This window comes from Oryza brachyantha, chromosome 4, assembly GCF_000231095.2.
Source record: "Oryza brachyantha chromosome 4, ObraRS2, whole genome shotgun sequence".
In the NCBI taxonomy this organism is placed as follows: Eukaryota; Viridiplantae; Streptophyta; class Magnoliopsida; order Poales; family Poaceae; genus Oryza; species Oryza brachyantha.
In genome coordinates this window covers 5,899,762-6,043,940 of record NC_023166.2, presented here as the reverse complement: position 1 = coordinate 6,043,940, position 144,179 = coordinate 5,899,762, and the positions used below count along the sequence as shown (strand labels likewise).

Genomic DNA, 144,179 nt, shown 5'->3' with positions numbered 1-144,179 from the left:
GCCCAGGGGAAATATGGCTTTTAACGAATAACAAATCAGTTCACTATAGTTTTTTCTCAATAGAACATTTTTTCTCTCCTGAGTCCTGTCCTGAGTCCTGACTGGGTTGGTACGTTACCAAAAATCCGGTTAACACTACGATTTATGGCCTTACCTCTCGGGACTAGTGGGGTGATTGTTCGGTATATTAAAAAAATAAATGATATATTTGCAAATAAAAATAATTTCTGAATAAAAATGTTATGTGTTTTTATGGATTTAAAAGTTAGTGCTAAATAATAAAAGAAGATGAAAAATTTAGCTTATATATAAACATAAGTACAGGGTTTTTTTACCATCCTTGAAAAGTATATTTTAAGGTACCAAAAATTTTGGTACAAATTTTTGGTACCTCAAAGTACTATCTCAAGGTGTAGCACACTTTTTACACTAAAAAGGGTGGTACTTTGAGATACTTTTTAAAGAGCATCCCCAATAGCTCATTTAAATTTGGTTATTCATATATTCATTTGGATGATCATCTAAAACACTTTTATCCCTCATATTCTTTTGTACTCTAACAGATCATCTATATATGACATCCTCTATATCTATTTGAAGGATTGGAGAAAGAACATCTAAATATAGAGTTTCTCTCTCCTAATATGGATGACATCCAAAAATAGATGATGAGATAGATGTTTTGCTGGAGCTCAACTTTTACTCTTCATTCTTTATTTTTAGGATGAAGGATAAGACAGATAAGTTGTTGGGGATGCTCTAAGAATGATTAAAAAAACTCTAAGTACAAATAAAAGGAGGAAGCAGTAGAGCCCAGACTCCAATGTAGATGTATCAGAACAGACAAGGCGGAATAGGACGCGTGAGGACGAGCTGTTACGAAAGGAGCCACCTGCTTGGGCGAGAACGAATCTGATAGCTGAAAATGTATTCTTTTTTTCTTTTCCACGAAGCAATTTCAATGTGCAATGAAAGCATGGAGCAAATAAATAAGAACAGGAAAGAGGTAGTGCAGTGCGACGGCTAGCTCGACCTCGACCTCGACCTCGACAGTAGAAAGCTGCAGGCCGTACTGCACGCGCGGCTCGATCTGGCATGGTGGCTCTCTCGGTCCCTTCGCCCCCCCAAGACGCATGAGACGTACGTGACACGAACACTAAAACGGGCCAGGCACATGCAGCCCCCAGACCCTGGGAAGCCGGCTAACTGGCACGCCTGCGGCCCACTGTCCCACTAGGGCTAGTTTGAAGAAACTAAAAGTCCACATTTAGTCCCTCCTGTATAGGCTTGGGTACTCCGTGGGTAATCCGTGGCATGCTCAATTAACTAAGTTTTGTCAAAGGGTAAAATAAAACTTTGTTTGTTTAGTGGAACTAAAGCCGGCCATGGATTACTTCAATGCATAAGTTTTGCCATAAGATATTACAAAAAAAAAAAAGAAAAGAAAACCTTCGCTTGGACTCCCTAACGGCCAATGAGGCCTTCTGCTCCTTTTTGCCGCTGGTGCTGGCGGCAGATTTTTGTCTCCCCCTCACCCCTCACCCATTTCGATTTTGTTCTAGTTTTGCTTATCAAAAGGTAACCAGGTGTGGAAGGAAACGATGACATGCAAATCCATGTAGACCACACCATGGTTGCATGTAGTACAAGATCATGCCAACATGAAAAAATCAATGAAGAGGCGGGATGCCCCGCCGGCAGATGGTGAAGGAAATTCCTAGATGGCAGAAGATAATGAGGGTTTGCAGTGTCAATGACCTGGGGGTGGTGTAGCCCACTTCCTTTGGCTCAGCGTGGTGTTGGGTTAGGCTTCTTTTAGTTTCCAAAATGATCACATCAAATTTTTGGACATTTAAATAGAGCATTAAACATATATAAAATGAAAAACTAATTACACAGTTATGAAAAAAATCTTGAGACGAATCTTTTGAGTCTAATTAGGTCGCGTTCGGCTGATGGGTGTAAGTTAACTTATGAACTGGCATAGAAAACGTAGTAATAGATTAGTACATGATTAATTAATTATTAATTATTAAAAAATATAAAATAGATTAATATGATTTTTTAGAACAGCTTTGCTATAGAAATTTTTTGCAAAAAATACACCGTTTAGTAGTTTGGAAAGCGCTTGCGCAGAAAACGAGAGCGGATAAGTTAACCAGTGGGGGGCGACGAACGCGGCATTAGTCCATGATTAGCCATAAGTGCTACAGTAATCAACATGTGGTAATGGCGGCTTAATCAGGCTTAAAAAATTCGTCCCGCGGTTTCCAACCGAGCTATCAAATTCGTTTTTTCATTCGTGTCCGAAAACTCCTTTAACATCCGGTCAAACGTTTGATGTGACATTTTCCCCAAAAAATTTTGTCATCTAAGGGCATTCCCAACCCATAACACTAGATATAGTTTTCATAAACTCCGCATCATCAAGAAACTAGTACTAAACACGTCTCTTCCAATACAAACATCACTATTCCATACTTCAATTTAATGCTACTTATCTCACATGATATCTTGAAAAAATTGTGTAGAAAACATGTCTTATGCAAGACATGGTTTCATTCTCTTTACTCATTTATTCACTTGTCACATCATCTTTCATATTAGATGATAACTTATTTAATGTTATGGACACCATCCTAATCATTAGGTTGGGAATGCCCTAAACATGGCCTTAGCTGAGGAGCATCCTGACACCAAGAAAGGTGGTCGATCCATTCTTTCTTGGACTAAGATGCCCTCGGTGACTATTTGATGGAAGTAAAATCTTAGAGAGGGGGTGAATAGGTGTCTACTAGAATTACAATAACTTTTAGCATAATTAAATACTACCTGAATAGTCTAGTTGGTTGCCAACGGTCTGACTATCAAAAGAGTTAGATAATACAAAAACCATTGGATTATCATGTCTGTGAAGAGATAGAATGTCTAGAAGGGGTAGGGATTAAAGCTTAATCCTATTAAAGTTAATAGATTGTGTTAGAGATATGGTCTAAATTATTATCTATAATATACTTAGATTATATTACTAGTTTTCTACTAGGTTTCTTCTAGCCGATTTCTATTAGGAGTAGGATAGTTTTCTAACAGTATTTTGCTACACGGGAAGAGTGCAATAGCCTGGTGTATTCTCCTGCTATTGTAATCATCACCTCATAGTGGTTATTGACGGTAAGCGCCATGGTTTTTCCAGTAAGAATTTTCCATGTTAAATCTGCTTATCATTTATGTGACCAATTTCCCTAACAGATTGTATGTTGCATTTGTCATTTTCTTTTTACCGAGAAGACCAACCAAGTTGTGTAAATAAAATTCAGTCAATCAGTCGTTGATGACTGAATTTCTCAATCTCGCTTCAGTTCTGGTTCATTCCACCCATGTCTGCTATAACCTGTACTTTTTTTTCAACCCTTTTGGTATACTTCTGCCGTCATTTCTTAAAAAAAAACCAAGAAAATTGATTAAGGCAGCGTTCTTTTTAAGGATGGTTTTGGCTGATTTGTCACAGAAATATAATTAGCATATTAATTAAATATTAATTATTTAAAAACATGGAAATGAAGTTATTTTAATTGCTTTACCCATATTATTTATAAAAATATTTTCATACGAAAGCACCATTTATCGGTTTAAAAGTTTAAAAGGTAGGTACGCTAATGGATATTGATATCGGGTAGTAGCTAAGCTACTTTAGGAAAAGAATGAGAACAAAGTGTAGAAACATAATGTGTTTGAAATGTCATTTTATCGAAACAAATATCTATACTGTCAAAACGTAGAGCCACGCTTTTTTGAGCGTCGGAAAAAAAGCAATTTTCTCATCAAATTACCCAACCTGACGACGTTATCCTGCAGATATATAGATCCAATTTGCACTCTTCAAACCGATCGATCACCAGTTCATCACAGCAGGCAGACAGATCGAATTAACAACCATACATAATACTACGATCGAGTTCTAGACTTCTAGTATTATATTATATTATATATATAAACACGATCATGATCAGGTCAGAGATCGATATATTTAGCTGGAGATCGATTAATTAATAACCTTATATATAAAACCCATACTTATTATTGCTAGTCGTACACAGGCAAGCAGCTCAAGCTTAGCTGCGTGGTGGTCGTCGTCGTGGTCTCCGGCGGCGGCTCAGTCAGCGCGGGAAGGCGGCGATCTCGACGCCCTTGTTGCCGAGGGAGGGCTGGGGCGGGTCGTAGGCGCTGAAGAGGCGGTAGGAGGAGATGAGGGAGAGGAGGATGTAGCAGGCGACGGAGCCGAAGGTGATGGCCACCGACGTCCTCGCCTGCCGGCAGAAGCTCCCGAACACGCCGCACGCCTCGCTCCACGTCACCTCCTTGTCGCCGTTGTACGCCAGGTACAGCAGCTCCGCCGACGCCGCCCCTGCCGCCAGGATCAGGTACGTGAACACCTGCACATCACATCATCGATCGAGTGAGTTGGGTATGATCGAGAGAAGAACGGATCGAGAGAAAAACTGTAAATCTGTTGAACCTGATCGAGGAGGAAGACGATCCAGGAGCGGGAGAGCGTCGCCGGGCGGGGCACGGCGATGTAGAACGCCGACGCGAGCGAGTAGGCGGCGCAGAGCCCGTTGGCGTACACCAGGTACCTTTGGGTTCCATTCCATCGCCGGAGAGAGAAACAAGAAACAGATCAGAGGAGAGAGAGATGGGAGGAGAATGGAAGAGGCGGCGGTGGCGGCGGTTGCGTACTTGAAGCCGCCGAGGTCGGAGTAGGAGACGGCGCCGTACTCGTTGGTCTGGGAGTTGCGGAGCATGACGGCCATGGCGGCGACGCAGAGGCCGAGCGGCGCGGCGCGGAGGAGCGTCTCGACGGGCCGCACGCGCGCGGCCGCCGCCGAGGCCTGCAGGTCCCCCCCGGACTGCTGCAGCGCGCCGTCGATGCCTCCTCCCGTTGCCGGCGCCGCCAGGACCTTCTCCTCCGCCATCTTCGACATCTCTCCCAAAAAACCAAGAAACCAAGAACACACACCTCACGGCACAAGCTCAGGGCTCAGAAGCTATGGTGGTTGCTCTCAGCCGGATGCGGATGTGGAGGAGGAAGGAGAGGAAGGTGGGAGAGGGGGGATGGACGGGGGGAGGGAGGCGGGGCATTTAAGGCGGTAGGGTGGTTGGAGCGCGGCGTGGGGCGGCCATGAATGCGGCGGGGGGGAGGAGTTAATGGCGCGCGGTGGCAGTGTCGTGTGGGCGAGCCGAGCACGACGAGACGAGACGGCGCCACGCGGGCGGTCACGGTCCGTGTAGCGTGCTAGGACGGGACGGAGAGCCGCGCGCGTGCCAGCCATGCCGCGCCGGCGAGAGGCGGCTGCTGCTGCCGGAGTGCTGGGTCCCGGGGAGTCCGGAGCCGGAGCGAGCGGTGGTCTGACCCTGAGTCCAATGCACGAGGTGACTTCATTGTGTTTTCCCGTGGAAATTCTAATAGAACGATACCAATAACCTCATTTAAATTTAGTCATTCACATCTTCATTATTTAAACTAAAGTCATCCTTTGTATCTCTTTATACTCCACTAGATCATACATATATGGCATCCTCTATATCTCTTTGTAGGATGGAGAGAAATCATCCAAATATGAATGTTTTCTCTCCTAATATGTATGACATCTAAAAATAGATGATAAAATAGTCTTTCTGTTGGAGCTCAATTTGTAGTATTTATTATCTAATTTCAGGATACAGGATAGGATAGATGAGCTATTGGGGATGCTCTTATGAGCCTTGTATTTTGGCTGGGGCTTAGTTTATAAATCGAAATTTAAATTTTCAATTATATATTAGGGTTTTTTATCATTTTTTATTTTTTATTTTTCAGTCTTGCTTCTTAGACCGATAAGAACATGTATATAATACTTTCGTTCATAAATTATTTTTTATAAATATATCATTTGTTTTTTCCTAAATAGATCAACCAATTGCAACTGATATCTCAAATGATCGATATAAGAGCAGGTAGAATAGTAGATTATAAGCCAGCTATAAATATATTTTAAAGAGATAAAAGATGAGAAAGAAGAGCAATGAACTACTAATTTATAGCTAGCTATAGTACAGGTTCTAAGACATAGTGTGTGTATGACATGTGAGGCCATGTATTAATGTTTTCTAGCTAACTATTGTATGAATTGATCTATACATGAATTAGAGCTAGTAGTTGGTTATACTATTGAACTTGCTACAACTTGTAGAAGTGGAGTGGTATAACTCATATTAAACTATGTTGTTAATTTTTTTATAATATTTTATGACTATTTAAATGATATGCAAGCAACGGGTGTATATACACTTGTGTGCTAAAAAAACTGCTTCTCTTGCTCTAAGCATGGATATTTAGGCTGTCAGAGCAGTAGTTCTCGATTGGTAACCTCGTTATTTAAGTGCATGCTATACGAATAGCTAAACATTTTTTAAACTAGTGCTGCTATGCGTCTGACGAAGTCGTACTACTCACGTGAGACTAAAAACATGCAACCATCAATCAAAGTAGTGACACTGCAGCCGTGAATCAATTTAGTCGTACTTGATCGTATCCATAGCAATTTTCTTTTTAAAGAAACTAGATTGTCTTGTACGTATTATCTCGTAATTACTCAAAAGTATTACTAATAAGGCAAGTCTCAGGTTTTGACGAAAGCTTCAAACTGACCGATCACAGAGGCAAAAATGGTGATGTCGTATATAGAATTTACGATGAGATAAAAGAGTTGAGTTTCATATAGATTAAACTTCATTTATATAAACCATGAAACTGGATTGAAACATCTATCAAAAATAATTTGTTTTATCTTCATACATTTAATCAATTTATATCGGTCATTCAGATATAACATTTAAGTGATATATTATCATACGAAACCGTAAGTGCAATTTTGTATTTAGAACACTTGTTTTTATTCAACCGTTCTAATATGTTTTTGATAATATACCACTATTAAAATATTAAATTAAACCCAGCGGTGCGTATTATCTCTAATCAGTCAAATGAAGTATAGCTGCTTTTAAGCCTTGTTCGATCGAGAAAACACCTAGCGAAGCCAGGGTACGTGGTGCCTTGATCAGCCACACCCATCGTCTCCAATGCTCTCATCTAGGGATGACAATGGGTAAATAGCCATCAGGTATTGCTATCTTATACTCGTACTCACTAGTAAAATTTTTTACCATTAAAATACCCATACCCATCACGGGTAAGAAATTTTTCTCATAATCATACCCGCTTAGGTAAACCTTACCCATCGGGTTACCTATATACCCGCAAAAGTTTAAAACAATCTAAATATCATATTTTCCATATAGTATATGCATAGACACTAGATACTTAGGGCATCACACATTCATATAGTGTGGTAAAAAAGGTATGGATGGTTTAAATACCTATGGTTTTGGTTAATTAGGCTAGGCTAATATGATATTAGACCATGATATGCATTTAAACTCGTGGGTATTTATTACTCATGGGTAAACGGGTATGGGGATCATAAGAACGTTCCATACCCGCGTATCCATTGAGTGAAAGTATTTGTCCAGTTACTTACCCACGGATAATATATTTAGCTCGTACTCATACCCTAATGGACCCTAATGGAGTAAATACCCATTAGATCTCGGATCGCGGGTGCCCGTTAGCCTCGTCGTGTGTCCACCTCTACCCAATGCACGGGCACGCATCATCATACACCCCCATGCTTATGCTAGGACCATCAGCTGCTACTGCTACCACTACTAGCTAGACCGGTAGAGCCATCAAGAGAGACAAATGTGATACAAATGCTGATAATAAATCCCATTTATTACTGGTCATACATCTCTCTCCCTTCCCAACTGTAGCTCCCAACATTATTAGGGGTCTATTCGTTTCGAAGGAAAAATAAATGATCCAATTCCAAAGGGTTGAGTTCTTTTAAAAGTTATTCGGTTTATAGAAATACTTCATAGGAAAACTAAAGAAAATTTTCCCTTTCTACAAGACATAGAGAGAGAAAACACAGGAAAATTTCTATCCACTCAAATCTCTTGGAAAAATTCCTATGGAATGATATTGCCACACATCTCTATTCCTCCACTTTCCTATTCCTTTAGATTAAAATTCTTCCAAACCGAATAAACCCTACATATTCATGATATAGGCAATAATTAGAACAGTATTAATAATAGAATTAAATAATTTATCATATATGTTAGAAGATGACGTGATAAATAGCTAGAAAACCATATCTTGTATGGGATATGTTTTGTACATAATAACATAAATACAATAAGATATGAGTAATATAAAATTTAAATATGGTACGGTAGTGCTTACGTTTTGTAACTAAGAGTGATATCTAGTAGTTTAGTTAGGATATGAAAGATATAAAAAAATGCAACTAGTGGCTTGCAATAGAATTGCTCTAATCATTCACGGCTGCTAGCTTAATCAGCATCTTCGATCCATCTGTGTTACTCCGATGCAAGCTCGGAATTCTCAAAAGCATCTAAACAGATATTTTCGTAAGAATATAGAAATGTCGTTTTTTCCAGCTTCTAGTTTTTATTTTATTTTCTTAAAATGTTTAGACTGTTTAGAAGAGTCGGACATTTCTGCGAAAAAATGTAGCCGTCATAAGCTATCGATCATAATCAGCTTGTAGGGATCACACCGTCGGTTAACCAGCTTGCGGGCATCCATTGACAGGGGCACAGTACAGGACTAGGGCATCTACAGCCGTACATTCATTTTATCGTGCATCCTGAAAATAAAAATAAAGGATAAAGAGTAAAAATGATCTCCAATAGAACAAACATCTCGTCCTCTATTATTAGATGTCATCCATACTGGAAAAAAGAAACTCTATATTTATATGTTCTCTCTCCATTCTACACAAAGATACGAAGAATGTCATATATAGATGATCTACTAGAGTGTAAAGAGATATAAATGATACAACTGTTTTAGATGATCAACCAAATAAAGATATGGATGGTTAATTTAGATGAGCGGTTGGCGATGCTCTAAGCTTAATTACTACTCCCTCTAATTTTTTTTATGTCACACTGCTATCTTTTATATTCACGTTTGACCATTAGTCTTATTAGAAAAATTATATAATTATTAATTATTTTATAATGTGATTTATTATTATAGAAACTTTAAGTATATATAAATCTCATCTATTACTGGTCATACATCTTTCTCCCCAACTGTAGCTCCCAACATTATTGATATTCACAATCCAATAACTACAAACGGTATTAATAGAATTAATAAATTATAATATATGATAGAAGATGATGTTGAAAGTGCCTAGAAAATCATGTCTTGTATGAGATATGATTTGTACATGATTACAAAGACATAATGAGATATTAATAACAAAAAATTCAACTATGAATTGGTAGTGCTTACGTGATAATTAAGAGAGGTGTCTAATACTAGTTTATTTATCATAGCAAAGATATGGAAACCACAAATAGAGTTTTGCACTAAAATTGCTCTTAATCAATCACGGCTGCTAGCTTAATCGGCATCTTGATCCATCTGTGTTACTCCGACCAAGCTTGGGGTTCTGAAAAGCTGCAAATGAACACTCTGTTCGTAAGAATATAGAAACATTATTTTTTTTCAGCTTCCAGTTTTTTTTCTTAAACGTTTAGACTGTTTAGAAGAATAGGAGATTTAGGTGGTGGTTAGATTGACAAAATTTTTGGGAGAAGTGTCACGTCAAATGTTTGACGATGTCAGAAGATGTTTTCGGACACAAATGAAAAAACGAATTTCACGGCTAGCCTAGAAACCGCGAGACGAATCTTTTGAGCCTAATTAATCCGTCATTAGCACATGTTGGTTACTGTAGCACTTGTGGCTAATCATGAGCTAATTAGGCTCAAAAGATTTGTCTCAAGGTTTGTTCCATAACTGTGCAATTAGTTTTTTGGTTCATCTATGTTTAATGCATTTTTTAGGTGTCCAAAAATTCGATGCGATGTTTTTGGAAAAAAATTTGAGAACTAAACAAGGCCTTAGGCGAAAAAATGTAGCTACCACAAGCTACCATAGGGCCTGTTTGAGGGAGCTTCTCCCAGCTGCAGCTTCCAGAAGCTGCCTCAAACAGTGCATAACTTCTGAGAGTTACAGATTTCTAGAAAATAAACTAAGAATACAGAATCTAGAGAAGCTAGGTTTAGAAGCTTTGTCAAATTCTCACAAGCTGTCTACCAAGCAGCTGCTTCTCAGAATCTAAAGCTTCCCATATAGGCCATAGTCAGCTTTTAGGGACCACACCATCGGCTAACCAGCTTGCAGGCATGCATTGACACCGGAACAGTACAGGACTAACCTTAATTACTACTCGCTCCAATTTTTCTACGATGCGGTTGACTTATATATATTCATGGTTGATTAATTATTTGTCATATTAAAAATATTAATTATTTGGTTATAATTTAATTTATTATCATACGCACTTTAAGTATATAACTTATAATTTGAAGGAATTCCCTATATGTCGCTAAAATTATACCCGGTTTTTTCTATGCCATGTAAAAAATCGAACTTCCCTCTATGTCATTTACTTAAATTTTTCTTGTCATTGCTGTTAACTTTTTCATCCAACTCCGTTAACTTATTTTGCTTACGTTTCTTCTATGCCGCTATATTTCAAATGACGCGAAACATAGAATTGAAAATTGATATTTTTGATAAAATTTGAAATTAAGACAGAAGAATTGCAAATTGATATTTTTTAATACAATTTAAAAATTGTTATTTTTGAAATGACCCGCAACATAGAATTGAAAATTTGAAAATATCAATTTTCCTACTTTGAAGAGTACAAAAGAGCAATATTTGACCTCATTCTCTAACTATCACAGCCTGGGTATCGTTTTTAAACCTTTTGAAAAATTCCAAAAAACTAAGATGGTTTTATATCTCTGAAAAAAATTAAACGAGTAAACAAAGCGACATAAAATCTTTGAAAAAATCAATGTAGGGAAATTGATATTTTTCAAATTTTCAATTCTATGTTGCGGGTCATTTCAAATTTATCCAAAAATATCAATTTTCAAATTTTATTTGAAAATATCAATTTTCAATTCTGCTGTCTTAATTTCAAATTTTATTCAAAAGTATCAATTTTCAATTCTATGTTTCGGGTCATTCGGCATGCAGTGGCATAAAAGGAACGTAAACAAAATAAGTTAACGGAGTTGGATGGAAAAGTTAACGACAGTGTCACGTAAGAAAGAAAAAATTAAGTGAATGGCATAAAGGGAAGTTTGATTTTCTGCATGACATAGCAGCAACTGGGTATAATTTCAGTAGCATACAGGAAATTCTCCCTTATAATTTTGCACATTTAGATAAAACTTTTGAATAAGATAAATGGTCAAACGTATCCAAAAGTCAATAACGTCACATGAGGGAGTACTAGCTACAGGATTAATCACAACTACCAGTGACTGACCAAACAGGTTGGGTGATTATTTGGTATTTTATGAAAAACCCGGCCAACATATTTACAAATGAAAAATAATTTATTGGTAAAATTTCTATGTACATGTTCTTAATGATCTATTAATGATCTAAGAGGCTATGTGGGAAAATAATCTTCGGCGGAAACATCCTAAAATAAACATTAAATTTAAAATTAAAAATTTAAATTTTGACTTATAAGTATAACCAAAATCGAAAAGACGTAGCTGGCAGCTAAGCTAGATAATTAAGCCAGTTGAACTGGTTTCAGTTAGTGATCAGTGACCTGACAAGCTCGTGAATTAAATCAAACAGATCGATGGCGACGGCGCTTTGATCCCCATATGCAGCTGGAAGTAGTACTGTAGTGGTGGCATTCGTTGATTTCGTTCTAGGCACGGAGACGTGTCGACTGTCGAGTGCAACTGAACACTAGTGTGGTATTAATTGCAAATTAATCATGGTAATAAAACCGTTGTCGGCCTGACTACACAATTAAATGGAGTGTGATTTGTCCTTCGAAAATTCACTTGAATGTCTGATACATCCATACAAAGTTTATTTTCGAAGTTATCCATATCTATATATCCCATATAGTCAAAACCCAAAGTTCATGTGTTGAACTATATGTTGAACTCTATCATCTATAAGTAAGGCGGTCATTTTTTATATATAAAAAAATCCAAAAAAAATTTATACATAGAAAATAATTTATGAATAAAGTTCTATATATATATCCTTAGCGATCTAAAATCAAAGACTAAAAATTATATTTTACTTTGTTCATTAAGTTGATTTTCTCCACCTGAAATTATATTTCTTTTCCCAACTTTTTATCAAATGTTTTGTTTTTTTTCTTGTGTATGATTTAAAATTTGGTAGCCGAATTTGTAAAAACGAAGAAAATGGCAAAATAGGCGTAAAATTGAATGAGTAATCAATTCCTTTTATAATCTTAATGATAATATATACTATAAATTTAATAAATAGATAATGTGATCAAATTTACGTAAAACTAAAAGATTTAAAGACATGTATCATAAAACTAATGATTTGACATCAAAAAATTTCATGAAACTACACATTTAAGAAATCATACCAGAAAACTAAATATTTTCGAACTTAAAATAAACAAATGTTTTATGAATCAAAAGTCTAAACTCTAAAAATATACAGTTATTTGACAATTTTATCACAACATCTATATTTTTATGATGTGATCCCTTGAAAATATAGTTTGCAATATTTTTGTTAAATTATTAATTTAGTAAAATTTACTCTATAAAACTTTTCATTAATTAACGTGGGATCAACACATACATTACATTCGCATGTGATACATGCCCACCAAAATATTACCAGCCTGCACTTATTCAGGGACCGACAGTGCATTATTTTTAATTGAAGAGAAGAACACATGGATATTGCACTAGTCACGGGTCACGTAAATTCGAACCAAATGATGTATATCAAGTTCAATGCATACAACAAGGTTCTATGATCCGTCAAGATTAACTTTGTTGGTCATTTCATTTGCAGCTATAAGAGCAAGTTCAATAGTATAGCTAACTACTGGCTCTAATTTATCTATAGTCAATCTAATAGCCAATAGATACAATATCTATGAAACATTAATACATGGTCCCACATGTCATACGCACATTGTGTCTTAGATCTTGTACTATAGCTAGCTACAAATTAGCAGCTCGCTGTTTTCCCTGCTCTCTTATCTCCTTAAAATATTTTATAGTTATCTTATATCCTGCTATTGTACCTGCTCTAATTACAAGGTCCTAATAAATTAACCCATTGAATCAGATGGAGATAGGCCAACATATACCAGGTCCCTGGTCTTCACTCTGCCATTATTGCACAAATTGTCTTTTGATGTTACTCTACCGGACATTCTCTGGTATCGGTGATTGTCGTAACGTTACATTGTTCTGGTACACTTGTTTCTATAGAGAAAAGTTAGGGGTATTTTGGTCTTTACGAGGAAAAAACCCCACTTGCTTAATAAATTTTTGACCAATGGTTTATTAACATTGATGGCACATAAAAAGATTTAAACCGACAGCTAATTTTTCGCCATCCCTAAATGTACAGAAGTTTTACCCAATGTGTAGTTTCTATCTGTATTTTTTACTATACAACATAAGCAATTTGGTAATGTGACAGGTTATTTATTGAAGGGAGAGATAAAAATGAAGAAACTAGTTCTAGATTAAGAACTAGTGTCTTCACGTAAAATTAGACTGATTATTAGAGAGATGAATAGGTCATGTGATAATAAGATATAAAAGTTACATTGTGAAATATAGTTTCTTGACACGATGTTCCAGAGTATAAAAACCATGATAGTTTTTAGCATTAGAAGTGCCCTTATGACCATTCTAATCCAGTGTTCGGAAGAAAATTTCATAAGACGGTGGTCCTACACTCGTCCGTGAGACTATGTCCTCCACTTGACACGAGATTACAAATCTCAAAGCAAACGTAACAATAAATATTTAAGGATAGATAAAGTTTTGAATTTTTACTGTAACTGAACGTGTGTGTTTCCTTGGGCTGTGTTTCATGACGATGCTAATGGCTCACACCATTTTGTGTTCTTTTTCTTTTTCTTTTCCTTCCTCTCAAAAACATACTCGTTCCCCTTATATATATATATATACACTTACGTTTAAAGCTTGAAGTACTTTAGGACAGACTTAATTACTAACATTCCCTGCAACTGTAAACTATATGAGTGAGTTTGAGACGAAGAAAAAGATTCATCTTAAAATTTATAGTGTTTTCCAAATTCATCTTAAAAATATAAAATAAAGTTATTTTGGCACTAACGGAGCAGCTCAGTCATGGCATGGTAATGATGGGAAAAGAATGTAAATTACGTTTGCTAATTCAAAACGATATCAAATAATATATCCACATGTTTGATTTCGTGGCTACGTACTGGCTATCCCTAAAGAGATCAAAATTTGAGTTTGGAAGTCATTTTCTGGTCTCGTAAAGATCAAAAACATCAAATTCTGGTGTGAACTGCGTCAGCATATCACAGCAGACGTAGGTCATGAAAGAAGTGCTCTCGATGCAGACATACAAAATATCTTGAGATCTATTTTATCGTCATCAAATCAGAATTCTAACTAACATTCTTGTCATTCCACATGCTTACAGCATGCTAGCTTGTATTCATAATTTTCACATGCATGAGCAAGAAGTTGTGGCATAGTTGAAAAGCAAAGTTAGTTTATAAATTATAGCCAAACTAAGTAATTTCTTTTGGTGGACTTTAAAGCAATTGCTTGTGTAATTAACGGGGCTGGTACTACGGTCATTACTATCATTTCAAGAAAAAGTGAAGAAAGAAATTAATAGAGAAAATCTACTCCATACCATTGAGTTTCCATCGATTTAACAATTTGCCATTGATTTTGTCGAGTTCTAAGATATACTCTCGGTTAGCAGTTTTCTCTACAATATACCCTTGTATCCTATGCATTTGTAATAAATGTCCAACATGCCCTTTAGACATACAAGATTGACTATTAATTTATCATGTTAGAAGATCGAGAAAATTATGAAAATTTTTGCCTAGCATCCTAACAAATCATTATAGTTTATGGGTATGTTTTAAGATCAAGAAAATATTTTTCCAAACAATAAAATATGAAAAATAATCTTAAAACATACCCACAAACTATAATGATTTGTTAGGATGCTAGGCAAAAAATTTTATAATTTTCTCGATCTTCTGATGTGATAAATTAATAGTCTATGTCTTAAGGGTATTTTGGACATTTATTATAAATGCAATATATCCAAGGATATATTGTAGTGAAAACTGCTAATTGGGGGTATATCTTATAACTTGACAAAATCAATGACAAATCGTTGAATCGATGCAAACTCAATGGTATGGAGTGGATTTTCTCAAATTAATATTGAAGTGATCAACCATGCACAGATATGGACATCTATTAGGCCTGGCCCAATTAGGACTCAACGTAACGTTGGTCATCATTTTTTTTTTTCATTTCTGAACATGCCTCACAGCTAGAACTGTTCAATCCTTGGTCAGGCCTAGAAAAAAAATGCCCAGCCAAAAAATCCATCCATGAGCCCAGCTAGAACCCGATAATTCACATAAAAAAAACAAAAGCCTAGGCCTTGCTCGACCCTCATGCTTTCTCCAGCCGAGCGGGGCTTTTTGGTGTGTTTTTGGGCTTACCCATGCTTTTTTCTGGGCCTATCTTTTTTATAAGAACACAGTATAACGCAGACGCCCATATGAGCACCTCTGAAGACTGGCTGGCAAATCGAGAGTAGTTGTTGACGGGCACGTCGTCTTTCAGTAGAAGTCGAACCCAGGACCTCAGGTGCTACTAAGGTCTTATGTAACTACTAGGCTCCAGGCCCTTTCGCTTTTTGTAGGCCTATCTTGGTCATGCTTATATCACACACCCTATTTTGGACTGCATTCAACTCACAGGGGTGACTTGTCGATTGTGGTGATCAGCAACAATATATATGGGGCACATTAGACTAAGAAAAAAATACAGTACAGACAAGACAATTATACTGGTTTAGGCCTTTAGCATGAGGTAATACCTTACTATTTGATCGTACGACCAAGAAATTAATATGTAATATGTTGAAGCACGTATGATCCCCTTTATCGGGGTTACCTTGCCCTCTTTATAGGCTAAGGGGCCAAGAACATATGAATCAGGAGTTCCTATAACATGATGAGTAACAACCGACAATATATATATATATATATATATGCAAAACTTAGTTTACAAGAAGTTACTTGGTTGGGTCCATGCATAACACGGTAGCCCCTGAGTTTTTAGTGTGCTACTCTTGAATCTTCTATTGACCAAAATGCCAAGTGTGTGACTGTTGTCCCTGGCCCAAGTTGGAGTGAGGGCTTAATGCAAACCAAACTCAATTTGGACCTGCGTTGAGCACTTGGGGTGGTCATTTCGTTTGAAGCAGTTAGAATATTTCCCATGGGTTTCGTAGCTTAGTAGGTGTAATAGGCCATTGGTTGGCCCAAACGACACTTGTATATAAATTTCCAAACATAGCCCTCAACGATCTATATAGTGTTGCATATAAATAGGAGGCAAGGCAAAGCGATGGATCCACTTCTCTTACAATGGCTCCCCACCTTCCTCAATCTTGCCAATTTCCTTGCCTCCTCAAGGTTCATCTTCTCCGGTTGGCTGCAAGCCCTAGTCGCTAGGATGCCGTCCAACAACAAGTCCAATGCTCTTCTCATCCACGATAGAAGAAATGGCCAAGAGGGCCATCGATGATGGGGTCGCACGAGCTCATCAACTAGAGGCTAGCCGAGTAGCCGTTGAGAATTGTCTCCAACTCAAACACTAGTGAGTTGATCATCTTAATCTTGTTTTTTCCAATCCATTTTGGGGATCCCGGTGTAAAACTTCTTCCGAGGTCTACATTGAGATCAAACTCTACCATCTCAACTCCAACTCTGTCTTCCAAATCACTTTGTTCATCCTTTTACATGAGGGGTTTTTGGGGATGAACACTCTTCAAAATCACTTCGTACTCTTCGAGCACCTCTTTCACTGCAAACCACAGCCCACGAAGGCAAACTATCGGGCCATCGTTGGAGCAGTTCTTCCATAGTTTGTTTTTTGTGTGTCATTTATGTTTTTGGTGAATCATTTGCCTAGATCCCGTGGGAAAATTGCCAACCCTCCAGAGATCCAATAGATCAGTCTTCAACTAACAATTTTGATGAGTATCCATCGGTCTTTAACTTTATGATAACCGGATTTTCATTAAAAACCAAACCCTAGTCCGAACCATTCGGTCTTACCACAAGGTGTTGTAGTGCAGGGTTTGCAGTATGTGCAACCATGCTGAGCACCCCCCCCAATTTATAGGGCCCCCACTTAGGCTGTGGCCCTGTTTAGTTCCTAAAAATTTTCCCTCTGAAAACATCACATCGAATTTTTGGACATATAAAGAGAACATTAAACATAGATGAAACGAAAAACTAATTGCACAGTTATGTGAGAAATCATGAGACGAGCCTTTTAAGTCTAATTAGTCTATAATTAGCCATAAGTGATATAGTAACCAACATACGTTAATGATGAATTAATTAGTCTATAATTGCGGTTTCTAGGCGAGCCATGAAATTTGTTTTTTCATTCGTATCCAAAAACCTCTTCCGATATCCGATCAAACATTTGATATGACACTAAAAAATTTTCATTTCTCCAACTAAACACCCCATATGTATCGTATGCAGGCCCAAATAGCTTGGAGGCTCAGCTGGTGGGTGCGGAAAGTCTGCGAGGAGGCGAGTTCCGCACACTGTCTCGTCCAGTGTTTCTGATCTTGGTGCTCTGCCTCTACAAAACACGGCACCCATCGCAGGCGCACCAACCATTGCCCATCAGCATATATAGTAACATTTGTGCTTATGCTTATGAGACAAAATTTAAATTATGAATGAAACTTAAATTTGGAATTAAATTTGGGGTTTTTTGTCGCAATTAATTTTAGTAGTTACTTTTAGATCGCCGATAATAAGTAAATAAAAAATTACCCACGTATTATTTTTTTAATTGTTAAGAAGGTGTTTCGTTTAAACTAAATGAGTATGTTGGGTTATATAGCGCGGGAGTTATATATATAGACACACAATTAATTATGCGTGCAATAACGGTAATAATACAGTACGATATTTTAATATTTCATGCCCTAACAAACCAAGTTGATGTTGACCTCTCCTTGCTAATGAATAGTATTGGGAGCTTAAGAACTCAGCGTCCGATTGGTTAGAATTCTCCTTGGGGCTTTTTAACTTTTTGCTACTCTTATAGATTTTCGTAACAGATTTACCACTAGACCCATCTATCATAGACTCATGAGGACCCATCTGTCATAGACTCATGAGGACCCATATGTCATAGACAACGAGTAGTAAATCTGTTTTGGCCGCTCGTAAGAGTGGCAACAAGTTAAATTTCTCTTCTCCTTGTTGCGATCATCAAATTAATCTTTTGTCTTTGTCTCTCCATCCTGTGAGAACACTGGCGGAATGAGATATAGTTAACCAATCAAAATAATCCAGGGCATATTTTATATGGTGTTCTTTGGTTGATTACGATTTTTTTTTCTTTCTTTTGCCGCACGGTGAAGTTATCTGTGCATTTGGGGACTTCTCAGCTGTCGTCAGGCCATTAATTATCGTATCTTACAAATTTCACCAAATTTGAATTATAGAATCAATTAACAGGTTTAGTTGTTTCTCTCTATTTGTACGTACCTTAGTATAAAGGTCTCGTCCTAAATTATTTTTGGTTGCTTGTTCATTTTCTCAGCTTTGTAGCCACGATTGTGAAGAGTTTTCTTTTTCATGGTCCCAGATGAATAAAAAAACTATTAAAGAATGTTCAGTTTACCCCTTTCTACTGCCCAAAGTGTAGCTCCAATTTATCATTAGCTATTTGCCACTCAATTGGGATAGATTTAGAATTTTTCATCTTGATTGATGTGACCCAATTATCTATCACCAAATAAAAAACTGATTCAAATATCTTATTTGCAATTTCCAAGTGAACCGCAGTCCTGCCTTAATTCAGCCTATGAAATACCTGTACCAGGGGTATCCGTAGACTGCATGTATATATACAGTCGTAGGGGTACCGAATAGAAAGAAGATTATATCTGTATGGTATCAATCAGAGTTTGGTTATGGCTAGATTGCATACTGCCTGCACCGGATCTGAGTTGTAACCGAATTAGGATATATCTTAGTCTCGTCAGATTAGGACTCTATCTATAAGCCCTATCCCCCACTATATAAGGGGGATAGGGTCACCCCTCATGAGGGGGGCCAGACAGACGGCATATTCAGATCAGCTATCTTTTAGTTCATCTACCCACAATCCAATATAATCCAATATCTCGCTAGTCGAGAGCCCGAACCTGGGTAACCATGTGTCTTCGTCCTAACCATCGATCTTTACGCCTCGCTAGCCACCCCATATATATTGCCGATATCCAAATCGTCGACAGTTGGCGCACTAGGTAGGGGAAGCTACTCCAAGGTCTTCGACGAGATCAATGGACCCAAACTCGACGATCATGAAGACAAAGTTTCTCCCGGGGCAAACCTTCAAGTTCGACGGCATCAAATTCCTCGCCGATCAGGGTGGTGCGCTCTCCTACACGTGTTCAGATTCATCTGGACTTGAGGAGGAGGTGTGCCGCCTTGAACCAAACAACTCAGCGCTGTTTCAAGATGAGATCCAATCTAGATCTCACCACACCGAGCTGCAGTCTCTTGAGTCGGCACCTCCGTCGCTCGGGATAGAGGTCAATGTAAAGTCGACTGCTCAAGTCACTGCATTAGACACATAGAGCAGCTCGGGAAGCTTTGTCCCCCCAGAGAGGTCTTCACCATCACTCGGACAACAACGAACGAGGTCGAGGAGAAGCGCCAAGGGGAGCAAGCAGCCAAGTTGGCCGAAGAACAGTGGCAGGAAGACGAACGCCATCGACTTGAAGACAAGCAAGACACCAACGTGAGAATCAATCTCACAAACAACTAAGGAGCCAACCGCGTAAAGTGCAGCGCGATCTACTCCACACTCGGGTTGAGGGGCATGCGGTCTATAAGACCCCTCAGCAAAACCTCCAAGCGACGGTGGATCTACTCGGCGACGTCGTTCAGCAGCTACCTCAGCAAGATCTACCGATGGTTGAAACCATCAACAAGATCAAGGCAATGGTGACAACAGCTACGATCCAACACTCGTTGCAACACAACTCGGGAACACCACCGGTACGGTCGGAGGCTCAGTTGACTAGGTCACCCCAATCTAGATCGAACGTTTCCAAACGACCATCCGGATCTTGGCCATCGACTAATAACAGATCATGTCGAGCATCTCCCGACCCCGAGCAGAGGAAAGACACAGCCAGTAAGCAACGCCGCGTCAATGACGAAATCCACCGACTGGAGAAACAACGCCAAGACCTTGAGGCCGAGAAGAAGCGTATCCACCAGGAAGATAGCTTCAACCTCCGCCGAAAGATCGAACGCCAACGTCAAGCCTGCCAGTAAGGTCGTCGTCGAGACCAGAACATCGGAGCCATAACTAGGGGTCTAGGCATCGGTCACCCGAGAGCTCAGACACCGACATAGTCGATGGTGTAGCGGCCTTCACCAAAAACTTGAGCCAACTTACTTGCCCGACTGGTTTCAGGCCGACTGGTATCAAGAAGTATGACAACTCCACTGACCCCAGGGCTTAGCTAACGGTGTACACCATGGCTATCCGAGCAGCCGGCGACGACACTAAATCAATGGCCAACTATCTACCAGTCGCTCTGGATAACTCGGCTAGACATTGGTTGTTGGAGCTCCCCAAATAGTCTATTGACTCCAGGGTAGAACTCCGCAATCAGTTCATAGCAGGTCCAACAGAAGAAGAACAAATCTCTACGGGCCTACATCAAACGGTTCTCTGAGCTTCGCAATTCCATCCCCGACATCAAGGATGATGTGGTCATCGCCGCCTTCCACAAAGGCGTGAAAGACGAGTCATTTATCGCGAAATTCACTCGCAAAGAGCCAACTACGGTCAAGGATCTCTTTGACATGGTTAACTCCTATGCCGCATCGGCAGATGCAGTCTCTGCATCTCGTTCTGACCGGCACGACGACTCGGACGACATGAATTGTGGTAATTAAATCTACTGCTCATAGGTCTTCATCTGTTTATTGAATCGACGTCTGGATGCGGTTATACGACTTCGTGGCTACACCCTACTTACTGTACCGAACCGGGTAAACGACACTACGCTCCGCGCTGGCTAAGTCCGCCCGGGGGGCTGTCGGGATGGGCACACGCCGTGAAGCCAACTCATCTCACGACTAAGAGACATACAACAGTAAAAGACTACTAGCAAACAGATTAATGCCAAACATAATTAAAGTCCGCCGAGTGGTCAAGGTGAAACGAGTGGTCATCAATGACCCTAGTTTCCAACAGAAGGTCGTAGGTTCTTCATCAACTTCGTCACCGCCGAGATCATCATCGCCGAATGGAGATCTCTTCGCCAAGTCGGCCACACCCGACTTCATCCTCGCCGAGTAGTGATCCCATCACCACACCAAATGCATGAGCCGCCACCATGTTGGATGCATCAACTTCATCACCGCTAAGTGGTAATCTATTTACCATGTCGACCACATCTCCTTTCGACATCAGGATCGTCATCACCAAATCGTGATCGCATCCGTATGTCGGCCCGCATCATCGCCATCAACGAGAGAACTTATGGAATATCAAACAGCTAAGTCCCTTTCATACTTAGTACGTTTTCTGTAAAAGTTTCCTTTCTCCATCCTTCGACAGCCCACGCCGAGTGGTTTTCACCCTCAGCAAGCTAGTCGGGAGGCTACATTGTATTATGTCATACGGTTCTCTTGAAATTCTGTTGTTTAAAAGCTCTTTTTCTCGAACATGAGATCAATATTTGAATAAAGCTAAACAAACTTCGTGGCTACGCTCTACTTACCGTACCAAACCGAGTAATACGCTACGCTCCGCGCTGGCTAAATCTACTCGGGGGCTGTCGGGATGGGTACACAGCACAAGTTTACACAGCTCATTTCGGATTGGGAGATATAAATCAGAATAAAGACTTAAAGAAATAGCAAAACAATTTACATTATAGACAAACAAATGTCTTGCAAAAGACATGTTACTGCTAATGCCTATATTTCCTATTTGCAGGTCAAAGGTCTGAACTATGGAGTCGGCACCGGCTTCAGCCTCCTACACTAGCACCAACGCCTTCTCCGAGTTGCAATTGGCTATAAAATCTTTGACGGTGGCTAAACCCAGGGGCAAAGGGGCTTCATCATGATGAAGGCTTAACGAGTTGCAATCATCGTCATGTCCCTCACATCCTCGGCCACGCGCCCGGGTACCTCTTTAAAGCCTCTCAAGGATTCTATTGGGTGGCATGGAGCTGAAGCTAGTTGCCGTAGTCTCGAATGACCCGAAGATCGCTAATGCTGTAGAAGCAAACCGGTCCCGAGTATCCTCGACTACATTAAGTCAGGTCTCGAGATCGGCTACTGTGGCACGGGTGCTCTATCGCACCAAATCTCCAAAATTGCCGAACTAAGATAGTTCAACGGCTCCAAATCTCCAAATCAACTAAGTGTTACTACGTCCCTCCGTGGGCCTAGCGGACCGATACGTAAAACTCGGTGCTGGCATAGTTGATACCATGTTGACGAGAACGTGCGAGTTTATGTTTCGCCCAAACAGTGACATAAAATTCATGATTTCTCACAAATCGGGAATCAACGGTACGCCTATGTTATGGGCCCATGGCCGCACTCGGGCAGGCGTCGGTTCATATCGCTCATTGTACTTAATTGCACTTTTTAGCCTGTGCCTAAACATTGAGTAAACCCAAATATACTCAGTACTAACTACTCGGCTATAACGGTTAAGCCTATTGGCATAACCTACCCCATGGGCAGAACATAGTCGAAGGTTGTATGTCTGGAAAAACACGGCACAAAAATCATCTCCAAACCACTCGGGTTCAAATCGCTCGAAGAGAGCAACCAGAGCTGGGTACCGCTCGGGTCCGGAAGCACTCAGAACAGTGCTGCTTGAGTCGGAAAACTCGAAACTTTGAGAAACATCTCTTGAGTAACAGTTCATAGAAGACTCTATGTTTAATTGTTACGCATTTGTCGGGGGCTACACCTTAGGTGCATCTCTGATGCACCTAAGCTTTTTTTATATATACAGTCTCCAAAATACTCTATGTTTAATTGTTACGCATTTAAGCATAGAGTCGGGGGGCTACACCTAATAGGTGCATCTTCGATGCACCTATTCCTTACTTCCATTTGGAGCCATCCGCAGCCTCTACAATCATCACAGAGTAATCGAGTTCACTCGGGAAGCACTCGGGGGGCGTCCAGGAAGAACTCGGATAACGTCAAACATACTGTGTGAAGATACACCTGATGATCAATAATCTACACGGGCGATTTGCGTGGCTATGTACGACTCCGAGGGTTGCCGTGGAATACCTGTACTAGGGGTATCCGTAGACTAAATGTATACATACAGTCGTAGGCAGGGTTCCCCTTACCGCGCAAGCCGCCAAAACCGCGGTACCGCGCTCCCGCGGATCCCGCATGGTAACCGTAAAAACCACAAAAACCGTGATGAATTTGAATCCAAAAAATTTGAATTTAAACTCGTGCGGTTTTCACGGCTTACCGCGCGGTTTGCCACGGTTACCGCACGGTAAGCCGCGAAAACTGCGGTAACTGCTTGCTGGAACAACACATAAGAACAGCGGTTACCGCGGCTTACCGCGCGGTTTTTTTAGCCGAAACCGCGGTTACCGCGAGGAAACCGCGGTTACCGCGAGGAGACCGCGGATGTGATGTCAAATGCAAAAAAACTTTAAAAAATCTAAAAAATACATGAAAAATAGGAAAATATTTTGTGACTATATTTATGACAACAGGACATGTTATAGGGAAAACAAGAAAATTTTAAATGATATTTTCTAAATTCTTGATATTGCAACATACAAACATACACCGGCATATCACTCTTCACCAAATAATTCACTCCAATAACAAGTAACGACAACTTTATTTTGATTGCTACGTCACAACTATACCTACTACTCATTATTACAAATAATAGCAACTATACCTACTACTCATTATTACAAATAAAACTATTATGTATGTACTTTTTATACATCTATCGTTGTATATTTGTATTTTAACATTATGTACCCAAATGTCTAGTGTAAATTAATAATAATTCAACACAATATAATATATTCTTGACCATCTTTCGATGAAATATTACTTGCAGTAGGCTATTTTTTAATTTTGTTTCCTGAAATACTCGTTTATGATTTTTAATTATGCCGGGAATATATTTTTTCATTAATTTCTTTGATAAAACTACACTATATATCAACATATACAACATATATTTTTTTCATTAAATTTTCTCAAATTTTTTAAATTCTCCTCAAATTTAAACTCGGTTACCGCGGCTTACCGAAGCCGTGCCTCGGCGGAGGCGCGGTTACCACGGTTACCGCGGCGGTAACCGTGGTAGCACGAGCCTTGGTCGTAGGGGTACCGAATAGGAAGAAGATGTATCAATTAGTGTTTTGTTACGGCTGGATTGCATGCCGCCGGCACCGGATCTAACTTGTAACTGAATTAGGATAGATCTTAGTCTCGTCAGATTAGGACTTTATATGTAAGCCCTATCCCCCACTATATAAGGGGGATAGGGTCACCCCTCGTGAGGGGGGCCAGACAGACGGCATATTCAGATCGGCTATCTTCTAGTTGATCTACCCACAATCCAATATAATCGCCAAGCATGAGTAGGGCATTATCTCGCTAGTTGAGAGCTCGAACTTGGGTAACCATGTGTCTTCGTACTAATCATCGATATTTACGCGTCGCTAACCACCCCATATATATTGCCGATATCCAAATCGTCGACCAACCAAAATAATATTAACATTTCTTATTACTCTCTCTATAATGCTTAATTTAGGCAACTATTTTGAGCTAGCTGAGGCACCTTCCTTCTTTCCCTTCTCGCTGTCACAGAAGTCGGCTGACCGAAACAGAGTGGTGGAAAGGATGGTGTCGCCGGGACCTTCTCCATTGTCCTATAGCACGATTTAAAAGGATGGAGTTTTTCTCACAATCTTACTAACCCATATTTACTAGTTTTTCACACGCACGTTTTTTAAATAGCTAAACGATGTATTATTGTAAAAAAAATTTATATAAAATTGCTTTAAAAAATCATATTGATCTATTTTTTAATTTTTTATAACTAATAACTAATTAATTATGTATTAATCGATTTATACGTTTTCTGCCAAATAACGACTTATCTACGCCCGAATGGGGCGGAAGCCACGGATGTTTAATGGCTATGTCATGGCAGCGTGGCAAGGTGGTGGTGGCAATGCCGAAGGAACGCGGCTAGTGGTGCAGTGGTGCAGGGGGCATCATGGATGACTGCATAGGGCTTGGTTATTGGTTTTGTTTAATAAATCAAACATTGAATATATTCTAATTGTACATTGGTTTGTTAAGTAAGTGTTACTGTGGTTCTCTATAAACTTGAAGTTTAACTTAGAGAAGTCATTATATCTTGTGATATAGAATGGGGTCACTAAGGCCATCCTCAATGTAAGTTTTATGGATACGATTACCTAGAGTGACATGTCATCTAAAAAGTTTGAAACTAGAATAAAACATCCCTCTCAATGCAAAGTTTCATCTATTGTTGTTTTCTAGGTTATATGCAAGACACAAACTGTCTAGGTAACAATGCATATAAGGTTTCGTCTCCATGAAACTCATTTCATCTCTCTTTTCATTAATAATACTTTATCACATCATCAAAAATATCTACATTGTATCCTATTTATTACCATAAAACTTCTATTAAGATTGACCTAATTTATATGTACCTCCGTCCAAAAAGGTTAAGTTTTTTTTTTTTAACCACGGAGGTAGTACGTGGGAGGGTCAAAATTTGCATGAGTTAATCCGACACTAGTGACTGGGAGAATATTAGTAAGAAAATGACTAATTTGGCTTTTTATCAAGGGCACTTACCTATTAGATCCGAGTAACTAAATGGCATATATTTAACTATTAAATATGGAGGCAATTCATCTCCATTTTTATATCTAATCCAATTAATCAATAGGCAAGTTAGAAAAAAGAAACTGGGGCGACGTTTGGCAATCTGGGGTACGTATTCGTCTAAACAAGTTCATACGTACTCTGCTAGTTTGGACACAAATAAAATATGACGACTGCGACGTACTGCAATTCGTACATGTATGCGCCCGTACGTTAATCCGAGCAGAAAATTAATGACAGACGAGAGATAATAAATTACACATAGATACGTACTCTCTCTGTCAAAAAAAACCAATTCTCCAGTTTTCATGTCTAACGTTTGACGATCCGTCTTATTTAAAAAATTTTTAGAAAATTAGAAAAAAAATTAGTCACACGTAAAGTACTATTTATGATTTATCATCTAATAAAAACAAAAACATCAATCGTAAAAATTTTTAAATAAGACGAAGAGTCAAAAATTATAGATAAAAAGTGAAAAATTAATTTATTTTGGGACGGAGAGAGTACGCTGTACGTACATCAAAATATACATATACGGTCAGCTATAAAAGGAGAGCAGAAGACCAAACTGAATTTCACATATCGACCTACAGCTACCTACTCGACCGATTACACATATATCTACGCAACGATGTCAGGAGGCAGCAGGGTAATCGTCGTCGTCGTCTGCCTCGCCGTCGTCGCAGCAGCAGCAGCACGGCCGGCTCCCATCGCCGGCGGGACGTCGTCGTCGCGTGCAGCGGCGGCGGCGGCCAACGGGACATGCCAGTCCAGGGCGGCGCCGTTTGGCTACGCGTGCGAAGAGCACACGGTAATTAATCAGTCAATTGATTTGCATCCGTCACCGTGTGTGAGATTGTTCACAAATACTAGTGTTCCCAATTTTTTTTTATTCGATGCCATTAGCTTTTAGGGCCGGTCATTTATTTTATTAAAAATTTATATAATTATTAATGATTTTATTATAATTTAATATTTTACACAACTTATAATTTGACATATATAAATATATAAAAATTTTAAATAAGATGAACAGATTTAAATGTCCCCTGTGTCAAATAATTAATGTATGATTGGGAGATTTTAATTTTATTTTTTCTTCCGATGGTGCATGCAATGCAATGCGCAGGTGACAACAGAGGATGGGTACATCCTGAGCTTGCAGCGGATCCCGAGCGGCCGCGGCGAGACGACGGCGACGGCAGCCGGCGGCAAGGTACCGGTGCTGTTGCAGCACGGCCTCATGATGGTACGTACGTACGTGTTGTTAGGCTGACCAACCTGCCAATCGGCATGCTTGATGCTACTCTTTGCCGGTGACTTTACAATGTTACTTGGGGCCTCCGTCTTAAAATAGACCTATTTTTAGTTTTTATATAATATTTAACTCTTTATTTTATTTTAAAAAAATTATAAGGAATATGATAAAATATAAATAATACTTTACGTGTGACTAATTTTTTAATAAATATTTTAAATAAGACGAGTGTTCAAACACTCGACACAAAAACTAAAAAATTATGTATTTTGGAAAGGAGGGAGCAACACCCCATTTTTTCACTTATGTTTATACTTATACGCTAAAATTTAAATTTTTAACCTTAAATTTGGTGTTGATTTTAGGGGTTTTTCACCATAGTTTATTTTTCAGCTTAGGCTTTTAGCTTGCTAAAATATGTAAATAAAAGTTTTATTCGTAAATTATTTTTTATTTATAAATATATTATTTGCCTTTTTTAATAATAATGTTTGGGTTGCATATACAGGACGGGGTGACATGGCTGATGAACTCGCCGGATGAGTCGCTAGGGTACATTCTAGCGGACAACGGGTACGATGTCTGGATCGCGAATACCCGTGGGACCGTCTACAGCCGCCGTCACATCTCGCTCGCATCGACTGACTCGGTATACATTTCTCTTCTTTCTAATTAAGGGAAGGGGTGTTTAGATTGACAAGCCTTTTTTTAAGAAATGTCACGTCAAATATTTGTTCTGAGAGAGGTTTTTGGACACGAATGAAAAAATGAATTTCACGGCTATCCTATAAACCGCGAGAAGAATCTTTTGAGCCTAATTAATCCATCATTAGCACATGTTGTTTACTGTAGCACTTATGGCTAATCATGTACTAATTAGGCTCAAAATATTTGTCTCAAGATTTCTTCCGTAACTGTGCAATTAGTTTTTCGGTTCATCTATATTTAATACTTTATTTAGGTGTCAAAAATTTGATGTGATATTTTTGGAAAAAAAATTTAGGAACTAAACTAAGCTATAAAATATTCCAATATGTGCACCATGTCATCTGTACATAGATATGTTTAATAAATTGATCATTATTGATTGATTAATTCTTTAATATTTTAACTGTCTCGTTCTGTCCTTCCTGTATAAGCATTTTAGATTTTCGTTGACACACTTTTTAATCTCCTGCATTTATATATAAATAATTTTATTGGAATACTCCTCGAAAGAAAATTTTGTTGTTTATAGTTGTTAATTTATTTATTTGTACCTATAAATAGCTATAACAAAATCAAATAATCTATAAAACCCCAAAATCGCATGAAAAAACGAACATGGCCTAAATAACAATCACACATGCAAAATTTATCTAGGGTTGCTATTTATTTTTAAAATAAACTATAATTGTTGTTTCTGCCAAAAAAGAACCCAGTACATAAAAACATATAATTAACTAGGAGACAATAATTGTGGAGTAAGATTATTTTACACATTGACAAAATACAGACTTGTTTCTGAGGGTAGTGCTGCTGACTTTAGAGATGTGTACATGTATATTAATATTGTCATGTTAAAACTGCTAGGCATACTGGAACTGGTCATGGGACGAGCTGGCCAGCAATGACCTACCGGCGGTAGTGAAGTACGTGTACAGCCAGGCCGGTCAGCAGAAGATGCACTACGTTGGCCACTCCTTGGTAAGTAATTTTACCTCTGTTCCAAAATAAGAATTTGTAGAGCCTTTTTTTTTGCAAAATTAACATATAGGTAAAATATTATCTTGGTTACTTTGGCAATTAAAATTTAAAATTTGAATAGCTTAGATTTCCTTCCCGGACATATCATTGTCTGAAAATGTATGGATTTATGTACATTGAAATCTTATGGTCTAAAAATACTTATATTAAACTATAAAAAATCTATAAATATTTATATTTTAAAACGGATGAAGCAGTATGATAATTATAGGAGTAATAAACTGTTCTCATCAAACTGTGTTGCCTGAAATATTTAAACTGGTTATCTCCTTAGTTCCAATGACATCATCGGCCATGGTTGCAGCGTTTGAATTTTCACCGAATCTTTTGACAATAATTGATTGTCCTGAGTAATCAATTTGAAAAATCATTCCATGCGCAATAATAACCTGAATATTTTGTCACTGGCAGGAGAATAAATAGTTATTTGGCCGAAACAAAATCTATCCATTTCATACAACAATCTGAAAAAAAAAACATTATATGTTCCTTCCAAAAGGCCAAATTTAGGGCAAATTAACAAAACAAAATCATTGATCCGCTGAACTGCTATGGTGCAGGGCACGTTGATCGCGTTGGCAGCACTGAGCGAGCAGCAGCAGGAGGTCGTCGGGATGCTGCGGTCGGCCGGCCTGCTCAGCCCGATCGCCTTCCTCGGCAATCTGTCGTCGCCGCTGGCGCGGGCGGCGGCCGACGTCTTCCTCGCCGAGGTATGCTCGCCGGAGCTGGAGACGACGACGAGAGGAATCCAGAAATGCTTACGTGTGTTTCTTCTCCTTGTGTGCACAGGCGCTCTACTGGCTGGGGCTTAGCGAGTTCGACCCTACCGAGTAAAGCTCAATTTCTGACCACCTCTTTACTTTCAGAATGCGAATATATACTTCCAGTACCACCGATTTTTAGCAAATTATCCTATTGATTCTTTAGCATATGTTTACAGCTTTACTCTAGTACTTCCTTTTATACCGCGAGGTACTGTAAAATCCTCACTCATACTACCCACCCCATCTCATGACTAAACTGATACTAAAATCCTAACGATCTTGAACGGTCACGATTACATGTTACCTCGAGGTACCAGCTTAGTCGTGAGATAGATTGCACGAGTGAGAATATTAGCACATCACGGTACTAGTACCTCGCGGTACAAGAGGAAGAGGAAGGACCGGAGTAAAGCTCATATGTTTAACCATTCGTCTCTTAGAAATTTTATGGAAATAATACAAATGTAAGCTATGTTTGTAGCACTTGTAATAATAAATCAATTCACAACAAAAATAGACGATAATTATATATTTTTTTATAAGAAGAAATGAAACACATGTCTAAAAGTTAATGTCCTCTATTGAAAACCAGAGGAAGTGACTTTTTTTTTGGAGGCCGGGTGATCTGGGGATGAGAAATTTTAAATAATCTGAAAGAAAATTTTCAACTCGATTCAAAAGAGCTTATCGACCAGAGGCATTTCCTGATGGAGACCATGGCTAAATCTACATTTCAGAAATTTTGAACTACAACATTCTTTTCTGACTTCTTGTTGCTTTACGGTTTGATGGCTTCAATTCCTCCAAACTTCAGATCGAAATATTATCAGAATTGGTGTTTGAATCATTACTTACGAGGTTTATTGGAGTGTAATAATGTACGTTAAACGAGCTCTATTTATCAGAATCCATGGGCTCATGGCGACAATTTCTATTTCTTTGCAGAGAATCAGTTCACAGCCTGGTCACTGACATTTGCAAGCAACCAGGCATCGATTGCTACAATCTCATGTCAGCATTCACAGGTAATTAGCACTAGCTATATGCATAAGTTTTCACTGATCAATTGTTTTTTTTGCCAAATCTACTCTGTTCATGGGCTGCATTTGTATGATTGGAGCAGGTGACAACTGCTGCCTGGACAACTCCTCTGTCCAAGTCTTCCTTGCCCATGAGCCTCAGGCTACAGCCACCAAGAACATGATTCACTTGGCTCAGAGTGAGTATCAAAACTGACAACAAATTGTACCACTGATTTTAAACAATTTTACGGCTTTTGTGTAATACCAATTACTGAAAGAATCTACCGATTTTGCATATTTCTAAAATATAGCCAGGAGTTATCTATGGTACTCGAGAAGATAACGATAGATTGAGTGTGGTTTCAACACTAAGATCTCCTGTTTGATTTCTTCTTCTTTTCATTATTCGGCATCAAGTCGACATTTTGTTCAACTTTTGGGACCCCACTAATGTCAGATGGTAACAAGAGTTAATTTGTATTCCAAGTGTCCAAAAAGATGTTCACTAATTTTAGGGTGCGGTAATTATTTAGTGCAAGGTATTAAAGTTCTGAAATTTTAAGCTAGAAAAAATGTATTAATATCCTGGTTTATGGAGTAATTTCTCATTATCTCGTCCGCGCTTGCGTTTGTACTACGATCAAACAGTGATCAGAGGAGGCAGGCTCGCCAAGTACGACTACGGCGACACCGGCGGCAACATGGCTCACTACGGCCAGGCGACGCCGCCGGCGTACGACGTCGCGGCGATCCCGAGCGGCTTCCCTCTCTTCCTCAGCTCCGGCGGCCGGGACAGCCTCTCCGACGCGCAGGACGTGCGCCGCCTCCTGCGGGCGCTGGCGCAGTCGCCGCGCGACGGCGACGAGCTGACGGCGCAGTTCGTCGCCGACTACGCGCACGCCGACTTCGTCATGGCGCGGGACGCCGGGGAGAGGGTGTACGCGCCTCTCATGGCCTTCTTCAAGCTCCACGAGAAGTGATCGATCGATCGATCGATCAGCGATGAGCAATGATCGATTGTGTTTTGTGACGTGGCAAGATAATTATTAGCTCCACTATTTCATAATACAAGATGTTTTAAGTGTCTCTAGATTTATTTATTGATTAAGGTATATTCTTTGTACTAGAAAAAAATGCCCGTGCGTTATACCCGGTCAAGTTAATTTTAATTTTATAAATTAAAATAAATTTTAAAAATAAGTTTTGAAAATAAATTACGTGTCAAGTCAGGAATGCTAAATTGTGATCGACGTACAATTAATTTATGAAACATACGTTGCATCAGAAAGTTTATAATTCAAAATAGTAAATTGTTTATCGGAAAACAAATTAAATAAGTTGGATGGTCTTTGGACAACCAAGTAAGACCGAGGCACACGAAATCGTATTATGTAATTTTTAACTAAGTTCTTTAAGATCGACACCCTTTAATCTTTTCTATATGATAAAAATTTTTAATCTTAGACATTGTATAGCTGCATGCTGGGCTGACCGAGGCCCATGAAAAGCCCACGATTAAGCCCATTTGTAGTATATACCTATAAAGTTTAAAAACTTTATACAAATAAAGTAAAAATCTATAATTTTTGAGTATACGTAATTTTTATTTGCATGTATGTGTGTATATATAAAATTTTGCACGTACAAAGTTTATGTGTATAAAGTTTACGTGTATAAAATTTATATGCCTAAAAATTATATATATACACACACACATACATATACATATATGTAAGTTTGTATGTCTAAAATTTATACGTAAAAAGTTTGAACACATAAAATTTATACACGTAAAGTTTATGTGTATAAAGTTTATTTGTGTAAAAATTATATATATATATATATATATATACTATACGTATACGTATAGGCATAAACCGATCGCCCGCACGCGTGTGCGTATTAGACCGCCCCACCAAATAGGGGCGGATGTCTAGCATGGGTAGAATATCATATGACAAGGTTAGACTATAGTCAAAATTCTTTACGTCAACATATAAGTCAACAATTGGACTGACGATGATCAGGGGAGCAAATTAGCGTCCAAAAGATCAAAAATATCATAGGGTAATTAATGTTGGACACAATATGACATTGAGTCAGTGGATGGACACCATAATTAATTAAGAAGGAAGTATCCATAACGGGATACACATGTCCTATGTGGCAGCCCTAGAAAAAACCACGAAGAAAACCAAACAATAATTAGTAAAAAGATCACGAAGGAATTTGGATCCACGAGAATAATAAGAATATTAAAAAGAGAGGGGAATAGTATCTACAGAATTGTAATTGGATTACTGTATGGCCGGTTTAGCCCCAAATACGAGTAGGAACGGGCCAAGAACACCCGGTAACTAATATCCGTTCCGATTCGGGCAATCAAATCGACCAAAATTTGGCAAAAAAAGCTAAACTTTATACCGGTTTTGTTGGTAATTTAGGATCGATCTGTCGATCGGATGCCAAAATTTGGCTTGCCGATTAATTCGGCGGTGACAGAATTAATATATATGCAAGCTAGGTCGGTCGCCGCCGCTAAACCCTACTGCTGCTTTTGCCCTAGCTACGTATACATCGCATATGTCGCCGCATGCAGTAACAGACGCTACTACGACTCGATTTCTTCTTCCCTTCGTCTCCGAGATCGAGTTCTTTTCGCCGCAAACTGAACTCGAGGCTAGTTAGCTAGGGTTCATCGTCCACCTCGAACGAACGATCCAAACAATATTTCAATATATCCCGTTCGGCCGTCGACGTCCCAGGTGATCGATCAGGTAATGTACGCCTAATTGTTGTAATTAACGTTCTGATTTTGGACCCAGCAAATTAACTAAATCAATTACGTTGTTGTTCGATCAATATTGATTACTCCTTCCATCTCTAGGATAGAAAAAAAATGATATAGGTTTAGATAAATCTTAGCACTAGGAGTACAACAGTATTTGTACTAGTTAAAGCTATTAACACAATTTAGGCACATTTGTTTAGACTTGGAGTTAAACTGAGCGGAAATATGTGCGTATTTAATTTGTATTTTTTTAACAGGTTGATCTAGGTTAGTTGGGGCCATCGATCATCATCTACTGCAGTCTACGCTACTTAATCGCCTTCAGAAATGTACTGCCCTTACTGTCAATGTAACCGCGACGTCAGAAAGGATCCTGACAAAAACTTCATGTGAGGCTTAACTCCCTTTTCCTCCTGTATATATCTTGTTCCGATTCGATCAAAAACTAATACGCCGGTGCAAAAATTTTTTTTACAAGAACATATATAATGGTATCATTAAATTATGCACTAATTATTTTTCATGCTGTGAGCAGATTCTGTGTTACTTGTGGGGCTGTTCTTGATGACCAGGTTTACGATGGTGAGCCTACTTTCCAGAAGGGCGCTGATGGACAGGTTAATCGATCATCGATCTTCACTTTGCTTCTTATTAATTATATTGTTATTATTAGTAGTACATAAGCCTTACATTAAGTTTAGTTTTATAAATGAGTCTGGAAAGATTTGTCCGAATTCATGTAAAAGATGAACTATTTTTAGGCAGTCGAAGGGAGTATATATATATATATTTTTTTTTCTTTTATTAATTTTACATAGGTCTCATTTTTATCCTCTTTTTTTGGGAGCTATACAGGCCCGGTTGGCCGGTTGTTTTCTGTCAAGCATTGAGAGCAGCCATTCAATATCCCATGAAAGAACTGTAAATAAAGGTATATGGCTGGCTCCAAGGTTTGGGGAGTCATTCCTGTGTATCTCATTTTCATCCCACTTTATTTTATTCTGTCCGTTTTATATTATAAAGTCATTTTGGTTTATTGTAAATCAAACATCTTCAAATTTGATGAGTTTATAGAAAAATATAGCAAAAGTTGCAACACAAAATGTATATACTATAATATATATATACAATGGTGGATTTAATTTGCTACTGTAGATGCTAGAACATTTTTTTTAATTTAGCTAAATTTGAAGATGTTTAACTTAGGACAAAGGTAAAAATGACTTATAATGAGCTAATTAAGTTAATCCTCTTTTTACCAGGAATAGAGGAGATTAGGCAGATTGTCAACAGCTTACATGTGAGTGGAGGGGAGACTATCATTAACCGGGCTAGACTCTTTTATGAAGTACGCATCTTTAATTGATTTGTTACCACCCAATTAATAGCTTGTTATTTCTTAAATAATGTGGTACATGGTGATATATTGATGTGTGTTCTTGTTCAAGTTTCGCTAGCTGTTGACAAGAGTTTTACAAGGGGCCGTCGAACAACTCATGTGGCTGCTGCTTGTCTCTACATTGCCTGCCGGTATGCTGCTGCCTAATTAATCAGTTCATCTATTGAAAGATTTAATTTTGATTGAATTAATGCCTGAGCATGATGCTTTTTTTCACAATGAGTCCATAAAACCAGTGATACGACGATATATAAAATACCTAAACTACCTATAATACAACTAACCTATCGAGTGAGTCGATAAAACAAGTGATAAGAGACATCTAAAATACTTAAACTATAACACAACTAATCTATGGTGAACACTTGCCATGGGTTTGTTTAATTAATACATGTAAAATTGTACTCCCTACATCGTAGAAAAAACCAACTTCTTGAATTTGAATATAGTATTAATGTCCAAAATCAAACCCAGACATTTGTTTATTAAGCACACAAACTGAACTTTTCCATGTGGACAGGAGTACTTTGTCCTAATTTTTCAAGTGCATAGTACGTACTTATCATCAGCCTGGTTATGCTACCTCGTGTTCCCCTTTTCTTTTTTTTAAAAAAAAATTACAGAGGTTGGTAATTTTAGCTTCTTCGTTTTTTATTTACATAAAACTCCGTATAATTACAGATAGCAATTTTATCATCCTTAAAAAGATATCTCGAGATAACATATTGTCTACTGTAAAATTTACGCTACAAATTTGGCACCTCGAGATACTTCCGATGATAGGAAGATTTACCAATCGTTAAATAAATCATAGGATTTGACTCAGGCCAAAATTTGAAACTTTGACGCGGTCAGATTGCATAAGTCACTTCTATTTCTTTTGAAGAACATATGACAAGCATAATTATCTCTTTCCATAGAAAATCCATGATAATTTGGGTGGGTAAATAAACTAGCATCCAAAGTACCTCACTGTGGACTATGTCCATTTCCTAGATTGTCCGCTATATTTGTAATCATAGGATGTACATGGTATTTGAATTTTGATCTATTTACTTCCTTGGATATTTGTTGGCAAGTTCTATACTTTTGTTGATAATATTCATTCCTGACACTCATTATGATAGTTTCTTTTTCACTTTCTTTGCGATATTAATGTCCAAGTTTACCTTAATTCCTTGCCAGGAGGAGTAAAAAGGCATATCTTCTTATTGATTTCTCGGATCACTTGCAGATTAGTGTGTAAGTGCTGCATTCGCCTGCCCTTGTATGTATTGCAGTTGCAGGCCTTACTGACATGGCCGGCTTATCTGAATTTTTGTTTCAGTTATGTTCTAGGTGCAGTTTTTCTGCAGCTTTGCCAAGTTTTGCTCCTCACCGAACATCCATTTATCCACAATCTCGTCGACCCCAGCCTCTTCATACATCGTTTTACAGAACGTAAGATGATAATCACATTAGAATGCATTAATTCGCAAATCTTATTAGCCGTCTGGAAATTGCAATTTATAAACATGAATTCCGACTTCAGTCCTAGGCTCTGTTTGACTAATTTCTCCACCTTCATTTATCTCATCTGTTCAATGTGCTTTTACAATCTTTTTTACTAAAAAAAATATAGCAATTACTTAAAAACTCGTATGACATTTATTTTGAATTATTTGATTGATTTTTATATGTTAAAGACTTAAAAGTCATGTAATTAGACTTTACCACATGATAGCGAAACAGTTCCTCACTTGCAACGCAAGTTGCAATCGTTTTTCTTCACTCTCCTTTTTGGGGTCTTTGCAAGGCATGATTGCTAAGTTTATCAGAAACATAACCTCAATCTGCAGGCAATTGCTTGGGTTAATTAGCAAGGAAACCAAACATGTTTAGTCCAATTACTTCTGATTTTGTGTTACTTTTATTGTTTTTTTTTTTTGCTCTCTAGGCTTACTGGGGAAGAGGGACAATGCTGTCTCGAACACATCTCTACGCATTGTAGCTAGCATGAAGCGAGACTGGATGCAGGTATTTAAACGTATTTTTTCCTAATACAGCACCTTGCTATGGTTGTAATAACTTTGTTTTGTATTGCAGACTGGGAGGAAACCAAGTGGATTATGTGGTGCAGCATTATATATCGCTGCTCTCTCTCATGGATATAATTATACCAAGGCAGATGTTGTAAGCCAAAGTTCTATTTGTCGGACATATATACTTATTTAGAATTGTATTGTAGATGTGTATGCCACATTTTGTATGTTTTTTACTGCCCCCAGTTCCAAAATATATATAAAAAATTAGGTTCTGTAGTAAGGATCAAAGTTGAGAAGAAAAAAAACTATAGTATCCCTTAATAAATGATGAATAGATTGGATTGGAATGGCATATGAGGATAAAATCGGAAGAATTTTAGATAAAAAGCAATATATGTGACAAGAAGTTGTATGAATAGTGTTATATATGTTTATTTTGTGTGACATGATTTAATTTAAATTTTATAAATGCTTATATTTTGGAACTGAATGGGTAATAATTTGGACTTAAATAGGATTGCATGTTACAGCACATAATGACATAAATCTATGGTTTATGTTTTTTTCTAGGTTGCTGTTGTGCATGTCTGCGAGGCAACACTAACTAAGCGCTTGATAGAGTTCGAAAATACAGATTCAGGTAGCTTAACGGTATGGATCTTCTTTCTCCAGGAAATACTAAATTTAATCGGTGGGCACTGCTGTGTACTACCTCCGTTTTTTATTGAGCATCGTTCAATGCTCGATCATTCGCTTATTTAAAAGTTGTGTATAATGAATAATTACTTTTATCATTAAATCAACGACGTGAAATAAAAAAAAAAACTAGAGGAAGTCTACATACAGATGAAACATTTTGCAAGCGACGTATTGCTGGTAAACATGGGAATATATTGGATCCATGCTGCATTTGTAAACATTACCTAACTTAATTATACATTATATTGTAATGCCCTCTTGCTAGATTGAAGAATTTTTGGCAAAGGCTGATGAACAAGAGCCTGCTATTAGAATCTCACCAAAGCCTGGAGAAGTACTCTGCAAGCACAAGGATAGAGATGCTGAACATTTTGCTCATGGGCTGTGTGAAAAATGCTACAATAAAGTATATATCTAATCCTTCACTAGATTCTTAATGCATTGGTTTGTTGGGACTTGAATTCACTCTGAACATGCATGACCTGATTATTCAGTTTATCGAACTGTCTGGTGGAATGGAGGGTGGCTCTGACCCACCAGCTTTCCAACGAGCTGAAAAACGAAGACTGGAGGCTGCTAAAAATGCTACTGAAGCTGCTGCAACTGAGGTAGAACTGGAATCAGCTTGTAAGGTGCATGATTCTGATGTTGGCAGCAACATTACGACATCAAGAAAGGTGATACCCTTAACATTGTTAAGCTCATTCTTTTACCCTTTTTACCATAGATATGTGAGCAATTTTACGGTCCAACAAAAAGTAATCAAAAGTACCTCGTGGTACCAAATCGTTTCTGATCGTTGGATCTAACAGCACATATCCTACTCAGCTAGAGATCCAATGGTGAGAAATGATTTGGTACCTCGAGATACTTTTTGTTGGACCGGAGTAAATCTCTAGATATATACTTCCTTAAGCCCATGTAAATAATGCAGTCTTGTAGTTCATTAACAAGGGCAGAAGAAGCCAAGGGTGACTTTGAATCATCTAGATACTGTGCAATTGCACAGTCACATAGTACTGTTATATGGGTATATGAGTACCATATATGCAGAAAGGCATTTAGACCTGCAAAATCTAATATAGATGCCAAATTCGCAATTTGTTGCATTTTCATGCACCAGGTATATGTTAGAGTAAATTTGCAACGAGCTGAAAAGCAAAGACTGGAGGCTGCTAAAAATGCTACTGAAGATGCTGCAACTGAGGTAGCACTGGAATCAGCTTGTAAGGTGCATGACTCTGATGTTGGGAGAAACATTACGACATCAATTAAGGTGATTTTTTTTACCTTATTTACCATAGATATTATACTTCCTTAAGACCATGTAAATAATGCACTCTTGTAGATCATTAACAAGGGCAGAAGAAGCCAATGGTGACTTTGGATCCTCTAGATACTTTAAAATTACATAGTTACATCGTACTGTTATATATATATATGAGTATTTGACTACCATATATGCAGAAAGGCATTTAGACCTGCAAAATCTATTATAGACGCCAAATTCGCATTTTGTTGCATTTTCATGCACCAGGTATATGTTAGAGTAAATTTGCACAGAACCATACATATATTGGCAAAACCATCACAAATCTACAGTTTTAAGACACAATACCGCTAAACCATAGATTTAGCATTAAATTTATTAAAGCTACTGATTTAAAGGCTCTAGTAGGACAGAAGTGCTAAGGATCTAACTCCTAAAATCTGTAGTTTTTACTGTCAGTTCAGTTTCTATGATCCATGACCTAATATGTAGTCTTGCGACAAATTTTGTTCAAATATCTGAATTTGTGAATGTGAATATTTCTCTATTTGTTAAACACCTGATTTAGCCATTTCTATTGTATTTCACATGATGTGTTTCAATAATCTGAATACTCATTTACATTATTTTCACAGAATGTAAGTGGAGACAACCAGTCGACAATTACATCTGGGGAAGTTGCAAGTGATTCCGTAGCTTCTGAAGATCCTGAAGGGGAAGGTTTGTCTGTTTCTGTACCATGAAAAGAGATACTCCACAAAATGAAAATTCACCTTTCCATTTTGGGTCCCTTTTCATAAGTTTATTGCTGCTGAACACCATATTTCATCCATAGGTAATACAGAAGTTGAAGTTTGAGAAAGTTTTTCTGATATTGACGATGTGGAGGTACTTTCTCCTATCCATTCACTTGCTTCTAAATATTTAGTACATGAACTTGCTTTGTTTTTGTTGTCTTCAGTTCTTGAGATATGATCAGATAGGCTCTTTCTGATTTATTCTAGTGCCACTATTAATTTCTAGGTTGATGGGTACATTCACAATGAGGAAGAAACACGGTACAAAAAGATTATCTGGGAGGAAATAAACAAAGAATACATTGAGGTAGTTAAGCCAGTTACTTATTTGCATAATATCTTTCTTATTTTACAACAAAGTGTGGCTCTCACTGATTGCCTTTGCAGGAACAAGCAGCAAAAGAAGCATTAGCAGCTGAACTGGCAGCTAGAGGAATGGTTGTGGGAGAAGGGAAGAAGAAAGTATGAAATGTTTCCAGTGCTAAAAAGGTTTTACCTGTCTATGTGTTCACTATAGTTAGTGATTAACCATGGATGTTTCATATCTAGAGAACAAGACATAATGAAGATGCCAAGAACTCAACACCTGCTCAAACACCTGCAGAGGCAACACAGAAAATGTTGAAACGGAAGGTACAAATAATGATGCATCATCCCCTGATCCCCATGCCTTCTTGCAGTATTTTCATATAATTTTGATGGACAAAAGGAGCAGTACATATAATTTTTTTTACAAAAACTAAAGAAACGATTCACACTATAATTAAACGAACTTATAAGTATTTTAATTATATTTTCTTCGAATTATGGTTTCACCAGATAGTTTATAGGATAAATGCATGCTATGCAACTGAGCTTTATACATGTTTGGTGGCATGCCGCAGAAAATTGATGAAACTCGAAATTCAATGGCCTTATGTTACACAATACATCGATACATGATTAGTCCAAACATAAACAGTGTAGATTTTATTTTTAAAATATTTTTTGCCTTAATGAGAAATGACAATCATAAGTAAATCTATTTCAAATTTATTCTTCACTGATGAAACAGGAGGAGGTGTAAATATGCCAATGTTTGTGCTTTTGGTAGATGAAACAAGTTATTTAATTGGTCCATAAGAAAGGTGTAGCAAACTAGGGATATATGCTTTCCGTTGTCTTTTGTTTCAGTGACCCCGTAGTATTTTAGAGAACATCAAGTGGGTTGAGTAGACACCAAATCTTGATTAAGAAAACATCAACACTATTCACCTCCTAAAATTCCTCTCAGGATCCTGCATTTCTCTGACTGCTCATCCAAACACCCTTTACCATAGAATTTCTCAGTTCTCTATTCTTTTGTTTTTCACATGCATTCCGTGTTCCACGTTTTTTTTTTCATTCTTCATTTTCCATCTTGCACACAATATGAGCCTGTAGCATGTGCACTAACTAAAACTGACATATAATGTTGAATCTTGCAGAGACTTGGATCAAAGATAAACGACGAAGCTGTTAACAAATTATATCAGGTATGTTGTCTCTCGTTTCGTTTGATGTACTCCCTCCATCCCAAAACTTTAAGCATTCAAAATTTATTACAAAATATAGCTACTTCTCCACCTACTCTATCATCTCAACCAATCATAACATCTAATATTTAATTTCTTCCTGTAACGTCAACCAACCACAACTTTCCTCATTTAATTTTAGCCCTCCCACACAGGTTCCTTCCCAGATGATCATTCATAAAAATAGGCATATTTATTTGTGAAAAATAAAATATGTTCAAGGGCAGTTGTATAACTTGATCTATTTTGTTCAAATGTGACATGTGTACAAAATAGCCACACAGGATCCTGAAGCAGAGCTTATACAACTCCTCTTGGACATATTAAACCTAACTTAACAATGTATTTATTAGTCCTTTAACCAAAATTTCATCGCCTACCAAATCCCTTGAGGAACCTAGATGCATTTATGGTTTCATTATGATCTACACTCCATTATTTTTGTTATTCAAAATCCATATTGAATTATTAATTTTTGCCAACAGACAGAAGATGATGATGGCATAGCAGACAAAGAGGTGGACTTCAATGATGATAATGGACAGGACACTGGTGATGGTGAAACATTTGATTACGATTACCCTGATTACAACTATGATGGCTATGATGATGGAGCCTATGACTATTATGATGATGGTGTTGATTTTCAGTAGCTGATGATATATATATGTAGATGTTGGGAAGAGTTGATGCATTTATTTTGTGAATGGTATCTGTTACATATTTTTGAAGAGCAAATTAATTTGCTTTGTTAACGATCATTGAGCTGATCAATATACGGCATGATGCATTAGCCTTAGCTTGTTGTTTTCTGGTGATATGTTTTGAGTGAATTGCAATTTGGGCTAGCTTTTGTTGCTCAAGTTTCACATTGGTCTATTCTTTGATTAACCAATTTGTTAACTTTAGGCTAGGTAAATTTATCTTTGTAGTACTTTATACCACCCAAACTCTTTTGTCTACCATAGCTATAGAAAATAAAATGTAGAACCCTATTTGTTTTTCATTTGCACTGCCAATAGATATTATCGTTGCTGGCTTTTATCATATCACTGGAGCTGGTTTGGATAGGCTATTCTGTGATTGTGGTAGATGAAGCACATTTTTGCGAAATTCCTAGTGAAAGGATGTGAAATATTATTGCTCCAATTTCTCCTCTTTAGACATTGTTCGGTTATTCCCCAATATCGAGGGAGGTATTAGAGAGGATTGAGGGAAAATAATTACACATCACAATAGGTATAGAATAAATCCCTCCCTAATCTTCTTAGATTCTCTAGTGATAGGGATTAACCGAAAAAGACCTTAGAGGGTTTTTTTTTTAAAAAAACAAGGGTCCAAATGCTGCTGCACGTACATACAAACTGACATGTATAATGTATAGTGTACCTAGCTATGTAATTACTCTTTTTTGGACATTGTTTTCTACATATGTATAATTCGCCCTAGTTTTTGCACTATTTGAACTTTTTCAACAACAAATTATAAAAATAAACCGGTTTGAAAACTATTTTTAAGATAGACCATTTGCTCCCTGCCACCCCCGATAGCGTGGAGGTACTTCATCTCCACGCCAAGGTCCGCGTTGAGCCCTGGCACAATTACGAAGGAACCTGCGTCTTCAGGAGTGGCGCGAAGCAAAACGGTTCATGTTTTAAATAAATTTTTAAACCGGCCTAATATCATAATTATTTCTTAAAAAGGGTGAAATATCGTAAATTTTGGTAGTTCTCCATGTATACATGTTGTCCCAGCCTGATTTCAGTCCCATATCTTGAAAGCAAACAGCCTCTCTTGGTCCTCTTTCCTCCCAATTACATTTACTAGAAACTTCCTTAGCAAACTTTAAACGTTTTTTTTTCTCCTAAATTACTAATACAATTACATCGTGGTATTTACTGCAATTAGATCGTTACATGATCTTACACAACTATAGCAAACGACCTAGTGAGATTACAAGAAAGTGGTATTCCTCCTTGGAAGGCTTCTGCAAGCTTGCTAGACAAAACTGCTATGATTAGGGCCTCCAAATAATGGAAGTTAGCTTGTAATTTTGTGCCAGAGATACGGGATAGAACCAGCTTAATCATTGGGTAGAAACCATCCGAGATAACAGATGATGGGCATCGCTGATCATGTGTGCATCTCGTCTTTTCACGAATGCTTATGTTTATAAGCTAAATTTTAAATATTTAACCTTAATTTGGAGTTTTTTTTATCATAGCTTATTTTTCAATCTTGGCTTTTAGGTAGTTAAGAATATGTATACAAATTTTTTATTCACAAATTATTTTTTATTTACAAATATGTCATTTTACTTATTGCTAGAATAAGCCAAAAGATGGTTACCATGGCTTGCATCGAAGTTTTGTAAATCGAAGATAGCCTAGCTAAACATACTTCCTCCAGATATTTGCCTACAATGTCTTTTATTTGGGCAAATTAACCTAGGTTGTGCAATGTCGATGGCCCATGGCTTACAATGCAAGCACAATTAACACTACGACGAACATCACCTTGAAATTAACACTACGATCAAGAACAACTACGATATGCTAAGAAAATCGTTGCACCTACGGTAGATCGCTGTCGTTCAGTTCATTGATTTGCTATGCTGCTAGCAGCTACAGTGATTATCTACGGCAAGCATATCCAGTGGGGCCCACCCATATAACTGCTGTGCTCAGTGACTTTTTTTTAAGTCCCTTGTTACATCGGATGGCTGGACATTAATTATGAGTATTAAATATAGACTGATAACAAAACTAATTGCATAAATAAAAACTATTTCATTAGACAAATTTTTTAAGTATAATTAAGCCACGATTAGTAAATGTTTACTGTAGCATCACATTCACTATTTATGGACTAATTAGGCTCAATAGATTCGTCTCGCGAAATAGTTCAGAGTATAGGGTGAGTTTTATTAATAGTCTATATTTAATACTTCTAATTAGCGTCCAAACATTCGATGTGACAAAGACTAAAAAAATATGTAGGAAACAAACGGACCTTAGAATTAGACACCAACGCTCAATATAAAACTTATAATTTAAATGAACTCGATGCACAGCTACCCTTCACCGAATTAATTTTCAAAATACACGCTTTTTCTCAGTTTTCTCTTAAAATAAAAAATATACACATGATGCCATTGGTTGTGGCGACAGGGGTATATTAGGAGTTGCCACACCATTTGGCGACACAAGGGTATACTTAATGGATTTGCTTCGAGCGCAACCCCGCCCTATTGGCACCCACACAGAATACATCGAACAAATCAGCACACACAAGATCCTTGAAGAACACCCACGTAATATGTCAAAGAATATACATGCATCACATATGAACATCAGGTCAACAAGTGCAGAAACATCCAGAGAATACACCACATATGAACATCCCCAGAATAGATCAAGATCATCGAATCCAAGACCATGGGAGAATGAAGAAGTTGTCGCTAACTCTTGGTGCTCCCGGCACCACATGGATCTAACAACAGTCGATGTTGATCTTGGAGCCCTAGGCGGTCAGCTGAGGAGGAGGAGGCGAGAGAAAATTGCATATCTACCACTCCAAGCAAGTGGATTCGCTGAAATACCATTAATAAAATAGGCTTCGCCCAAATACTATTTAAGAGGCTGTACTATTTGCTATTTGGCCATTTTAGCTCTAAACCGTTATTATCTCTATTTTACCATCTTTTTTCCCTAATTTGCCCCTGGCCGGTACGTGCACCAGCCGCTGTTGGCGGGGAGGCCTCGTTCATGTGGTCCAACTCGTTCTACGCGCAGGCTATCCCCTTAATTTGTGTCAGTGTTTTTTCAGGTCCATGGGACTTTATTTGATAGAAAAGGACGGTGTATGAATAATACAGCTAAATATATATATGTGAAGTGTATGCTTCTATCCGCTGGGAAAATGAGTCGCGTCCGCATGCGTCCTGTGCAAAAATTCTCAGCCGCGCTGAAACAGAAAACTTGCGACAGAAAATGGAGGGCCAGAAACTCCCTCATGCGACAAAACAGAGAAAAACGATCGTACTGTGCGTCAAACAGAGAGAGAGAGCGCGCAGGGGCAAATTAGGAAAAAAAGATGGTAAAATAGAGATAATAACGGTTCAAAGCTAAAATGGCAAAATAGCAAATTGTACTGACGTTTGGATGGTATTTGGACGAAGTCCATTTTATTAATGGTATTTCAGCGAATCCACTCGTTTAGAGTGGTAGATATGCAATTTTCTCGAAGTTGGCCGTGACTTGCCGCATCTACACGAAGGGATGGGAAGGGAGCTGGCATACCGCGGTTGCCTTGCTCCCATCACCTATACCTGTCAAGCCACCTTCAGGTTATTGACAGGGCTGAATCAGGATGATCGGATCTAGTGACTGGATCCGTCGATGGGCCACCGAGAAGGGGAGGCTTTAGTGGCTGAGAGAAAGAGGGGGCAAAGCAGTGGAACAGAAGAGAAGGTGAGCACAAGGAGAGATGAGATAGATAAAAGGAGGGGGTGAGGTGGCCTAGACAAGCCAAAGGAGGAAAGGGGGCACGACAGAGTGAGGAGAAGAGGAGGGAGCATTGAAGTGAGAGGGGGAGGGAGGCTGGGGAGCCAGTGGTTTTTACTAGTCGGCTGAGCTCGATTTATTATCAACAATGATTAATTTAAAAGTATATTATAGTATCGGTTCTTTAGAAGATCGGCACCTACACTTTAGTGCCTATTATTTTCTATAATATATTATAGGTGTTGGTTTTAAAGACTCATGTGATGTTGGGAGGATGAAATCCCTAATAGCCACCGATTTTAAATGAAACGATAGCTATATCGCGTCTCATCCCATACAAGCAGTTTTCTCTGTAGTGGCTTAAAATAATCCCAAAGTTAAGACTTTTCTCAAGAAAAAGAAGCATCACAAAGTATCACTCAATTATTGGGAGATTGAAGAGATTCATTTGATTAGTTTCAATGTTTTCATAATTAATGAATATGGTTAAACTTATTGAGATAGTTGAGCTACTATCATGTGGTTTAGCATGGTATTTATAGGAGCACTGACATTATGTGGTTTAGCACATTATTAGTTTTGGCCCTGGTGTGACGTGTTTTAGCACTGACTAGTGGTTGATTTAATATTGTTATTTAATTACTATTTATATTAACTATCTATTTTTTTGTTTTTGCTTTTGTTTTAAACTATTGTTTTTGCAAAAGTGAGCATCAGCAATATTTTTTCTTTGTGCACACACTTTTGCATTTATTGATGGCTTGTTGAATACGGTGGTTATACTTAGCCTTATTTTTTTCCAGTCTTTCTGCATGAGCCAAAGCTGCGTCTAACAAGTTGTTTGAAGATTAGGCAAGGTGCTATACTTAAGTGTTGATTGTTGGGCTATACCGATATCGTTGCTTCTCAAAAAGCTACATTAATATTATTTTTTGTGTTGTTAAGACTATTTATTTTATTTAAAAAAATGCTCGTGTGTTGCACAAGATTAAGTTAATTTTAACTATGTAAATTAATATATATTTTTTAAAAATATTAAATTTTAAAAATAAATTACGTGCTGAAAATAGTAAAGTGTGGTCACCTACCATTGATTTGGGAAGCATAGAAAAACTTATAATTAAGAATAGTAAATTGTGATGAAGATTATAAATAAATTAAATAAGATGGGGAGTCTTTCGATAGCGAAGGAAGATAGAGGCACAGTAAACCCTGTTGTGACATAAAAAGTAAATATATTTTTCTTAAATATTTACAAAAACTTTATTTTTATAAAATCATACAAATCTATGAAGAGCGTTTTGGAATAGCGCCGGGATATTTTAGCTTATATGATATATGATCATTGAAAACTTAAAAAGAAATTCCTACTATATTTCAAACTTGAGAATGCACCACCAAAAAAATATATAAATGCCTAAGATGTTTTAGAAACTTAATAATGTAGGAATAGAAAAAAAATAGAAATTTAAAAATTAAAAATAAATTTGAGAATGTAGAAATAGAAAAAATATAAAAGAGAAATTTGATTATAGCAATCAAACAAATGAGATTGTGTATACATAAAAAAAAATTGAGAATACATAGGAAAACAAAAAAAATATTCTGTAGAGAAAACCATAAAGAAGTTTGAAATTGGATAGAAAAATAGAAAAAACTAAAATTTCAGATTGTGTAGAAAAACACATAAAAATAAGAATGTGTAGCAAAATACAAAAAGCTTCTACGTAAATTATTTTGTGAAGAGAAAAACACAATAGAAGAATTAAACTTTAGTTTGTGTAAAAGCAGAGAAAAAATATCTAAGTGTAAATAAAATACAAATGATTGTACCCACATAAATGAGAATGAATGCATAAAAAATATAAATAAAAAAATAAAAAAAAAAGAATTGTTGTGTAGATAAAGTATTTTGTTATTGAGACATGCAGGATACGAACCTGCAACCTCCGTACCAGCAGAGCAACGCCATAGACAGCCGCAGCAAAACTGGAAATCCAAGTTGTGCGCTAGCGTGAGATCGAACCAAAGACCTCTTATCCACTTCACCATGATGGGTTACGTGATTTGATTCACCGCGAGTCGGCTCAAATAACGTGCGATCACGGTAGGCGGACGATAGAAACACTATTCCCTAAAGTACTAGATTTGTTTACTTAAGATGAATATGTACTAAATTATCAAAATGTGTATCCTGACCAAAAATAAATACGTATTATTATTTGAAAATTGGTGTAAATTTTTAGACATGACTTTTATTCAAAAATTAGTATAAATTTCTAGAGGTGATAGCAGCTTGACTCGTTATAACTACGATCCAAACCAAATTCGATGGGAGCCAATCAAACATCTATACTACTACAAACATTGCTACCACAAACTCATTTTTTAATCTATACTCTATTTTTAAAAGAAAAAATAATGGTAGATTTCACATATTAACCGTTCCCACTAACTCAATTTATTATGAGAAAAAAAAACCTTGAGATTAATAGACACATATGTTAATAACAAATATATGTAACAATTTAAATATGACATATAAAAAAATAATGTTAATAATATGTTATGATATTTTTTTTAAATTAAATCTAGTTACAACGCACCGGCAATGTGCTAGTATAACTCTAAAATCTTCACTGCCAAGGCCATAAATATACCCTAATGGAATTGTAATAGGACATAACGCCTGAAAACTTTTAAAGTTAGAAATCTCATTTCTTTATTTATCCATTTCGATAACAGTAGGTGTTGTCAATAGGAAATCAAAACATATGTGGCAAAGACACATGACACCGAATAGAAGACTACAGAAAACCGAGCATACAACACGGCATAAAGACGCCACATATCCCACCCATTTTTCAGGCCACGTTTGTTTGCTTAGCTTAATAAGCCAGATTTCCTCGTTCCCCATGTGCACGTATCCTAAACTGCTAAACAATGTATTTTTAATGAAAATTTTCTATAATGAAAATTTTCTATAGAAAAGTTGCTTTAAAAATCATATCAATCTATTTTTAAAATCTTATAGCTAATAATTAATTAATGATATATTAATCCTATGCTTATGTTTTTCATGCCAGTTACTTATCCCAACCAAGATCGCTGCCTAATCACCATCGTGTGTCCTTATATGATAATATATGTCTATTCAGATCGCTAAATAATCATCATGTTTTCTCATATATCAATATACGTCTATTCAGAAAAATGGTGATTTGTGACCCACCAAATCAAAGCTCGGTAGAAACTAGAAACTGGTACCCTCCCAAGAATAGACTTTGTAGCAAACATTTAGCTTATCATGTACACTTATATTTTGTTAGTACTTGCAACTAAAACTAGTGTTACCTGTAGTATGCATCATTTTACATGTCAGTGCCCCTGCTAACACCATGAATTACATGTGTCATTGCCATATCAACGTCAGAGGATTCCTCTCTCTGTCACACATCTCGTCACGAGTGAAAAGTCCTGAAAATGACTCAAGTAAGGTGAACAGCCAATTTTCCTGAAGAGTTGTTACAGATAGTATGAAAACAAACCTTGGTATTTGCTGAAAGCAGCATTAGTTAGTTCATACTCCAACACTAAAGAGGTCTAGTTATGATCAAACCGTATGAATTGTCACACGTCTCAGCGACTTCTTTTCTGGAAGAGCGAGTATCCAACAAGAGCAGACAGCAATATAGTCCATAAAACCTGCAGAAGAACACAAGGGGTTTAAGATGAACAATGATATGTGATATTTAACTGTTTAAATCAACAACACATGCAAACTGAATTAAATATTAAACCAGTTGAGAGTATGGATCTTGAATCTGACGTATACACAATTATAGTATTGAGAAATAAAGAACAATTACCATATTTATTGTATTCCATCTCTCAAGCCTCCTTAACCTGGATTGCACATCATCAAGCGTACTATCTGTGGAAGAAACTTCTCTTGTAGGTGAAGATAAATCTGAATTGAAGCTACCTCCCTGCGTTAAAGAATTATTCAATATATGAGAATAAAGTTGAGAAAGAACAGTAACAAAGTCATAAGATCTGGTTATACAAACACATCTGCTACTACAGTTTTGGTTTCAAGTGAGATCGTAGTAAACTAAAAAAACAAAGTAATTTCAATCCTCAAATCCAAACAAGTGCATATAGACATATATAGTTTATGGAGTCATTTACAACATACTCCATTTCATAATGTAAGACTTTCAAGCATTGTATAAAATTATATGGATGCTAATGAATTAGACATATATACAAATCAATGGATGAATCTAGACAAGTCTAGAAAGTCATACGATATGAAACGGAGGGAGTACAATATATGTAAGAATAACATAATCATTGTTTGCTATGGGAAGGTGCACGTCACAGCATACATGAACATAGTCATACAGAGCTGATGGTATCATTTACAACATACAATAAAAGTAATGCCAGCTGATGGTATCATTTACAACATACAATAAAAGTAATGCCTATTTACAGTTCCCATGAAGCTGTTGTAAGCTATAACATTGGTAATTAATTAACTCATGCAGTCATGCATACATGGCAATTCATCCATCCTGGACATTTGAGAACATTGAATTCATCAAAATAGGAACTGTATAAGGTGTGGAGAGGAAGATACATCTACCTGCCACTAACTTCTTTTACAAGGAGCTATAGACATTATTTAGATGAAAATTGCACTTTTATGATACGGTCTTTAGAAAATTATCTTTTTATAACAGGCATGAGATGGCATGACAAGCAATCTGCTAGTATGTTCTCCAACAACTATACAGCCCCTCATGTGAACAGTTGTAAAAACAAATACTTATAAAAAGATCTCATAACGCAACAGTAGTATGATGCAGAAAGGATTTACAACTTGTTGTTTGAAGTTAACATACTTGTGACTGGATAAACTCGATAATTTCTTGTAGCCTAGCAGCTTGTTGGTTATGAATACCGGTATGAACATTTTCATCCGCTGGCAAACTCTCCAGGATAATTTGAAGATAGCTCTGCAGAGCAGAATAAAATCAGGAAACTGAATACATACAAAATGTGAGTGCATATTTATTTTTTACTAGCTAGGATTTTCTAGAAGACCTTTGTCGTGTATGAACCGTCTAAGCTGAGTGCAGATGCAGCAGAGGAAACTATTTCCTTGTTGGTTCCTTTAATCTGAAGATACGGATTTACCTCACCTTGTAATTGGTCAACCTCTATAAGAATCTTCAACCAAGTAAACAAAAGTTTCAGAAGTTGGTGGTCATAGAACCAATGACAACTTAAAAAAAAAAAGAAAATCTGCTGGCATCATAATGTTAACCATATTACAACGATGAAAATGAGAAATTGGAGAAAATGTGGGCATTGGGCATTGTCATAAAGCAGCTTCAAAACCAGACAAAAATGAGGATCTGTTCATATTCTGTGCAACTCGGAACAACAATGTCCTGATCTGACAAGCATTGTGATATCACCAAAAGTAGATAACCTGACTTCCAATCCCAATAAGTATGATAACACTCAACAAAAAAAGTGGTGAAAATTATTCCAATACAAATAAATATTATTTCATCCACCCTAACCCTAAGATGCATAATATATTTATTCATATACAAGTGAATCACCATTCCTAAAACAAACTGTATAGTTGTACCGGAACTTTCATTGAACAAACGTTTTCTCAACAATTCAATAGATATAGATACTATATGTTTTCTGCATAGATATGAATAGAAGTAAAGGTTTGGGCGCAGCTGTATAATAATACCATTTTAATTTACAAATAGTTCAAACAACAGCATTTTGTACTATGGATGGTGAGTCAATAACAGTAACTTAAAACTTAAACTTCCTTCATTTGACGTTTTACAATACAAATCTTAATCAATCATTCACATAGACAAACAAAGCACTCTGAAATTTCAGTGAAGAGATATTTGGCAGGTCCCATTTCTAAAATTTCAAATACATCAAACTGAGTGATTTTTTACATGATTTTTTTCATATTAAAATTTTTAAGGGAAATTTTAGACAGCTCTTGCAGACAATGTTTTGGCCATATAAGCCAAAACATCAGACCGTAGACAGAATCACTTCAAAAATACATTATTTAAACTACAAAAACATCACAACACTATATCCTATTTAGAGTCTTAGGGGGCACACTTACTAATTCTGGGATGTATTTACAGCCAAGATGCATTTAACACTTCGTGGGGATGTGCTTACTATTTCATGGGCAAATGTTTACAGTAGCAGGGGCGGGACGCTTCAACATAATAAATCATGTTAGAAACATGTTGTCAACTATAGTCCACACCCACAGTTCAAGGAAATGCACCTATAACCGCACATCACATGGCTCATTTATAATAACTTGCCTAACAATTGCAATAGGACTCATAAAGAACCATCGCACAATGATCATATGACATGCATATGCTAGTAATTTATTTTACAAAAGGAATGAAAAAATTATAGATTTGAAGGAAGTAATAACCTTTCCATCTTGGTAAATCGTTGCAGAAGCTTCAATATAAGCCACAGCGCGGTAACTATTATTAGAAAATGAAGAGACATGAGGAAAATTCAAGAAATGCCCTAGAGCATCAACAGAAAAGTCACTAATGACTAATCTACAATCACACCTAAGTTTGATGTTTCTTTGGGTGTCGCCACTAGTCCAAACGCAAGCTATGTTTTGTAAAGTTGCTAGGGATTTATATGTAACTAGTTAATAGTTCCTACTTATCCAACTATGTATCTTCTTTGCAATCATTTAGTGTTGGACACAGAAGTATCATGATAGAGAAAACCACCAGGAGGATTAAAAATCCCATGTGCAAATGTTTGACGCTAGCCAACGTTAAAACATACAATCTCATTACAACCCCTATATAACATCAGTTAAATTAATAAGTAGTGTCATAAAGCATATCACTTACCCAAGCTTAAGAAGTCCTGCAACAGTGCTGGCACTAATATCAAAATCAACCTTTGGCTGGATAATAAAATTTCCTTCCCTTATAGGCTACCATTACATGAATAATAAAAAAAAGTAGACTGTCATTGACTGTATCATGAAAACACAAAGATAAATGGGATGCAAAAGGTAAACAAACCTCTCGTATTAGCAGTGCAAATCTTCCTTCACATATTCTGACCCTAATACACTCGCCTTCTGTCAGCTGTCCACTCAATGGTATGCCAGGAAGTCTTAGATATACATCAGTAAAATTCTGGACAGAGCTGCAGACTTTAGTAGTATCAAGTACTTTCAGTATGTCTTGGTAAGAAACCTATTCATGAAACAAAAATAAATAAATCATCACCAACGTAAGAACAAGATGAGGAATACAAAGCTCCATCTTACCTGTTTTTTACTTTTTAGCACAAAAAGTGAGCTTTCAGGAGAGAGAACAGGGTCAAAGTCATTTTGAATCTTAAGCTGCACATGTGGAGAAGGAACAATGCATGAGCCAAACAAGTTGTTAACTACATGATAAATATAAATCAAATAGGTCAATTCATGTTTCTTGTACCAACATGAGCATCAATAAGATGGGGTTCTATGTATTGCTGAAATAGAGGAAATACGGTAGTCATAATTTCACTCTGAGAAATAGAAAAGCCAGCACGATTCTTGTCTCTCTGTATTCTTGCAATAAGATGTGAATGTACTCCACCAACCTAATATGACAAGATACAATAAATTTCCAGGGAGATAGTTATGATTTAGAAAAAAAAATCCATCCATATTAATAGTTTTTTTTCAAGATTTGAGTAATAAAATCTTACAACTGCAATCCATAAATCCAACGATTTCCTTATAGAAGGATGCAAAGTATAGACACCTTCGAAGATTACCTGGTAATACAACAGAGCAAGATAAGCAATCACTTATTATCACTGAAAATTTACAGTTGCATGGGTTCAAAATACCCAAAATAAAGGACAATGTCAAAGAAAATTTTATATGTTTCTTCATCGAATCAAATCTTTTTCCCTGTGCAGCGCATAGAGTTAAATATCTGCTTCCCAAGTGCCAATTATCAACGACAGCGTGGTACTTCCTGTTCTTAAAATACCCTGTTTTTACAACCACATCATAAGGGATACATGGATCCACAAAAGAATACGTAGAAGAATGAAATCATAAAATAGCTAATTAGCTACAATACATTGTTTCCCTCGAAAACACAAGAGAATTGTGTTTCATTATATTAAGGAGTAAACAAAGAAAAATACAAAATAGGAGAAGCAAAGTCCTCCCAAACACCCAACTCAACGAACATTGCCCTAGTTTGCCTATCTAACAAGCTTCCGGAGGGCAAATACATAGTTTTTACAATTTTACGCTATCTTCAACTTCTCAATAGAGTTGCTTACTACGAAATAAAAGTCCTCTGGAAACTTCTTAGATAGGCAAACCAAGGCAGTGTGGTTGAGTTGGGTGCTTGGGAGGAATTTGCTTCTCCTATTTTGTATTTTTAGTTGTATTTTTCTTTGTTTACTCCTTAATATAATGAAACGCGATTCTCTTGCATTTTTGAGAAAAAAAGGAATATGAAAGAGATAGGTGGTTATGTATTATACCACTCCACATTCGTCTGAGACCTGAAGCTTCTCGAATTTCTTTCTTCTGCACTTCTCAAAGTCAAAGCAAGGTACTTCTGCTTTGTGATTCTTTCTGATCTCCTTAATGTTCTGCAGGGAGATAAGAGAGATCATTTAACAGGCACTATAGAAGATCCAACTATATAATTCCAAAAAAGAAAAAGTTTCAAGCAAAATGCTGTGGAGTAGCAATAATTGAAGGGATAATTTCTTCATCTTCTGTAAATAGCTAATACAACCAATATGTATGTCTTGTATCTTGCATGCTCGTCATCATGTCACATCTTCAAATAATTTTCTGGCTTTGTTGAAATAAAATCTCAGTTTTGTAAATACAAAAATTATCTGGCAATGTGGTTGTTGACCACCAGATTTTGGACCCTAAATGCAGGTGCATAAATAGAAACATGGTTCAAGAAGGTGCTAGAGGGTCAATAGGGCTGGTGCCTAGGAAAGATCAACTAGTAGAGTCAAAGAAATCAGCAAGCACATTAGATAGAAGTTACTGGACAATGCAACACTAAAATAGCAATACAAGAGCACTAAAGGTAGGTTAGCCACCTAATGCACCATCTAATTCCTAAGCCTGGGGGCTGCCCAGCGCCTGGCACCAACTTTCAGAAACAGGATACAAATTTAGAAGCATGCAAAAAATATTCAAGATTTGAGTAGTTATGCACAGGAAATTGTAATCACCTAACAATACAGAAAAGGGATAGATTAAAAAATGAATCACCTTAGTTAGCAAGCCTATATCCAATGAGCTATACTCATCATATTTATAATCCCTCACTTGTTCAGGCTTATAATAACTTTCCAAGCTTATAACTTCACAACCAATTATATTTGCCATCTTCTGAGCTAAACTTGTCTTGCCTGATCCACTAGGACCACCTACAGATAAACGGTGTATCAACTTAAACAGCAACAGCATAGTTGGAAAATGTAATTTGCTGGAAATTGATGGTGGCATGGGTGTGTTAATCATATCATTTTAGCACAAGTGTAACAGAATTAATTACAAAATCAATCTAACCCATACAATATAAAATTCTTAGAAGAATCCTTATATTGAAATACATGGACTTGCAAAAAAACAGATGGGACGCTCAGTAGCCTACCAGAAGGCCCATTTATGCTTAATGTGTGCTTTAGCTTACATTTTCACAATAGAAGGTCGTTCGCCACAAACATCTTAAATATATTACCTGAAAAGCATCATATGTAGCCCAAGCACTGGTACAACAAACCCACAAAGAATTGTAATACAGATTAATCAAAAAATAACAGGTGTGTAGCAATGGACAGCAATTGATGGTAATCTTTTAAGAACTCAATAGATTAGACACAACCTGTCAGGCACTCTTTTTTGCACAGCAAGCATACCAGTTCAGTATATTAAAATTTGGATGATGTGCAATTTGGAGATATACATGTTCTGACTTAACTTTAATGGCACTGATAGTCATCGCAGGTGAGGTGAGCACAATAAAGTGACATTGCCATAAGGAATATCTGGCACAGAGGTCTAACTAAATGATTTTGAGTTGCCCCAGCAAAGTAGAGTGGGCTGTTTTAGTTATTTATCAATCATACCAAAGCAGATGCTTTGTGTTTATTACACTACTGCCACTAGATTAACAAGAAGAAAAAAGTAAAGATATTATTACCAATCCCAACAATTACAGGAAATCCTTTGTTCTCCAACAATGCCTGAAAGACAACAATTAATGGAATATGGCAGGTTGGTATATGTATAACTGTGATAACTAAGTGGAAGTTTCATTTACCTGAATTGCTTGAACTGATAGGAGAAGGCCCCTATCTAAGTCATAGGAGTCTGGCAGTGGAGTTAGTTGGATGTTACTTCCTGATGAAGAATCTGCAAATGTGTAAGAATGTATTCATTGGATTTTCTTCAGCAAAGTAAATAACCAAACATGGTTTGTAATCAGCATAATTGGGATTAGGGCACTTGTGCCTATTCTAGGTGCCCCTGGACCCAAGGGGCATGATGGCGCCACTGAGGCAGCCGTTCCACAAGGGCAGGAGAGAAGGGGAAGACTAAATACTCTTATTTATTTCTTGCTTAATGAATAAGATAAAGCCCACCCTTATACAGACGGGATAGCTTGACCCTTTAGAAACCTATCCATAGGATTAAGTAAATAGGTACTTATCTTTTTGTTTCGAATGCAAGAGCACAAAAAAGGCTAGGATTAAGAAAATAGCTAACTTATAAATCCAATCTTGTCTCTAGTAACAACACCTGACATGAATGGTCCACACATGAAAAGCAACTGTGTGGGTACTGTCCATGCACATGCACAGGTACCATCGACCCTAGAGAGGCAGACCACTTTTTGGTTGAACTTGTTGAACACCTGGATGGCAAAAATCAAAATTGAAACCAAAAGTTGATCACCTGGATTGAACTGCCATTTTCCCATAGCAGGCTCCTGGTCGAACTTTTTGGGTGGAGATCTCGTCCATGGTTGTACAAAATCATCAAAATTTGCAACGGTGTCAGTCGAAACACGAATTGGTTTTGGTGCAACAATTTTCTTCTCTTGACTTTCAGTCAGTAATTTCCTTGAGACTGGCGGTGGTGTATTAAGTCGTGGGACCCCTGACAACCAACAAGAAACTCATTAGTGGATAGAAATTATTGAAAATATAAAACATGAAAACAAAAAAATGTTGTACCTTTGCTATCTAGGATCATTTCCAGGTATGACTTCGTAATCCATGGCCCCTTTATACCGAGTTTAGAACCTTCTGCTGCAACAATCTAAATTATGTAAGTTAGTTACAGATTGATTTTTTTTCCAACGTTCAATGATAACAAACATGTCAACATAGAAGTTTTTTATGGAAAACAGAATAAGAATATTTGGAACTCATAAACATATTAGTCACTTAAAAAGAAATAAGGGTAGCACAATTTTAATCAGCTAAACATGTCAACCAAGAAAAAAATTATGCATCCTTCAATTTCACTGCAGATATATAGCTCAACTAAATGAAAAAATATATATATCTTCAATTTCAAAAATTTCTTCGTAAACTCCAGAAACATAGATAACTCCAGTTTTAAAATTTTCCGTGTAGAAGTTTATCATAATTCATAAATAGTCATTCCATCCTAATGAATTGCAGACAATTTAGTTGACAACATAGAAGGCAGATCTGGTACACCTCAGTCTGCAATATGCTTTATATGAAAACTTGAAAAAAAAAAAAAAGCAACACTGATCCTTTAGCACCATCACCATAACCAAAGTTGTTTACAAAAATTTCACTACATCCTTTGGAACGAACAGTTGGATCATTACAGTAGTAAAACTATATATTTTGGTGCAAATAAACACCATCATATTTTCTCTTATGCTTAAATTTGAATTATAAAACATAACTTTGGAGTTGATTTTGAGGTTTTTTCATTGTAGTTTATTTTCTAGCCGTTGCTTTTAGATCACTAAAAACACTTATATAAAAATTTTATCCACAGATTATTTTTTAATCATTAATAAGCCATTTCGTTTATGCTTAACATAAGCCAAAAGATGACTCCGAAAAAAGAAGTGTGCATATTGCAATGGAGGATATAGATTTAACAATTCTTACTTCTTAGAACTGGAAAGAAAGATATGCCGTTCAATTTAACTTAGAAACTAAAAGTAACAAATTTTAATATTGCAGAGGAAACTAAGAACGAAACAGAGAACTGGGTCAGCACAAAAAATTGACTCTCACCACAACACTCAGGTAAATATGTAACCATCAAAAGTGTGTACCTTCCTACTTGGACCTTTTAGCACCAGAAATGTCTCATTTAGGGTGTCAATAGTCTCTGCTGCAATCAATAACTGATCTCTGCCTACAGATGTGCATGTACGTTTGAAGCTAACAACAACATTATATCCTAAAGCCAACAATCCTCCCAGTGTTGTACGTCCAACCTGAGACAAATTCAAATGCAGGAAAGAAAGAAAATTAAAACTGTCAAGTATTTGTATATTGTGTAGGGCAGGGTACTTCCATCCCAAATATAGCTATTTCTAGCTATGCACCTCAAGAATCCAGGTGCATAGTTCCTTATTATCAGAATATGATCCCCAACCAGCCAGATGGAAAAAGGACATCTAGCACAAAATTGCTCCAATATAGCACTAAAATGTACACCTTACAAATAAGAAGATTCATATTCCATACAGTTACTGTGACACTCCAATATGGATTTATCAAAAAGACCATAAGAGTCTTGTCTGTATGATCTTTTATTTTAAATGCAATGAGTTCAACCGGTAACATCAAACCCCATCAGATAGAGGTTACATGCATTGATTTCTAGGGAAATAGAAAAGGATCACCAGGAATTTGGTCCTGGAACTTGTGTTTCCTATAATACCTCAGCTTCATTACATTACCATGGAGTTGTTTGCCAATTTTGGCATGTTAACGGAAATGTACTATGTGGTTCAGCACCTCACCTACCAATGCAAGAAAATTATTCGATCCTACACCCTATCACCACTATAGGATAAGTTTGAAGAAATCCGTAGATCAGAAACGAATGGAATCATGACGATGAAAAGCCAAATAGATTTATGCATTTTATGCAATAGTAGTTGATTTATCCCCAAAGTATGAGAATATAAAAAATATTGATATTCATGGAGGCAAAAGCAACATGGAGTAAAAATTATACTATAGTGAATGAGCATGTAATAGCAGAGAAACGCAAGGAAACTGAAAGTACATAAGCAATAATCAAAACACCTAAGCACTCTCTTGTTGTTGTTGGTTTCGTCCAAACATTACGCCTGTATGTGAAACTGGAACACGCACGTGCATGCACACACAAACAAAATCAAGAATTTAAAGATAATACAATCATTTGCATACCTCAAACTCAGCTTTTGGACGGATAATAAAGTATTTATCCACAATCCGCTGGTCTCCAAGAGACAAGTAGTATCTTATTCCACATTGCCTAACTTTAATCCAATCATCAATTTTTATTTCTTCAGAAGCAAAAGGTGGCCTGAGGTACATCTCAATAAAGCTGAACATAGATAAGAAAAAAATAAAATATCACAAACTGAACACATACACATTCACACACATACAAAGAGACTTCATATCAACAAATCAAACCTAGAAGAAAATATATATGAACGTTCATGAAGAAAGGTAAAAGTGATATATATACACTCACTTCTCAGTTTCTGCTTCATTCTGATTAAATAAATACAAGTTCTGCCCATCTGGTAACTACAAAGACATAAGCAAAGTTAAAGAAGAAAAGTAGGTCAAAATACTCGATGCAAAGAAAAATAAGCAGTAGTAACAGCATATTTTGGTTATCAAAACTTAAGCAGAATCTCCTTTGTTGGAATGTTGGAATGCTAAAAACAAAAATCAAATCAAATCAAGCCACATTTGAAGTTAAATTTGGAGCAATTTCAAACAAATATAAATGTAGATTTGAAGAAACTACAAATAATATATCTCTGTTCAAAACTTGGAACATTTTGAATTGAGTGTTGTTGTTCGCTGACTTGTTGCACTGGACAAAAAATGACCATGAAACAAATATAAAGCTTAAACACTTGAAATAGAGACAAAGCTTCAGACATAGATACATAATATGTTATCTACCAACAGGAAACCAATGCTGACCTCGTTTTTGCATTTTAGCTTGTAGTACGGTTCCCGGAATGAGCAGACAAAGCTATTATCAATTCTAATCTGCACTAGCAAGTAGCAACTAAAATTTTTAAAAAAAGGAATCAAATGGTAGCTAGACTACAAAAAGGCAAAGGTACGAGATGTATACTTGAGCATGATGCAGGTCTGGCTCAATATGCTTTCTAAATAAGGGAAATATGCTGTCGATCAGATAGTCCAAGGAGCAAGAATCTCCAATATCGTGCTTGACTTTAGACAGCAGACTAAAATGAACACCACCTACCTGAATTTCATGGGTGAAATTATCGATGGATAAAATAACTGTTCTCCGATATTAAAAAAAGATTTAGGGCCAGTATAATGTTTACCACAGCAACGCGAATATCAAGTAGTGACCTTAGTGTTGAGTGAAGAGCATAAGCACCATCAACAATCACCTACAAGGATAAGTTGTATCAAACTAGCAAAAATATCTGATTCTACGGTCGTTAATCATTGATAGCATGTATATCTAAGATATGTCACCACTCCGGATGGTGAAATCTTCAGTTGCCTCCATCCTGTACGTATCTTCTCTTGAAAATCAATCAATGGCATCAATGTATCTTTACCCTTTACAAGATCCTGCTCAGTAGACATGATTGTAAGGGTACTTGTCATACACCTAAATAAGCAGGAAATTGTCAAGATGGCAAACAAATGAAGAAAAATTTGTACAAATATATTACCGAAAGAAGTCTGGAATATTTATCCTAATAGGTGCACCAACAAACAACAAGAATGATATTTTTAGAAACATTGAAGAAAACACAAAAGGCCAAGTTACTACAACGTTACTACTTATTTCCCCATTAATCATTATGGTCATGTACTTGAATATAGAGCAACACACCACTAACATAAACTTCCACAAGAACATTTTTTATTGTTGTTGTTTCTTCTTCCAATGCAATCACAGTATTAACCTATCCAACTGATTAGATATATAATGTATTTTGGCAACATTTCAAGGCCTTAGTAAAATAGAATTAAGGGTGGCGTCACGCCCTTACATACAGCAGTTTATGTGTTGCTAAAATTATATAAACAATGTCAGAGCCTCAGAGGGCAATAAATCAAAACAATAGCAACAAAAGAAAGGCTCTACGAACTAAAGTATTACAAGCACATGAGCCCACGACCCAAACAAGTCCATCCAGGATCCTTTTTCATGATTTCAGCAAAAATACTCAATAAGTGTGGACCATGATGAACACCTAAGCTGCAAAGCAGCATTGGAAGGAACTGGACCTGCCATTATCGCTTATGCAGGTACATGCAACTCACATAGCTTTGGCATAAAATACAGAAAAGGCTGTAAGATGAGAATAAGACATATTAGCAAAGACTCCATTTTCTCCAGAAGCTATTTATTGTTTCAACTTTCCATTGGAATGCACATATCTTGACCCAACAATTATACCCAACAGCATCACCAGCACAGCTACACTCATAAGCATGGTCATCATAATAGCATTTTACTACCATTTAGGTGTTTCCTTCCAAAACATAATTAAAAAAAGGTAAATAAATATTCTAATACAGTTGGTGTGTATGCAAAACTGTTCTGCAACCTCCAAATGTAAAAGGTAATGCATCTGAGGAATTATAATCCAAATTTCCTCAGGAAAATTGGTTCTATACCATAGGAAGATCCATCTTTAGATTTTTACCACCAATGCTCACTGGTACATACACATTAAGACCATAAAAATTTCCAGTCTACAGTTGTTTACCATTCTATCACATTGCAAGGTTAAAACCGTTAAAGCTGACATATCTGCCCCTCCAACTGTCCAACAGTGTAACAAGTAGCAACCAAACTTATGTGTGAGATTGCACTGGATGGATGCACATAGGCATCAGGTCCAACTGAGCAATTCGGCTGTTATGTTACGTCTGCTTCCAGCAAGTGCCTTTTCGCTGCTTGAGGTACCCCTTCCACTATGATTCATCTCCCAGTGTGCCTCCTAATCCTTATCTCCCCTCATCTCCCCTCCCTCCTGCTTGTTGCAGCCATGGCAGCCTCAATCTTGATTCCTCTTCTATCATCGATCCATCTGTTACCATCACGCAATTCCCTATTTCCAAACTTTCACCATCTTCTTTCTCTCATCAAATCCCTTGTCTCCCTGCAGACTAGTAGGGACTACCCCTTAGATGCTAACCAGGGGAGGGAGGGGAGGGTGAAGAGGTGTAGCCTGCTATAGGGAGAGACCGAGACAGATGTCATCAAATGCAGGAGCAGCATCATGGACAGGGAAACACATGAGGCTTCGATGCTATGGACAGATCGAAACAGGAGGGGCAAAATCAGTATTCAGATTATCAGAAAACCAATATAAATCCTAATAGAATTTCATGGATGGTAAAAAATCTAAAGATTAGGACCTTTGGATGGTCTTAAAATGTACTGATGAACTTCAATGGTAAAAATCTAAAACCAGGATCTTTCGATGGCATAGAACCAATTCATCCAAATCTGTAATGCCGTTGATGATTCTAAACCCAATTTGAAACTGAAGTGCTGGACACTAAGGGGTTAAACATAATGTCTTTGGAGATGCCTTTTGCTTTTTCACCAATAGCTGTACATGCCCCCAATATCCGAATGAACTGGTAAAAACTCTGGCATTTGCTAAAAAAAACCTCAAGCAAAAGTCGACGTGTGTTTTTTATGCTTTCGAGGTTCTGCAATATACGTGTACATGTATCTCATGTTTTTCAGTTCTCACGCATACCTGAAAGTGTATTTTTGATTTTGGTCATTCACTTGTCTTCATTTTGGCCTACAAACGTGTTCATTCACTAATGAAAAGTAGGTGTATGCTTCTTTGTTGGTTCTACGATCTGCATCAATGTGTACCTCCTAGCGTTATAAGCTCTAAAGAAACAGGTTTGAAGTAGAAAACCCAAATTATGCTGGGTGCATACCTACAGTTGGTTCAAAAGAAATGAACACTGAACAGGTTGCTAAGTGTGCTTAGACTGCCATTTATTTCACTATTTCTAAGATACACTTCTTTCGATCCAGCAGTAATTTGTGTACTTATGAATTGCAGTTACTTGCTATTTCCTTTAACTTGGGATTTGTGTCATGAATTTATTCTTGGATATACTGGTTGATCTACTTATGTTTAGCATTGCTTGAGTTATGTTTGTCTATAGACCAACCGTGAACAAATTTAAATTTACTACCAACAGTGTTGTGTTTGGATGTACTTAATTATCCTTCATATGTATTCAGGTGGTTCGTCAGGTTTCTTGCGGAGCTGTTCATGTCATGGCCCTATCTGAAGATGGCCTGCTGCAGGCATGGGGTAATGTGCAAAAATGAAACTCTTCTCCATCCTCTGTACACTTTTTAATTGTGAACTTTCAAGCAACTGTAACGTTTTGCTGATTTGATGGACAATTGGTCAGTCAGTAGTGCTAGATCGTTAGACTACTGGGATATCTAGTTACATGATGATATTTCTTGTAGCACAACACAGAACAAGAGGATACCACCCCCAGTTTTTTTAACTTCTTCATTTCTAGCTATTAACAAGATGCATGCTACTTTTCTTACTAAGCAGGCTACAATGAGTATGGTCAGCTTGGCAGAGGTTGTACTTCTGAAGGGCTACAGGGAGCTCGTGTACTAAATGCTTATGCAAGGTTCCTTGATGAGGACCCCGAGCTAGTGAAGATTATTAGTCCATTCAAGCTTACCATTTGTCACGCTATTCTGACCTACCATTAAAGCAAGCAGCTTGCACGCATCCAATCCCCACCCCAAAAAAATTCCTCAAATCCCCAAAATTGAACAAACGTGCGGGCACGTACCTGAAGGTTGCGAGCGAGGGCGTCGAAGTCGATGGCGTCAACATCGCTGCCGTCGTCGCCCCCGGCCACCGTACGGTAGTCCTCCATCGAGACGATCACGACGCACCCAAGCACCGAGGCCACCTTCTCCGCGAGGCTGCGCGTCACAACACCACGGCCACCGTCGGCCCGAAATCAGCCAACCCAGTGCCCACCAATCAGCGACGAGCGGCAAGCACGCGGCGGCGGCACACACCTGGTCTTGCCGGAGCCGGTAGGCCCGCCGATGCCGACGGTGACGACGAGGCCGTCCTTGCGCTCCCGTAGCTCCTGGATCGCCTTGACGAGGAGGTAGAACCCGCGGTCAAAGGACTGAGGGAAACCCACACCCACACCCACACCAGATTAGCTAGCTGAAACGGAACAAATGGAGGGTCATCGCTCGAGGAGATGGGGAAAAGGGGATTACCACGTGGAGCGGGAGGGACTGGAGGATGGAGGAGGAGGAGGAGGAGGAGGCGCCGGCGGCGGCGGCGGAGGCGGCGGCGGATGTGGGGGAGGGAGGGGAGGAGGGGTAGGGGAGGCGGCCGCCGGCCTCGAGGCAGCGCTGCACGAGGTCGGCGTCCATGGCGAGAGGGGTGCGCGTGGAGTGCGGAGGAAGGAAGGGGCGGCGACGGCGGAGAGGGGTTGCTGCTTCGCTCGGGACGTAGGAACCGCCGCCCGCTGCTGCCTGCTTCTCCTTCGCGTGTGGGACTCTCGGCCGACTCTCTCGTCCGAGTTGGGTCGCACCGGACCGACCTTGGGCCCACCTGGCGCGGACGGGGCGCTGAATGTTACTGTTGCGTTGCGGAGTTAGCCGTTAGCGGCTGGCTCGGCTGTCATCATGTTACCGGTAGTTAAGCGTGTTCAGTTTTATTATAGAGAAAATCTAAAAAAATGCCATTGACAAACGTCTAAGTCTAAGAAATATCATTGTATAAACGAATTTGTCTGAGAAATGACATTGCCGTTAGGTTTCCGTCCATTTCCGCTGTTAAAAACATTGTTCATACTATAGCACTTAACGAAAAAAAGTTAACAGAACCCTAACGGCAATGGCATTTCTTAGATAAATTCGTTTATACGATGACATTACTTAGAACTCACACTCAATTAAGTGTTTGTCAATGGTATTCGTTAAATTTTCTCTTTATTATAACTCTCCTCGTTTTGGTTCTATCAATGCTTATAAGTTAAATTTTAAATTTAATTTAAAGTTGATGTATAGTTTTTTATGCAGCTTATTTTATATATTTTTTAATCTATATGAACACGTATATATCAGGTTTTCTCACAATTTATATTAATGAAGCTATGGCAAGAGGTGAGGTGGTCTATACCCATGTTCAGTAGGGGAAAGGGGGTTAGGTATTCGGTGTGAAAAACATAGTAACAAGTACATGATTAATTATTAAAAAATATAAATAGATTAATATGATTTTTAAAACAACTTTTCTATAGAAATTTTTTGTAAAAATACACCTTTAGCATGTTCAGGAAGCTTGCGCGTGAAAATCGAGAGGGCTTATATACCGTACAGGCGGTACTAAACGCGACCTATGATAAAGTTCGTCGTCAATCTTAAAACTTGGATATAATATCACTTATGTCTAGGCGCCGTTTAGATGGCAAAATTTTTTAGGGTAGAGGGCACATCGACGCGTACACATATTTGAAGTATTAAACATAGTTTAATTATAAAATAATTTTCAGATTCCGTCTGAAAACCGCGAGACGGATTTTTTGAGTCTAATTAATCCGTCATTAGCATATGTTGGTTACTGTAGCACTTATGGCTAATCATGTGCTAATTAGGCTCAAAAGATTCGTTTCACGATTTCCCACGTAACTAGTTCATGTATATTTAATGCTTCATTTAAATGTTTAAAGATTCGATATGATGTTTTTGAAAAAAAAAATTGGAAATAAACATGACCTTAGATGGGTATTGACTAGCGATGTATCTATCCACGCTAGCAGTAGGTTTGCATATGATCCCCTACATAGTCCACGTCATCTGCCCTATACTTTACCATGCAGTAAACAAATGGTTTGCTGGGCTAGCGACTAGGGTTAGCATGGCTACGGTGCAGCGACGGTGGGCTGTGGCAGCGGTGCAGTGACCGTGGACTATGGCAGCGGTGAAACACTGGTGGCGATGACCGGCTGGGCAAGCCACGTGGCTATACACAGCTAAGGCCTTGTTTAGGAGGTGTTTTATGAGAAAATTTTTGGAAGGAGTGTCATGTTAAATGTTTGACTGGAGGTTAGAATGAGTTTTCGGACACGAATGAAAAAACGAATTTCACGGCAAGTATAGAAACCGCGAGACGAATCTTTTGAGTCTAATTAATCCGTCATTAGCATATATTGGTTACTGTAGCACTTATGATTAATTATGGACTAATTAGGCTCAAAAGATTTGTCTCAAGATTTCTTCCATAACTGTACAATTAGTTTTTTGATTCATCTATGTTTAATGCTTTATTTAGGTGTCCAAAAATTCGATGCGATATTTTTGGAAAAAAAATTTGGGAACTAAACAAGAACTTAGTTCCCAAAATATTTTTTCAAAAACATCACATCAAATTTTTAGATATTTAAATAAAGCATTAAACATAGATGAACCTAAAAACTAATTTCACAGTTATGTGAGAAATCGTCATACAAATTTTTTGAGACTAATTAGCCCATGATTAGCCATAAGTGCTACAATAACCAATATGTACTAATGACGGCATAATTAGGCTCAAAAGATTTGTCTCGCGGTTTCCAGGCGAGCTGCGAAATTCGTTTTTTCATTTGTGACCGAAAACCTCTTTCAACATCCGATCAAACATCCGATTTGACATTTCTACCAAAATTTTTTCCCATCTAAACACCCCCTAAGAGACGAGGGACGCAAAAACAGCTCATTTCCCGATGTTGCTTAAGGGCCCGTTTAGTTCGCAAAAACATCACATCGAATCTTTGGACACCTAAATAAAACATTAAATATACATGAACATTAAAACTAATTACACAGTTATACGGGAAATCGTGAGGCGAATCTTTTAAGCCTAACTAGGTTGTGATTAGCTATAAGTGCTATAGTAACCAACATGTACTAATGATGGATTAATTAGACTCAAAAGATTCGTCTCGCGGTTTTCAGGTGGAATCTGAAATTTGTGTTGTAATTAGAGTACGTTTAATACTTCAAATGGGTGTCAAAAACTTGATTTGATGTTTTTGCAAAAACTTTTTGCAAACTAAACGGGGCCTAAATAAAGAGGAAAAAAGGATAGATAGTAAAGTTTCGTAGGGACAAGAATCCCAACAAACATAAAAACCTTTCCTTTCCTTGTACCAATGGAAAGATACGGATAAAAGTAAAAAAGGATGGGATGAAACAGAGAAATAAGAAATTCTATGTCACGCACTGAGTTTTATCTAACCAAAAAATTAATTAAAGAAATTACCAAAAATAATTTGTTTAATTAAGTTTAGGAGAAAAACGGTGTGTAATTTAATTTAATTAATTGAAAGCTTTTTGGATATTTTAAAATGTTCCGAAGGCGCTAAAAATAATTAACATGATTTATATTTGAATTGACAAATACAAAATTTGCTTAAATAAATTTAATAAAAATTGGTAAAATTGGAGGTAAATTCCCTTTTTCCATTTTCTTCCCATTTTTCCATTTTTCCTCTCTTTTTCTCTTTTTTCCTTTTCTCTTTTTCCTCCTTCGTTCTCTTTTTTCCTCTCCCTTTCACTCTTTTCCTTCCCCTCTCTTCCAACCCAGGATGACCCACTCTCCTCTCTTCTCTCCCACCGGCCTGCCACTTCTCTCCCCGACCCACTCGCTCTCTCTTCTCCCTTCCCCTTTTTCTCTCCCCCCGCTGGGCCACCAAGGCCACAGCCTGCTCGCGCCCAAAGTCCATAATTCCTCCATCTCCCCCGCGAGCCTGACAGGTAGGGCCCACCTGTTAGCTCCATCCCCTTCCTTCACTCGTGCTAGCCGCGCGCCCCGGACGCCACCGTGCCACATGCGTCCATCCTCTGCGTGACCGCACCTCAGTCGTCGCCCGTGCCCTCGACGCTAGTCCCGCCGCGCCCGCTCGCTCGCCCGCCCACAATCTCCGCCGCCCGAGCCACACCGCGTTCGCACCGCAACCGCCAATCGCCTCGCGCTCGCGCCTCCCGACGTGTCCGCGCCGTGTCGCCCAACCCACGCCAACCATCACCGCTTTCCCCAGCCGCCGTCGAATTCACTTTCGGTCATCGCAACCACTGCCGTCGATCCTGTCACGCACCCCACCGTGATCACGCCAACCGCACTCACATTGCACTCCTATAAATCCCCTCCCTAGCCACATTCGCCTCTCTCGCACTCGCCTCCCTTCCGTTGCATCCTCACCGCCGTCGTCGCTACGTTGTCGTCATTGTCTCAGCCTCGCTGATGCTCGTCCCCCTCATCGTCCACCATCGGTGAGCCTGCGCTTCCCCTTCGTGCTAACCGTCCCGCCGCCCTTCGCTGTGAGTCTCCCCCTTGATCTCTTTGTATTTTCACCGTGCCGCTGCCGTGTGCACTCACCGCCACGTCGGGTCATCGCCGCCACTCTCGATCGTCGTTGTCGCCTCTGCGCCGCCGACGGGCCAAATAGAGGACGCCCCTCCTCTCCCAATCCTCTCCTCTCCCTGCGCCGCCCTCAGGCTGTCTCCGTCCTTGGGCCCTTGGGCCACCGCGGTAGATGGATTGCCGCTGCCGCTGCCATCGGTCATTGCCTAATGTTGTCGCCACCCTTGCGTTGTCGTCACAGCTAGAGCGTCGTCGCCACCGCCCCGCTCTTGGGCCGTCATCCCTCCCCGCGCCGCGCCGAGCTGCTGCTTGCCACGCATCTGCCGTGCCGCCGAGCTGCCTAGCGCTGCCACGGCCCTTGCGTCGCCACCGCTGCCGCGCTCTCAGGCCATCATCGCCTCGCCTCGCGCCGCCGGTTGCCACTTGCTGCTAGCCTAGCCACGCACTCTAGTACCACTGTGCCGCGCCTCCTCTCCTCACCGCGCCACTCCTCTCCCACCGTCGAATCTCCGCCGGTCGCCGCCGTCGCCGCCAGTCGTCGTCTTCGTCGTCGCCAGGCGTTTGCCGCCACTGCCCACCGTGCATGCCGCTCGGCCGGTGCCATACTCCTCTCCCCCTCTGTTTTCTCTCACTGCCACCCCGGCCCACCCATCGGCCCCTCTTAGGGATGGCAATTCGGGTACGTGTATCGGGTAACTGCCGGGTACCCGACCCGACGAGGACGGGTACAGGTATAATTTTTTACCCGCGGGTAGTACCTATACCTAACCCAAATCAACACGGGTACGGCCACATGTATTTTTTTTCCGCCCGCGGGTAACCCGTTTGGTACCCGAACATAGCCCACATATTGTATTTTGGCTAAAAACTTATTATGCTATTCATGTAATGAAATTTGTGATGTACTCCCTTTGAGCTAAAAACTTTAATGAGACCTATGTCTTGAACTTTTGATGTGTGATGCAGTATTGAATGGTTGAATCTGAACATCAGATAATGTGCTATGTGTTGTTATTATTGCTATGTTTAGTTTATTATATTTGCTACAATATTTTATTATGAGCAATATGTTGTATTTATTGAACTTTTCATGTGTGATGCAATATTGTTTTATGAGCGGTATGTTTAGTTTGTTGTATATGTTGGAATGGTTATTTTGATATGCTTTTGACATGTGAAATGATAGACCCGACGGGTACTCGATATCCGCCCGTACTCGACGGGTACGGGTACGGATATCATATGTTACCCACGGGCACGAGTACGGGTAAGAAATTCTACCCGCAACCTTTGAGATGGTGGGCGGTAATTGCTCTACCTGCATCAACACTAACCCGTTGCCATCCCTAGCCCCTCTTCTCCTCTGTGCCTCCTCTGGTCAGTGGGTGTCACGCCCAGAAATTCCTCACACGAATTTCTGAACTTAATTGTGTATTATATCCCTGTCCAGGACCAGCCAGGGTACACAAAAAGACAATGTTGATTATATAACCATCGTTCTTAGAAACAACTGAAAATTACACTTATTCTAGTGGAAATGCAGCGGAAAGAAAAAAGGTAGACTAGCTCCAGCGGGTACGGCTCCAGTCCACAGGCAACGCTTCGACGACGGAACAGCTCACTTCTGAGAGGCACCTCCATCGGACTCGACTTCTAGCTCTGGAGTGGGAAAGTTAAGGAAGGCTGAGTACAAACCACCTTACTCAACAAGTAACACGGACAAGGAGGAAATAAATGATGCATAGGGATTAACAAGGACAGACTAGGGTTAGTTGCAATAAAGCAACAGTTCAACAAATAACAGAGATTATAAGAATGAAGATAATTAAATACAGTAAAGCATAAGTAAATAACAGTTGTAAAATACCACAACACTGTCCAACGTTACACCACGTTGCAACAGGCCCAACCACTACTCAACGTTACACCACGTTGCAGTAGTCCCGAGTGATAACCAATTTACTCAAGTTATTAGGGGTTCACTAATCACAGTGAAGCTGGGAGCTCGCCCGTAACCGTGGGCACGACTATTCGAATAGTTTATACTCTGATCAGAGGTGTACTACTGTACCCACAAGACACGACTCCACTACACTTGAACGTGCGCCGACATACCACCATGGTATACCGGAAAGGAGACCGTGATAGGACCCATTACACAACCCTCCCTATTTAATCGTACCACACTTCAGGTTTCACCCCCTCCTTTACACCAAGTCGGGCAGTCCCCTCTTGTGCCTTGGTAGATCCGGAAGCAGCAGAGGCTTTCGTTACACCACGATTGCCCGTCCATACTCCATCACGCCTACCCTTGCCTGGGTACGTCAAATAGTTCGAAGTCATGCTTTAAATCCCACCTTATCCATTTCGGCATGTGGTTAGCACTTAATTACTTGCAGGGTTTCCCGTGAACCGGTCCTTAATCGCCATGAGTGCGACTCTCAAAACCATGCACCCACAGCCCACCTTTATCAATATTTTAGTTGACATTAGCCCTAACCGGGTAATGAATCAGTATCTCAGCTATTCAGAACTAAGCATGATTAAATGTGATCCCATGAGCTATTTGTTCTAAGCACGGCTAAGCATTAACCTAAGCCTAACTCTAATCAAGTTACCCCTGGTCCAGCAATGAATAAAGTTGGATAAACAACGGCATAATAATAAGGTTTACCCGAAAATAACATAAAGTAAATACTTTAATTAAAACAATGCATATTTGAAATAATAAAGCGGGGAATTTGCAATAATGGGTTCAATATGTTCAAGGATGAGTGTCACTTGCCTTGCTTTGGCCTCTGGGGAACTTCGGCAACGATCTCGAAGTAAACCGGCTCTTCGGCGGGGTCCAAATCTAAGCGACAAAGCACAAAAATAAATAGAACAGGCACAAACTCTACTGAAACAGCAAAAGAAACTATTTTTAATGGATTCTTGACAATTTTATGAATTTAATGAAATTTGAGTGGACCTAAACGGAGACTAGATGAATTACTTATGAATTTTAGAAGTTTTCTGGGTTTTTTAGCTAAACAGAAAAGTCCTAAATCAATTATTGCGCAATTAATGGGGCTGCTGACGTCAGCGAGGAGAGAGGAGGCTGACGGCTGATAGGTGGGGACCACCTGTCGGTGAGAGAGAGGGGGAGGGAGAGACTGACAGCTGGGTCCCACGGGAGGAGAGACAGGAGAGAGGCGCGGGCGACTGACGGGTGGGTACCGATCGTCAGCGAGAGGGGAACAGAGAGGAAGCAGCGAGCGCGGCCGGCGACGGGAGCGGCGGGCGGCGCGGCGGCGGCGGCGCACGGCGACGGCGACGACGGCGTGACGGCGACGGCGCGACGACAACGACCGGCGTTCGGCGACGGCGCGACGGCGACGACGGCCGAGGCGGCGACGCACGCGGCACTACCCGGCGAAGCAGCGGCGACGGCTGGCGCGGCGACGACTGGCGAGCGGCGAGCGCGGGCACGCGCAAGCGCAGGTGACGGCGGCTAGACGACGGCGTCGCGAAGGCGACGACGACCGCAGCGGCCGGCGACGAGGACGAGCTTCGCACCCGTCCGGCGACGGCGTGCGGCTCGGCGGCGGTCGGCCGGGAAGGGGGAGAAAGAGGGGTGGAGGATGGGGACGCTCACCGGCGGCGGCGAGAGCGCGGACGGGTCGGCGAGATCGAGGCGAAGGTGGCGATGCAGGTAGGGGCGGGAGATCGGCCGTGGCGACGGAGATCGAGTGGCGACGGCGAGGGGGCCGGGCGCGGCGGCGACCGGACGGCGAAAGAATGCGCGGCACTGGGGAGGTTCCCTGGCGACGACGAGGGCGGCAGCAAGTCGGCGACAGCGAGGCGGGGGTGGTGACGCAACTGGACGACGCTGACCGGCGGCTGGCGGCGAGATCTACCGACGGCGGCGAACGACGACAGCGCGGCGGCGGCTCGGGCGGAGGCGGAAAGTGGGCGGCGGCGCGTGGCGGCTCGGGATTTATAGGGTGGCGACGCCGGCTAGGGCAGGCGGAGGTTGGAGACCGAGTCGGGCACGACGCGGTCTCAGCGGCGGCCGTTGCGGCGGCGGCGCGGAGTCGGACTCGGCCGGCGCGGCGCGGGCGCGGGCGCGGGCCCGGGGAAACGGTCACTGACAGGTGGGCCCCACCTGTCATTGGCAAGAGAGAGGAGGGAGGCGGCGCGGACTCGCGGGTGCGGGCGACGTGGCGAGCTGGGCCGAGCGGCGGCCCAGGCGAAGGAGGCTGGCTCGGCTGGGCCGGCCTGGAGGGAGGAACGGTGGGCCGATCGGCTGGGCCGGCCCGGGAAGGAAGAAAAAGAAAAAGAAAAAAGAAAAAGGAGGGAGGAAAATTGGACTTCGGCCTAATTTGAGAAGGAAGGGAAAAAGAAAGGAAAAAGGAGGGAAAAAGGAAACCCCACTTTTGCCGAGTTTTAAGTTAGTTTGTTTGGCCAAATTTTATACTTCTGCAATTTAAAATTTACATCCAGTTAGTCGATTTGCGAGCCTCGATTTAATTGAATTAATTCCTTTTAGAGGGATTTTTCCTGAGTTAATTAAGCTAATTGTTGTTTACGGATTTCTTTTTACGATTTAAGGCTTAGGACGAAACTCCGGGTGTGACAGTGGGGCCCACGGGTAAGCCACCGACCCTCTCTGACCCCTGGGCCCTAGTCGTCAGCCTCCTTTCCTCCCTCTCTCGGCCGCTTCTCACTGCTCGTGGCCCGCTTCATCAGTCTCTTGCCCTCAATGACTAGTGGGTCTCACAAGTCAGCACCTCCTCTCTCCTGTGCTGATATCATCAACTCCAATAATTACGCAATAAATACATTTAGGCTTTTTTGTTAGCTTAAAATCACAGAAAACTTCTAAAATTTATAACTAATTCATACGGTCTCCGTTTTAGTCCATTCAAATTTCATCAAATCTAGAAAATTGCTAAGAATTCATTAAAAATAGTTTCTTTCTCTATTTCAGTAGTTTTATAGCTTGTTTTCGCTTGTTTGCTTTGTTTGTGGTATGTTCGAACCCCGTCGAAGCGTCGGTTTTGTTCGAGATCATCGCCGAAGTTCCTCGTGGGTCAGAGCAAGGCAAGTGGCACCCCGTCCTTGAACATATTGATCCGATTTTTGTAAAATTCCCCGCTTTACATTCATATATGCATTGTTTTAATTATATTATATTATTTATTTGTTAGACAATTACCATTATATATCCGTTGTTACTATACTTCATTCTTGACATCCCAGGGTTAATTTCACTAGAATTAGGGTTAGGGAATGTTTAGCCATGCTTAGTTCAATTAGCTCACGGGTTATTATTTAATTAATGCTAGACTTTAATAGTAGTTGTTTATGATGAATTACCAATGAAGGTTAATGGTAACTAAAATATTGCTTATGGTGGGCCGTGAGTGCATGGTTTTGAGAGTCGTGCCTATGGCAATTAAAGATCGGTTCTCGGGAAACCCTAGAAGTCTTACACGTACTAACCACAAGCCAGAGTGGGCAACAGTGGGATTTGAAGTGTACCTTTGAACTATTCGATGTACCCAGACAAAGGTCGGCGTGATGGAGTATGGACGGACCCCGCAATGGTCTGTGCTGCTTCCGTATTCACCTAGGCACAAGAGGGGTTGTCCGACTTGGTGTAAAGAAGGGGCAAAACCTGAAGTGTGGTGCAATTGAGTAGGGAGCGTTATGCGATAGGTGCTATCACAGTTTTCTTTGTGTGGTATCGTGGTGATACATCGGCGTACGTTGATGTGTAGTGAAACTGTGTCTTGTGAGTAAAGTTGTACACCTCTGATCAGAGTAAAACTATTTGAATAGCCGTACTCGTAGTCATGGGGCGAACTTACAGATTTACTGGGATTAGTCGAGCCTTTAATAAATTAATTAATTTTGAAACTTGTTTGACCTTGTCGCAACCAGGGTTTACGTTACCACGGTTACCGCCGCGGTAACCACGGTAATGCACCCTCCGCGGAGGAATGGCTTCGGTAAGCCGCGATAACTGAGTTTAAACTTGAGGAGAATTTAAAAAATTTGAGGAAATTTAATGAAAAAAATATATGTTGTATATGTTGATATATAATGTAGTTTTGTCAAAGAAATTAATGAAAAAATGTATTCCCGACGTAATTAAAAATCATAAACGAGTATTTCGGGAAACAAAATTAAAAAATAGCCTATTGCAAGTAATATTTAATAGGAAGATGATCAAGAATATTTTGTATTGAGTCATTATTATTTACACTAGACACTAGGGTACATAATGTTGAAATACAAATATACAACGATGGATATATGGAAAATATGTATTGAGAAAAATTATACGTGCATCTTAGTACATACATAATAGTTTTATTCGTAATAATGGGTAGTAGGTATAGTTGTGACGCAGCAATCAAAATGAAGTTGTTGTTACTTGTTATTGGTGAAGGGTGATATGACGGTGCATGTTTGTATGTTGCAATATCAAGAATATAAAAAATGTCACGTGAAACTTTTCTTGTTTTCCCTATAACATGTCCTATTTTTCCTATGTCATAAATATAGTCACAAAATATTTTCCTATTTTTCATGTATTTTTTTAGATTTTTTAATTTTTTTTGCATTTGACATCACACACGCGGTCTCCTCGCGGTAACCGCGATTTTCTTGCGGTAACCGCGGTTTCGGCTACAAAAACCACGCGGGAAGCCGCGGTAACCGCCGTTCTCATGTGCTGTTCCAGCAAGTAGTCCGCGGTTACCGCGACAAACCGCGTGGTAAGCCACGAAAACCGCGCGAGTTTAAATTCAATTTTTTTGGATTTAAATTCATCACGGTTTTTGCGGTTACCGTGTGGGATCCACGGGAGCGCGGTGCCGCGGTTTTGGCGGCTTGACGTTGGACAGAGGGTTGATCCTGTCGCTACGTGGTGTAACCTTGGACAACGAGTTGGGCCTGTTGCAACGTGATATAACGTTGGATACTGGATGATTATTTTAAGTATTTAATTTACGTTTTTATTCATTCTATTTAATTGTTTTGCTAAATATTGCCGTTTTATGCAAACTAAGCATAATCTCTCCTTGATATCCAATTGCATGTATTTATTCTCCTCTGTTGGGTGTTACATGTTAAGCAGCGTGATTTGTATTCAACCCTACTTAATTTTTCCCCGTACCAGAGCAAGTGTCAGTGCCTGAGTCAGAAGGAGCTAGTTCGCAAGGGTGAAGTTCGTCCTATCATCGAAAATGCCTGTGGTGTGGAGCCATTTTCGTCAGCTAAAGATTAGATGGTTTTATCTTTATATCTTTTTTCGCTGCATTTTGATAGACTTTTAAGTCGTGGAACTGTGAATTTGATTTGTCATAGTGGGTACTCGGGCCAGGGATGGCAGTTGTGCCCAGGGTTCCTCTTACCGTTCTTCTCGCGAAAACCGCGGTATCGCGCTCCCGCGAATCCCGCAAGGTAACCGCGAAAACCGCAAAAACCGCAACGAATTTGAAAAAAAAAAGCTGAATTCAAAACCGCGCGGTAAACGCGGTTACCACACGGTTTTGCACGGTTTCGCGCTGTAACCGCGGTAAGTTCTTGCTGAAACAACGCATGAGAACCGAGGAAACCGTGGTTTCCCATGCGGATTTTTTGCAGTCGAAACCGCGGTTACCGTGAGGACACCACGTGTGTGATGTCAAATGCAAAAAAACATTAAAAAATCTTAAAAAATACATGAAAAGTAGAAAAATATTTTGTTACTATATCTGTGAGTTGTGACATAGGAAAAATAGGAAAATAGAACATGTTTTAGGGAAAACAAGAAAATTTTCACGTGATCTTTCTAAATTCTTGATATTGTAATATACAAACATACACCGTCATATCACCCTTCATCAAATAATTCACACCAATAACAAGTAACAACAACTTCATTTTGATTGTTGCGTCACAACCGTACCTACTACCAATTATTACTAACGTGCACATATAATTTTTCTCCATACATATTTTTCATACATCTATCGTTGTATATTTGTATTTCAACATTATGTACCCTAGTATCTAGTGTAAATTAATAATGACTTAACAACAAAATATTCTTAACCATCTTCCTATGAAATATTATTTGCAATAAACTATTTTTTAATTTTGTTTCCCCAAATTCTTGTTTATGATTTTTAATTACACCGGAAATACATTTTTTCATGAATTTCTTTGACAAAACTACGCTATATATCAACATATACAACATATATTTTTTTTTATTAAATTTCCTTAAATTTTTTAAATTCTCCTCAAATTTAAACTCGATTATCGTGGCTTACCGAAACCGTGCCTCTGCGGAGGGCGCGGTTACCGCTACGGTAACCGCGGTAACACAAACCCTGATTGTGCCCATGGGTATGGTACCCGTCGGTACATGACACGATGGGCTTGCAATCCAATTATGGGCTTGCAATCCAATTATCTTGTGGGTACGTATCCGACAAAAATTATATAGAGGATGCTTCTTCTGGCCCAACTAGCCTATATAAAAAATCATATATATACCCTACCCTAGACTTAGCCTCCTACCCTCTAAGCCAGCATCGGACGGCCTTGCCATCCAAATCCAGCATTCCAGGCTTCATTCCAGGCTTCCGGCGGTCTCTGTCATAACTAAAATATTTACCTCTTCATATTATTTAAATATGCTTATAATTAATACTTTTTATTATTATATAACAAAACATGAATATGACTTTATGTATGATTAATTTTTTTTTAAATAAGATGGATGGAACGGATAAATGTTTTTTTTTTTGGACGGAGCAGTATTACATAACGCAATCTCGACCGGTCGCCTCGGATCGGGCGGCCAGGACGACGCTCACCACCCGTTCTCACCAGGAGCGGCTGTAGTATCCTCTTCCTCCCAGGGAGCGACGGCGGCGGCGGCGGCGGCGGCGGCGGGAGAGGGAGCTCAGCTCGTATTGCCACGGCGATGAGGTCGTCGGCGGCCAGGCGCGCCACCCTGCTCCCTCCTCCGCTGGCGCCCGGAAGCAGCCCCGGCCGCCGGCTCCTGCCGCTGCAGCGCGCTCCGGGCGGCGTGGGGCCGCGTCGCGCGCTCGCCCGCGCGGCGACCCGAGAGGGACGGTATCTTCCTCCGCTGTTCAGGTGAGCGGCGGTGGTGGTGGTGGAGCGGAGTAACCTCCTATAGGTTTGGGCGAATGCGGACGGTGGCGAGTGCGCTCATCGGGTTTCGTGTTTCCTTCCCCCCTCTCCCCGTCGCAGCGTGGCGCCGATGATGGACTGGACGGACAACCACTACCGGACGCTCGCGCGGCTCATCTCCAAGCACGCGTGGCTCTACACGGAGATGGTGGTCGCGGAGACCATTGTGCATCAAAAAGATAATTTGGTGAGCACGCCCTTCTTCCCTTCGCCTCTTGATTTTTTTTTAAAAAATAAACACATAATAAAACAGATGCAGTTCTTGCTAAGAAGGAGAAACGCACCCTGACCCTGCAACTGATCAGCAGTGAACCAATCTGTGGTTTGGCCACTTCCATTCATGTCACTACCAAGTACCATGCCACAACTGCTGAAACGTTAAAAATGCTATTTCAGCTTCATTTTGGATTTTATGATTCCACATGGAAGTAATTCAACTTGTCCCTGCACTTTGCCATGCACATTGCATAAGTTTTCCATTCCCTTCAAGCTCCTTCTGGTAAATCTTTAAGTCAGTCACCGGAAACTCAGTGCAATATTCAATTGAATAGTTACCTCATCTTTAGGCTGTAATCGAAGTATCCTGATAACCAGAAATATGTTGTTCACATGGTCCTTTTTTTTTTGGTTTGTATTCAAGTTGTAATGAACTTTCTAGGTGGCAGTTGACATGGGGATCCACCTGTGATTCAATGTGCCACCATCGGTGCTGCCTTTTTATTTCGTATATTTGTCACTATGCCTTTAATCATTACTATTTTCCAATTATTCTTTTGGTGCAATGGTGGCAACTGTGAAATGTATCTACGGCATATGGTTTAAATTATATGCACATGATACTGCTATATAGAATTGGTTAATCTGATTTCTATCTTACAATATGCAGGATAAATTTTTAGCATTTCCTGCTGAACAGCATCCTATTGTGCTACAAATTGGTGGAAGTAATCTGGATAACTTGGCGAAAGCAACTGAACTGGCAAATGCTTATTCATATGATGAAATCAACCTAAAGTAAACAAGATGTCACTCACATTTCATTTAATCATGTATGACATTATTTTATTTTTAATTTACTCCAAATGTTTTGTCAGCTGTGGTTGCCCCAGTGGCAAAGTTGCTGGTCATGGTTGCTTCGGTGCTCGCTTAATGTTTGACCCAGAGGTTTGCTTCTGGAATTCATTGTAATAAAACCATAAGGTAGCATCAATTTGCTCTTTCTCCATCCTTAATAAATCCTGTTTCAATTATCTGAAGTTTGTAGGAGATGCTATGTCAGCTATTGCTGCCAATTGTAATGTCCCTGTCAGCGTTAAGTGCAGAATTGGTGTTGATGATCGTGATTCCTACGAAGAACTCTGTGAGCTTTCTTCAGAAACCTCTCATGTTCCTATAAAACTCCTTGGGTAGGCTTCCTGGATATGAGGAATGGAAATCATGTGCAGAGAAGTACACTCTATTGGGCACTGCATATGTTTATGTTCAAAACGATCAAGCAACAGCTGCATACTGCAATGTATCCATACAGGCAAAATATCAACCTATACCATAAGTTAAATGTCAGTAATCACTTCTTGATGTTTTCTGGCTGTTCTTTCAAGCAATGCATTTGTACTCTTCTGCCTGTGGCTGAGCCTTTAAGGTTAAATTGAAGAAAGATGAAACCAATAGTATCACTGATACAAATTGACCCCTAAAATGTACCACTAGTGCAGTTGCTTCTCAAATCTCAACACCATCAAATCATCTAATATTCTGATATCCTGATATCAAAAGAATAGTTAGCTAACATCAGTGGAGAATCTCTGCATATATTTTATCATGGCCTATTCCAAATTAATATACTGCATGTAATCTATTTGTAGATGACATTGTGGCTTGATGGCATTTACTGCAGTTCACCATTTTATAGATTCAAAAGTGGTCACAGTGTCTAGAAAATAAGCTGCTCAATTTGATGGTTTTCTTCTTGTTATGATATATGGATATTGCTCATTCTTTGTCATGTTGTGGGTGCATACTTTCAATGGTTCTCATTCTTGCTATGCTCGATAAGTTTTCCATATGATGTCTGATTAGTTGTTGTACCCTGATCTATTATTGCTTGGCACTCACATGGTATTTGATTATCAATTTATCATAGGGATATTGTTCTGAGGGTCAATATTCCCCGTCATGTGCTGATGCAATGCCATGTTGCAATAATACTTTTTCTTCCACCAGGTGAATTTGTAGATAAGGTTGTTTCCAAGTCACCAACTAGGCATTTCATTATTCATGCTCGGAAGGCATTGCTAAATGGTCTCAGCCCTGCAGAAAATCGGAAGGTTCCTCCTTTAAAGTATGGTTGTCCATGCTTTTCTTTGTATAAAGTTATGCAGTGGCGCCAGTGAAATCTCTAAAGGGGAAATCTCATCAGTATACTATTAGAATATGCAAGCAGTAGAGTTCTGATTGTTAAATTTGGGTAAGATCCCAACACATGTACACAGCACATACTATGTGTAACTGTAGAGTATAAGGGACACAAGCACTGTCCTGTAGTACTTTACAAAAAATTTTAGATTCACAAAAAAATAATTGACCAAATAGACTAATGGTGGTAACTATTTATCACTAGTTACTCTTGGGAACCAGTTATCACCAGAAGGAAAAAAGAATCTGACCATTTTCCAGCTGGAACTGCTGTACATTCATTCGGATTTGTTTATTAAATTTAAAGGCTTGCAGAACGGATTTTATTTTCTTGTTCCTGCCAATAACCACTAGTTCTTGCCTGGATTTTCTTCCTGGTATCAAGTGCCATAGCTGTTGTGTGGCCTGTCCCTACTTACCAAAGTAAATGGATTATTAAGTTGGTGTAGCACAATTTTTTTAAGTTCAGTCTTATATATCTAGGTATGATTAAGTAAACAGATTTTCTACGTTTTGGATTCTTATATAAATGCTAGTCCTAGCTCCTAAAGTTGGGTTTAGACTTTGCTTGTGTTAGATGTTTATTTTGTATGCCTGGAAATTTTTAAGCCTTCTTCAACACTTTTGCAGATATGAATACTACTTTGCTTTATTGAGGGACTTCCCAGATGTGCAGTTTACTTTAAATGGAGGTATAACTACTATTGATCAAGTGAGTATATTAATATTGAACTAGTTTGTTTTAGAATGCATTCAAAGTGGTCACTGTCAGGAACAGTTGAGTGTTTTGCACTCTAGTTCTATAATTTTGTTTCTGTAATTCCTGGAAGTTGCTATTTCATCGACCAAATTGAATAGTGAACGGTGTTCACCTAGATACTAGACGGATGACAACCCACAGTCTAGAGTCTAGCTGGTTAGATGTAAGCCTAGACGGTCTAGACAATGTACCATACCATATAATATACTATCAACATATTTTTCTGCATATATGTAAATAAACTCAACATTTTCTGTAGAATATTTGACATCAAAATAGGTGGGATTTAAGGATTACCTTCTTTGTATGGAGGAACCTTCCATCAGCTTTAAGTGAACCTCTGATTTGCCTCAAGCTCAATATACCATTTTGAAAAAAAATACCAGTACTTCCTCCAAATATTATTAAGCCATATGGGCCTTAATGGGCCAAAATATTTGAGCTCCTGCCCATCAAATTTTTTGCAGTCTATTTCCTAGACAACAGTCCAGACATTACTTTTACGGTCTAGACTCGGTTTGCCATAGTCTAATTGCATGGTATAGACGGTCTAGGACCATTTTTGACCGACTAGACGGGGAAATGGTCTAGGACACGGTTTAGGGCCTAACCAGATGATCAGCCTCCCTCTCGCGTCTAGACGTGGTCTAGACTATCTAGCGAACACAATTAGTGAATCAATCAGTTCAGATTAGGTCAAAGTAATGCTAATGGCTTTACATTGTTGACTACTTCTAGGGTGAGTGTGAGAGTTCTCTTGGCCATAACGCACATTTTTTATCATGAATGGAAATGGAATATATTTGGTTTTTCTCTGTATTTGTTTATATTTAAACTATTATATGCTTAGTATTATACATTCATGCAGAGAACTAGCTCCTGTTGCAAGATCAGCTCTAACATGACTGAGTCAAGCCATTTTTATCGATTTATTCCTGCATCAGTTTTATAGAAGTTATTTCATTTCATTGCAGGTTAATGCATCCATAAGACAAGGCGCACATCGAGTTATGGTTGGCCGGGCTGCATATAATAAGTATGGCCAACTAAGAAGCCGTTTGTCTCTTTAAATTCTTTGATGCTTTCAGACTTGCATATTAAGTAACTAGAATTTGTTTCCTTTTTCTAGCTTAAAACCTGAAACAGTATTTAGTTTAATTTTGGTATGGATAAAATTTTCAGTCCATGGAACATGCTGGGGCATGTGGACAGTGAAGTCTATGGTATGCCAACAAGAAATTCTTCTCGTCGTCAGGTTTAGCATCAAAGATGGTATTGTTTTCAGCTATCAACTGTTTCTCGTATTAAGTAATAACTGAACTCTCTGTTTTAGATCCTTGAGAGCTACCAGGTTTATGGTGATTCTATAATGGGGCAGTATGGCCCTAGTAGACCAAACGTGAGACAACTTGTCAAGGTGCGGGTTAATTTAATGATGGAAATAATCTAATTTCTGCTTTATGATGTTATGTAACACTGCACTTAAGTACTTGTTTCTCCTTGTAATGTAATTATCTATAACGTGAGTATGCACCATAGTATAGATAATAGCTTCTGAATTACTCGAGAATGTTACTCTTGGTTGCTTATGGATCGTGATTCTGCTTTATGACTAAGATATGATTAACAAAGATAGTTATAACACACTAAGTAAACTTCACTGAAAGAATGGAGTGATCACGCAGTTTCATCTGTTTCTCCTGGTATTGTCAGCTGCTTAATTGTGGTGTAAGTTCTGCATTGACTTTAAGGAGTAAATAGTAGGTAGATGGTTGTAAGGACCGCAGAATTAAACTTAATGCAATTGCTAGCTGTATTGTCTTCCAATCCTTTTATAAAACATTTGAGCTTATGCAAAATGTACTTTTGCTTGCTGAGAGAATCACTTGATTTTGACAGCCATTGTTAAATTTATTCCACTCGGAACCTGGCAATGGCCTTTGGAAACGCAAGGCCGACTCTACACTACGTCATTGCAAGGTATGATTAAAATATTCTAGTTTATTACGCTTTGTCCTGCCATATTACTTCTTCCATTGAATACAATAGAAACACAATGCTTATACTATACCGAAATGAATTATTATGAAACTTGGTTTTATAACTACTTGTAAGGCTAATTTGCATCTAGTAAATGATAAAATGAAAATGAGGAAAATTTTTAATCTCCAACCAGTCGAATAATAGTCTCAACACTTATCTAGGTCTTTTTGCAACTTAATTATCTAAATGCTGTTGGTCATCATTTTATATGTTGGCCTTTCAGTTGACTGAAATTCAGTGTAGGGTGTGCAACCATGGAGCTGGATTTCTACACATAATGCATGTTCATCGTACTGTCCTAACTCTCTGAAATATCAATTGAATAATTATGAAAAAGATCTGATTTTTTTAATACAGTAGGCATCTATCATATCACAACATTTCAATTCTAAACTCAAATCTATGTATGAAGAAACAAAAGAATGACTCCAACCCTACATCACTCTTCATAGCCAGATTTTTTTTCACTTTTGTAGATTCAAACGTAAACTTGCATTTTTTTTGTGTGTGGTGATGTATGAATCAATAATTATTGTTTTTTTTTTCTTCAAAACTTGTATGCTATTTGGATGAAATGCAAGGCACGAGAGAAATGTATATAGCAATTCTTCCACATGAATTCCACACTTGCATTCTTTTCTCTTCCCTTGTCAAACATTTCCCAAACGATAACCAAATTCATGAACTTCATTTGTGCAGACACTCCAATCCTTCTTAGAGGAGACTCTCGAGGCAATTCCAGACTCTGTCCTTGACGCACCAATAGGAAAGGATCCATGCAGTGAGGAGGCGCATTTTGCTGATATGGATTCTTTGTTGCCGCCCAGATATACATCCCTGACCAACAGTAGCCATGAAAGTTCAGTACTTGTGACTGCATCCACTTGATCCACCGTAGTTTCCGTGGAAATGCTAAAATTTCAGGGGAGAAAAGGTCGAGCCTGCAAAGACTACTGTTAAATACAGATCCTTTATGGGTTAAGATGTGATCAACAAAGATGATTATAGCACACTAAGTTGAAATACACAAAATGAAATACGTAAACATTCTCTGGGAGGAGGAATTGTAACCAGTTATTGTTCCACTGTAGTTTTAGCGAGGACCAAATTATGTTTTTAACGAAAACCGCAGAAAATATATTTATTTGAATGTAAACCGTTGAAATTCTCCTCGGTACAGGCCATTAACTCTACCTATATTATAAATTTCTACTTATATTATAATTTCCCCTTTATCCGGGAGGAAAATGTTAGACGCACTTGTGTTTATCTTTATCTTTAGTACTTAAAAAATACAAAGTTACTCTATCTCTATGTCGCTAACGTCATGTTCGCATCATTGTTGTCACTGTTCTGTCACTTGGCGCTGGAGTGAGTCTGAGTTTGCGTTAGGCTGCGTTTGTTCATTGGTTAAGTAACCCATGTGAAAACTTTCATATAGCAGCGGACTATAATATGATTATTTTTAGTTTAAAATAAAAAATAGATTGATATAATTTTTTAAAATAACTAGAAAAGTTTGCAAAACAATGTAATGTCTAGGGGTTTTGAAAATGTACACTAAAAGCCTACTTCCTCTCACCTCTTCTCGCTAATGGCCTGCCTACCTTTTTCACTGGCCCATGAGGTTGCTAGGCCGTCCTTCCCTTTTTTGGCCTGAGTGCTGCACGTGCACGTGGTCATCTTCCACCTCCATCCGCCTGTTTCCTCTCACTGCACCGTAAAACCCTAGCCACCGTTGTTCTTCAATTCACCTCCCTCCGACCATTTTCCCTCAAATTGATTAAGGGAACAAAACCACCAACTCTTCCTCTACCATTCCTCCATAAATCCCCCTTTTGAATCCAACATTTATTCACATAAAATGGTCGGCTCTTCTACTCCGGCAAACTGCCATCATTGATGTCGTCGTCGACGTCCTTCCACCTCCTGAGACCCTATAAAATGCAACCACTCCATCCTCCTCCGAAACCAGTTGTAGTACTACAAACATCCACAATCTCCAAGGCCAAAAGCGATGAGAACCTCCTACCTGTTCTCTGGTTAGTCTTAGAAATGGTTTCAAACTTATCAAATGATATGCCACATAGGCAAAAAAGTAATATGACGTAGAATTGATGATAAGAGATGATGAGTTTCATGGATATAAAACTTAGTATAGATAGTTACCTAGATCATAAAACTAGATTAAAACCTCCACGGTTTTATCACCACACATTTAATCAACTAAGTCACTTGGATGTAAAATACAAGTGATATATTAGTCTAGAACTGTGAAGTTAAATTTTACATTGAGAGCACTGATTTCATTTATCCACTCAAACATGTTTTGATGAGATGACACGGTTAAAACTGCACAATAAAATAAAACCTGGCTCGGAGAATAGTCTACATGTTCTATGTTTTGATGATATGGCAAAACCACACAATAAAATAAAATCTTGCACGGAGAACAGTCTAAATGTTCCGAGCAGTAAACAAAAAATGCTTCTGAAGTATGTTACACCGTGAGTGTAAATTCTAAAAAGTGGCTTACATACACATGGTTGGTGCATTGGGGGCCTACTTGTCGGTGTTCCATGATCGAGCAGCCATACTATCGAGCAGCCTACAAATATGACAGCAGAGAAGAGAACAAAAAGGGAAAAAAAAAGCAGCCATCAAAATTTGTTGGTGTGTTCCAATGAACAATTACCTCTTCCATATTCTTAGTTGCTCTCTTCCACAAGTTCTTCGATTATTTGCTGCACTTCAGCTAGCAACCCCTGCAAACTCAACGCTTCCGACGCAGCGAAATCGCTCTGAACAATACCAGCGAGCCGCCTCAAGCATCTCATGTACTCATTCTTGAGAGCCTTCGATGTGAATTTCCGTGTACAAGGCTGCATGAGTAGATTTGGTCCAAAAGGGCAATTTGATTGTGTAATTTGTGCTTTCAAACGACATATTCATCGAACATGTAGCATGATGCTGCCTACCAACGTTAGCCCTTGGTTTACATTTATACTGATAACAGGAAGTTGAAAATGGATTTAACACACACCTCTTTGTAAAGTGATATACACTTGCTAAGAGCCAGTTCAACAGGATATAAATCTTTTTCCTGAAATTAAAGAGTTGGACAAGTTAGAAATACTGAAGGTAAGCTTAAATCATTCTCAGGATATAAATCTTGGTCCTGCAATTAAAATGGAACTGAGATCAAAGTTTCCATTTCACACAGAAAAAAGTCTTGCAGTTCATGAAGGCCATCACAACTAATGTATCATTTGTAATAGGAAAATGATCAACTTATAATTGTCAGCACTAAATCCCTGCTTCTCTTTTTTTTTTCTCTTTCAAATACGCAACAGAATTGCCTATCATTTCATTAAAGAGAATTTTCTGTTGTAAAAGCCATGCATTTCATTCTGAGCTAAAAAATTGTGAATCAATGATCAATGATGTCCCATTCCATAGAGCACTACAGTAAACTTAAAGACACTCATAAGATTGTCATACGTTCCCAAAGTTCATTTCAAAGTTGATGCACATTTCCATATATAGAACCTAGGTAATATGCATACAAAATTGATTTCGAATACCAGAAGCATATAAATGAAGAATCTAAACACAAGTAACAACTATCAATAGAAGAGAAATATAATTAAATACTTCCATGATCTTAAAAGAATGAGGGATTATTTTTTTTAAAAAAATCAATTTTCGCTGCATAAATAAAGTTAACAAAGTACCCCTGGAGGTAGCATACTCATTCCACTTTCAAGAAGTCCCGCAACTTCAAGTGCTTGCAACTACATGCATAAAATGTAAAAACATGTTATTCACAAAGTTTAATAAATCTGCCTGGTTAAATATCATATCCACACAGGTAAAAATCTAATTCCAAACTTCCAATGTCTCAATGCGACTTTAGGATCTGGCTAGATTCAGGACATGCTCAAATATCATTTTACTGTAAACAATTTTGGTTACAGTCATTAGGCTCATAAATGTATTCTGATGATCTTTAGACTAGTCTAAATCTCCATTTGGAGATGCAATCAAAGCTAATGATCTTCCATTATCACCAAGAAACTCACTTGCTAGGTGATGCAATTCCCATGCAAGTTTTTAGGACTGCCTTTCGGTATCAGACAACAAAAGAAACAAGAAATTCAGCCAGTAATTAATAAGGTAGTGAGGCGGCTGTTCTATTAGATTAATAACATATACATGTTAAGACAAGCTATAAGGCTGAGGTGGCTTTGGCAACAGTGCAGCCTTGACAGACCTTTGGTTTTGGCCGCAGTTAATAGTGAGGCAAGCACTATAAGCTGGCATGCATTGGGGGAATATCTGCAGCTTTAGGGTTGTCTCAGCATCAGAGATCACTACCTCAGAGCAGGATGTCATGTGTTGGAGATTAGAGCACTGAGCCACTTCAGGGCCTTGAAGTGAAGATGCCTGAAGCGCTCGTGCCGCCACCACGCCTCGTCTCGACGGGCAACGAGGCAAATGGGTTGTGACACCTGCACTTTAAGGACGTAGAGTCGATTGGTGCCTCTCGTTACCTTGGCAAGGTGACCATGGCGATCCCCAATCTTTCGCCGATCCCAAATCCTAATAACTTCTTTCTTGATCTTCACGCTCAAACCGTCCTCTTCCTCTAGCTGTCCAATGCTGATGATAGAGTTCCTCAATGTGGGGATGTAGTAGACTCCGATGAGCAGCCTGTGCTCACTGGACTCGGGGTGAAGATAATGGAGCCGGTGCCCTTGATCTCTACACCGGAGGCGTTCCCAAACTTGACGAAGCCTCAGACGCTGGAATCAAGCTCGGTGAAGAACTCCCGTCGACTGGTCATGTGATTGGTGGCGCCGGTGTCGAGGACCCACCTGTCAGTCTTGTCATTGTTAGAGCCATCGCCAAGGAGGGCGCGTGCCTTCGTCTCATCAAGGTGGAGAAGAGCCGTTGCTGTCGATGTCACTAGAGGTAGCTCGATGCTTGCCTGTGCCAGGAGCAGAGCCGGCACTTCTTCCTCTACCTGTGTGACGTGGGCCTGGTCGCGTCGTGGCAGTTGACAGTCTTTGGTCAAATGGCCAAGCTTGCCACAGTTGCAGCAAGCGTCGTCTCGTGTCGACTTGTGGTTGCCGGCTATGCCGTTCTGGGCACCTCCACGGGCACCACCCTCAGTGCGTCCTCGCAGCTCGGCCTAGGCACCTCCACGTGCCTTGCGCGGCTTGTCCTGCCTGCGGCCACCTATCGAGGAAGAGGACTCCCCTTTCCTCTTGTCACCCTGACGGGCCTCCCACTGCTTCCAAGTGAGATGGAGCTTTCCGCCAATGCTTATAGGCCCCGAGAGGAGCTGTGGCTCATCGCTGTCAACGACCTTGAGATGACCTATCGCCTCGATCGACATCGTGGAGAGGTCCAACAAAGACTCGATCGAGCGAGCGATCTGCTTGTATTTCTCTGGGATGCAACGGAAGACCTCGATGGCTCTCTCCTCAACGTTGTTGTCGTCGCTGTACTGCACCATCTTCTGCAATAGTGTTGAGACGGAGGGCAAAGTCATCAACGTCCTCACCTGGCTTGAAGGCCTGGTTCTCCCACTCCATGCGAAGTGCCTACAGTGTGGACTTGCGGGCACGGTCGCTGCCAATGCGTGCTGCAGTGATGGTGTTCTAGGCCTCCTTGGCAGTCCGCTTCATGGAAAGCGTGAACTGAATCTCTGGCGGGACTACAACGATGAGGGCATCCAGTGCCCTTCAATCCTCGTCGTAGTCAACGTCGCCGTACTGAACTGCCTCCCACATGTGCCACACCTGGAGCCTTATCCTCATCACCGCGACCCACTTGACGTAGTTGGTCATGGTAAAGGTTGGCCACCCACCGTCCGGACCGATTTCACTGATGACAACCTGAATTTCACGGTGACCACGGTACCGGTCTAGGGAGGGAGAGTTGGGCCGCCTGCAAAGTGATCTCCGTCGACCCAGCCATTGCCGCGTGTCCGTCTTCTTCCCGCTCAACCACGAGGACCGTGCTGATGACTTGTTCTGTGGCCGAGACGTAGAGTAGGAGCGGCTTGCTTGGGCTGGGCGAAGCCAGCACAGGGGGAGAGGCCATGTATTTCTTGAAGTCCTCGAAGGCTTCTTGCGCTTCCGAGGTCCATGCAAAGTGGTCGGTCTTCTTCAATAGCTTGAAGAAGGGCATCCCTCATAGGCTGAGTCGTGAGACGAATCGGCTAAGGGCCGCCATACATCCGGCCAGCTTCTGGACGTGTCGGAGTTCGCTAGGAGGGGGCTTCATGTTGAGTATGGCCTAGACTTTCTCTGGGTTAGGCTCAATGCCTCGTCGGGACACGACGAAACCGAGGAGCATGCCGGAGGAGACGCCAAACACACTTCTCAGGATTGAGTTTCATTCTGTATCGTCGGAGGTTATTGAAGGTTTCCTCTAGATCGTCTAGTAGGTCATCCTTCTTCCTCGACTTGACAACCACGTCGTCGACGTATGCTTCTACGTTTCGCCCGATCTGGTCGTGGAGGCAAACTTGGATCTTTCGCTGATAAGTTGCTCCTGCGTTTTTCAGACCAAACAACATCGTGATGTAGCAGTATGCCCCGAATGGCGTGATGAAGGTAGGTGTAGTGCGGGACCGCCATGAACATTGCCAGTGCTGGCCTGCCGACGATGGTGTGGTACGCTGTTTCGAAGTCTAGGACTTCAAAGCAGATATTCTCCGTCCGGTAGTTATCCTTTGCTCCGAAGGTTACCGGAAGAGTGATTTGCCCGAGTGGTGTTGCTGACAGCCCGGGAATGACCCCTTGAAAGGGCGCATTACTCGGGCGTAGCTCTGACCTCGGGATCTTCATGTCATCGAGCGTCTTGGCGAAGAGGATGTTGAGGGCGCTTCCTCCGTCGATGAGCACGCGCTTCAACTTGAAGTTCTTGATGACTTGGGCTAGCACCATTGGGTACCGCCCCGGGTGAGCCACTCGGTCAGGGTGATCCGAGCGGTCGAACGTGATCGAAACTTCCGACCATCGTAGGTACTGGTGGACGCCCACTGTTGTGGTGTTTATCTCCCTTGATGCGAGCTTTTGCTTCTGCTTGGACTCGTATGCGAGTGGGCCACCAAAGATGTGGTTTAGCTCGGCTTGCGGATCCTGGAAGTCGTCGTCTTTCTTGTCGGCGGGCTTCGTCTTGCTTGGCCCGACGGCCCCCGACTGGTCTTTGGCTAATTGCTCTGCGTAGTGACGCATGACAAAGCAATCTTTGGCCAGGTGGGAGGACTTCAGGTGGTAGGGGCACTTGCTGTTCATAACTTTGTCATAATCAGACATCTTGGGGCGCTAGATCGGCTGTCGGTCTGCGACAGCGACCAGCTCCTCGGGCTTGCGTTTCCGTGAGTCCGAGTCCTTCTTGTGCTCCTTCTCCTTTCCTTTGCCGGACGGCTGTCCATTCTCATCGTGCTTCTCCCCGTGAGGCGGACACCGCGCCGGTGACCGTTGCATAGTCGGTTCTTTCCTGGTAAATTTCGCGATGAATGGCTCATCGCGTACTCCTTTTCAGAATGCAGCGATGACCATGTCATCTTTTATGTCTGGGATGGAATTGCGGACCTCTAAGAACCGTTTGATATAGGCCCACAGAGATTCGCCCTTCCTTTGCTGGACTTGGTACAAATCGTGCTTCGTCCTTGGCCTTTCGTATGTGCCCTGGAAATTGGCAATGAATCATTCGCAGAGCTCTGCCCATAAGTCAATGGACCGTTTGGGGAGCCTCGACAGCCAATGTCCGGCCGAATCGTCCAGGGCAACTGGCAGATAGTTGGCTATGGCTTTGGTGTCACCTCCTGCGGTGGCCATGGAGTATACCGTGAGCCATGCCTTTGGGTCAGCGGAGCCGTCGTACTTCTTAATGCCAGTGGGATGGAAACCAGCCGGCCAAGTCAACTGACTTAAGTTCTTGCTGAAGGTCGGGACGCCATCTGTCATGTCAGTGTCAGAGCTCTCGGGCAACCGATGCCTAGACGTCTGGCTATGACTTCGGTGGTCCCGGTCACGGCGGCGGTCCTCCCGATGGGTGTGGCATTGGTGTTCGAGCTTGTGACCGAGGTCAGCGGAGTCCTCTTGATTGAGGCGTCGTTTCTCAGCCCTGAGCTCTTAGCGTTGCCGGTCCAGTCGGAATCTCGTCGTCGATGCGGTGTTGTCTTTCGACGGAGTCTCTCTTCCTTGCCGAGTCAGGAGAGTGCCGACGCGCTCTGCTTTCGCTATGCGGCCGGGACCCAGTCGGTTGCCGGGAGATGTTCGCCCGAGACCTAGGAGATCTGGACGACTGGGCCTCCGAACGAGCAGCTGGGGCACCTGCCGTGCGCTGGAGGGAGTCTTGGATCGCAATAGTAGTCACCATGGCCTTGACCTTGTTTATGGTTTCTATCACCGGTAGATCTAGCTGCGGGAGCTACTGGATTATGTAACCGAGTAGATCAGCGGCTGCACGTACGTTCTGCTGGGGCGTCTTGAAGACGTCATGTCCGTCGACTTGGGTTTGGAGCAGATCCCGCTGCATTTTCCGAGATTGGAGTCGTAGGTCGACGTGAGATCGTGCTGCGCGTCGCTCCCTTTCCTCCCGCTCCTGGCGCTCTTTTTCCTCCTCTTGCCGACTGGCTGCGAAAGAAGGTGACACCGGCTTGCCGGTGGCGAAGACCTCACGAGGTGGCACGAAACTTCCGGTGCTGCTATGAGTCTCGAAAGCGTCAGCCAAAGGAGCCGGCGCCGCCTCGAGATTGGTTTCTACCTCCGTCGGAGTCGCACCTTGGCTTGCCTGCTGGTCCGACCCGAGATAAAGCATCTCGGTGTCGTGTGACCCAGATTGGATCTGGGTCTGACCCGATGCTTTCTTGTCGGGCTCAAACCGACAAACCTCTTCGTCGGAGTCGGAGGAGCTCGAGTCGGTATACGACAGCACGCCGAACTGGTCGGTCTGAAGCCTGATGCTGCCGAACTTGAAGGTCGTGCCCGACGGGAACTTCCCCTTCATGATGTCCGAGTTGAAGTCCATCGAACTTCGCTAAAAAGAACTTTAGATCGAAAAAGAAAAGATAGCGCACCCCCTACCTGGCGCGCCAACTGTCGACGATTGGTGTCGGCAATAAACTTACAGGGTGCCTATCGGGCTTGGAATTCGATGGTTAATGATAAAGAGGGAGACGATTTACCCAGGTTTAGGCTCTCGACGTGGCGAGATAATACCTTAATCCTGCTTGGCGATCGTATTGCGTAGATAAATCACTGTTGCCCTCAAGGGGGCGCCCCGTACCCCTTATATAGTGGGGGAGGGGTTACGGATAAGTCCTAATCTAATAAGACTAACATCTATCCTAATTCAGTTACGGCTCGGGTCCGAAATACACGGCATGCAATCCGGTACGTACCAGACTCCTAGCTGACACCATACAGATATATTTTCCTTCCTATTCGGTACCCCATTGATCGTACGTACTTGTATAGTCTCCGGATACCCCCGGTATAGGTATTCCACACCTCTAATTTACCTAAAATGAAGCTCTAAAATTCAAAATAGATCTGTTTGCAATGGGACGATGTGATACTTCTAAATTCTGTAACAACGTTTCAGGTTGTTTATGTTGGTGCACTATTACCATTTACTAGTGTATTTAACACATGTCATGTGCTTAAGAAACATGCCATGCATAACAATAAATAGTACAACTATTACCACGGTTCGTTAGGACCACTAATACACAGGAACATATGCATAGGGATTTAAGTGCCCTAACACTAACTATTGCATGCAATTGAAATGTTGAGATAGACACTTACCGTGGAGAGATACCTCATTCTTTATATGCACGTTGGTGATTCACCGAGCCCAGATTCCTAAGAGCATGGTAAAATCTTCAACAAACATTACATGCACATACAGCGAACTAATATGGTAATCATATCTCCAATATACTAATAGACTTTCAATAAGGGCTTCTGCATCTTTTCCTTGTTGACTTAGCACCTAATAACATCAAAGAAATTTAGCCTTATGTGACAATAGTTACTAAACACAACTGCGGAGATAGAGGGTAAAATAATAAAAAGGTTAAATACATAACCTTCTCTCTAATACTAATATGTTATAATTATTTCATCGGAAAAGAAATTGACAATATGAGCTAATGCTCACAACAAAAAAACTCCTTTCAATAATGACCAAAAAAATTACTTCATAATTACCATGGAATGATGAGTGAATTGTTTTGTATAGGTGGGTGCCTACAAATAAATGACTTGTAGACAAGAGAATGAATTAGGGAAGAATAGGAAGATCATTTAGTCAACAATATAAGTAGTTTTTGTTAAATAGTGCCATGAGGCGAGATATATACTCTACTAGTTGTATATTTCTTTTCTTGATTCATCCCAACCTTGTACAAGGAAGTATATCAGGTGGTATGAGCAGGTCTAAAAAGGCAATATAGGCATGACTGTTGGCACAAAATAATGGAAATATATAAACACTATAAAAATTTGATAAGCACCTAATACTAGTACGGTAGTACCACCCTGATTGAAAGGTACAATACTAAGGTAACAAAAGCAAGATTACTGACAGGAAAGAGCAGCACGACAACATACAGCAGCAATACAAACTAGGAGATGGGGCGCGCGTTTGCGTGCCGCCGGGAGACGAACCGACTGCGTTAATATATTGTTTCAGCTCCATCGAATATTTCAGCTTCCATTCTCGCCTGCAGGGTCTGCACATACAGGTATGTTGCAACTCTGAAAGTTTTTGAGTCAAAAGGGAGAAACTTCGGTACCACTTCAGACCCATACCTTCAGGCAGCATGGGCGAGATTGATACCTACCACTGCACCTGCACGGCTGCACTATTCTAACATTAATTCAGCTCAGCTCACTTAGACAAATGGCACCTTGACCACATACAGGACACTCATCGGTGACGAACGTTTCACTGTGCAAGAACTGAAAAATGATGAGCATTTGCTCAATGATACACTTGGCATGAACTGAAACTCTGAATTTTGCAAGCGTTTGCACGTTTGCAGATTTGCCCATAAACAAGCATTCACTGCTGCATTTTGCAGTGAGAGCTCAACATTTTAATTTTTCAGTCTTCTCGGAGGAGCTTGCTCATCTTGAGCAGCGCCGAGAGCACGCCGTCCATATCAGGCTGGTCGGCCAGCTCGAACACAGCGCAGGACAAGGCCAGGGTGAGCATGTTAGCCGCCGTGGACAGGTCGACCTCAGCGGCCACATAATGCCGGAGTCAACGACCAGCTGCTGCAGCGTTAGAGACATGCCGTCCTCCTCGATTGTCCCCGTCGGCCCCGCATCATGAAGAGCTCCATCATCAGGACCCGAAGATGAACACGTCCGCCTTCGTCGATGTTAGATGTATGTCTCCTTGTATTCTTATGTCTTTTTGTATTCTTGTTTTTCTCATTGTGTGAGGGGCTTTTGTGTATATTTACCAACTCCTGTACATCTATATATTTGAGCCTAGTCCTCCTATCATGAATAGAAGAGCTATTCATAACATGGTATCACAGCGAGGTTAGTGTACCTCTTCGTTTGTTATCTCTCAATCGAATCGGCTGTTTCCTCTTCGTTTCTGAGGCAGTCTGCCATCGATTCATCATTGTTTTCGCCACCGATTCGTCTGCCCAGCGACTACTACTGGTCGTCAAGGCCTGGGGCAAGCTGGTCGAGATCGTCAGCTCGATCGTCGACACCAGGACGCCACCGCTGCCGCTGCACCGCACGACCACCTCCGTGTTGTGCAGTAGCCGCACGGCCGTCGTCGCGGCTCGTTTGCCTAGCTGCCGACTGTAGCCGTCGCCCAGCTGCTGCCACTACTCCCCGCTGCCGCCGCCGCTCTGCGGCGGCTCGTCTGCTCGGCCATCGCCGTCGCCCGACCGCCGCGGCTGCTACCGCGGCCTATCAGCCCGCTGTCGCCCGGCTGCCGCTGCTCCCCCATCCCGCCGGCGCTGCTCCCCACCCCACCGACGCAGAGGGGGGAGTCGGTTCAGTTGTAAAAAAAATTAAAAAATATTGTCTTGTGTTCTCCTGTCGACATGGCTCCTTCAACTTCATCTAGAGGTGTTCCTCTTCTCCGTTGTCCGGTCCTTTTTGTTGGCACAAACTATCGTGATTGGGTTCCTCGTCTTTGGATTCATATGCGTGATCTGCGCCTTTGGGAGTTTCTTACTGGTGAGCTGCCTTGTCTGCCCCGTCCTACTACACAGCCTATGTTTCCACTACAGCCTATTCTCTCAGCGATAGCTACTGATGCAGAGGGCGGAGTTTGAGCGATTGCTTGCTGCCTATGATGCTAGTGTGGTGCAGTTGCAGTCTGATTTTGATGATCACGCCTTCTTTTGAGTCACAGTATGTTGCCTACCGGGCTTGGATTGATGAGGATGCTAGAGTTGCTTCTATTCTTGTTGCTAGCATGGAGGATCAGTTTTCTGCATATATTGTTGAGTTTGAGTATGCACATCAAATGTGGGCTTTTCTTCGTGAGCGTTTTGAGCCTTCTGGACAATCCAGCTTTCTTGCTACTATACAGCAGGAACAACTTGTTCGCCAGGGTGATGGCACTGTTGATGATTTCTATGGTCAGATTTCTGCTATTTGGCATCAGCTTGACACTCTTGGTCCTTCGTTGTCTCCTAGTACTTGTTAGTAATGCCCGAGTCAGAAGAAAGCCCTGGAACTTCGTCGCACTTGTGATTTCTTGACTCGGCTTTGTGATGAGTTTGAGCCTCTTCGTGCTCAGCTTCTTGCTCGTCATCCTTGTGTTTCTCTGATGGATGCTCTTGCTGAAGTTCGTAATGAGGAGACTCGTCTTCGTGATGCCGGACTGCTATCGACTCCTTCGATGTTGGCTACTCGTTCTTCATCATCTACAGCTGTTATAGTGCCTCCTACTCCGTCTTTGCCTGGGAGTCATCCTAGTGTTCTTAAGTGCAATCACCGTAAGAAAAAGGGCCATGTGGAAGCCTTTTGTTTTCGAAAGAAGAAGGAACAGGCACGTTCTCGTCGATCTTCACAGGGTGCTACTAGTTCTAGTACTGGCAGTTTTCAGAGTTCTACTGGGTCTGAGACACAGGAGATCATCAGGTTGCTCAGTCGCCTCGTTGCCTCTCTGTCACTTGGAGCTATTGGTTCTGTGACTCAGCCCTCTGCACCATCAGGTTCTGCTGCTGCTTCTCAATCTTCCATTGCAGGATCTTCCTCTTCTACTCCAGGTACTTGTTCATGGATTCTTGACTCGGTGCTTCTTTTCATATGACTCCATATCGGACTTGTCTCTCTTCCATGGTTTCTCCATCTCGTTCCTGTTTGTCCATACAGCCGATGGATCTCCTACTGTTGCAGGACATGGCACTCTCTTGTTAGATTCTTTTTATGTTCCTGATGTTTCTTATATGCCTGATCTGACCATGCAGCTTATGTCAACCAGTCAACTTGCTGATCGTAACTATCGTGTGATTCTTGACCCTGATTTTTGTTATATTCAGGATCGTCACACGGGTCAGTTGGTTGGTACTGGCCGTCGGCACCGTGACTCACAGCGTCTCTGGGAGCTTGATTGGCTTCATCTTCCTTCCGCTGCATCCGCCGATCTTGTTGGCTCTGCTTTTGCTGCTTCGTCCACCTCGTCCTTCGCTCAGTGGCATCATCGTCACATGGGTCAGTTGGTTGGTACTAGCCGTCGGCACCGTGACTCACAGCGTCTCTGGGAGCTTGCTTGGCTTCATCTTCCTTCCGCTGCATCCACCGGTCTTGTTGGCTCTGCTTTTGCTTTTGCTGCTTCATCCACCTCATCCTTCGCTCAGTGGCATCATCGTCTAGGTCATATTTATGGTTCTCGCTTGTCAACCATGATTCGTCGTGGTCTTTTAGGGTCTGTTTTAGGTCATGAATCTTTACATCAGTGTCAAGGATGTTGGTTAGGCAACCAGATACAGCTTCCCTATCATACTAGTGAGTCTGTCTAAGCGTCCTTTTGATCTTGTTCATTCAGATTTATGGGGTCCTGCTCCTTCTGTTTCTACGGGAGGTCATCGATATTATATAATTTTTATATATGATTTTTCTCCCCACACATGGATTTACTTTATGAAACATCACAGTGAGGTTTTATCCATTTATAAGATAGTTTTCTTGTCCTGGTGCTCATGCTCAGAATGGCGTTGCTGAGCGCAAGCATCGTCATCTCCTTGAGACTGCTCGTACTCTTTTGCTCGTTTCTTGTGTTCCTCCTCATTTTTGGGCTAAGGCTCTCTACTACCCACTACTTGGTTAATATCCAACCTTCGTCAGCTCTTCGTGGAGGGATTCCTTACAAGCATCTATGTAATAAATTGCCTGATTATTCCAGCCTTCGTCTTTTGGTTGTGTGTGCTATGTGCTTCTTGCACCTCGTGAGTGCACTAAGTTGACCGCTCCGTCTGTTGAGTGTATTTTTCTTGGATATAGTGCTGAGCACAAGGGATATCGTTGCTGGGATCCTGTTGGTCGTCGGATGAGGATTTCTCGAGATGTTATTTTTGACGAATCTCGTCCTTATTACCAGTCTCCTTCAGACACCACTTCTACCTCTTTAATTGACCCACTCTCCTTGTTTTTACCTGATGCCTCTATTGTAAGTACACGCCCGGTACCTCCTCCGTCGGCACCACCACCTTCTCATGTGGTGCCCTCCTCTCCAATGCCTTCTCCTACGTCTTCTACCGGTCCTTCGGTACCTACCTATTTTGAGAGGCCACCGGTACGCCTATTTTATAGCCGACGTGTTCAGCCTTCTACTTCTGCTGTGCCTTCCTCTCTGGGTGAGCCTTTCTCTTTTGATGAGCATGCCTCTCCAGATGAATCATCTTCTTCGCGTGATGCATCTTCCTCTGAGGATTCTTCGTCATTGCCTTTTCTCCGACGTTTTGATCGTACTCGTCGGCGTCCTGATTTTTATTCTCCTTCTGCTTATTCTACCACGACTCTTTCAGAACCTACCTCTTATCGTGATGCTATCATTATTCATCAGGAGTGGCAGCTTGCTATGGCTGAGGAGACTGTTGCTCTTGAGCGCACTGGCACGTGGGATCTTGTTGCTCTTCCTGCCCATGTTCGCCCTACCACTTGTAAATGGGTCTATAAGGTTAAGACTCGTTTTTGATGGTTCTCTTGAACAATATAAGGCCCGTCTGGTTTGTCGTGGTTTTCAGCAAGAGCATGGTCGTGACTACGATGAGACTTTTGCGCCTGTTGTTCATATGACTACCGTTCACACTCTTCTTGTTGTGGCCTCTATCCATCAGTGGTCCATCTCTCAGCTTGATGTCAAGAATGCCTTCCTTAATGGTGAGTTGCATGAGGTGTATATGTGTCCTCCACCTGGTTATTCTGTTCCTGAGGGTATGGTTTGTCATCTTCGTCGCTCTCTTTATGGTCTCAAACAAGCCACCCGTGCATGGTTTCAACGTTTTGCCTCTGTAATCACTGCTGCTGGTTTTTTTTTGCCAGTAATCATGATCCCACGCTTTTTGTTCACACTTCCGCTCGGGGTCGGACTCTTCTTTATGTTGATGATATGATCATTACAGGAGATGATTCTGAGTATATAGCCTTTGTAAAGGCGCGTTTCAGTGAGCAGTTCCCCATGTCTGATCTTGGTCCTCTTCGTTAGTTTCTTGGGATTGAGATTTTCTCTACACCTGAAGGTTTCTATCTGTCCCAAGAAAAGTACATCCATGATCTTCTTGATCGTGTTGTTCTCACTGATCATCGCACAGCTGAGACTCCCATGGAGCTTAATATTCACCTTTGTGCTACCGATGGTGAGCCTCTCTCTGATCTCACTCGCTATCGTTATATTGTGGGTAGTCTGGTTTATCTTGGTGTCACACATCCTGACATCTCACACTCCGTACATATCCTGAGTCAATTTGTTTCAGCTCCTACACAACTTTATTATTCTCACCTACTTCGTGTTCTGTGTTATCTTCGTGGAACTATAACTCGTCATTTGTTCTTTCCACGCTCTAGCTCTTTACAGCTTCAGGCCTATTGTAATGCTACTTGGGCTAGTTTCCTCAGATCGTCGGTCTCTTTCTGCCTTTTGTGTTTTTCTCGGTGGTTCTCTTATTTCTTGGAAAACTAAGAAACAAACAATAGTTTCTCATTCGAGTGCAGAGGCTAAGTTGCGTGCTATGGCTCTTATGATAGCAGAGGTTACTTGGTTACGATGGTTGCTTGAGGATTTTGGTGTCTGTTTCTACGCCAACTCCTCTTTTATCTGACAGTACTGGTGCTATCAGCATGGCTCGTGATCCGGTAAAGCATGAACTTAGTAAACATGTTGGTGTTGATGCTTTTTATAGACGAGCGCAGGTACAACATGGTGTTGTTGCTCCTCGTTATGTGCCCTCAGAGATTCAGTTGGCTGATTTATTTACAAAAGCACAGACTGGAGCCTGACATAGGTTTTATCTCTCCAAACTCAGTGTTCTCGATCCACCCTCCTTGAGTTTGAAGGGGGTGTTACATGTATATGTCTCCTTGTATTCTTATGTCTTTTTGTATTCTTGTTTTTCCTTATTGTGTGAGAGGCTTTTGTGTATATTTACCAACTCCTGTACCTCTATATATTTGAGCCTAGTGCTCCTATAATGAATAGAAGAGCTATTCATAACAGTCGACACCGTCCTCATGTGCGCGAACTCTGAATTTTTTTTAGATTCAGAGTTACACTGTTTGGTCAGTTGAGGCGATCACTGAAACGAAATGGTACGGTGCATTGGCACGAAATGGAAAGGATTGGTTACCTAGAGCCATGGGACAAAAGAGTACCTACAAGCTTGTCAACTTCGTTAACTTGGACAAACTTGGTGGGATCGATCGTTCAAAATAGTTTCCTTGTAACCTCCTACAAGTTCATACTGTAAGAAATTAGAAAGATGATAAGTACTCCTGAGCATAAGGAAAGTATGCTATCAGTTTGAACAACCTGCATATATTAAAGGCGATGCAAATTTATTCATACCATAACATTTATATCGAGGACTGAAGTGAAAAGCGTTATTATCTTAGCTGAAAAGAAAATAATATACTTAGAAAAGTTATTTGTTATGCTTTCTATTCATCTCATTCGTAGGATATAACAAATAGTTATGTTTCTTACAGATCGTCCAGGTTAGTCAAGGTCACAATAAAATCAGGTATTTTCCCTGTGAAATAATTATCTCATATGCACCTGAGAGCACAACATACATACATAGCAATGAGCATATGGAAACACAATGAACATAACAACTGTGGCTTAAGTTTTGAGAATGTACGGGATGTTCAGGTTCTTAAGTTTTGAGAACATCCAAGGGAATGGATCAGGAAAGCTAGCACTATCAATATACCTGTTATTGAAATGTTGTGCTAATTAGCATGTTTAACAATATAAATCTTGCCTGTTAATGCTGTAGTTCTTTCAAAAGTAGCAATTGAAGAAATGGGTGTGGGGATTACAATTGGTGGAATTTGGTCAAGTGGGCCAACTTTTCAGGAAGTTTACCAATGCAGCAAAAAGTAGCCTTTTTGCTGTACGCAAATGAACCTGAAATATACATGTTAACATAAAGCATTTACAGAATAGTCAAATATATAACCATCCAACGAGGCTGGCTACCTTTAACAGCTCTGAAAATACCATGTGGTAAATCAAATACACTATAGCATGTTAGTTCCAATCAAGCTTCAGAAAACATAATATATTGAAACGAGCATGACAGGACCAACATCATGCAACTTTGTTTGCTTCAAAAATACTATGAAAGGGAAAGAGTTTGAGAGATCTGATTGATGACCTTGTAAAGTATAAAATATGAAAAGAACAGAAAAACTAAAATTGTGTGGAGGAGTCTGTCGAAATCAAGTTTAATTAAGTTTTGAGTTCTCAAAGAAACAATAGGTATGAATGATACTCTTTCTATAAAGACGATTTTGAATTACCAAGTACAATAGATAAAGGTGTTAAAAAAAGTTGATTTGATGCTATACAGGACAAAAAAATTGAGAGACAGCTTCTCTTACCCAAAGATTCCTCTTATGTCTTCTTCGTCTGCAAACCGGTAGCAGAAGGAAGGACAAAAGTCATCTGAAGATAAACACCGAAACATATTTTATAGCCATTTGAAACAGCATATGTTTCTATGCTGGAGTCGTTCTCAATTAATCAGAAGGTACTGTTTTAATTAGAACTAACCAGCTATTCTTACGATGCAAAAGGATATACATCATTGTTATGAACCAAGTAAAATTGGTTTGATGTGGTCATAGGTTGGTTATCTGGTCAACCATTACGTATGATGGTTTTATGACAACAGAAACAAAAGTTAACAGAGCATCCATAAACATATGAAATAAGCTGCTTCTGTATATGCCTTTTTGAAGTATCTGCCATGAGGGAATAAATAAGCCATTTTTACAATTAATTGAATAGGAATATGGGTCCAGACCTTATGAAAACGTAACCTACATAACAATGGTCTGCTGTAACCCCCTTTGAGATCAGGATTGTCCTGCAGGGATTCAAGACCTGCAGCAATAAATTTTATGAGGTACATAATAAAAAAGTAAGAACCAACACGGTGCAAAAGTTTATATTGGGAAAAAAGTCTCCGTTACCCTTTTATATTTTGACAGTGATATGAGAACTAATCAAACATGTATTTTAAGATGCAAGTGTTTAACAGTTAAGAGGCTTCAAATACATACAGGAGCTCCTTCGTTTCTTGTAAGGTGTGCACACTCGTCAACTTTGTGAAAGAAATTAATAATAAAAGTTCAGTTTCACGGCCGCCCATGACAAATTAATGGAGGAAGTAGAGAGAGTCTATCCATGTTTGGTGTACTACTTTTCATGTTGGCCCACATGTAATATGTATTATTAACTATAGAACATAATGTGTCTGTTTGAAGTCCTGTACAATATCACTCAAGCTACGATTGAGGACAGTGATATTAGTGGACCGTAACAGGAACATGATTGCATAAGAGTGAAACCGTACACAATTTATGTTGTCTAAAGACTTTTGCCATGGCATGCAAGTACCTTGTACTGTCTTTTTGTTGGACAATGGTTGGGCTTCACAACCGCGCAATGGACGAGATATTGTCTCTTCAACTGAGTTAAGAATTGGCAGCCACTTTTCATCTCCTCCATCTCTTAAAGACAGGCCGAACGACATAGTAAAGAGACCTTCCTCCTACAAAGACGTGTGAATTGGATCTTATATAATAAGTGGAATTGTAAAGAGTAAAGAAAAGATGACTGTATCTCATGTGAACAGAAGTAAATAAGGTTCCAATTTGATACTTCGATGAATATGATGTTCATGCCCTCAGATGAGTTACGTGAGCAGATGTTGATCGACCAAGCACCCTAAATTACCAGATCTATGAAACAGATAAAACCAGTAGGAAGAAGCATATAGTTGTGCAATAGTCTAAATTACTATAACCATGCTCATTCTCATATGCACCTTACCAAAACATTTAGAGGCCCGAGATTAGCACAATTCGCCTGCAAAATTCATCAGTTGCCTTGCACAGATACATCAATAGACAAAAGAGTAATATATCTTTGTAATTTCACAAAAGATTTGGTTGATATAGTGAACACCAGTGAGGTTAGTGTTGCTGATAGAGCGAAGTACTAACTGTGGAGATGGTGGGTAAAGTGCAGCACAAGAAAGCGATTAAGCTAAACAAATTTAAAAAGTGACAGCTTGCAGTGCCGATTAAACTGAAACCGCAAGTAAAAGCGCTCATTTTGAATTGTCTCATACCATAGTACCTTTGCCACAGTAGAACAAAGAGGGGAAAACATGAAAACAATTGCGAAATGTGTGCCGAAGTCTGCTCGTCGAACAAACAATGAACGAAAACGTATAACGAAGTAAGCCATTCGCAAACCCAGAATATAGAGCAGTGAATTGAGGACAACCAACCAAATACGGTGCTAAAGGTGAAACAGCAAAGGCGAAGGTGTGAACTCATCCTGTAATGAATAATCTTGTTGTTGACTTTAAACTTCACAGTAAATAATATAAAGGAAAATAACAGTTTTGGAAAATTTACTCTATTTACAGTCAACCTAAATATGAGCCTGACAAATGAGAAAGCATGGAACTATAGACGTATTCAACATCTACAATTCTGAAAACTGAATATATATGGAAGTGGTAATAGCAAATTATAGAATCAAAAAATAATAAAAGGAAATAGAGTAAGAAATGTCAAAACTGAATGCATATGCATGATTTAACACTGTTTGAATGCATGCCGTAAAGAGAAAAATGCAGAGCTGGGTGGTAAATAACGTAAAAGCCATATTACTTCGGGAGTTTGATTTGGTACGACAAATAAGTGCAAGTGACTCTGAAGAGGACCAAAACAACTAAAAGAACAATAGGCAGTGATATCGCCAATTTTAACATCTTACTCAGCACAAATCCATACGAACAGTGGATACCTCTGGTAATGATGCTTCAAAAGGCTGAAGCTTTGTACCCATGGACATGCATCCAGTTGGTTGATGACCATTTGTTTCCTTTAATAACAGGGCAACCCCCTGCTCTCAGCATAAAGAGATAACTTTAAGGGATTGGTTGGAGCATATAAGAAATGTCTCGAAGAGCATCAGTGGAAGTCTTTTAAACAGGAAATAGCAAATAGAACAAAAGTAACTTTCAGGTCATGCAATCTGCTTTGAGTTGAGGAAAAAATAGTGATAAGAACAGCACATTAAGTAACAGAACTTACCATGCAAACTTAAAGGATCTACAAAGGCATCTTGTTTCATGCTCCAAAAAAGAAGCATGTTTCCCAGGTTTGATTTCACTGAAAAGGTGGCGGAGTAGCAAATAAGCAAAAAATAAACATAGATGAAATCATACCAGAAAGATCAAGTGGTTGCTGATTTGCATTCCCTGGTAAGAAATAGAAGGAACCATTAGGTTTGTACTAAGCAGCTGCCTATTAAAGTACAAACCCAATGTTGTCTGATCGGCTGATTGAACCTGATCGCCATGGCACCGATCAGGTCGATCAGACCGATTAATCGTCGATCAGACCAGGTTTGGTTTCACTGAAAAGGTGGCGGAGTAGCAAATAAGCAAAAAATAAACATAGATGAAATCATACCAGAAAGATCAAGTGGTTGCTGATTTGCATTCCCTGGTAAGAAATAGAAGGAAACATTAGGTTTGTACTAAGCAGCTGCCTATTAAAGTACAAACCCAATATTGTCTGATCGGCTGATCGAACCTGATCGCCATGGCATTCCCTGGTAATAGCAACATTAGGTTTGCAGTGTACTTGTGTGCAATATAAAATACAATAATAGAGGAATTATTTGACAGTTCGATAGTAATTACCTTTCAGCTTTGTTGTTTGAGGTGCCCATAACTCCAGATTCTAGTCCTATACTCCATATATTTCTAAGAGACAATTCTAGTCCCATACTCCATACTAAAATTCGACGAGACTAAAGATTGCCCAGCCCAACTCAAAACTTCAAAGTCACATGCTGATTGGTGATCGCCACCCCTTCTGATCGCTCGATTAATCGGACCTAATCGTCAGCTAATCGGACGATCAGGTTTCTGATTGGTCTGATCGTTTCGAATGGCCTAATCGAGGTCAGGGGACCGATCAGCCCGATTAATCGCAATTAATCAGACGATCAGATAACACTGTACAAACCACCACGTCAACTGCCTTAAAGTGACAATACTATTTTAGTATCCATGTTTGGATTATGCAGCTCCCCATTCGATAATTAAGCTATAAAAAACATACTAACCTCCCCTCGTTCAGAGAAGAAACAACTCCCACTATAGATCATGTTGCCTACAAATAAAATACAATTATTTAATGCAAAAAAAAGATCGACGTTGTATGTATGTGTTGGATATAAAAACAAAAGCTTAATCAGCGTTGCATTACCTTACTGAGCAAGAAGGTAGCAATAAATATGTCCATTACATAATAACACTTGTCTTTGTTACACCATATCTCATTAAGTTGTATATGCCAACTATTATGAGTAGTTCGTGCAGAGTTGAATAAGAAACATGGGATAATATTTAATATAAGTATGACGTTCGAAAGCTATGCAGGCAAAGAAATAAAGAGTATCAGTACAAATTTTGTAAATACATGAGCAGTTTAAGTAAAGCACGGAGTAAATTTTCTTGTACCATATTTACAAATACATAATTACGAAAGATGAAAGCTGCAGAATTATAGAACATACAAGAACATGCGGTGCTTCCATGGAACAAATGGATTCCACACCATTCGGCGTCAGCTCCCTGATATCTTCGCCCGCTTAGGAATCTGCAAGAAAACAAATCAACCAAATCAAAATCGATTTGAAGAGAAATTGCCAACACACAAAAAAAAGTTTTATTGATTATTGTTATCATTTACTTTTCAAATTTATGTTCACCTCTGGTTCAGAAAAGCTTATCTTAAATTGTCTCCCAGCATCGAACACATGTTAGTGCAAACGGCATTAAACACTGAAAGGATTGATGTCTGTTTTGGTGGAAGTCTTCGAGACATTGATTCACCAAATGACTACTATGAAGGATAAGTGTACTTGTGGTTCTGCTTCATATTGTTATGGTTTCCCAGACGAAATCATATTAACTGGAAAAGATTGCAAGGTTCAAGTTCAAATTTAATTATTGCTTTGGTCAGTTACAAGAAGGCAAGGGCAACAATTGTGACAACCACACATTGGGAACTAAATTTTATAATTGTTTTCCTGTCTCCTTTTTGAAAAGAAATTCAGGTTTCAACATTTTGTTAGACTTTGCACGTTCAGTCAAACTGAACTGATAATGTCTTGTTGGAGCTATAACAACAGGTGATGTCAGGCTTATAGTATGCAGCACATTGAGAATTCGGCAAAATCGAAACTTTCACATATTTTTACAAGATACACACTAAGAAAATGTAGATAAATGAGTGCACGCTGACGTGCAAAATAAAGCGCACATGGCCAATGAAAAGAGGGACAGCGTGGGCACGGCGAGGGGCTGGCCAGCCAGCCAGCTTTCATATATACAAATTGCGGAAATAACAGCCTAACAGAAGTGTACCTTAGGGAAACAAGACGCAACCATGTATAAATGTGTGCACTATGAAAGAAACAACAGGGAAGGCACAAAAACGAAAACAAGAATGAATGGCTGCCAACCCAGTCCCAAAAAGCAAAAGCATTTTTAGGGTCAATTCCAAATTTCTGTACAAGCTTCAAAACCAGGAAAATGTATAGATGAAATTTGATCACATTGGAATAAATAAGCAGTTGGAGTTTACAATGTGGAGAAGAGATGAGATCAAGTGGAATTTGAATGGAAAAATAAAGGCCCTAGAAGTACCTCAAGGTTAGTACTGACAGCAATCATATGTTTCGCAGCAGCCTCAGATCTGAATCAACAAATTTAGGATCAGTCGCATGATAATGGTGCGACGAGGGGCAAAAGTGTTACTGGTGGTAATATTACCCAAGGGAAGAAACGGTCCACTCCTTGAGAGTTCGAGCATTTAAGATTTTTTCAGCTGCTGTGAAGGTTTTTGAGAAAACCACGACTGCAAATTTTACAGAACAGTTAAAAATGCTGCGGATATTCGCAACATCTAACAGAATACCTGAACAGAGTGAGCATGAAAGAGCAAAAGATGGTAATTAACAAGCGCTGTTTCAGGATCTAAATCCTTCATACTTCGTGCAACATCAACAGGGTGGACACTTGCAACACTACAAGATAACCAAAATCGCATATAAATTAATAGATGGAAAGCATCATGCATCCATGATAGGGAGATATGAAAAGTGTATAGTACAAAATGGAAAATATAATCCAGATTAGTGTGAATTAAAGTAGTCAGCATAGGACAAGAGTCGTAAGAAAATCATAGAAGGACAAGATCTCATAGGAAACATGACTGGCTTGACAAAATAAAAACTGGTGGAACAAATTGCTGCAAATACAAAAAAAGCAAAGGAATACGATGACCCAATAGACAAACCACCGGAATAAATTAACAATCTAAATGAAGAAATCAAAGCGTGCCAACTTATATTCACATTAGTAGCATTTAATGTAGCAATTATATACTAAAAAAAATAAGCACTTTGCAAATCATAGAACTGCTGTTCGGCTGCACATTACAACTGAAAACCTGCCCCCAATACACACTTACAATCTTAACTGTTGCCCTTTGGCAGATTGTGCAGCTTCTGGATCTGAAAATTAACAGTATTTTCAGGGTTTGGTAGATCATAATTTTCAACAACAATCAGTAACCTGTAATTAACATTATCTGAGGTGCTATCATGATCTTGCCCCTGGGAAAAGGTAGCCTTAACAGCAAGGGCGTCCAGATTTTGTAGATGAACCAAAGGCAGGAGGAGGGTGAATGCTGAATATAAAATTTACATGTTAAAACATGGTAAGGTACTGGTACAATATTAGTCCTTTGCAAAAGCAAATAAATATTAAGCAATAGATGAAAAGGCACAGGTACCTCTCTTGCCTGCTGAACAGCCTTGAAGCAACTTTTTCCCCTGCAGTGTTGGAATCAGCATCAGTCTGATTCCCATCAAGAATTGGAGACACCTACTGAATCAAGGCTTTCTAATAAGGATATGACCAAAAATAGTACGGCTCTAAAATCGATTTCTCATATTTGTTAACATTTACAAGAGAACTGCAACAGCTGTATGAAAACATGGATCTAAAATTTTAAAAAGTAATACATCATCAATTACAAAACGAAAGAACAGAAATAACACTGACAGTTAATAAAAACCTTAGATGCATTAATCTTGAACAAGTCAATATGCACCACCACCCGCAATAACAGAGGTATTTGGCTATAATTCATAGCAAAGTGCAGGGTTTGAACAATGTTGAAACTTTTCACTAATCAACGAGAAACTGAGGCTGCTTTGTATTGAACATATCCATAACTTTCTTTTATTATGTAAGAAACTATCGAAAACTCAAAACTGAGAGTACCCAAAAGAAACAGCGGCGAATCGCCCCCAATCGAAGGCGAGCAGATCCGGAGCGAATCGAGAGAGAGAGATGGGTGTTCTTGTCTGGGCAGTGGGCGCCGTAGAGTTCCTGCACCTCGCTGCCCAACTGCCGCAGCGCCGCCACCTCCCCCATCTCCTACTCGTCCTCCTACTACCGCCCGCCGGAGCACCCCCCCCCCCCCCCGCACCTCTCCTTGCTGGTCTGCACCTCGCCGACCAGCTGCCGCAGCGCCACCACCTCCCCCATCTCCTCCTCGTCCTCCTACCGCCACCATCGCCGGAGCGGCGTGCACTAACAAGTGAAGGAATAAGTCTTGGCTGATTGGCCTTGGTCTTGTGGTGTTCTACCCTTGCTTTTTAGCTTTCAGTTTTTCTAGGACAACATCTAGGACAGAGGTTCTTAGGATGCTCTAGGACAGGTGGTTAGGATGCTCTAGGACAGGTTGTTAGGATACTCTAGGACAGCATCCTTTAGGCTAGAATGCAGCTATAAACATGTATCCAACCTCCCCTCGGGAAGGCATGATATTTGGTGATAAGTAAACACAAAATTGCCCTAAGATTGAGTGTCGTCCTCTCACCAATGAGAGTAACAATTGAGATACTAACATCTCTCTTGCTCCTCCCCTTCCCACACCCAGCCAGCAGCAGTAGCAGCACCGGCTGCTCCTTCCCCTTTCCCTTTCCCTTCTCCACGCAGCAGCCACCCGAAGGCGTGCCATGTCCGACAGACAGTCTCGGCGTTCAGCCGCCTCGAGTGTTAGTATCTCAATTGTTACTCTCATTGGTGAGAGTATAACACTCAAACTTGGGGCAATTTTCTGTTTACTTATCATCAAGTGTCATACCTTCCCGAGGGGGAGGTTGGATACATATATATAGTTGCCTACTAGTCTAAAAGATGTTGTCCTAGAGCATCTCAACAACCTGTCCTAGAGCATCCTAACAACCATGTCCGACGGACAGTCTCGGCGTTCGGCCGCCTCGAGTGTTAGTATCTCAATTGTTACTCTTATTGGTGAGAGGATGACACTCAAACTTGGGGCAATTTTCTGTTTACTTATCACCAAGTGCCATACCTTCCCGGGGGGGGAGGTTGGATACATATATATAGCTGCCTACTAGTCTAAAAGATGTTGTCCTAGAGAATCTCAACAACCTGTCCTAGAGCATCCTAACAACCTGTCCTACAGCATCCCAACAGAAAGTGGAGAGATGCTGTCCTAGTGTCCTAGAAAAGCTTAAAACTGAAAAAAGCAAGGGAATGACACCACAAGACCAAGACCAACCAGCCCAAGACTTATTCCTTCATTCTCTCCCTAAGTCTTGTGCGTCGTCTTGTGGGAAAGTTGAGCCATCCCGATCCGGGAGCAAAGCTCACCTTGATGCTCCCTTCCTCCAAGCAGCCTCGGATGAAGTGGAGACTCGGGGACTGGGGTAGGCACACTTGGTGAAGAAGAGCTGCCTACTCCCCCAGCTCCCTTGAAGTGGATGTACTCGACAGTGAAGTCGTACGTTGGAGTCAAGCCGTTGTCCACCGTCTTCTTGTCCCATGCCCATCCTCGCCCTTCGTCGAACACTACGCCGCACGTCGTGCGCACACGCTGTCTGCGTGTCGAGGATGCGGTAGGCCTTCGAGCCCTCTATGTAGCCGATGAACACCCCTGGGGTGCTTGTTGTCGAGCTTGCCGATGTGGCCAAGCTCCTTGGCGAACGCGAGGCAGTCGAAGACCACCGATTCCATAACATTAAGATAAATAACCTTATTTTATTCAATAACCTAGTAAAGAACTGAAACAACCTAGTAAAGAATTTCAACATTTCCACATACCATTTAGTAATAAAGTCTTTCAAGTTGTTAATTTTATTATACAATACTACTTTAATAGAGGAATCAACGAAAAACAAGAAAGAACGCAGGTGGGAGATTGCTGGCTTGCGCCCATGCCAGGCCTCGTACGACGTCCTGCCATCGAGGGCTTTGGTAGGTGAGCGGTTGAGGATGTAGACGGCCGTCACCACCGCCTCTCCTAGAGGAGAGCTGGCATCCCTCTCTGCTTGAGGAGGGCTCGAGCCATCCCCACAACCATCTGGTTGCGCCGCTCAACGATGCCGTTCTGCTGCGGGCTGTATGGCGCGGAGTAGCGGCAGTGAATACCTTCAACACAATACGACGCGAATTCAGCCACCGTGAATTCACCACCGTTGTCGGTGCGCAGGATGCGCAACTTACGACCGCACTCCGCCTCCGTAGCAGCCTGCGTGCGCCTGATGGCATCCGCAGCCTCTCTCTTGCAACCGAGAACCGTCATCCACATGTAGCGGGAGAGGTCATCGACGAGCAGCAAGACGTAGCAACGTCCTCCTGCTGTGGCCGGAGTCACTTGGGCCACACAAATCGCCGTGCACAAGCTCGAGCCGCTCCTTGGCTTGAAGCTCGTCTGATGGGGAAAAGGGAGCCGCCTCTGCTTCATCAACACGCAAACGTTGCAGAACTGCTCCACGTGGTCAAAGGCATGGCAAGCCTCGCACCATCTCCTTGGTTCTAAGCCGCTTCAGGGCCTCGAAGTGGAGATGGCCGAAGCGCTCGTGCCACTGCCACGCCTCGTCGTCCCGACGAGCGGCGAGGCACACGGGTTGCGCCACCTGCACGTTGAGGATGTAGAGTCGGTTGGTGCCTCTAGTTACCTTGAGGAGGAGGCAACCACGGCGCTCCCCGATCTTGCGCTGATCCCAAATCCTCATAGCTCCGTTCCTGATCATCACGCATGAGCCTTCCTCTTCTTCTAGTTGTCCAATGCTGAGGATGGAGTTCCTCAGTGCGGGGATGTAGTAGACTCCGGTGAGCATTCTGTGCTCGCCGGACTTGGTGGTGAAGATGACGGAGCCGGTGCCCTTGATATCTACGCCAGAGGCATCCCCAAACTTGACGAAGCCTCGAACGCTAGAATCAAGCTCGGTGAAGAACTCCCGTCGACCGGTCATGTGATGGGTGGCCCCGGTGTCGAGGACCCACCCATCAGGCTTGTTGTTGGAGCCGTCGCCAAGAAGGGCGCGTGCCTTCGGCTCTTCTAGGTGGAGAAAGCCGATGCAGCCGGTGCCGCTGGAGATAGCTCGATGCTTGCGTGTGCCAGAAGCAGGGCCGGTTCATCCTCCACTTGTGCAGCGTTGGCCTAGCCATGTCATGGCTGTCGGCAATCTTTGGCCCAATGGCCAGACCTGCCACAGTTGTCGCAGGTGTCGTCTCGTGTCGGCCTGCGGTTGCCGGTGGCGCTGCCCTGGACGCCTCGCGGGCTCTACCCCAGATGTGTCCTCGTAGCGTAACCTGGACGCCTCCGCGCCCCTTGAGTAGGTTGCCGCGCTTGCGGCCGCCTACCGAAGACTCCCCTTTTTTCTCATCACCCTGGCAGGGCTCCCACTGCTCCCGAGTGAGATGGAGCTTCCCGCCAATGGTGATGGGCCCAGAGAGGGGCTGTGGCTCATCGCCGTCGACAAACTTGAGGCGACCAATCACCTCCTTGATCGGTCATCATGGAGAGGTCCAGCAAAGACTCGATCGAGCGAGCGATCTGCTTGTACTTCTTTGGGATGCAGCGGAAGAGCTCCTCGACGGCTCTCTCCTCGTTGTAGGTGTCGTCGCCGTACTGCACAATTTTCTACAACAGAGTGTTGAGACGGAGGGCAAAGTCATCGATGTCCTCACCTAGCTTGAAGGCCAGGTTCTCCCACTCCTTGCGAAGTGCCTGCAACGTGGTCTTGCGCTCGCAGTCACTGCTGATGCATGCCGCACCGATGGCGTCCCAGGCCTCCTTGGCAGGCCGCTTGTGCGAAAGCGAGAACTGCATCTCGGACGGAACTGCAGCGCTGATGGCATCCAGCGCCCGTCGGTCTTCATCGTAGTCGACGTCGCCGTACCGAACTGCCTCCCACAAGAGCCGCACCTAGAGCCTCACCCTCATCACCGTGGCCCACTCAATGTAGATGGTTTTGGTGAGGATAGGCCACCCACCACCGGGACCAAAGTCCCTGACCACCGCTTGGATGCCATGGTAGCCATGGCGCCGGTCAGGGGAGGGAGAGTTGCGCTGCCTATGAGGGCCGTGCTCTCTGTAGACCCAGCCGCCACCGCTGGGGGCGCTGCCGCCGCACGCATGCTTTGGGCTGCCGCCGGCACGCCTACGCCTGTCTGGGCTACCAATGCCGCATGCGCCCCCGCCAGGAGCGCCGTGGGCTGCTGCCTACCGTGCTGTCCGCTCCCACGCCCTTCCTCTCGCCAGTTCCTCAAGGTCCCTGTGGGCGGTGATGTCGCCGGCGATGGAGCCATTGATGCTGCTGCGCAAGGTGTCAACCTCAACCTCCGCCGCACGTGATGCATCCTCTGCCTCCTCTGCTTCCGCCGCCGCCCTGATCGTCGCCAACTCCGCTGTCGCCAGCCTTGCCGCCCTTGCTGTTGCTGCTACTACGGTCTGTGCCACTGCTCGCCTGCGCTCTTGCGCTGCAGAGAGCTCGGCGTCCTGCTGACGCCGTGTGCTCCAGGCGCCCGAACGCCGAGACTGTCCGTCGGACATGGCGCGCCTCTGGGAGGCTACTGCGTGGAGAAGGGAAAGGGAAAGGGGAAGGAGTAGCCCGTGTTGCTGCTGGTGGTGGTTCAGTGCTCACTCGAGCTTGGGAAGGGAAGGAGCAATAGATGTTCAACCTACAGGAAAGTGTGGCTATGATACCAGATGTTAGTATCTCAATTGTTACTCTCATTAGTGAGAGGATGACACTCAAACTAATATTTAAACATAAAAAAACAAATTGAAATGATAGACCATAAAAAACGATAGAATACCAATTTAACAAAACCAAATTGAGCTGCCAAACTAATATTTAAACACAACTTTTAAACTGTTGTCTTGCTCTCTGAAATTACAATAAAAATATTTGCATTCTATCATCCAATCAAAAACAATGATGTTAATGTAGAAAGAAAACACTGACTAAAGTATTGTTAATATTGTTAATGTGTAACATTGAGGTAATAGATTTTGAACTTGGTAAGAAAAGGAGTCACATATAGTTAACTTACAGTACCTTCAACTGTTAATGTGTGAAGGAATAAGTAAGTCTGGGGCTGTTTGGTCTTGGTCTTGTGGTGTCCTACCCTTGTTTTTTCAGCTTTCAGTTACTAGGACAGCATCTAGGACAGGTTGTTAGGATGCTCTAGGACAGGTGGTTAGGATGCTCTAGGAAAGGTTGTTGAGATGCTCTAGGACAGCATCTTTTAGACTAGTAGGCAGCTATAAATATGTATCCAACCCTCCCCCGGGAAGGTATGACATTTGGTGATAAGTAAACAGAAAATTACCCCAAATTTAAGTGTCATCCTCTCACCAATGAGATTAACAATTGAGATACTAACAATGTGTACCATTGAGGTAATAGATTTTGAACTTGGTAAGAAAAGGGGAGTCACATATAGTTAACTTACAGTACCTTCAAAGCACACTGCAAAAGGCAACAACAAAAACAGATGACAGGATAAGAAGCAAGCTTATGCTGATAAAACACATCCATAAAAGAACAAATACAAATATAAAATAATTATAGTCAAAACTAAATAGCATTCTTTGCTTTTTCATTGATATTTTTGTCATGCATTTTCATTCTGCAGGTTCAATCTTAAAGCTGGACACAGTCACAACAGGTTAGGTGAGCCACAGCTCGGCTATGCTGCTTTAGGAGATTCTTTTAACCTACATGTTAGGAACTATATAGTGCACATTACTAAATCCGGCAAAATATTCTATGAAAAGCTCCATTAATCTAACACTCCCAACGAAGCACAAACACTACACTTGAAGTTAAGGAACAAAGAATAAAATACTTCCCTTCTGTGCGGATCCCACAAACAAATAGCTAGTACTCCCTCCATTTCAAAATATACGGCATATTTTGTTTAGTTAGGACAAGTGTTTGACCAAAGATTACTCTATTAATATATCACCTATGTGACACAAAAGTATAATCACAAGAAGGTACTTTCGAATTCGACTCTAATAATATCTATCGTGTCATAAAATTACATCCTAATAGAATAATCTTTGGTCAACCCTTGTCCTAACGAAACAAAATACGCCCTATATTTTGAACTGGAGAGAGTACTCTATAAGATTTTATTATACGAAAAAAAACTTCAACTGTAGCCCATCACAGTAACAGAACCAAGGAGAAAACAGAACAAACTAGAAAAGACCCATTAGGCCATAAAAGGTACCTCGTGACAAGTCTGAGCTTGAGCAAACTTGCGTTGAAGATGGTAGCATATCCCAAGGCTATGCAAAGCAGTTCCAACCCTATAGTAAAAATAAAATTGATAGGTGGACAAAATTAACATAATTACAAAAACTAACAAGCAAAGAAAATAAAATTGATAGGTGGACAAAATTAACATAATTACCAAAACTAACAAGCAAAGACAAACATCTTGCATTTAACATATGTGATTAAGCTGGTAAACGATACAGAATGAGAATTTGATTAAAATCAAGATAAATGAAAATAAGCATTTAAAACAAAAACTAGCAAATTAAGACAAAATATCTTGCATTTACCAAATGTGGTCTAAGCTTGTAATGTATGAAAGTGCATCTAGGCCCCTAATTTGTTTTGATGATTAATGACAATAAATTAGCGAGGACTAATGTTTTATATGAGATTGTAAAGGAAATGGTTAGTCCTCGTGAAAGTGAAGTCATTGCATTGCCGTGTTGAAAAGAGAAGAAAAACGGTATAACTGTGTTGGTGTGCATGTTTATATTGATTGTGGGTCATTTAGAAATGTCGTACTATAAAGAACGGTTCTACAATGAAATCTAGGAAGGAATCCGGTGCTCGGAAGTGTATCTCTTGCTATCTTATTGGAGTTGCGCTGTGTTGATGGAAATTTCAAAGGTGTTGACAAGAACTTCCAGACCGCTATTTTGCCCCGAGTTCGATTCTGTAAGTTTTTTGAAAGTTCCAAAGGTGTCACCGGAAGTTCTGAAGAAAGCTAAGATCTTGATTTCGGTTCTATTAGATCTTGACCGGATATTCCGAAGGTGTTGACTAGAACTTCCGGACAGCTATTTTGCCCTAAGTTCGGTTTGTAAGTTTCTCGAAAGTTTTCGAAAGTTCCAAAGGTGTCACTGGAAGTTCCAAAGAAAGCTAAGATCTTGATTTTGGTTCTGTAAGATCTTTGGAATTTCCGAAGAGGACCCATCTAAGTTCTGAAGATACTTGAGCTCAAGATTTCGGTTTTGTAAGATTAATGGAAGTTCTGAAAGTTTCGACCAGAACTTTTGTTGACTTTTCGCAGTTCATTTTAAAATTCCAAGTGTTGGGGGCTGATATTTTGAATTGACAGGAAGTTCCGAAGAACTCTTCGAAAGCTCCGAAGAGAGCATTTCTTGCCCCAACTGGCAAAATTGGACGGCGAAATAAATACCCCCTCCACCCCTCAAGCTAGGGTTGATGTTCACATTGCTTACTTATTTGGCCCTTGGCTTCATTTCTTGAGATTCACTTTGAGGCATGTTCTCTCATTTCCTCTCCACGGATCTAGGCATTTGGATTTTGTTGTTCTATTTTCTTTTTGTTGGATAGTTCTTTTATATTGCAAGTTTTACAATAAGATATTCCCCCCTGCAGATATTTATCCTAATTGTTCATTCAAAACATTGGTTCTTGATCGTGGCCTTTGTCATCGACAGCACCATTTTCGTTCTCGATTCATTGCCTAGCAATCTCGAGAGTCGATGATTATTGCCACTGTATTGGACATTAAAGAATCATTTGCATCCATCAACTGTTGGATCCGAGTGCTACATCAACCTCTGAGTACAGCTTCAACATAGTACCAGTCCAGAACTAAGACAACACGATACTCCTATCGTTCATTCAAAAGAATTTTGTGGTTGATTTTTTCCTCACTTTTATGGTTGATTTTTTCAGCTGTGACTATGGTTATCATGTGTTACTCTACATAAAAGAATTTTCTGACAGAGAACTGATTTGTACCATTGGCAAGGTAATTCAACAACTAAAACAGTTATATTCCTACTTGCAAATCCCATAGAACTAATTATGAATTAAAATTGCAGGAAATGGCGATGAAATATCGCATCAAAATTTCCACAAACCTCTTCCTCAACCCCACAGGGGACCAGTGAGGGATTGGCAGTGAGCGGCGAGTGAGGAACAAGGGGGATGGCCAAAACTTGCTTCAGGTCGGCCCATGTAGTTAACCCAAATACTATTTAAAAAAAGAAAGTAACAATGAAATACAGCGTGGTTATCTTGGAAGGTCAGGAAGTGCTACAGGAAGGTTTGGTGAATGGATTATCAACCAGTATTTAGCATGATAGATGGATTCCTAGTCATCCATTGAAGAAACCTTTCACGCCTTATGATCATCAAAGGGCCAATGTAGTCTCAGATTTGCTTACAACTAGTGGTACATGGGATGAAGATGAAATCAGTTAGGTATTCTGTGATTTTGATGCTGAAACTATCCTTTCTACCACTATAACCGGCAATGGTGATGACTTTTGGGCATGGGAACATGAGAAGTATGGGACTTATTAAGTGCGCTACGCATATCACCTCTTGGAACGCAATCGAGGCAGATTGAAGATGAGAATAACCCAGAATCATCATCAGATAAGGACTGGAAACTAATATGGAAGCTAGAAGTGCCACCAAAGTGCAAGCCTTCTGGTGGCGAGCCATGCACAAATTCCTCCCAATTCAACAAATCCTTCACCGAAGACGCATTGAAAAGATTCCAAATTGTGAAGTTTGTGGTGCAAAAGAGGAATCGATTAAACATGTGCTACTGGACTGCTCCGTAGTGAAGGTTTTCTAGGAGATTGCAAGGTCGCTCACCAGTATTAAGGTCCCATGTCTCCATGATAAAACATGGGCGCGGGACCTAATTCAACCGAAGTTTATGTCCTAAGAGGGAGGCAGCGGTGATTTTATGCGGTATGTGGTTGCTTTGGTTGACAAGGAATAAGCAATGACATGGAGAAATTGCGGTACCAATAAAGCTGGTTGTTGAATGGGCACAAGAGATGGCCTTTGATCTCTGGCACATGCAACATCCAAAGAAGAAAAGAGAAGTAAAACAATTTCCTGGGTGGCAGCGCCCGAGAAATGGATGGCACAAATGCAACACAAATGGAGCTTACTATGAGTTTTACGAGTTTGATAGAGCCCGAGCTACGGGGTGTGTAATTCGTGACCAAGATAGCTGGTTCATGGCAAGACGAGTAGCTTGGCACAACAACACTTCAGGTGTGCTGGTGACAGAGGCAGAGGCCTGTAAAAGTGGTCTAATTTTGGCACAACATCTGGGAGTGACCAAACTATGCTTGGAGTCTGATTGTTTGGATCACATTAACCTTTGGAACAAACTGGATGATCAACGTTTGATTGTGAACCTAATCCTTCAAGACATTCAAGCACTAAGCGGGAATTTTGATGATTTCACCTTTGTTTACATTAGTAGATTGGGTAATAAGGTAGCTCATTTGTGTGCTAAACAAATGACGAGAGCAACCATTGCGGGAGTGGCATTCAAATCCCCCGGTCGCTCTCCAAAACCTGGTTGATCTTGATTGTAATACGGCTACTATGTTTTAATGAAGCTCAAAAAAATACATTGTTGGCATTTGTTGCTACCAATTTGTGTGCCTGGAATTTGCCTGGATTTGTTGCTGCCAATTCTATCATCTCAACTCAGGCCTAGAATTTGTTTCTGCCAATTTTTGTGCCCATGTACCATAGCAGCACCTAAGAGATGTGGCCTATTCAAGCCTGGCCCAGCTCGACCAAGTACCGGGTCAGGCCCAGGCCTACATATTGAAGTCCGAAAGCCTGAAATTTATGGAAAAACCCAAGAAAGCCTAAAAAGCCCAAAACCTAAAAGGCTCAGCCCGGTCTGACCCAAGAAAGCCCAGGGTAATGTCAGGCCTAGTTTTTTTGGGCCAGGCTTTTCCCAGGCCCGGCCCCAAGCCCAGCCTAGCCAGGGTTTTGAACAGGCCATGTACCACGAAGCACCTAAGAGAATTCTTGTGCCTAGAATTTGTTGCTGCCAACTCTATCATTCCATCTTGGACCTAGAATTTGTTGCCGTCGATTTTTGTGCCCATGTACCATAGAACCTAAGAGAAGTGGCACACAAGTAGAAGGATCACCTAGGGGAGCAGAGCCAGAGTCACACAGGCAGCAGAACAGAGCAGCAAGACCACAAGCAGCAGAGCAGAGCTGTGACGCATAAGGCGCACAAGCAACAACATAGAGCAAAGCAAAAAGTAGTGTCCATGTGCCCTTAGTTTCCCCTGTGTGCACACAAACTAGACCATGGCCCTTGATTTCATACGATTTATCATGAGGCAGATGCTCCATGCATGAAAAGCAAGGCAGCAGCGACACCCTGACTTCTCAGCATGCCCAGGATGCATAGGCGATGCCTTAAAAAAATGTTCCCAATGCAACTAATGGTTCATATGCAGCTGTAATGAAGCCTCTTTCTGAAGGATGATACAGTTTAAGTAACATGCTCAGTGTGCTCAGTTGTGTTCATTGGATTCAGTTTGAACCAATATTGTCGTAATGTTCGACTGATTCAATTAGAATTTAGCATTTGGACTCATTACAAATTTATAATTAGAATCACCAGCTGCACCCCTGGTGCCTGCTAATGGAGTTGGGAGAGAAGCTCCAGGATGGAGCTAGACAGGAAGGGGCTGGTAACAGCAACTTAGCATGAGGCTCATATGCGGGTTGTGGTGGCACATGTGGTGTTGCAGTAGTTGCCAGCATCAAGGCTCGTCTAACAACGAGAGGCGGGAAGGAGATGCAAGAAGGCTCTGGTTTAGTGGCAGTTATAGCCTTAGGAGATTTGACACGATGCATCAACAGGAATGATATAGTGAGAGAACTTAAAAAGTTTCGATGGCATTAAAGTGAACCTAATTATTTTAATAGCACATACCTAAATGGATGGTTTGGGTGGTACTGGTATATACCTAATTTTCTGATTATTATATAACTGGCATGAGGTTTAATTACACTGGTCAGTGGTAATATTAGTGAATACTCCAAGTTGATCAGACAACATTTGCAGTTTCCCACAATGAATGATACCAGAAAAGATCTAAATATACCTTATATCATCCGATCCAAATGATTCTTCCAGGATTTCAATTGCTTCCAGATACAGTAACTCAGCCTTCTCATACTGTTTTTTTAACCTATAAAATTCTGCCTGCAAAATTTGGGAGTAAAAGATTATTAAAATACTGGGGCTCCACCCAGCCTAGTATGAATGGTTTGTGTGTTAATACTACAAACATATACATAGTCCCGTCTAGCTGCCTCATGTAAAATGAGTGTGTCTAGAGCAAATGCAGTCAAGTGCACAGTTGTGGATGGCAAAACATCTCTCTTTACATAAAACTAGATCTTAATCCTCGTCAACTCCCTCTTTCTTCCTCACAATTGTCCTTGCATCACAAATCTGCTTCAGCTAAGTGAATGTAAACTGCCAACTGTGTGTGATTTGCTCTTCAATCAAGATTAGATAGCCCAATGGCAATTCACATTATCATGTAATTTCAGCTATTTAAGTAAAATAATAAAAGCCATGGGCCATCTGGAAAAAAGCTAGATGTATGTTATCCCTAAATGTAAAATTAGCAACATGTTCAAAAGAAAGGTGAAACTACACTAAAGCTTTGTTAACAAGTACTCCATCTATCCCAGAATGTAAGCATTTCTGGAGTTCGACATAGGTATTAAGAAAATAGGTAGAAATGATTGGAGAAAGGTTGTGATTGGTTGAGAGGAGAATGTAGGTGAAGAAATTAAAGAGAGAATGATTGTGATTGGTTGAGATAAGTGGGTCGGTGGAGAAATAGCTACATTTTGGGAGAAGGATGGAGTGGTAGAAATAGCTTCATTTTGGGACGGAGTGAGTACTCAACTAGAACAATAATGTATAACTATTATCAATTAGGTTACTATAAATATTCGTGTTGGTGATACTGGATCATTCATCCCAACTCATCTCCCCTTCCACCTCCCTTAAGTACCCATGCATTCTCAAACAGATGATGTACTAGAGTGTGTACAGTAAAATCTCGAAATTTCGACTAGCTTATGCAAAACTATTAAGATTTGGTACCTGAAACAACATTAATATATCTAACAATATATTTATGAATATATAATAGGAAAAGCAATGATCAAACATGTGCCTTGGACATACTATCATTGTCCTAAATGACAGGAACAAGATAACAGGGGAGTACATCCTAACAAAGGCACAATAAAACGCATCACAATAAACAAAATTACTTTAGATCGGATTATGGTTCACATAATAAAAACTCTACAAGGCACATGTTGCATCAGTGGTGAAGCCAATGAGCCAATGATTATTTTATTATGGTTCACATAATAAAATTACAGTGGTGAAGCCAATGAGCCAACTTTCTAGATTGAGCATGGTGAAGGAGCGATAACAACTAATGTGCAGCTCTGCTAAGGATAACAACAGAAATGAGGTCACATAGAAAGCCAAGCACCACAGTTAAGTTGATGACCCATGTACAATAAATATGAATTTGTTTATTCAAAGCAAAGGAAGGGCATTTACTTTATAAAACTCAAGATTATCATTTACATTAAGGATTAAAAATAATCACCACAAGACAATTCAACAGAGATGTAACAAACAATGCACTTTAGTCTTCAGTAAATACTCGGTCAAACAATTACTAGATTGTTAAGGGCTGATGCAACATGTGGATCTCTTAGTCCAAATCCTTCCTTGGCTTCATGTAGGGCTGCCTGGAAAAACTTCTCAGCTTCATCTAGGTTTCTCTACAAAATGGAAAGAAAAAAACCTTTGATGATGGAATAAAGAGTACAAATTACTAAAGGTTCAACCATTCAACAAACCTCTCATACTCGGAGCAACTTCATATGCAGACAATATGGTTCAAGATTTTCCAATCTATATTCATATCAATGTACATGTTTAACCTGGATTATATCATAATTTTGAGGAGAAACACTTGCTGCAATGAAAGGACATTGAAAATCACTAGGGGTTCACTTTAACATGCTGCGCTAGATGCCGCTCAAGTAACAAAATAAAGCGACAGACAGTGAGTAACAAGTTCCACTTTCTACTAAAATGAAAAGAGAATTGTGGAATGGTTCGCTTTAATGCACTTTCCCTCGAAGTCGTTGTAGATACAGCTAAAGCCTAGTTTACAAATATACTTCTTTGAGACTCAAAAAATGAGAACCAATCCTATATTTTGAACTAGAAGGATAAGCATAATCATGAACCCATATCCAGCCTGATAGTTTCATCAAAGCATCACATTTTTTGAACAACCAATTGCAAGAGGTCTCTAGCTCAAATACAGGATGTCCCAGCTACGCCTCCAAGGAAAAGAACTCACATATGGTTCGAGAGCCAAACCACTGCACAGGGGCTTTAGTTTGATCTATAGAAGCATCAATCAATAGGAATTCCCTAATCTACACATCCTGAAAGGAATGTTAAATAATTATTCCTTTCTGAAGGGAGCAGGAAATTATGCTATTCACTTGGTAGGTTCTTCTCCAAGAAGATGAAGGTCCAGGTTAGTAATATGGATACAAGTTACTGTTATTCTCCAAATCCAATTAACACGAAAGTACCTTGTCTAGGACAGATGCTCTCAAGCAAAAATAGTATTTTTCCTAACATTGTGGAATATATATTTGAAGATAAAAATAGCTTAGTATGAAAACTAGAAGCACATCTCCAAGTTCTAATGGAAACCCCCCCACCCCACACGCACAACAACAACAACAAGACAGTAGCTGCAAGTGATCAAAAAGCATGGAACAAGTACAAGTAGATCCACTGTGAAAAATGTAACATGCCTTTAAAGGATATATTGCTTACCACAGGGAAAATGTATGAAGTGTAAGTTTTACCAGAAACTACATAGCACCAAAAGGTGGATTGAAAAATCTACGGGTAAAAAGTTACTTGCTTTCAGTAAAAAATCCCGTGCATTATCAGTGAAGATTCTCCATTTGACAGTGTGTACATTTGAGATCACTGAGCCATCTTCAAATCGCTGTAGACCTGTAGCACTTTCCTCAGTTTGCTCATTTCTTGTAGCCCCTTGACCAACTGAATCATCTTGAGCCAATGCAGAGTCATTGCATAGACCAAGAAAAATAGCTGTATTCAGATTGAAGTTAGGATTTCAGGGCATATGAAAATTCACTAAATGAAATGTAAAAGAAGAAAAGAAACATATACAAAGGAAAATTCTAGTCAAAATCTCAAAGTGTTTAACTACAAAGCTGTACAGCAACATATGAAAATAGGAAAATGTTACAACATTGTAACACATATAGAACTGGTAAATTCTAGCAAAAAATGAACCAACAAAATATATGAAGCAACAGTAACATTAAGAAAAACAAGTTGCCGACTACTCAAATTACAATATACTTCCTCCGTTTCACATTATAAGACGTTTTGACTTTTTCCAATGTCAATATTTTTTATATTTGATCAAGTATTCAAGTTTATAGGAAAATATGGCAACATCTATAACACCAAAATAGTTTTATTAAATCTAACATTGAATATATTTTTGATAGTATATTTGGTTTGTGTTGAAAATGTTTCTACGTTTTTTCTATAAACACGGTTAAACTTAAATAAGTTTTGAGTTTGAAAAATTCAAAACGCCTTCTAATATGAAACGGAGAGGGTACGGACTTTACATGCCATGCAGTGCACATCATCATCAGAACACTGTGCATGTGGCTGCTTCAGGAATTAGTTATTGCACTTCCACTGATCAGTGACAAGTGATATAAATCAAGGATTCTACATCATATTCAAGGAACCTGCAATTCTATTTTCATGTCCGAGTCAGATACTAAGAACATTTGGGTTCTTAGCATACTCGACAAGTTTGTCATGCAATCAGTACAGAAAGCACAACTTAAAGCTGCATTTAACACAAAATTATTTTGCACTTAAATACTGATAAGAAGCATGTGATGCACGAATAGGGAATACAAGCATACGCAGGAGACACAGAAAGCAGACCTGCTTGTCCAACTAATACAACACCTATCCTTGGATACAGTTTGAGACCACACCTACGACTGAAGAAACCATCACCTGCCGAACCTACGAGAAACAAATCAACAATGCAGAAATCCCGTACATTTATGTAAGTTTCATCGTTGAGCAGCACTGCAGATTCATCGAATTAATTCAAAGGAACCGATAAGACCCATTCCAAACGTGTTCCATCAGGGTTTTAGGCACTAACCGGAGGGGAGGAGGCGGACCGGCGGCTCGACGCGGTGGGTTGAGGAGGAGGAGGCGAAGGGATGCGACGGCGTCAGCAGCGGGCACGTCGGTGGGGAGAGGTGTGGAGTTGCTGCGGAAGTAGAGTATGGAAGTGCGGCTGGGGGCTGGAACTGGGGAAGGCGGCGTAGGTGGACGACGCGGCGGTAGACGGCCATGCTCCTCGGCGGAGTAGGCGCCGATGGTCGGCGGAGGAAGATTGGAAGTACCCTAGGCTGGGGTGGAAGAGGACCGAGCTAGGGGAGGAACCGGAGGGGGAGCTGCGTTGACTAGAGAGAGGTAGGGGAGGCATGGGCACGCCGCACTCCGGCGGCGACGGCAGCGGCAGCGGCGGCGACGGCAGCGGCAGCGGCGGCGGCTCGAGAAGGGGAGTCGGCGATGGCGGTGGATGGCAATTTAGTCTTTTTTGCGTTTGGGGGACTGGCCAATGGAGCCACACCCACATATGTCACAGCGGTTAGGCCGAGCCGAGCCCAACGGGCGCCTAGGGAGTAGGAGCCAGCTACACGGTAGGGTTGGGTGGTAAACGGTAAAAAAAAACCGAATCGCAAAGAAACGAAATGGTAATGTTTTTCGAAAATAATAATAATTATTACTAATATAAAAAAGGCTGGCACTACTACCAGAATGATTTTTGGACGTCGGCCCCTTTTATATTCATACAGACCGTTGCCTGGAAAAATCGGCAGACTGACGTTGGTCCGTTACCTGCACGCGCATTATCCCGCGCGGTTGGGTTAAAGACGACCGCACGGGAAAATACATCTTCATGTGCGGTCATTTTAAGACGTCCGTACGCGATGATGCACGCCTATATAAAATCCAGCCCAACCGCCACCTTTCCTCCTCGCCCTCGTCGCCGCCGCCTTCTCTCCTCCTCGCTCTCACTGTCACCGACGTCTAGATTTGCCGCTGTGACTTCTCCTCCACCCCAATCCGCCTCTCCTCCTCTCCTCGCCGCTGCCGACCTCCTTCACGAGACCCGATATGCACTATTGCGCGCGGCCTATATCTAGCAATACTACAGAGGACTCACCTCACCAACACCGCCACAAATTTTGAACCTCCCCCTGCCCGCAATTTACCGCTCCGAGCGCAGATTGCTTCGATGCTCCAAAGCCTACTTAAGGTGCCTCTAAATAAATATATTATGCCTAAATCTTGTTCGCACTACATACAATATTTTTTATTCCACTTCTACTTACATGAATCCTTCGGGAAAGCGTGAATTCATGCAATGGGTAGACATGAAAAAAAACAAGGTACCCGCCTCCATGGGGGCCAGAACTACAGAGCAATACAACCAAGCAAAATTGGAGTTCCAGTTGTTATTTGCATGGCATGTATGGTCTTGTTATGCTATGTATGAACATTAATAATTCTATTATGCTTTTTGAACAATGTTTAAGTTATTTCTTAGTTATTGATGTCTCCGTCCACTATTATTAATATATGAGCAATGTTATGTATGAACATTATTAATTCAATTATGCTTTCGGACGATGTTTAAGTTATTTATTAATTATCGATGTCTTCGTTTACTATTATTAATTATATGAGCAATGCCACGTATGTTCTCATTACGTCATGTACAAAACATTGATGCAAATATACTATGCAACTAAACTTAATATACTAGTTGATACCCCGCGCGTTGCGGCGGGAATTTGTAGAAATTGATGTGTTACATATATGTAGCTAGACAACAGCAAACAGTGATTGCACTTAAATATTTGTCATAGGACATTTAGAGTAAAACTATAATAAATTGTACAATGCATTAAATTATGCAGTCATGTGATCGTTGCACGTGTTCTTTACTTGTTGTGTTCTGAATATTAGGTAATTATGCATTGATTCTAGATCAAACTGTTGTTTATTTTCTGTAAAACTCGTATAGAATCATGCCTAGGAGTGGTAAGACCAAGACCAATGGATTCTTTCACAACCCAATTCATTCCTAATATATTTTTAGCTCAAATGTTTATAAAATTCCAGCCCATATTTTTTTAACACTTCGCGTAAATTTTATAGGGCAACAAATTGCACCTACTACCATCCCCTATAATAATGGCATCCCCTATAATAATGGCCTAGTGCCAACAATATTGCTACAGTGAAAACATTAATGAAAAAAGAAGCATTAGTAGATCACCATCACCTAACTTTGACTCCCGGTCCAAATATTAAAAATTGAAAATCTCACATAGAAAAGTAGGTTATAAAAACAATTAAGAAAGTAAGCACGTATTTCATGGTTGAAACCTTTTGCCACTACTTTTGCCGGTCCATTTATGACGAATGTTAAGGAGACCCATGATATTGGACATAAAACTGAAGTATATTGTTCTCTTGAAATTGATACACTGATATAATTTAAGAATATATATAACCACCTTTATCATGTTTGTTCCCATATGACCATTCATCTTGTTTTAGTGCTATTGCAATAACATTCACATGTTTATACTCTGGACACCGCTGGCCTAACCAAAGAGACAGGACAGAAGAAATAATTTCATAGCTACCCGTAGCAATAGCTATAACCCTCTCTGTAGGTTGAAATTTGATAATGCAAGAAATCAGCAAGTTGGGGTTAGAAAGAAACCTCAGACCCAATGGAGAGCGGCGGAATTGCTATACGGATGGCAGCCGCTCTGCATGCATCAAAGAGAAGCAGATGTGTTGAAATGCCTATATCCTGACCAGTGAGAAGGGTAGAGGAGAGAACCATCTCCATTGTTGAATGGCAGGAGCTCTAAACTACAGACCACAGTTGCTAGTGGGGGAAGAAGGGAGCATTGTTTGGATGGGGAAGAGAATAAGAAGTGTTACAGAAAATGCATCAACTAAAAAGGGATTAGACAATGACAATTTCATGCGAGGGCAATAAAGAGGGAAGGAGAGAGGGCTGCAAACATTACTAATTGCACTTATTGGAGATTTACTTTAATAGGTATATGAAGAGATGAAATGTATGGACACGTGGCGAAAATCTAGAGCTTACCGGATTTGATCGGATGACTATGATTTAACGATGATATGGTCTCCTAGAAATCAAGCTTTGTGGGTGAACTATATAGTAAGGGTAGATTACCCTACATAACGCGTACTAAAACTGACATTTCTGATTTCAATTTTCCTAATTTGTATCACTTGTTTATCAAACACAACTTTTTTCTAGCATTTTAATAACCATATTTTTCAATCACTTATTTTAGTTACGTACAAAATTTTATTAATCAACATGATCTATTTGCACTTTAATTTAGCAATCAACCAAAAAAAATTAGACATTCAGCCGAATTTATTTTTCGAAGACATTCAAACATGTCGGTGTATCCTAGGACGACCAGGGGCCTGTTAATAATAACATGGCCCTATCAATCTTTAGGCCATTTACAGTGCAGAACACACCTACACACCGCATACAATACAGGCTACTTCAAGTGGGACCCACCATATTTTTTTATTGTGCACTCTCTCTCCACCTTTCCTCTCTCTCCACCTTTTCCCTTCTCTCACATTTCTCTCACCGAGCGGGAGGCGACTGGCGCGACGTTGGACTGCCGGCGCGGAGCGGCCAGAGCTTGGGTCCGAGGCTGCCACGCGCGACGACAACGGCGCGGGCGTTGGGGGGATGCGGTTGGCGCGGAGCGACCGAGGCGGGCGGAGCTCGCCAAGGCCGCGCGCAACAACGACAATGCCGGCGTTGGGCGGATGCGGCGGTCACGGCACAGATTCGGCGTTCGGGCGGCATAGATCCACGTGTCCTCTCCTCCTTTGCCGGCGCGGATCGGCAGGGCTCGGGCGTGCCGGGACGAGCTCGTGCGGTGGAGGCGGGCGCTGGAGCGGCGGTGCGCCGGGACGAGCTCGGTCGGCAGCGGGCGAAGCACGGGCCGGCAGCGGGGGGCGTCAGCGACAGCGGCAGATGCGTCCGCGGCGACGTCGACGGCAGGGACGACAACGGGGGCGTCGGTGACAGTGGTGCAGTGCATGCCTCTAGCGCGCCTCGCCGCGCCCGAGACAGAGCTCCGCGCACCCTCGGGAGGAGACGAGGAGCTTGTCAGGCCAAGCAAAAAGCGATTTTCCTCTCCCTCTCTCCGCCGTGGCATGCCGGGGCGAAACGCCACATCAGTGCACTGTGAAAGCCCTTACTAGGCTGATTGGTGTCCTATCGGTTTAGGCCACGTTTGGCGGATGTACTTTTGGTATAAGTTATCCGGCCCCTAAAACATAGTTATGCGGATGTACTTTTGGTATAAGTTATCCGGCCCCTAAAACATAGTTATAGATTAATGCATGTTAAGTAATTATTAATTATAAAAACATTTTAGAATAGATTAATATGATATTCTAGAGCAAATTTCTTATAAATTTTTTTACAGAAAATATATCGTTTAACAGTTTAAAAAGTATGCGCACAGAAAATCTAGATAAGAAAGCTAATAACATTAGGCCTATTTCTTTTAGTTTGTGATTATTATAATTCAGATTATTGAGAGTAAGCTGAAAAAAAATGGACAACTTATTGCTTATTATAATCTGAAGCCGAGCTTATTATAATCTGATAAGCTCATTTAGGTAAGCTTTTTCTAGCTTATTGAGTGAAAAATTACCAACCATGTCACTCCACCCCTTTTTAGACTTACAAACCCAATAATCTAGGCTCTAATAATCTAGAAAAAAAATAATTTACAACTTATTCTATCACAGATTATAACAATCTAACTTATAATAATCTAACTTCATAATCTAGATTATAATAATATTAAGCGGAAAGAAACATGGCCCTAGTGGAGGACAATACGTAGCCACCAGGCTACTGTTGAACTAGGACATGCTGATAGGTTATCCGTCGAATTGGCCAATTCGCCATGTCTCAATTATTTTGTTACTTTAAATTCTTCTCATTTTACCCCACATATCATTCCACCAGCGTCTTTCCGGGGTATATATATATATATATATATATATATATATATATATATATATATATGAATTTTTCCCTAGAAATCATGGATATTTTAAAAAATAGTATAATAGAAAATCGCAAAACTGTGAGAAGGTGGCAGAAAATTGCAAAAGTAGAGTAGTTATTATACTCTCTCCGGTAAAAAATATTTGGTTAAACTTTTAAAATTTTGATCATAGATAATTCCTTAAATGTTTAGGTTAAATCCAAGACAAATAATACCCACAGATTTTCTTGGAAAGTACGACATTATAAACTTATTAGATTTCATAAATTTATTATAACATTAAATTATTCAGCGAAACTTTAAAAATTTGACCAAATCTTACTGTAAATTATAAATATTTTATTTTAGAACCAAGAAAGCAGTTAGGCCACGTTTAGATGGTAAAAATTTTTGGAGTAAGGGTTACATCGAACATTTGACCGGATATTGGAAGGAGTTTTCGGACATAAATGAAAAAACAAATTTCACAGCTCGGTTGGAAACCGCGAGACGAATTTTTTGAGCCTAATTAAGCCGTCATTAGCATATGTTGGTTACTATAGCACTTATAGCTAACCATAGAGTAATTAGGCTCAAAAGATTCGTCTCAAGAATTCTCCCATAAATATGTAATTAGTTTTTATTTCTTTCATATTTAATGTTGTATTTAAATATCTAATGATTCGATGAGATGAGATGTTTTTGAAGAAACTTTTCGTGAAGTAAATAAGGGGTACGCTGCACTCGCTCTCGGCAGTGCTAGACTGCAAGCAACGTATTTGGTGTGACCGCGCACCGCAGCTGTTCACCGATCCCCGTCAGTGCCCTCCTTCCTCCGCCTGGTCGCGCCGGCCATGCGCATCTTCGTGCTTTCCGGCCAGAGCAACATGGCCGGCCGCGGTGGCGTCCACCGCCGGCGCTGGGACGGCGTCGTGCCGCCGGAGTGCGCGCCGTGCCCTTCCGTGCTCCGCCTCTCCGCCTCGCTCGACTGGGTGGAGGCCCGGGAGCCGCTCCACGCCGACATCGACACGGCCAAGACCTGCGGCGTCGGCCCCGGGATGGCCTTCGCCCGCGCCGTGCTCCCGCGCCTGGACCCCCCGGGCTCCGGCGTCGGCCTCGTGCCCTGCGCCGTGGGGGGCACCGCCATCCGGGAGTGGGCGCGCGGGGAGCGCCTCTACGACCAGATGGTGCGCCGCGCCCGCGCCGCCGCGGCCTTCGGGGAGATCGAGGCCGTGCTGTGGTACCAGGGGGAGAGCGACGCCGAGTCCGACGCTGCCACGGCCGCGTACGGCGCGAACCTGGAGACGCTGATCGCCAATGTCAGGGAGGATCTTGGGTTGCCGCAGCTGCCATTCATCCAGGTCAGGATCGATCCTTGTTGCCTTCGACTCTCGAATTTAGAGGACGAATCAACGGATTGGAAGCGACAATTTTGTTCGAGAAATGCGTGCGGTTACTTCTTGGTTGTGTGGTTGACCTTGATGAGAGGCAAGGGGAAAAGATGAAAAATAATCACAATATCATCAATTTGCAATAATTTAGAGTAGAAGCGCTTATACTGACTGATGGTTGGTACAGTTTGGTAGAATTTATTTAAGTTAATACTATTCAATTGGTGCGGCTGAATGTTAGTTATATTTCAGCAAATAGACAAGGAAAACACTTTCTCAGCCTTGCAATTACCTCCATTTCAGGTTATAAGATGTTTTGATTTTTTTTCTATATATATCCATATTAATTCTACGGAGAACTAAAACATCTTATCTTATAACCTAAAACCGAGGGAGTATGAGGTGACCGGCCACTTGATTCTGTCACCACTTTCACAAGTTGCTAGCATCTGCAAGGATGCCCTGTTGTTATTTGAGAATAACTCTTAGTCACAAATGATTCTTTATAAAATAAAGTTGATCGCAACCTTTTCCTATCTGTAATATGGAAAGTTCTTTAAAGTTGAAATTTTGCTGTTCCCTCTTGGGTTTATGGGTGCATCTGTTTCTTTTTGTTGATGCATACCAGAGTTGTACTAAAATATACCACTAACCAATTGGTTTCATGCTTTTGCCATATATATGTAGTTATCTGTAATACCAAATGTAAGTCTTCTTAGATTTGTGCGCATGAATTTAGGAACTGAAATGATGTTATTACCGTTCAATTATTAAACTTTTGAAGAGGAAACCTCACTTATTCATGATGGTGATAACATCCAGTCATTCAAGGAATAAAAGCAAACAAAAGGTTACAAGGTTAGACATGTGCATAGAAGTTGCTTTAATGGTTGCACAATCCAAAAAATTGGAGGAAGTATAACATTGAAGTTTGTTTTGATTCAATACATCATCATGTCCTTTTTAACATCCTCCAGTGCAAGCTAACTGCTGGTTTTAACTAATAAACTAATATGTTATGCTTTCCCTGGCTCTGTAATATATTTTATAACCTTCAAAGTTTTTATTCAATTAGCAATATAGGATGGCGGGTTTCTGTCTTTGTACACATGATGCCACCTTATGTGCCAATAACCCATTATTTGTACTCAATATCATTTATGGAGTATCCTTCATCTCAACATTATGTGTGAATTAAACAGGTTGCTCTTGCATCTGGGAACAAAAAGAACATCGAAAAAGTGAGAGAAGCTCAGCTTGGCATCAACCTGCCCAATGTTGTAACTGTGGATGCAATTGGACTGTCATTAAATGAAGATCACTTGCATCTTACCACTGAATCGCAAGTAAAGCTTGGAGAAATGCTCGCACAAGCCTACATGAGCAATTTTTTGCCAGCAACATGCTAGGAGTCCTCTGAGGTGAAATAATGTGTTCAACCCTGGAAATTTGGCAGCCAAATGTCTTTCGCTGTGAACAGCTATAGTTCTTCATTGTCTCAATGACTGAAACTATCTGAATGTGAACCATACACAGTTCATCCTGCAATTCTTATTGTTTTTCTTGCATATATTGCACAAATTCTAACATTTACCCTTTTATGTACCAGTTCATCTACCTACTGATCGATTGTTTGTTATATGCCTGTATCCAAATTTAACAAATCTAGAGCAAAGCACCTTTATCTCCTAAGAGGAAGATAGTTTCTCCTTTTCAACTTAGGTCAATAAGATAAAATTCTGTTCTTGTGGTTTTGTGTTCCTCCAAGTGACGTTTAATTTGCTTCATGTCAGTTTGCAATGAATTTTCTTGCACTTATAGTTGCTAGCCCTGTTAGTATATGTGCTCAGGACCTTCAGAAGATAAGACATAAAACTTAGACGAGCACTGGACGTAAAATAAACCGGTAAACGTGTAATGTAAAAACCAAGTGTTAGTTTTTATGTTGTGGTGCAAAATTGGCAAAAGGATCTGATCGCGTCTTGTTTGGTTGGAAATGTGGTTTGAAAGTTTGGAGTGAGTCGACGTGTGTACGTGCGACTAAGATGGGTCAGGTTGTAATATTTGTATTTAAACAGTTATTTGATCTATATGTGTAGATGATAAAAGTCAATTTTAGCCAATGGCGAGGACCGGAGCTGCGCTTAGGCAGAAGCGGAGGTTTGGAGTGGCCAAGAGTCCATGTGACCAGGTGGGATGAATATCATGATCCTTAGAGGCAACCTTGGTCAAAGGTGTATATGGAGTAGACATAGGGAGGGGTTGAGATGCAAAACGATCGGGATGATGGGTGACAACAGGGGTGTTTGGGAAAGGGGCTAAAGTTTAGCCTCTTGTCCCATCGAATGTTTGGGTAGTTATTATAAATAGTAAACATATAATATTAATAAAACCCATCCATAATCTTGGACTAATTCGTGAGACGAATCTATTGAGCCTAATTAATCCATGATTAGCCTATTGTTGGGCGCGCAGGCACAGAGCCCCAACAGCGTGGCGGCCCATTGGCATGGGCATGCACACGGCCCGGTAGGCATGGCACAGTGGCCCTGTAGCGGCAGGCTATCAGCCTTGCGTGAGACACTGCGTAATTAGGGATGGCAATGGGTCGGGTACGGGTATAGCAGGAACATACTCGACTCGATACCCGCACTTATATATATATATATGTGAGAATATTGCATCTTAATCTATAAACAATAGATCATAATTCAAACTCGCCTTGGGTATAAAATCTTAAGTCTATGAGTATGAATTTGTGGAACCCTAGCATAAATGTGAACACTTTAGGTGAATAAAGTGAAGTAATTTGATCTCCGTATAAACCTCCTAGTAATTTGATCCAAGGGTCTAAAATGCACCAGAGTTAGGGCTTCATCCTAGGAGTGTTTAGTACTTTTCATATGGGGTTTCAAGCCACCTCTAGGCTATAAATATAGGGTGAGAGGATTTTATGGAACCCTTGGAGCTTTTGAGAGAGAGAGAGAGAGAAAAGAGAGATATTTGAGAGGAATTTCTGAGGAAAATGAGAGGAGGATAAGAGAGTTTTGAGAGCACTTTTTGAATCCCTGAGAGTGATCTTGTAAAGATATTTTAATTAATGAAATATTTTTTATTATCAATTTAATTTTTTAATTTAAATACTGTCCATTTAACTTTAGCAATTTACTTATGCAATTTAAATTCTTCACGAGTATTGCCTCCCCTCCAAATTGCTGTGGTGTGAGTATCTCTATTACCTCAAATTCCTTTGAATCTTTTTCTTGCTTTAAGGTGAAAAGAGACCCAACCCATTTTGCCATAGAGCAAAATTTCTTTTTCCTGCTTTCCGGTGAAAAGGGACCCAACTCATTTTGCCTTCGAGTAGAGTTTGAAAGGTTGAAAATCTAGAAGAACAATATCTGACTTGTTTATTTCTTCCTCTGATCTGTGTGTTCATTGGAGTTCTATGGTTTCTTCCTCTGATCTTGTAGTAGGCATTGATGATTTGTGATAGGACTAAATACCTTTAATCCAAAGGCACATAATCCAAAAAATCTAGGGGTTCGTCTTGTCTACATCAAACCTAGTTTCAATAACTAAGGATTTTTTATACTAGATAGCATGGTGATTTTTGTAGTTATTGGTTTGTGCCTCCATACATTTTTTTTATTTCGTTTGCAGGTGATCTTCTCATCTTTAAGTCTATATTACATCTATTTATTGACGACACTGGTCATGCAAGACCATCACGTATTGGGTTTTTAATCATTGAATGTTTGTAATATTCAGTTAAGCCGAATATAATCCAAGAGTAAATCTCGTGTCATGTCTATGGCATACTTTCCGCAAGTTGCCTTAATATATGAAGATGTTTACCTGTTTAAAAGAACTTCATCATGTTAACCTTCTTTTTCTCAACATCAGTTTTTATTCCATGGCAGGCAACAGCTGGATCTCCTAAAGAAAATACAATATTACATTAACCAATTTAACTTCATCTGTATCTACTGTACCCAGTGAAAAGTGAAAAAAAATATCATTTGCTTTGCAATTGCACATTTTTCACAACCAAGAAAACACTCCAATAATCCCTCTAGTGTATTCAAGTCTTCAACAAAATGCTGTCAGATTGTCAGCACTTCATCTTGAACAGGAACTAATTCTATCTTTTGGGTCAAGCAAAAACTCTTTTGTAAGGCACACCTTGTCGCATTTAAAAATTATTTTTTGGCATCATTGACTAAGAGCATGTTTGGTTGGTGCACTGAACAACATGTCTGATAAATTTGCATGTCTGAGAGGCAACTCATAAGTAGATGAGTCTTCCCTAGCTAGGCGGCCTGACCATTAACTTGTTTGGTTATACACAACTACCTAAGCGAAAAAATGAGATTATACTTTAAATCTTTAGCTACTAATCAAATGCTAAAGGAAAATATACTAATCTTGCAACCATTACAATAGTACATTGCTCACTTGAATAAAATTCATGTTTCAGCTTTCTATACCAAGAACAAGATGGGAAAATGAAGGAGAATAAAAAAATTCCTCAAATACACCGAGTCAGAGAGAGAGAGTACGATGGTAAAGCATAGCATGGCTACGCCTGATCTTCAGGCGACCACTTTTGGTGGCCTGGCTTAGGCTAATTGCATGCATGAATGCTTCAGGCTAGGCAAGGGAGAATGAGCTTCAGGGTGGCAACTAAACAATCATCCAAATTTTTCAGGTAGGTGTTTAGGCTAGGCAATTTTTTCAGCGCACAACCAAACATGCTCTAAAATATAGCCTCATCAGTCAAAAAAGATGCACAGCTAGGCCAAGCTAGGAGAACAATCACTCCTGATCAATTTAGGGGGTGTTTAGTTGTGAAATGAAAATTTTTACGTGTCATATCAAACGTTTGACCGGATGTCGGAAGGAGTTTTCGGATAAGAATGAAAAAACGAATTTCATGGTTGGCATGGAAACAGCGAGACGAATCTTTTGAGCCTAATTAATCCGTCATTATCGCATGTGGGTTACTGTAGTACTTATGGCTAATCATGTACTAATTAGGCTCAAAAGATTCGTCTTACGATTTCTCACATAACTATGTAATTAGTTTTTCGATTTATCTATGTTTAATACTCTATTTAGGTGTCCAAATATTTAATGTGATGTTTTTGGGTGAAAATGTTTGGGAACTAAACGGGGCCTTAGTGGAGCCGTATCGTAGAATTAGTTATCAAGAAGCTATGGTCCCAGTTTTGTCTTGACAGTGGAATGGTTTGAATCCTGATGCCTCTGATGCCTACACCCCAACTACTGATGTAGCTTAAACAGCGTTGCTAGCTGCTATCACACTCTAGTAGCTACTAGCTAGCTCTTGCATAATCGCCTCCACACATGGTTATATACTTGGTTCCTGCTGCTTCATGCTGGTGGCTTTTGAAGGACGTTGCTCTCAGTAATTCATGCATAGCTCAAAACTTTCAAGTTGGACATGGATTTGTTGGTAATGTTGTTCTCTACAGAATTCTTAGCATATAAGTGAAAGTGCGCATTGATGGCAGCTAAGACTAGCTGTTTGTTGAGAACTCAATAATTTCATGTGGCACATGGTTGTATTGGCAATGTTGTTATCTGCAGAAATACCAGCATATCAATGAGAACTCACATTAATGGCAACCATCTAGCTGTTTTTAGTGTCATAAAACAATGGAAATCCTATCTTAGGGGTATTTCTGTGTAAATAATAGAGAAGCTTAGCCCCTGTTTGATTTGTAGGAAAATCATAGAAAATTTGGAAGATTCAATCCTAATGGAAAAATTTCCTAGAACTTTGAAACAAGGATTAAATCCAACCTTTTATTTGAAATTCCTATGGAATGGACAATTATATAGAGATTGTAGAGGAAAATAAGCACGGGTTTTACCTCATGTTTTCTTCTTTTGATAACTCTAAACTCTTGTGTTTCTCACCTGTGTCAATCAAATGATAGTTTAGAACTTTCTGTACATGTTTTCAATTCCTGTAGGACTTTAATAGACATGACATTTTATTTCTACGTTTTTCCTTTGTTTTGCGTCATTTCACAATCTTGTGTTTCCAATGGAAATTAATTTAAGCCCCGAAGATTGTTCAAAACTACAAGATAATAGCTTCAGCTTTCAGGCTTCTCTATGTCAAGTTAGAAAAAGAATTGTAGCGTCAGCATATCGTAGAATAGAGAGATCACCATCAATAAGATCTGGTACCACTCCACTTATTTACCAATCTGCTTTAACCCTATGTATTAGAATGGCCAACATGTCAACTATGATGTTAAACAACATCAAAGACAGCGGATGACTCATCAAAGGTTTTTCCTTATCTGAAAGAAATGTCCGACATCGTCGTTAATTTCTAATTACCACATCCACTCAATCACCATTAGCTTTTAATTACCTCACCCACTCAGGTGTAAGACTCTCACATTCCGAAGTACTCCTGACTGTTGGGGTTCTTCAAGTCTTGAAGAGAAGACTATTTGCTCTACAGCACGACGTCTTCGACAATAACTCTCTTCTATCATATAGACCAAGCACAAACTTCATTTAAGGCATACCAATGGTCATTCTACCACGATGAACTGCAAGGCGAAGGAGGTCAAATGGTTTTGGAGCCATGCCCTGAAACCAGGTAGTAAGGAGGTATGATATTCAGTTCCTCTAGTGCCCTGGCAGCAATGTAGTTCAAATCCTGACGCCTCTTATGCCCACACTCAAATCCTGATGCTGATGGTAAACATGGTTGCTAGATGGAGTAATAGCTTGCATCCACACACGGTATATATACACTAGCTCGGTTCTTGCTTCATGCATAGCATGGAGGTTGCTCTTAGCAATTCATAACTGAAAACCTTTCAGAAATACCAACATGCATGTCAGTGAAAACTTGCATTGATGGCAGCCATCCATCCAGCTGTTGTCAATGTTATTATAAAAAAAAAATGAAAATCCACTTTTTGGTTGCCCATGAGGGGTGTAATTTTACATGGTTTGAGATGAAAGTTATATAGTGCCAATTATGTACCTTTATATTGAATTCCGATGGGTGGCTCTCAAGTAACACAATATTTTTCAATGAAATGGGAGATACACGAGTTTGCCATCTTAACACACGTTAAAAGAGATGGAGACTAGCAGCAAATCTCTCGCCTTGCTAAATTCCTATTGAAAAGATAGAGAGATAAGAGACAACACAGAAGAGGATGAAGTCACTGAGATGGAGTACCCTACATCAGAGATGTAATTGATAATGGTAGAATAGAGAAGAGAAGATGATGGAAACACAAGATTTCAAATTTAGTTGTAATTGTTTGCTTCGCTCCTATTATAACTGAGGGGGAATGTTAGAGATAAAATATCTGTAGGTAGAGATAACAAAGTCCAATAAAATCTTTATAGATAAAGATAGAATCGTAGAGATATACGACATAATATTTATCTTATACTCCAAATCCACTATATACACACACTCTATGAGTGTTAGACAATATACATCAGATCATACGATTTCCTATTTGATATTTTTCAGAACCTACGTGTACTTTTTCCCGGGAACTATGATTTGAATGCTGTTAGGTGGCAATTTGGCATAGCCTCTCTGTGTTCCATTTTCCCATTCCAAGGGCCTGCTCATGCAAGCTAAAGTGATAATGGCAGACTTGGTCATATATAAACTTTACATTTACCATGGACAACATATGCCATTACGCCCCTGGAGTTTTATTCATGAACTTGTAATGCAAGAGTAATTATTAGTTAAAACTTGTCCAAAAGTTCTATACCATTACCTGTGTATTTTAATAAATGACTCAGTTAATTTTTTTATGCATGTTGATTTGACCATTCATCTCATTTAAAAGTTTTATTCAAATATGCAAATATAAGTTATAATTAAAATATACTACATCCGTCCCTAAATGTTTGATGCCGTTGACTTTTTTATACACGTTTGACCACTCGTCTTATTCAGAAAATTTATATAATTATTAATTATTTATATATCATTTTGTTTTTTGTTAAGTATACTTTTATGTATATATATAGTTTTACATATTTTATAAAATTTTTTGAATAAGACGAGTGGTCAAACGTATATAAAAAAGTCAACGGCGTCAAATATTTAGGGACGGAGGGAGTATCCAGTAATAAATCCAATCACAATAAAATAAATAAATGATAGTTACGTAAATTTTTTGAATAAGACGAATGATTGAACGTATAACAAAAAATTAATGGCATAATTTATTAAAATACAGAAGGAGAATAATCTTGCCACCACTGTTGGTTAATGGGAGACGAAAGGTGCACAGATGTTTAATTCTAAAAATAATAATGAAATAAGTTTAAGATGAAACCATGTTTTTTTTGTCTCCGAGAAAACATCAGAAATGACGAAGTCAAGAAGCAGACAATTAATTAAGGTCAAGGTGGTGGCAAGTAACTGCAGAAGTGGTCAGCTCTGGTTTCACTCTAGCTGTTGGGAGCATGAGTGCCCAACTTAAGGCCTCGTTAGTTGCCAAAAATTTTTGATAAAAGAGTCATATCGAACGTTTGATCGGACGTCAGAAGGGGTTTTCGGACACAAATGAAAAAACAAATTTCAAATTCCACCTGTAAACTGCGAGACGAATCTTTTGAGTCTAATTAATCTATCATTAGCACATATTGGTTACTGTAGCACTTTATGGTTAATTATGTATTAATTAGGCTCAAAAGATTCGTCTCATGATTTTTTCCATAACTGTGTAATTAGTTTTAATGTTCATGTATATTTAATGCTCTATTTAAGTGTTCAAAGATTTGACATGATGTTTTTAGAAAAAAATTTAGGAACTAAATAGGGCCGGGGCAGTCATGCAAGACTTATGTACGGTATCTGAAGTAGAACTTTGGATGACCATCATGTTGTCATTTCTGCAATCAAAATGTTGTCATTTCTGCGTCAACCACAGCCCCCAGCAGAATTCCAATCTCCAAAGCAGTCTCCAATATACAGAGTTTTCCACTTCTATCTTTTTCATTTATGCTTATGCTTATAAACCAAAATTTAAATTTTTAATTTTAAATTTAAAGTTAATTTTGAGACTTTTCTATGTAAGTTTATTTTTCATCCTTGGCTTTTAGATACTCCATTCGTTTCATAATGTAAGACTTTCTAGCCTTACTTAGATTCATATGAATGCTAATGAATCTAGACATATATATAAATTATATATATTCATCAACTGATGAATTTAGACAATGCTAAAAAATCTTATAACGTGAAACGAAGGTAGTAGCTAACAATATATATATATATATATTTTTTTATAAATTATTTTTTATTTGCAAACATACGCTTTGACTTTTTTGACAATCAACCCCGAAAACAAAACTCACCGTCTTCCAGCATGCATCTTCAACACCGAACTATCATTTGTCGTCTGGACAAAGAACACGCTCTTCCGGCAGTGGTGAAGTGCAAGGTGAGCAGGGCAAAATGTATTCACTACTGACTAATTTAGTGGAATCATGCTGTGAAAGCAGCAGTTTCATCTTTCACTTTTACTTATACTTGTGAGTTAAAATTTGTATTTTTAACCTTAAATTTGGAATTAATTTTGATATTTTTTATCGTATTTTTTTTAGACTTTGCTTCGAGATCATCAAAAACATATTTATAAAAATTTTATACATAAATTATTTTCACTTATAAATATGTCGTTTCACTTTTTCACCAAACCGTCCAAGGATAACGTAGCAGGTCTCAAGGTTCTTCAGTTCCTGTAGTGCATCGACAGTCATGTGGTTCAAATCCTGACGCCTCCGATGCCTACACCATCTCCTGATGTTAAACCCCGTTGCTAGCTCGTATCACTCTAGAAGCAAAGAAAGCCTAGACTACGGCTCCCTCCATTATTTTTCTTTTCTGAAATTGGTCAGTTCAAAGTTAAACTAATGAACGTCAAAGTTGAACACTAGAAAACGGAGATAGTACTAGCTCTTCCATAATAGCCTCCGCACATGGATATATATACACTCGCTTCCTCTCTCTATGGTGGCCTTTTAAGGACGTTGCTCGTAACTCCGAACATTTAGGTGGGCACATGGCTCTGTTGGCAACAAAGCAGTTCTCTGCAGAAGGACCAGAGTGTTGTTTCTTTACGTAATGGATCTTCATTGATATAGCCTTTATATCCACGAAGGATATACATGACTTAAACTATGTGGGAACACTTAGATCTTGGGTGCTTTATGTAAGATCATAGTCATGATCTATATTTTATGATGAACAATTGGCTTGTAAATTGATAGAATTAGTTTGCAAACAGTTATTGTGTTGGTGTGAGTGTGTGTGACTAATGTGGGTCAGGTTGCGATATCTGTGCCTGGAAGCGGTTGCTTTGTTTTTGTGTGTGCAGGTGACTTGAGGTCAACTGTGGTCAATGGCTGGTAAGGACCATGACTAGTTTCAAGGAAGAACTGAGGTCTGGATGGTCGGGATACGGACCATGACTAAGTTCAGGGAGTAACCGAGGTCTGGATGGTCGGAATGCCATGTGACATGGTTGAAGTAGAGTCGTGATTCTCGGAGGTCAATATCGGTCACCGGCGGTGGGATCGTGACTAAGCTCAGGGAAGAGCTGAGGCCCGGACGATCAAGGATGCCAGGTGACGATGTTGAATATGAGATGGCAGGTGGAGGAACACCGTGTGGGATGGAGTTATAACGGACTTCACATGTTGCATGTGTAAGCATCGAAAAAATCGCGAATTAAATCGGATGAAGATTGGATGAGAAAAAGCGAAAAGGAGTTGGTCGGTGTACTGTAGCTGTGCGGGTTGCTGTAGCGAAGCCGGATTACTGTAGCGCAATCGGATTACTGTAGCGTCGGTTCGGTTACTGTAGCGCGGAAGATAAAATCGGATTGCAGTTGGAGATAGTTTTTGGAGAGATGAGTCTTACTAGGATAAGTAGTCTGATTCCTAGTCAGAGATAGATTTTGTTGATTTAAATAGGTACCGAGGGATATGCCCCCGGTGTGCTTTTTGGAGATTTAGAATTAGAAAATTAGGGTTGAATAGTTGTTGATTCTAGATCAACAATTTTGAGAGGAGGAGTGCTGATGGTGCACTTTGTAAATACCAGTTGAAAGAATAAAGTTGAGAGCATTCAATCTACATATTCTGCTTTTATCTACCGGTATTTCTCTGGATCTCGACGATCTGATTGGCGGCACAGGAGCGGCACGATTAAGTTAATCTCAGAAGCGGCGTAACCAGATTGGCGGCATAGGACGGCGTTACCAGAGGTAATCGCAGGAGAGGCTAACCAGAGGGAATCTTTTGTTTCCGCTAGAAGATTTTTGGGTTTTGGTTTTACCTGCCATTCACCCATCTGGTAAGCGCGTTTAACTCTGTTTCGATCCTACACTTTATTGTACCCAACATTGTTAGCGGTATCAGTATAGTAGGACCCTAATTCAATCATCAATTTTGATGAATAGTTTAAAGTTTAAACATTTCATCTCAAGTTAAGAGCAAGGCTAATAATATAGCCAACAAGCTGGCTATAAAACTCTTTGTAGTCTTCTCTTAGCCCACCCATATAGTAGTTAGCTCTTTATCATTAATGCAGGACCCACATGTCTCTCACATAATTTTTTGGTTCTTGTGTCTAAGCTGGCTATAAGATTACAGCTCACTACTCCTCTCTCCTCCCCTCTCTTCTCCACATAAGCATTTAGCCAGCTTGCAGCCTACTATTATACTTGCTCTAATAGGGGTTGTTGTAACTTCGTGTCACGAACACAGAAAATGTATATGCAGATGAATCGAATACTATTTGACTATGCGAAGGAAGCTAAGGTGTAGAATGTACTCGAATACTCCAGTACTGTATATCTCAGAAAAGGTGACCCCCTTTACAGGATGGGGGTACGGGCTTTTATAGTCTCGGATACCCTCTTGTACAATTACTAAGTTATCCCCGGACAGTTACAGATAGGCCTTACGGTTAAAAACATAAAATCTCTATGCCTTGGGGACTGCGTGGCCAGCTGTCTTGTGTAATTGAGTGCACTTGAGTACTGGTCCCGGGCATCCTACAAGAATATCCTCGAGAGTCGTCTCCGGCAAGCTTCGCGGTATCGTGTATGACAAGCTTCTAAAGCCCCTTCTCGAATCCCCTCTGATGGCTCTATTTCCTTGGCTTGATGAAGTTGCCGAGACCCATACGCATATGCAACCTGCGACGAGCTTGAAAATCGAATCATTCCAAACAGCCGAATAGCAACATGTCGGAAACAATGTGCCGGAAGGTCGAATTGTAACAACATGCCGGAAAGTCGAATTGTAACAACATGCCGAAAAGTCGAATTGTAACAATGTGTCGGAGAGTCGTGTTCGGGGGAATGGGTAAAGGGGAATAGCCCCGTACCAACAGGGCTAGTTTGGACTTCTAAAAAAATTGTAGAAGACATCCCCGAGCAATCTTTAATTCACGTCGGATGGCCGGTGCCTTTGATAGGGGTGCTGTCAACTAGCTCATCATTGTGGCCTCCCATAACTCAATGTATTACTAGCAGCCGCCTCGCCGTCATTGTAATTTGCATCAGAGTCCAAAAAGAAAAGATAACTAACATCCATGGAACCGTATTATTTGGATTCGTAGCTTTCGACTGGGCCTGCATGCAGGCAGAGTTGTGGATGGAACAATTTGAAAGAAACCCTGTTTTTTCTCCATGTAATTGGCAAGTAATCAACTGATGCCAGCCAAGAGATTTGGAATGTGTTCCTCTCATATTTGTGCATGGAATTCCACTAGGATGTGTATAATTATATTATCAGTAGCCCACTTGCAGCTTGATTAGGCTAGGCCACTAGATATGAAAATTAGGTAAATAACTATGCAAAATTTACTTATTTGCCATGACTTCTTCCTGAATTTACCGTACTATTAGTTATACTATCGATATTGCAAGATGCAATACATGGGAATAAAACATATATGACCTCAGAAAGGAGAACACACATCCATTGGATCAAAACAAATGGATGGCTGGTATCCATCGAGGGGTACTTTAAAAGCATCCTCGATCATACCTCAACAAGAACGAGAACACACAACCATAAAAAAGAAGAAAAAATATATATGACCTTGGCGTCTGTTGACGTTAAAATATGAACGTTGACATGTCACACACGTAGGCCTGGAAATCACTTCTCAGAACGTTCCAGGGCAGGACCTAAATCTCAGAAAACCGGGCGTGCCAGTCATTTAATCCTGTAACTGACGAGATATAGAACATGGTAAATAGTTAAACCCAAACCGCTATTGGCCAGACAGCCAATACTGCTTCAGGACCCTAGTCGATACGTTTGAACAATTGGCTTTACAAAAATTTCATAATATCATATAAAAGTATGCCCTATCAGCCGAATAATGAGTAGAATAATCACCAAACAGTTCAATCAACTAACTTATGTTAAAAGATCGGACTTAATTGAGACAGTTTTAAGATTAATCAGCCGATCGGACCGATTTAGCACTTATCGCACCGCAATCTGCAAACGATAGAACACTAAGCGTGTAAATCAGAATAAAACCAGCTTGCTATACTAATTACTAACATGAAACAATAATAACTAAACACATACATGCTTATGCCAAACCTAGAAGATCGAACTAAACCAAGTTCAGATCTAATCACAACCATGCATGAAATCAGCGTAAGATTGCAACATACAAGTAATTAAATACCAAACCAGCGTAATCCACCAACCTGCCTACTAAGCTTAGTAGAACGAACAAGCTTCTATAGGTGGATTGGACCAAACTTACATAGATGGAACCAACCCGAGACAATATGCAGTTAGATTCGATAACTATAGAAAATATGAAGATCTATAATCTTAACAGATAAGCCGACAAATGACTTAAGATAATACTAGCTAGGACTCCAACAATAAGCCCTCATGAGTGCTTAATCCGATCTG

At 40.3% G+C, this 144,179-nt stretch overlaps 7 protein-coding genes and 1 pseudogene across 27 annotated transcripts; 4 read left to right on the top strand and 4 right to left on the bottom strand.

Annotated features, from left to right (window-relative positions):
* Window positions 1-3,813: 3,813 nt before the first annotated feature.
* Window positions 3,814-5,120, bottom strand: LOC102706467 (CASP-like protein 2A1). The gene is made up of 3 exons (XM_006653174.3): window positions 4,738-5,120; window positions 4,517-4,634; window positions 3,814-4,433 (listed from the first exon to the last, which is right to left on the bottom strand). Exons 1-3 carry the CDS (start codon window positions 4,980-4,982, stop codon window positions 4,158-4,160), a joined length of 639 nt encoding a protein of 212 aa, XP_006653237.2. The 5' UTR covers window positions 4,983-5,120; the 3' UTR covers window positions 3,814-4,157.
* A 21,760-nt stretch (window positions 5,121-26,880) lies between these two features.
* On the top strand, window positions 26,881-32,019 carry LOC102706187 (triacylglycerol lipase 2-like). Its single transcript, XM_015836491.2, has 9 exons — window positions 26,881-27,060; window positions 27,379-27,498; window positions 28,016-28,156; window positions 29,080-29,193; window positions 29,814-29,963; window positions 30,043-30,083; window positions 30,963-31,042; window positions 31,141-31,236; window positions 31,688-32,019. The coding sequence occupies exons 1-9, from the start codon at window positions 26,881-26,883 to the stop codon at window positions 32,017-32,019; spliced, it is 1,254 nt and encodes a 417-aa protein (XP_015691977.2).
* Window positions 32,020-34,157: 2,138 nt separating this feature from the next.
* On the top strand, window positions 34,158-42,348 carry LOC102705903 (annotated as a pseudogene).
* A 6,882-nt stretch (window positions 42,349-49,230) lies between these two features.
* On the bottom strand, window positions 49,231-64,741 carry LOC102716587 (uridine-cytidine kinase C). Of its 7 annotated transcripts, XM_040523095.1 has the most exons (27): window positions 64,718-64,741; window positions 64,505-64,620; window positions 64,270-64,405; window positions 60,928-61,026; window positions 60,771-60,839; window positions 60,551-60,685; window positions 60,394-60,462; window positions 59,930-59,985; window positions 59,617-59,776; window positions 58,506-58,670; window positions 57,415-57,499; window positions 57,134-57,337; window positions 56,499-56,590; window positions 56,379-56,421; window positions 55,445-55,602; window positions 54,688-54,798; window positions 53,890-53,958; window positions 53,638-53,781; window positions 53,465-53,539; window positions 53,214-53,390; window positions 53,037-53,122; window positions 52,592-52,646; window positions 51,190-51,315; window positions 50,988-51,101; window positions 49,947-50,066; window positions 49,626-49,782; window positions 49,231-49,554 (listed from the first exon to the last, which is right to left on the bottom strand). In XM_040523095.1, exons 3-26 carry the CDS (start codon window positions 64,354-64,356, stop codon window positions 49,717-49,719), a joined length of 2,565 nt encoding a protein of 854 aa, XP_040379029.1. In that variant the 5' UTR covers window positions 64,357-64,405; window positions 64,505-64,620; window positions 64,718-64,741; the 3' UTR covers window positions 49,231-49,554; window positions 49,626-49,716. The 7 variants fall into 7 exon arrangements, with proteins under 7 accessions (XP_040379029.1, XP_040379023.1, XP_040379027.1 ...); XM_040523089.1 differs by lacking the exon at window positions 64,718-64,741 and having other exon boundaries at window positions 56,499-56,578; window positions 64,505-64,576; XM_040523093.1 differs by lacking the exons at window positions 64,505-64,620; window positions 64,718-64,741 and adding an exon at window positions 62,086-62,645 and having other exon boundaries at window positions 64,270-64,346.
* Window positions 64,742-77,230: 12,489 nt separating this feature from the next.
* Window positions 77,231-84,518, top strand: LOC102716310 (tRNA-dihydrouridine(20/20a) synthase-like). The gene is made up of 13 exons (XM_040523039.1): window positions 77,231-77,234; window positions 77,696-77,990; window positions 78,108-78,234; window positions 78,934-79,061; window positions 79,142-79,211; window positions 79,305-79,407; window positions 80,271-80,388; window positions 81,093-81,174; window positions 82,197-82,258; window positions 82,405-82,477; window positions 82,556-82,639; window positions 83,122-83,202; window positions 83,965-84,518. Exons 1-13 carry the CDS (start codon window positions 77,231-77,233, stop codon window positions 84,151-84,153), a joined length of 1,416 nt encoding a protein of 471 aa, XP_040378973.1. The 3' UTR covers window positions 84,154-84,518.
* A 1,009-nt stretch (window positions 84,519-85,527) lies between these two features.
* Window positions 85,528-93,155, bottom strand: LOC121054132. Its single transcript, XM_040522950.1, has 4 exons — window positions 93,099-93,155; window positions 87,000-87,059; window positions 86,309-86,368; window positions 85,528-86,147 (listed from the first exon to the last, which is right to left on the bottom strand). The coding sequence occupies exons 1-4, from the start codon at window positions 93,114-93,116 to the stop codon at window positions 85,974-85,976; spliced, it is 312 nt and encodes a 103-aa protein (XP_040378884.1). The 5' UTR covers window positions 93,117-93,155; the 3' UTR covers window positions 85,528-85,973.
* LOC102716117 lies at window positions 93,117-124,236 on the bottom strand. Of its 15 annotated transcripts, XR_005811546.1 has the most exons (22): window positions 123,798-124,236; window positions 123,569-123,652; window positions 122,490-122,683; window positions 121,213-121,317; window positions 119,598-119,698; window positions 114,665-114,743; window positions 113,884-113,895; window positions 107,892-107,931; window positions 107,568-107,786; window positions 106,868-106,952; window positions 106,742-106,790; window positions 105,607-105,689; window positions 104,112-105,200; window positions 102,400-103,920; window positions 101,804-101,883; window positions 101,379-101,442; window positions 100,815-100,902; window positions 100,477-100,705; window positions 100,146-100,385; window positions 94,107-94,245; window positions 93,906-94,027; window positions 93,117-93,285 (listed from the first exon to the last, which is right to left on the bottom strand). XR_005811546.1 is itself a non-coding variant. In XM_040522947.1 (11 exons), exons 1-11 carry the CDS (start codon window positions 123,991-123,993, stop codon window positions 105,657-105,659), a joined length of 963 nt encoding a protein of 320 aa, XP_040378881.1. In that variant the 5' UTR covers window positions 123,994-124,236; the 3' UTR covers window positions 105,412-105,656. The 15 variants fall into 15 exon arrangements, 6 of the variants coding, with proteins under 6 accessions (XP_040378881.1, XP_040378880.1, XP_015692031.1 ...); XR_005811545.1 differs by having other exon boundaries at window positions 93,906-94,245; XR_005811544.1 differs by lacking the exons at window positions 93,906-94,027; window positions 94,107-94,245 and having other exon boundaries at window positions 100,121-100,385.
* A 5,319-nt stretch (window positions 124,237-129,555) lies between these two features.
* LOC102704238 (probable carbohydrate esterase At4g34215) lies at window positions 129,556-131,949 on the top strand. Its single transcript, XM_006653171.3, has 2 exons — window positions 129,556-130,157; window positions 131,390-131,949. Exons 1-2 carry the CDS (start codon window positions 129,651-129,653, stop codon window positions 131,594-131,596), a joined length of 714 nt encoding a protein of 237 aa, XP_006653234.3. The 5' UTR covers window positions 129,556-129,650; the 3' UTR covers window positions 131,597-131,949.
* The last annotated feature ends 12,230 nt before the right edge of the window (window positions 131,950-144,179 follow it).

Bases quoted from the DNA above. Each gene is read 5' to 3' on its own strand.
- LOC102706467 (XM_006653174.3), bottom strand. From the start codon at position 4,982: ATGTCGAAGATGGCGGAGGAGAAGGTCCTGGCGGCGCCGGCAACGGGA. The intron at 4,635-4,737 runs GTACGCAACCGC...TGGAACCCAAAG, and splicing joins TCCGACCTCGGCGGCTTCAA to GTACCTGGTGTACGCCAACG. The intron at 4,434-4,516 runs GTTCAACAGATT...TGTGATGTGCAG, and splicing joins TCGTCTTCCTCCTCGATCAG to GTGTTCACGTACCTGATCCT.
- LOC102706187 (XM_015836491.2), top strand. From the start codon at position 26,881: ATGTCAGGAGGCAGCAGGGTAATCGTCGTCGTCGTCTGCCTCGCCGTC. The intron at 27,061-27,378 runs GTAATTAATCAG...TGCAATGCGCAG, and splicing joins ACGCGTGCGAAGAGCACACG to GTGACAACAGAGGATGGGTA. The intron at 28,157-29,079 runs GTATACATTTCT...TAAAACTGCTAG, and splicing joins CGCTCGCATCGACTGACTCG to GCATACTGGAACTGGTCATG.
- LOC102716587 (XM_040523095.1), bottom strand. From the start codon at position 64,356: ATGGAGGACTACCGTACGGTGGCCGGGGGCGACGACGGCAGCGATGTT. The intron at 53,959-54,687 runs GTATAATACATA...TTGTATTACCAG, and splicing joins TCTCAGACGAATGTGGAGTG to GTAATCTTCGAAGGTGTCTA. The intron at 51,316-52,591 runs GTTATTACTTCC...ACTTGGTTGAAG, and splicing joins CGATTTACCAAGATGGAAAG to ATTCTTATAGAGGTTGACCA.
- LOC102716310 (XM_040523039.1), top strand. The intron at 78,235-78,933 runs GTGAGCACGCCC...TACAATATGCAG, and splicing joins TGCATCAAAAAGATAATTTG to GATAAATTTTTAGCATTTCC. The intron at 83,203-83,964 runs GTATGATTAAAA...TCATTTGTGCAG, and splicing joins CTACACTACGTCATTGCAAG to ACACTCCAATCCTTCTTAGA.
- LOC121054132 (XM_040522950.1), bottom strand. The intron at 86,369-86,999 runs GTACTTTGTTAA...CTTTAATTTCAG, and splicing joins TGAGTATGCTACCTCCAGGG to GAAAAAGATTTATATCCTGT. The intron at 86,148-86,308 runs GTGTGTGTTAAA...CTACTCATGCAG, and splicing joins GTATATCACTTTACAAAGAG to CCTTGTACACGGAAATTCAC.
- LOC102716117 (XM_015836545.2), bottom strand. From the start codon at position 123,993: ATGGCCGTCTACCGCCGCGTCGTCCACCTACGCCGCCTTCCCCAGTTC. The intron at 121,318-122,489 runs GCAAGTAACTTT...TCCATTTTGTAG, and splicing joins CACGGGATTTTTTACTGAAA to AGAAACCTAGATGAAGCTGA. The intron at 119,699-121,212 runs GTAATTGTTTGA...CAAATTTTGCAG, and splicing joins CATCAGCCCTTAACAATCTA to GCAGAATTTTATAGGTTAAA.
- LOC102704238 (XM_006653171.3), top strand. From the start codon at position 129,651: ATGCGCATCTTCGTGCTTTCCGGCCAGAGCAACATGGCCGGCCGCGGT. The intron at 130,158-131,389 runs GTCAGGATCGAT...TGAATTAAACAG, and splicing joins CGCAGCTGCCATTCATCCAG to GTTGCTCTTGCATCTGGGAA.